Below are 121484 nucleotides of genomic sequence, written 5' to 3' on the forward strand. Positions count from 1 at the left end.
AGTTTCCTGATCGAATCCCAGGGTGAGAAGGGACCTGGGGGGGGGGGGGGAATCCAGCCCAACTTAATTCTGCCACACACACAATCTTTCTTTGTGGCTAGTAAGCATGGATAAGTAGTCGGAATCTTCATAATCCGGAATAAAATCGGGAAAATTACCTTTTAGAAGTGATTTCGAAGTTTTTAAGAAAACCCTTTGCCCTTCCAAAGCTTTTTCTGCAATTTTTGTTACGGCTCATGAAGTGAGTTGGAAATGATTCAGCTTTTCCTCGCTTCTGGTCCCCCAGCCTCGGCTCAAGCCAGAGAAGCCAGTTTTAAAGCCAGAGAAGCCAGTCTTAAACCAGAGAAGGAAGGAATTTCCTCCGCTTGCTTTTCCCCGCTGCTGGTCCCTGGTCTCGGCTCAAGCCAGAGAAGCCAGTTTTAAACCAGAAAAGGAAGGAATTTCCTAACCTAGGCTCAAGCCAGAGAAGCCGGTTTTAAAGCCAGAGAAGCCAGTTTTAAAGCCAGAGAAGGAAGGAATTTCCTGGCTTAGGCTCAAGCCAGAGAAGCCAGTTTTAAAGCCAGAGAAGTCAATCTTAAACCAGAAAAGGAAGGCATTTCCTAGCCTCAGCTCAAGCCAGAGAAGCCAGTTTTAAAGCCAGAGAAGCCAATCTTAAACCGGAAAAGGAAGGAATTTCCTCCACTTGCTTTTCCCCACTGCTGGTCCCTGGTCTCGGTTCAAGCCAGAGAAGCCAGTTTTAAAGCCAGAGAAGGAAGGAATTTCCTAGCCTCGGCTCAAGCCAGAGAAGCCAGTTTTCTAGCCAGAGAAGCCAATCTTAAACCAGAGAAGGAAGGAATGTCCTTCGCTTGCTTTTCCCTGCTGCTGGTCTCTGGTCTCGGCTCAAGCCAGAGAAGCCAGTTTTAAACCAGAAAAGAAGGAATTTCCTAGCCTCGGCTCAAGCCAGTTTTAAAGCCAGAGAAGCCAGTTTTAAACCAGAGAAGGAAGGAATTTCCTGGCTTAGGCTCAAGCCAAAGAAGCCAGTTTTAAAGCCAGAGAAGTCAGTCTTAAACCAGAGAAGGAAGGAATTTCCTGGCCTCGGCTCAAGCCAGAGAAGCCAGTTTTAAAGCCAGAGAAGTCAGTTTTAAACCAGAGAAGGAAGGAATTTCCTGGCTTAGGCTCAGGCCAAAGAAGCCAGTTTTAAAGCCAGAGAAGTCAGTCTTAAACCAGAGAAGGAAGGAATTTCCTAGCCTCGTCTCAAGCCAGTTTTAAACCAGAGGAGGAAGGAATTTCCTGGCCTCAGCTCAAGCCAGAGAAGCCAGTTTTAAACCAGAGAAGGAAGGAATTTCCTGGCTTAGGCTCAAGCCAGAGAAGCCAGTTTTAAAGCCAGAGAAGTCAATCTTAAACCAGAAAAGGAAGGCATTTCCTAGCCTCAGCTCAAGCCAGAGAAGCCAGTTTTAAAGCCAGAGAAGCCAATCTTAAACCGGAAAAGGAAGGAATTTCCTCCACTTGCTTTTCCCCACTGCTGGTCCCTGGTCTCGGTTCAAGCCAGAGAAGCCAGTTTTAAAGCCAGAGAAGGAAGGAATTTCCTAGCCTCGGCTCAAGCCAGAGAAGCCAGTTTTCTAGCCAGAGAAGCCAATCTTAAACCAGAGAAGGAAGGAATGTCCTTCGCTTGCTTTTCCCTGCTGCTGGTCTCTGGTCTCGGCTCAAGCCAGAGAAGCCAGTTTTAAACCAGAAAAGAAGGAATTTCCTAGCCTCGGCTCAAGCCAGTTTTAAAGCCAGAGAAGCCAGTTTTAAACCAGAGAAGGAAGGAATTTCCTGGCTTAGGCTCAAGCCAAAGAAGCCAGTTTTAAAGCCAGAGAAGTCAGTCTTAAACCAGAGAAGGAAGGAATTTCCTGGCCTCGGCTCAAGCCAGAGAAGCCAGTTTTAAAGCCAGAGAAGTCAGTTTTAAACCAGAGAAGGAAGGAATTTCCTGGCTTAGGCTCAGGCCAAAGAAGCCAGTTTTAAAGCCAGAGAAGTCAGTCTTAAACCAGAGAAGGAAGGAATTTCCTAGCCTCGTCTCAAGCCAGTTTTAAACCAGAGGAGGAAGGAATTTCCTGGCCTCAGCTCAAGCCAGAGAAGCCAGTTTTAAAGCCAGAGAAGTCAAACCAGAGAAGGAAGGAATTTCCTGGCCTCGGCTCAAGCCAGAGAAGCCAGTTTTAAAGCCAGAGAAGTCAGTCTTAAACCAGAGAAGGAAGGAATTTCCTGGTCTCGGCTCAAGCCAGAGAAGCCAGTTTTAAACCAGAAAAGGAAGGCATTTCCTAGCCTCAGCTCAAGCCAGAGAAGCCAGTTTTAAACCGGAAAAGGAAGGAATTTCCTCTGCTTGCTTTTCCCCACTGCTGGTCCCTGGTCTCGGTTCAAGCCAGAGAAGCCAGTTTTAAAGCCAGAGAAGGAAGGAATTTCCTAGCCTCGGCTCAAGCCAGAGAAGCCAGTTTTGAAGCCAGAGAAGCCAATCTTAAACCAGAGAAGGAAGGAATTTCCTCCGCTTGCTTTTCCCCGCTGCTGGTTCAACAGGCTCTGCCAGGCCATCGATGTGTCCTCTGTGGGAAGGTCTCTGCTGTAATATCTTGACTAGCCACATGCTCTGTGCATGTTCCACCTTGTCTGACGTGGAGGGCTGACTACGTATTCCTCTGCCTAGCTTGTTCAGTAACTCTTCTCATTCATATGTATGATGGCAAGCTAATTAGTCCGATACTGAATCAAGGGATCCTGTCTGTGTTTCAGAATATTTCTGTCCTCCCAGAAGACATGGCAGAGGCAGCGGCCGGTTTTGGGAAGGTGGTTCTTTTCCGCCAAGGAGCGCCCGGAGGACTCACCTACCGCATCCCAGCCTTGCTGTACCTGCCGTCCGAATCTGCTTTCCTGGCCTTTGCGGAGGAGCGCTCCTCACCCAAAGACGAAGATGCCCGGTTCCTGGTGATGCGGCGAGGGCAAAAGCAAGGGACGTCGGTCCAGGTAACCTCAGGGAAAGGAAGGGGCCAAGGGCTATTCTTCCTTTTTGCATTGTTTCGTTATGACTGAACTTGCTGACTGAAATGTGAGTAGATAAATAGGTACTGCTTCGGTGGGAAGGGACCACCACTCCATGCAATCATGCTGGGCATATGACCTAGGAGGTGTCTTCGGACAACACCAGCTCTTCAGCTTAGTTGTATCCAACTACTGAGCTGCTGAACTTGCTGACCGAAAGGTTGGTGGTTCAAATCCGGGGAGTGGGTTGAGCTCCCGCTGTTAGCTCCAGTTTCTACCAACTTAGCAATTCAAAAACATGCAAATGTGAGTAGATCAATAGGTACTGCTTCGGTGGGAAGGTAACACCGCTCCATGCAATCATGCTGGCTATATGACCTAGGAGGTGTCTACGGACAACACTGGCTTTTCGGCTTAGTTGTGCCTGACCACTGAGCTGCTGAACTTGCTGACCAAAAGGTTGGCGGTTCAAATCCGGGGAGCGGTGTGAGCTCCCACTGTTAGCCCCAGCTTCTGCCTATCTAGCAGTTCGAAAACATGTAAATGTGAGTAGATAAATAGGTACTGCTCCGGCGGGAAGGTAACGGCACTCCATGGAGTCATGCTGGCCACATGACTTTGGAGGTGTTTACGGACAATACCGGCTCTTCGGTTTAGTTATGTCCGACCGCTGAGCTGCTGAACTTGCTGACCGAAAGATTGGCGGTTTGAATCCGGGGAGCGGTGTGAGTTCCCACTGTTAGCCCCAGCTTCTGTCTATCTAGCAGTTCAAAAACATGTAAATGTGAGTAGATCAATAGGTACTGCTCCGGTGGGAAGATAACAGCACTCCATGGAGTCATGCTGGCCACATGATCTTGGCGGTGTCTATGGACAACACCGGCTCTTCGGCTTAGAAATGGAGATGAGCACCTGTGGAAAAGTGTAGGAATATTTGGTGCGAGTGCAGCGTCGCCAGGTTCCATAACATGCCATTGGCCTCCCATGATGATTAAGAGTATAATTTCATAATGGAAATAGATTCAGAGTCCTTGAATTAGTTTTGGTCTCACTCTGCTTTGCCAATGAATTGCAGCCAAATAGCCCAGAGCAATTCTGGTCACCTCACTCTCTTCGTTGCACAAGATGTACCTGTTCTTGAACCACAGAATATCTTGAAACACCGGTCTAGGCTTTCAAAACTTCCTGGTTTGACTACTGTAATGTGTTGTAAATAATAATAATAATTAATAATAATAATATATTTATAACCTGCCCTATCTCCCAGAGGGAGATGTCAAACCTTCAATGCCAAAAGCAACAAATAACAAAACAAACCTCTGAGGATGCTTGCCACAGATGCAGGCGAAACGTCAGGAGAGAATGCTTCTAGAACATGGCCATATAGCCCGAAAAAACCTACAACAACCCAGTGATTCCGGCCATGAAAGCCTTTGACAATACAATAACAAATTAAACCAATAAAACAATTTCTAAAAGTAATAATAATAGAGTAAAATAATGGAAATGCAATAATAACAGTAATAATAGAGTAAAATAATAAATGTAATAATAACAATAAAAAACTCTAAAAAATAAGCTCTAAAATTACAACAGCACAACAACAGAGAGGAAACAAACAAGGAGATCTAATCACCTCTCAACAAAAGTTTGCTCTAGGCAATGTCAGGCCATTAAATGCTAATCAAGGTGGTCAGTTGAAACGTTCACACCTAGCTCCAGCAGACAAGAGTCCTTTGTCTCACCCTGGTCATTCCACAGATATATAAACCCATTGCCCTAATTCCAACAGACCTCACTACCTCTGAGGATGCTTGCCATAGTTGCAGGCGAAACGTCAGGAGAGAATGCCTCTAGACCATGGCCATACAGCCCGAAAAAACCTACAACAGCCCAATAATAACAATAATTTATTATCTGCAATCTTTATATATGGTGCTTCCCAACCCAACATTATAATAAATAGAGTAAAATAATAAATGTAATAATAATAAATAGGTTAAAATAATAAATGTAATAATAATAAATAGAGTAAAATAATAAATGCATTAATAATAATAGAGTAAAATAATAAATGTAAAATTAATAATAGAGTAAAATAATAAATGTAATAATAAATAGAGTAAAATAAATGTGATATTAAATAAATAATAATAAATGTAATTATAATAATAAATAGAGTAAAATAATAAATATAATAGAGAAAGTAATAAATGTAATAACAACAATAATAAATAGAGTAAAATAATAAATGTAGTAATAATAATAAACAGAGTGATATAATAAAGGTAATAATAATAATACATGGAGTAAAATAATAAATGTAAAATTAATAATAGAGTAAAATAATAAATTAAACAATAATAAAATAAAATAATGTATGATTAATAATAGAGAAAAATAAAAATGTAATAATAATAAATAGAGTAAAATAGATGTGATAATAAATAAAGTAAAATAATAAATGTAATAATAATAATAGAGTAAAATAATACATTTAATAGAGAAAGTAATAAATGTAATAATAACAATAATAAATAGAGTAAAATAATAAATGTAAAATTAATAAGAGAGTAAAATAATAAGTGTAGTAATAATAATAAACAGAGTTATATAATAAAGGTAATAATAATAAATTGAGTAAAATAATAAATACAGTAATAATAATAAATAGAGTAAAATAATAAATGTAAAATTAGTAATAGAGTAAAATAATAAATGTAATAATAATAAATAGAGTAAAATAAATGTCATAATAATAATAAATAGAGTAAAATAAAAAATATAATAGAGAAAGTAATAAATGTAATAATAACAATAATAAATAGAGTAAAATAATAAATGTAAAATTAATAATAGAGTAAAAAATGTAGTAATAATAATAAATAGAGTAATATAATAATGTATTAAAGAAAGTAATAAATGTAATAATAACAATAATAAATAGAGTAAAATAATAAATGTAATAAATATAAGGAAAAATATAAATGCAATACAAATAATTATAGAGTAAAATAATGTAAATGTAATAATAATAATAATAATAGAGTATAATAATGTATGTAATAAATATAATAATAACAGAGTAAAATAATAAATAACCTTAACTCGAGTATAATCCAAGGGGGGCTTTTTCAGCCTAAAAAAGGGTTGAAAAATTTGCCTTATACTTAAGTATGTATGGTATATGGGACTGCCCTCTGAAGTTTAATCTAATGCAGCATGCTAGTGTAGTTGCACCACTACAAGTCGCATACTACAACATTGGAGTTACTCAGCACATGGCTGGATTTTATAAAATGAGTTTATGGTATTTATCTTGTCTTACGCTTGAGGGCAAATTAACATTTTGTAAATCACTCTGAGTACCTTTGTGGCTAAAAATTCTCTAAATAATAAAAAATAATGTATCGTAGGAAATAGGAGGCAAAATAATACACAGGTTGCCTCGATAAGTTTTCAAGCAGTCAAACCTTACTTTTATTGTTAACGTCTCAGATAAAAGAATAAATAGACAAAAGAAAGTTGCTTAACTTTGGTGTGAGTCCCAAACGCTGACTCTCATACCTGTGTGTAAGGCAGGCATGGGCAAACTTGGGCCCTCCCTCCAGATGTTTTGGACTACAACTCCCACAATTCCTAACAGCCGGTAGGCTGTTAGGAATTGTGGGAGTTGGAGTCCAAAACAAGTTCATTGCTGTGGAATGACTATATTATATTATAGGTCTCATATGTAGATTTGGTAACAAAACCAGTCTCTGATTCATAAAGTCTAGTATCTAATGATGCAATGTCTGGGAAATATTATGTACAGTTTTAGATACACCCACTTATCCAATTATTATGATCTCTCTGCCCTAAAGCTATACTGTATTTGGAAACTAGAATCAGGTCAATGAGGTTGACATGTTGATACTGAAGTGAGATAAGTTACAGTAATGGTAGAAAGTTTCATAACATATTGGAAGCCTAGGGTTTCCTATGACGATCACAGGAGCTTCCAAATTTGAGAGTTGGCTTTCATCGTGTGGCAAGAACAATCCTAGTCGCCTCATCCCATCTGTTGCAAAAGAACGGTCTCTTCTGCTGAAATGGCAGGGAGAAGGTTTCAGAAAAGAGACAAAGAGTTCCTGAGGTCTGAAAAAGCACGGTTTATTCTCGGTTGGCACCAACCGGATATGGACCCTGCTGGTAGTCCAGGAAAACAGGGTACTGAACAAAGAAAAGCCTTGGTTTATATACCCTTTAAAATAATATGCATACATCATACAGGCATCACAATGTGCATCTCAAAATTCTACTTTTACATTGACTTCAATGGCATATTTTAACTTCAACACCTGTCAATCTTCATTTAAGCATCTTTATCTAAGGAGCTGCTATTAATGAGGACGATGTGCCAGAGTGTCTACTAGGCTACTGATAGCAAGAGCTTCCATCCATCTTGAGATAAGTTCTTCCTGAAGCCTCTTGATGGCCAGCTCATTAATCTTACGCTAAGCTTCGCCTGGTACCAAAATGGAAAAGGTCTCTTGAAATTTGCCAGAAACCTCTTGACATTCCTTTCCTAGACCCTGGCCTCTCTTGGGGCATCTAATTGGCAGCTTTTTGTTTTTGAATCAAGATCTCTCACTCTAATTTTATTTATTTATCGTGTCAGGAGCAAGCCAAACAGTTGTATTGCATTTTTTAACAAACAAACAAGCAAAACACAAAGTTTGCAAGCTTGATAGTTGATTGAATGTCCTTTGACCAGTATCTGGCCCCTTGGAGTGCCTCTGGTGTTGCCGCAAGGAGGTCCTCCCTTGTGCATGTGGCAGGGCCCAGGTTGCATTGCAGCAGGTGGTCAGTGGTTTGCTCTTCTCCACACTCGCATGTCGTGGATTCCACTTTGTGGCCCCATTTCTGAAGGCTGGCTCTGCATCTCATGGTGCCTGAGCGCAGTCTGTTCAGCTCCTTCCAAGTCGCCCAGTCCTCTGTGTGCCCAGGGGGGAGTCTCTCATTTGGTATCAGCCATGGGTTGAGGTTCTGGGTTTGAGCCTGCCACTTTTGGACTCTCACTTGCTGAGGTGTTCCTGCAAGTGTCTCTGTAGATCTTAGAAAACTATGTCTTGATTTAAGTCGTTGACATGCTGGCTGATACCCAAACAGGGGATGAGCTGGAGATGTCTCTGCCTTGGTCCTTTCACTATTGGCTGCTACTTCCCGGCGGATGTCAGGTGGTGCAATACCAGCTAGACAGTGTAATTTCTCCAGTGGTGTAGGGCGCAGACACCCTGTGATAATGCGGCATGTTTCATTAAGAGCCACATCCATTGTTTTAGTGTGGTGAGATGTGTTCCACACTGGGCATGCGTACTCAGCAGCAGAGTAGCACAGCACAAGGGCAGATGTCTTCACTGTGTCTGGTTGTGATCACCAGGTTGTGCCAGTCAGCTTTCGTATGATATTGTTTCTAGCGCCCACTTTTTGCTTGATGTTCAGACAGTGCTTCTTGTAGGTCAGAGCACGGTCCAGAGTGACTCCCAGGTATTTGGGTGCGCTGCAATGCTCCAGTGGGATTTCTTCCTTCCCAGGTCATCCTCAGAGCTTGGGATGCTTGTCAGTTCTTAAGGTGCAAAACACATGTCTGTGTTTTAGATGGATTAGGGATCAGCTGGTTTCCCCTGTAATAGGCAGTAAGAGCACCTAGAGCTTTGGAGAGCTTCTGTTCAACCATCTCAAAGCTCCCTGCTTGAGTGGTGATGGCACGATCATCAGCATAGATGAAGCTCTCTGTCCCTTCTGGCAGTGGCTGGTCATTTGTGTAGATGTTGAACATGGATGGAGCAAGCACGCTCCCCTGAGGCAGGCCGTTCTTCTGTTTCCGCCATCTGCTTCTCTGGCCCTGGAACTCAACAAAAAAGCTCCTGTTTTGTAGCAGGTTTCCTATGAGGCGGGTGAGGTGGTCGTCCTTTGTGATATTATACATTTTTCTCAGGAGGAGGCGGTGGTTCACAGTATCATAGGCTGCTGACATAGGAGAGCTTCTGTTCAACCATCTCAAAGCTCCCTGCTTGAGCGGTAATGGCATGATCATCAGCATAGATGAAACTCTCTGTCTCTATCTCTAATGAATGTCATGCAGAATAAATATATGTCTACCAAAAGACAAAGGTACTGGTTAACCGTGCAACCCTTCTTTTGTTCTAGTGGGGTCCGCAGGAATCTCTGATGATGGCCACATTGCCGGGCCACCGCACCATGAACCCGTGCCCGCTGTATGAGAAGAACAGCCACACCGTTTTCCTCTTCTTTATCTGTGTCCAGACTGAAGTGACGGAGCAGCAGCAGCTCAGAAGAGGGAAGAACGCCGCCCGGCTGTGTTACGTCTCGAGCCGAGATGGTGGCCGGACCTGGAGCCACACCACCGACCTGACCGAAAAGGCCATTACGGATAACTTGAGGCGATGGGCCACTTTCGCTGTTGGGCCGGGCCATGGCCTCCAGTTAAGCTCGGGCCGATTGGTGGTCCCGGCTTACGCCTACTACATCCACCGGCGTTGCTTTGGACACCCGCTCACTGTCTGGACGAAACCTCATTCCTTCATGTTCTACAGTGATGATGGTGGGAAGAACTGGTCCCAGGGTCGGCTCCTCAGGTCCTTGCGGACATCCGAATGCCAGGTTGCTGAATTGAACGGCCAGGATAATAGTCCAATGTTATACTGTAATGCCCGGAGTCCTGACAAGTACCGGGCAGAGGCCTTCAGTGCAGACCATGGAGAATTCTTTGACGAATCCTTTCTCTCTGAGGAGTTGTGTGAACCTCCCAATGGATGCCAGGGCAGCGTCATGAGCTTTTCGCCCATGGTGGAGCTAGGCACCCATTCCTCCTCAGCCTCCTATGAGAGCACAAAGCAATGGCTGATCTTCTCCCACCCCACAAACAAGCACCGTCGCCTGGACCTGGGCATCTACTTGAACATGTCTCCCTTGGAGAAGGAATCCTGGAAAGGCCCGTGGGTGCTGAACAAAGGGCCCAGTGGGTATTCGGACCTGGCCGTGTGCAAGGAAAGGAAGTCTCTGCTCTTTGGTTGCTTGTTTGAGTGCGGGGCAGCCCATTCCTATGAAGAAATTGCTTTCAAGCTCTTCACCGATGCGGAGCTTTTGAGGGAAGGGCCATTCTGAGCTGAGTCTCCCTCAGAGTTGCAAGGCATCATATCATCATCATCATTAACATTTTCATCCTCATCATTCTTGTGGTCAAGTATGATTGTCCTCCAAGGGCAGAGAGAAAGCTCCCCCAAATTGAACACTAAGATATATCAAAGGCTTGTAAGGTGGGTAGAGACTCCAAGGAGGACCATCCAGTCCAATCCCATTGTGCCAAGCAGCAAAGCACAATTGAAGCACTCCTTAGCACAGACCCAGGGGCCAGGTGCCGCCCCTTAGGCTCTTTTCTCAGGCTCTCCTCTCTCTCACCATCCTATCCTTCCTTCCTTCCTTCTCTTTTTCCTTCCTTCCCTCCCTTCCCTCCCTCCTTCCCTTCCACCCTTTCATCCTTCCTTTCTTCCCTATTTCCTCCCTCCTTCCCTCTCTCCCTCTTTCTCCTTCCTTCCTCCCTTTTCCCTCCCCTCCCCTTCCCTTTTGTCTTTTCTTCCTTCCCTCTTTCCTCCATTTCCTTCCACCCTTTCATCCTTCCTTCCTTCTTTTTCCTTCCTCCCTTCCATCCTTCTCTTCCTCCCTTTCTTCCTCCCAATGAAGCCAATAGGAACTTTAAGAGGGTCAACTCCAAGGGGAGAGGACCCTTAGTTCCCACCAAAGAGGTTGAAAGGGGGAAGGAAGGAAGGAAGGAAGGAAGGAAGGAAGGAAGGACAAAAGGGTAGAAGGGAAGGATGGAAGGAGAAAGAGGGAAGTAAGGAAGGGAGAAAGGTAAGAAGGAAAGAGAGAAGGAAGGAAAGACAAAAGGGAAGGACGGAAGGACAAATGGGTGAAAGGGAAGGATAGGAGGAAGGAAGGGAAGGAGGAATAAAAAGAGACGGTCCGAGAAAGCCTGCTTGGAAATTTGCTCTATAATTTATCTGGACCTCCAAGCCGGGTCCCTTCGTGGTCGCCAAATGAAGTCCAAGGGGAGAGGACCCTTAGTTCCCACCAAAGAGGGAACGCTACCTTGGCAAGCCTTCAGAATAGCCTGATTCCAGCAATTTTATTAATATTAAAAATTGAAATGAGACTCTTGCCAAAGCGAAGAAGAGGTATCGAGGTTTAATGAGCGATTCAGCTGGATCGGATGCAATGCAGTGATAGCTCACATGCAAGGCATCCGATCCAGCTGAATCGCTCATTAAACCTCGATGCCTCTTCTTCGTTTTGGCAAGAGTCTCATTTCAATTTTTTAATATTAATAAAATTGCTGGAATCAGGCTTCTCTGAAGGCTTGCCAAGGTAGCGTTCCCTCTTTGGTGGGAAATAAGAGTCCTCTCCCCTTGGAGTTGACCAACCTAAAGTTCCTATCGACTCCATTTGGCGACCACGAAGGGACCCGGCTTGGAGGTCCAGATAAATTATAGAGCAAATTTCCAAGCAGGCTTTCTCGGACCGTCTCTTTTTATTCCTCCTTCCCTTCCTTCCTCCTATCCTTCCCTTCCACCCATTCGTCCTTCCGTCCTTCCCTTTTGTCTTTCCTTCTTACCTTTCTCCCTTCCTTACTTCCCTCTTTCTCCTTCCATCCTTCCCTTCCACCCTTTCGTCCTTCTGTCCCTCCTTCCCTCTTTCAACCGCTATCTCCTTCCTTCCATTTTGTCTTTCCTTCCTTCCCTATTTCCTTCCTCCTTCCCCCTCTCCCTCTTTCTCCTTCCTTCCTTCCCTCCCTTTTGTCTTTTCTTCCTTTCTTCTTTCCTCCCTCCCTCCATTCCCTTCCTCTCTTTCATCCTTCCTTCCTTCTTTTTTCTTCCTCCCTTCCATTCTCCTCTTCCTCCCTTTCTTCCTTCCCTCCTCTTTTACATTCCTCCTTCCCTTCCTTCTATCCTTCCTTTCCACACATTCGTCCTTCCTTTCCTTTTGTCTTTCCTTCCTTCTCCCTTTCCTTCTTACTTTTCTCCCTTCCTTACTTCCCTCTTTCTCCTTCCATCCTTCCCTTCCACCCTTTCGTCCTTCCGGTCCTTTCTTCCCTCTTTCAACCACTATCTCCTTCCTTCCTTCCATTTTGTCTTTCCTTCCTTCCCTATTTCCTCCCTCCTTCCCCCCCTCTCCCTCCTTCTCCTTCCTTCCTTCCTTCCTTCCTTCCTTCACTTTTGTCTTTTCTTCCTTCCCTCTTTCCTCCCTCCCTCCATTTCCTTCCTCCCTTTCATCCTTCCTTCCTTTTTCCTTCCTCCCTTCCACTCTTCTTTTCCTTCCTTTCTTCTTTGCTTCTTTTTTCCTTCCTCCTTCCCTTCCTTCCTCCTATCCATCCCTTCCACCCATTTGTCCTTCCTTCCCTTTTGTCTTTCCTTCCTTTTTTCTTTCCTTCTTACCTTCCTCCCTTCTTTACCTCCCTCTTTCTCCTTCCTTTCCTCTTTCTCTCCTCTCTCCCTTTTTCTCCTTCCTTCCTTCCTTCCTTTTTGTCTTGTCTTCCTTCCCTCTTTCCTCCTTCCCTCCATTCCTTTCCACCCTCTCATCCTTCCTTCCTCCCTTCTTTTTCCTCCCTCCCTTCCATCCTTCTCTTTTTCATTTCACATTAGAATCAAGGCACCAGCTTTAGAAACACTTTAGAAGCAAAACACCAGAGCCCCCTAGTTTTGTAAGTAGTTTAGAACCATTTAGAACTATGGATCACACATGCCTAAAAATTACTAATAGCTGTATATTATACCATTAGACTTCTTTTTGCTCAAAAAATCCATAATTGGTTTCCAATCCTTCAAAAAGGATTCAATTGATTTATCCTTTCAAGCCCAGATAGTCCTCTGCATCCACACTTTCTGTGGATACAGAGGACTTTAGCACAGTTGGCCCAGGCTTTAGAACAGCTGGTAAATCAGCAGCAATGATAAGACCTACCAACCGAAAGGTTGCCAGTTTGAAGCCCCTGGTTGGTGTGAGCACCCGACTGTCAGCCCAGCTCACTGTTTACCTAAGCAGTTAGCTGTAAGTAGTATAATTAGGTACCGCTAAAAAGTGAGGGAGGTATTTTACGATACCATAAAGGAAAAGATCAGGAAATACCCAGCGACCAAAAAAGAGAGGAGGAAGTCCTGATATATCTTCGACAAAGATGGAGCGACAGCACCCCCCTGTGGATGGATTTGAGCACAACGTCCAAGGCGCCAAAAAGCTGGACTTCAACACAACATACCTCCTTTCTGTACTGTCTGTCTCTGTCCTCTCTGTCCAAAATGGCTTTGAATGTTTGCTGTGTATGTGTACTGTGATCTGCCCTGAGTCTCCTTGGGAAGAATATAAATAAAGTATTATTATTCTTATTATTATTCAACCATCCATGACCTGAACCTTGATTTCGTCATTCTATTATACCATCATATCCAATGGAACTTGAGCATCCACGTATTTAATGTATGTTTGGGTGGGAGGAGGGATGCCTTGGTTCGTATAATTTTGCAAGGTTTAGCCTTCTCTGCTGGTACCTCTCCAAACTAAAACTCCCAGGATTCCATAACATTTTTGTCATTTGGGAGTTGTAGTTGCTGGGATTTATAGTTCATCTATAATAAAGAGCATTGCATACAGAGGTGGCCCTAGGTAATTTTCAATGGTAAGCAAACAGTATTTTGGCGCCCCCGCCCCCAACCAATCATCTATATATATAAATCTGTTAGGTGAGTCCAACCGGAGAGCAAAACTCTAAAACCCCCCAACGAAACTTAACCAAAATTCCCATGCCCATATCACAACCCACAAGGTACAAACATATCTACACAAAATGAAAAACAACACAACAACACACTCACAAAACGGCAAAACAACAAAACTAAAAAAAAACCAACGAAACTTAACCAAAATTCCCATGCCCATATCACAACCCACAAGGTACAAATATATCTACTCAAAATGAAAAACAACACAACAACACACTCACAAAATGGCAAAACAACAAAACTCACAAACCCCCCAACGAAACTTAACCAAAATTCCCATGCCCATAACACAACCCACAAGGTACAAACATATCTACTCAAAATGAAAAACAACACAACACACTCACAAAACGGCAAAACAACTGAGCATGCGCATTGGCGCCCAGACACAAGTTCCCTGGCGTGCGCACACGGCCTTCTGGCCAACGTTCCCTCTGAGGAAGCCATGTCCACTCCATGCCCCGCCGCACCGCTTCCCGCACACACACACCCCCTGCCGCGCACACACACACAACCCCACACTCCATCACTCCCCCCGCTGCCGCACACACACACGCAACCCCACGCTCCATCACTCCCCCCGTCGTCGCACACACACACGCAACCCCACACTCCATCACTCCCCCCTGCCGCCGCACACACACACACACACAACCCCACGCTCCATCACTCCCCCCCCCACCGCCGCACACACGCAACCCCATGCTCCATCACTCCCCCCGCCGCTGCACACACATACGCAACCCCCGCTCCATCACTCCCCCCCGCCGCCGCACACACACACAACCCCACGCTCCATCACTCCCCCCCGCCGCCGCACACACACACGCAACCCCACTCCCCCCGCCGCCGCACACACACACACACAACCCCATGCTCCATCACTCCCCTGCCCCAATCTTACCTCCTTTTACTTCACGCCACCTCCAAACCCCACCCCGTCCCTTCCCGCCCTGTCAAAATCCAGGAAAGACAGGAAGGAAGGAAAGAAGGAAGAAAGAGAAAGGGAGGTAAAGAAAAAGGGGGAAGGAAGGAAAGTTAGAGAAAGAAGGAAGAAGAAAAGGAAAGAAAAGAAAAGGAAAGATGGAAGGAAAGAAAAGAGAGACAGCAGAAGAGAAAGAAAACGGGGGAAGGAAGGAAAGAGGTAGAGAAGGAAGAAATGAGAGACAGAGGGAGGGAAAGAAAAAGGGGGAAGGAAGGAAGGAGAGAAAGAAAGAAAAAAGGGAATGAAGGAGGGAAAGGGGAGTGAAGGAAGGGGGAAGATGTAGTGAAAGAGGGAGGGAAGGAAGGAAAGAAGGAAAGAGAGAAGGAAGAGAGCAGAAGAGAAAGAAAAAGGGGGAAGGAAGGAAGGAGAGAAAGAAAGAAAAAAGGGAATGAAGGAAAGAAAGAGGGAGTTAAGGAAGGGCGAAGATGTAGAGAAAGAGGAAGGGAAGGAAAGAAGGAAAGAGAGAAGGAAAAAAAGAGACCAGAAGAGAAAGAAAAAGGGGGAAGGAAGGAAGGAGAGAAGGAAAGAAAAAAGGGAATGAAGGAAGGAAAGAGGGAGTGAAGGAAGGGCGAAGATGTAGAGAAAGAGGAAGGGAAGGAAAGAAGGAAAGAGAGAAGGAAAAAAAGAGACCAGAAGAGAAAGAAAAAGGGGGAAGGAAGGAAGGAGAGAAGGAAAGAAAAAAGGGAATGAAGGAAGGAAAGAGGGAGTGAAGGAAGGGGGAAGATGTAGAGAAAGAGGAAGGGAAGGGAAGAAGGAAAGAGAGAAGGAAGGAAAGAGTCCAGAAGAGAAAGAAAAAGGGGGAAGGAAGGAAAGAGCTAGAGGAGGAAGAGGAGAAGGAAAGATGGGAGGGAAGGAAGGAAGGAAGGAAGGAAGGAAGGAAGGAGGGAAAGAAGGAGAGAAAGAGGGAAGGTTGGCCACAGCAACACGTGGCGGGTAAAGGTTGTTATTTCTATTATTATTATTCTGCTATTATTCCTCCTATTAGACCCTGGGGGAATGGGAGAGGTGTTAGGTCCCAGAGGCAATGCACTGCATTATTGTTATTGTTATGATGGTGGTGAAATAAAAGGAAATAAAAAGTGAAAGAAGGAAGCAAACAAGGAAGGGAAGAAAGGCAAAGGAAGAAAGGGGGGGGGGGGAATGAAGGAAAGAGGACAGGAGCAGAATTCAAAACGATCTTGACAGATTAGAGAGATGGGCCAAAACTAACAAAATGAAGTTCAACAGTGACAAATGCAAGATACTCCACTTTGGCAGAAAAAATGAAATGCAAAGATACAGAATGGGTGACGCCTGGCTCGAGAGCAGTACGTGTGAAAAAGATCTTGGAGTCCTCGTGGACAGCAAGTTAAACATGAGCCAGGAATGTGATGTGGCGGCAAAAAAAGCCAATGGGATTTTGGCCTGCATCAAGAGGAGCCTAGTGTCTAGATCTAAGGAAGTAATGCTACCCCTCTATTCTGCCTTGGTTAGACCACATCTGGAATATTGTGTCCAATTCTGGGCACCACAATTCAAGAGAGATCTTGACAAGCTGGAATGTGTCCAGAGGAGGGCGACTAAAATGATCAAGGGTCTGGAGAACAAGCCCTATGAGGAGCGGCTTAAGGAGCTGGGCATGTTTAGCCTGAAGAAGAGAAGGCTGAGAGGAGATATGATAGCCATGTATAAATATGTGAGAGGAAGCCACAGGGAGGAGGGAGCAAGCTTGTTTTCTGCTTCCCTGGAGACTAGGACGTAATGGAACAATGGCTTCAAACTACAAGAGAGGAGATTCCATCTGAACATGAGGAAGAACTTCCTGACTGTGAGAGCCGTTCAGCAGTGGAACTCTCTGCCCCAGAGTGTGGTGGAGGCTCCTTCTTTGGAAGCTTTTAAACAGAGGCTGGATGGCCATCTGTCAGGGGAGATTTGAAGGCAATATTCCTGCTTCTTGGCAGAATGGGGTTGGACTGGATGGCCCAGGAGGTCTCTTCCAACTCTTTGATTCTATGATTCTATGATTCTGTGAAAGAGAGAAGGATGAAACCAAGTAGTGAAAGAAGGAAAGAAAGAAAGAGGTAGAGAAGGAAGAAAGGAGAGAAAGGGGGAGGAAAAGGGGGAAGGAATAGGTAGGTACCTCTCTTTCATAATAGTCCAGATATCTACCTCAACTTTGATAAGTTTTACTATAGGCCACAGCAACGCGTGGCAGGGCACAGCTAGTTATTATATATATATATATATATATATATATATATATATATATAAATATTATAATATATATATAATTATATTATATATTATATATAATTATATATATTAATTCTATATATATTATATATATATGATTATATTATATATATTATAATATATAGAATTATATATATATTATAATATATAGAATTAATATATTATATTAATATTATGAAATATTATATTTTATATGTCTTACATCCACACTTGCTTCAAGCAGAAGAGGGTTCTTTCTCCCACCCTAGACATTCCACAGATGTATATATTCACTCCACTTGTTTGACTGCCAACAGAACCTCTGAAGATGCCATTAGCCACAGATGCAGGCGAAACGTCAGGAGAGGATGATGCTGGAACAGAGCCGGGAAAAAAATGACAGCAACCCATTCCCGTTGTTACAAAGTGGGATGATCACTCTATATTGTCATAGCTCTATGGCTCCGAAGATGCTCCTGGCCTCCTGATTGGCTGCTTCCCCTGGAATCCCTGGGACATTTGACTCTGCACCAGGCAAATTGCTGGGAAGTTGCACATGACTTTCCAAGGGAGGAGGCTGCAAGACCCTCTCCTGCTTTTTTGCCCCAGGGCTGATCCTGCAACTACTCTGCTCACTTTCTCCCATTACTCCCAGTGTCTCCAATGCCGGGACCTTTTGCACTTCGAGGAATTCGCAGCACGGTGAGCCCCAAAAGAAATGGGTGGAAGAGTGGGTGGGAAGGTGGGAAGCCAGGCAAGGGGCTTTTGGGGGCCATGCAGAGTCATTGCAAAGGCGATTTGCAATTTCCCCATGAGCCTGGGAGGCTTCTAGGTGTATGGGACAGGTCTTATCACTTATTATTATTATTATTATTATTATTGAAATATAATTATTGAAACATTATTGTTATTGTTATTATTGAGACATTATTATTATTATTATTATTGAAACATCATTATTGAAGCATTATTATTATTATTGAAACATCGTTGAAACATTATTATTATTGAAACATTATTATTACTTTTGAAACATTGTTATTGAAACATCATTATTGAAACATTATTATTTTTATTATTATTGAAACATTATTATTGAAACATTATTATTGAAATATCAATATTGAAACATTATTATTATTGAAACATGATTATTATTACTTTTGAAACATTATTATTATTGAAACATCATTATTGAAACATTATTATTATTGAAACATTATTATTATTATTATTATTATTATTGAAACATTATTATTATTGTTGAAACATCATTACTGAAACATTATTATTATTGAAACATTTTTCTTATATTGAAACATCATTATTGAAACATTATTATTGTTATTGAAACATTATTATTGTTATTGAAACATCATTGAAACATTATTATTATTATTGAAACCTCATTATTATTATTGAAACATCATTGCAACATTATTATTATTGAAACATTATTATTGAAACATTATTGTTATTATTGAAACATTTCTATTATTCTTGAATAATCATTATTGAAACATTATTACTATTACTTTTGAAACATTATTATTATTATTATTGAAACATCATTATTGAAACATCATCATTATTATTATTGAAACATTATTATTATTATTGAGACATTATTATTATTGAAACATTATTATTACTTTTGAAACATTATTATTATTGAAACATCATTATTGAAACATTATTATTATTGAAACATTATTATTGAAACATTATTATTATTATTATTATTATTATTATTATTATTACTACTAGAAACACAACAAGATGAGTCCACAGCAGACAAGATCACTCTGCTGGCTGTTGTATTGGATCACATGTCGGACACTTCCCAAGTGTCTAGGACTGTGTGATGTTATCGGCGAATAATGCGTGCATATCCCAGTAAGGTGGCCTTTTGCAGCTGACAGATGGTAATCTTGTCAGTGCCAATTGTGTTTAAGTGCAGGCCAAGGTCTTTAGGCACTGCACCCAGTGTGCTGATCACCACCAGGACCACCTTTACTGGCTTGTGCCGGAGTCTTTGCAGTTGGATCTTTAAATCCTCATATCATGTCAGCTTTTCCAGTTGTTTCTCTGCAATCCTGCTGCCACCTGGGATTGCATTCTAATAGGAGAAAAGCAGTGCATATATTTATAAAGTTCTAATTTCTATCCTTATTGATTGCGTTCTGGCATTGGGAGTTTATATTTCTCTGAATGTACATCTTGTGCCCCCTACCGCAATGTTTACAACCTTATCATCTTATAATTTGAAATATTTGTTTTTGCAATTTAAAAAAATGTGTACAACCCTAATTTTTAAAAATGTGTACAACCTCTTCAGTTGGGTTTGCAACTCTGTGCTTTGACAAGGCAAGCAATGCTTTGTTTGTTTGTTTGCTGTTTATTCATTCAGTGTTTCCCGACTCTTTATTTATTTACTTGACATGTATGCCACTTTTTTCACCTTAGGGGGGATTCAAAGCAGTTTCTAACATATTTATGTCAAAATTTAATGCTTCACATACATATAAAACCTAACCTATAACTGTACTTTGCTGCACAAATTGGAACCGTTTTGCATAAAGCGATAGTTTAAGATGGAAATTAGAACTCAGATCAAACCATTAAAATAACATGTATTCTTCAATATCAGTGTATTGATTTAGCTTTCAAAGAATTACCATAGCAACTATTAACTGTGAAAGGGTGTGTATGTATATATGGGAAGTCTGACTTGGCCACGGTAGTCAACGCTCTTGTCACATCCCGCCTAGACTACTGCAACGCTCTCTACGTGGGGCTGCCCCTGAAGACGGCCCGGAAGCTGCAATTAGTCCAACGCGCGGCAGCCATGATTCTAACGGGAGCGGAGTGCAGGGAGCACACAACCCCCCTGTTGCACCAGCTCCACTGGCTGCCGATTTGCTACCAGGCCCAATTCAAGGTGTTGGTACTGGCCTATAAAGCCCTAAACGGTTCCGGCCCAAGATACCTATCTGACCGCATCTCGGCCTATGAACCCACCCGGACTTTGAGATCTTCCGGGGAGGCCCTGCTCTCGATCCCGCCAGCCTCTCAAGCACGGTTGGCGGGGACGAGAGATAGGACCTTCTCGGTGGTGGCTCCTCGGCTGTGGAACGCCCTTCCTGTAGACGTTAGGTTGGCACCATCTCTCATGACATTCCGTAGAAAGCTGAAGACCTGGATGTTTGTGCAGGCGTTTGAGTAATTCAGTGCAATTTTGGTAATTTGAACATAGGAACGGAACAATGGACGACGAATTTGGATCACGCTTGGATGATGAGGTGATCGGGGATGGGATTGTGATACCTGTGTATTGATGATTGCTTATTAGTTATTAAGGGAAATGTGTAATTTAACTGTTACTGTATATTAATTACTGCTGTTTTTACTGTCTTTGCTGTTTGGAAACCGCTGCGAGTCGCCCTCGGGCTTGAGATGCAGCGGTATACAAGAATAGTAAATAAATAAATAAATAAATAAATAAATATATTGGGACAGACAAGAGTGCCCGAATATGAATATATATATATATATATATATATATATATATATATATATATATATATATATTGGGACAGACAGGAGTGCCCGAAAGGGAATGGGGTTATTTTTAACTCCAAGACACTCCTTTCCCCCAGATAAAATTACAGTATGACACATGTCTCTGTGAAGGATATGTTCCCAGACTGCACATGTGCCAGTCAAACGCACAATATTTATGCCCATTGACTATAACCAGAAACATAGAATGGGTAGAGATCCAGTTCTATTCTGCAACCTATTTCACAGTTCTGACCATCAGGAAGCTCTTTTTAATATAATAATATAAAAATAATAAAAACTTTGTTTATTACTTACTTACTTAGGCGATCCCTCGTTTTCTGAGGAGGATTGTCTTCCAGTGTTCTTGTGGGTCCGTATGTGGCTGTGGAGCCCTATTCTTGCTCTGCATCTTCCTCCGCAGTGAGGGCATTGGTTTCCAGGTGGAAGGCGGTCTCGGTCGGGGTTGGCTTGACGTGCCTTCCTCTTGGCACACTTCTCCCTTTCGCCCTCCATTCGTGCCTCTTCAAATTCTGCAGCACTGCTGGTCACAGCCGACCTCCAGCTGGAGCGGTCAAGGGCCAGGGCTTCCCAGTTCTCATTGTCTATGCCAGAGTTTTTAAGGCTGGCTTTGAGCCCAACTTTCAATCTCTTTTCCTGTCCAACAACATTCTGTTTTCCGTTCTTGAGTTCGGAGTAGAGCAACTGCTTTGGGAGACGGTGGTCAGGCATCCAGACAACATGGCTGGTCCAGCGGAGTTGATGGCGGAGGACCATCGCTTCAATGTTGGTGGTCTTTGCTTCTTCCAGCACACTGACGTTGCAGGATTTTCCGGAGGCAGCGCTGATGAGTTGCATGTGACGTCTGTAGACAGTCCACGTTTCGCAGGCATAGAGCAGGGTTGGGAGGACAATAGCTTTATAAACAAGCACCTTGGTCTCCCTACGGATGTCCCGGTCCTCAAACACTCTCTGCTTCATTCAGAAAAATGCTGCACTCGCAGACTTCAGGCGGTGTTGTATTTCAGTGTCGATGTTGACTTTGGTGGAGAGGTGGCTGCCAAGGGAGCAGAAATGGTCCACATTTTCTAATGTTACACCATTAAGCTGTATTTCTGGCCTTGGAGAGGGATTGGCTGGCGACTGCTGGAAGAGCACTTTGGTTTTCTCAATGTTCAATGACAGGCCGAGCTTCTCATATGCTTCTGCGAAGGTGTTTAGAGTGGCTTGTAGATCTTCTTCTGAATGCGCACAGACGACATTGTCATCAGCATACTGGAGTTCTATAGCAGATGTTGTTGTAACCTCGGTTTTGGCTTTCAGTCTGCCGAGGTTAATCTGCACGGTCATAGTCCTGTACCCAGAGCACTAAAACCACATATTTTGCATATTAAGTGAATAAAAATACGTGGGACAAGACTTTTTTTTTTAAAATAAGGCTATTAATTGGTGTTTCAGGGTTGGAAATAATGTTAGCAGAAAAAATATTTTTTGTGGTATTATCTATTGTATTCAGCATGTTGTTGCTATCAATTTAAGCTTTACCACTGTATTCTTCTACCATTCTCCCTTCTGTTCCTCCCAGAATATTTCTGTGTGCCCAGAAAACATGGCAGAAGCTCCAGGTGGATCTGGAAAGGTGACTCTTTTCAGCCAGAAGAAGCGAGGAGGACTCACCTACCGCATCCCAGCCTTGCTGTACCTGCCGTATGAGTCCACCTTCCTGGCCTTTGCAGAAGAACGCTCCTCGCCCAGAGACGAAGATGCCAAGTTCCTGGTGATGAGACGAGGGAAGAAAGAAGGGACGTCTGTAAAGGTATGCTTCCTTGCTCTGTAGGTATAGGAAAACTGTCATATTCTTGTATTGTCGAAGGCTTTCATGGCTGGAATAAGTGGGTTGTTGTAGGTATTTTCAGGCTATATGGCCATGTTCTAGAGGCATTCTCTCCTGACGTTTCGCCTGCATCTATGGCAAGCATCCTCAGAGATAGTGAGGTCTGTTGGAACTAGGAAAATGGGTTTATATATTTTTGGAATGACCAGGGTGGGACAAAGGACTCTTGTCTGCCGGAGCTAGGTGTGAATGTTTCAACTGACCACCTTGATTTGCATTTGATGGCCTGGCAGTGCCTGGGGCAATCATTTGTTGAGAGGTGAGAGAGATGGGCCAAAACTAACAAAATGAAGTTCAACAGTGACAAATGCAAGATACTCCACTTTGGCAGGAAAAACGAAATGCAAAGATACAGAATGGGGGACGAGGCCTGGCTCGAGAGCAGTACATGTGAAAAAGATCTTGGAGTCCTCGTGGACAACAAGTTAAACATGAGCCAACAATGTGATGTGGCGGCAAAAAAAGCCAATGGGATTTTGGCCTGCATCAATAGGAGCATAGTGTCTAGATCTAAGGCAGTAATGCTACCCCTCTATTCTGCTTTGGTTAGACCACACCTGGAATATTGTGTCCAATTCTGGGCACCACAATTCAAGAGAGATATTGACAAGCTGGAATGTGTCCAGAGGAGAGCGACTAAAATGATAAAAGGTCTGGAGAACAAGCCCTATGAGGAGCGGCTTAAGGAGCTGGACATGTTTAGCCTGAAGAAGAGAAGGCTGAGAGGGGATATGATAGCCATGTATAAATATGTGAGAGGAAGCCACAGGGAGGAGGAGGGAGCAAGCTTGTTTTCTGCTTCCCTGGAGACTAGGACGCAATGGAACAATGGCTTCAAACTACAAGAGAGGAGATTCCATCTGAATATGAGGAAGAACTTCCTGACTGTGAGAGCCGTTCAGCAGTGGAACTCTCTGCCCCGGAGTGTGGTGGAGGCTCCTTCTTTGGAAGCTTTTAAACAGAGGCTGGATGGCCATCTGTCAGGGGTGATTTGAATGCAATATTCCTGCTTCTTGGCAGAATGGGGTTGGACTGGATGGCCCATGAGGTCTCTTCCAACTCTTTGATTCTATGATTCTATGATTGTTTCCTCTCTATTGTTGTGCTGTTGTAATTTTAGAGTTTTTTTTAATACTGGTAGCCAGATTTTGTTCATTTTCATGGTTTCCTCCTTTCTGTTGAAATTGTCCACATGCTTGTGGCCATCAAATGCTAATCAAGATGGTCAGTTGAAACATTCACACCTCGCTCCAGCGGTGCTCAGGCATTCATTTTTTTGGTCAACTTTAAATTCATTTTTGTTATTTGAGGCGCCAATTCAGAAAATTGCATTGGATGGACCACATCAGCTCTAGTTTCTGATACAGAACATATATGCCATCCAGTAGTCGCCATCTGCTTGCCCACATAAAACCATATTTAATAATCTAGAGCTGATGTGGTGGTAGTAATCTTTTGTGGGTAGTCAGCCTCTCCCCTAGAATCATAGAATCATAGAATCAAAGAGTTGGAAGAGACCTCATGGGCCATCCAGTCCAACCCCATTCTGCCAAGAAGCAGGAATATTGCATTCAAATCACCCCTGACAGATGGCCATCCAGCCTCTGCTTAAAAGCTTCCAAAGAAGGAGCCTCCACCACACTCCGGGGCAGAGAGTTCCACTGCTGAACGGCTCTCACAGTCAGGAAGTTCTTCCTCATGTTCAGATGGAATCTCCTCTCTTGTAGTTTGAAGCCATTGTTCCCTTGCGTCCTAGTCTCCAAGGAAGCAGAAAAAAAGCTTGCTCCCTCCTCCCTGTGGCTTCCTCTCACATATTTATACATGGCTATCATATCTCCTCTCAGCCTTCTCTTCTTCAGGCTAAACATGCCCAGTTCCCTAAGCCGCTCCTCATAGGGCTTGTTCTCCAGACCCTTGATCATTTTAGTCGCCCTCCTCTGGACACATTCCAGCTTGTCAATATCTCTCTTGAATTGTGGTGCCCAGAATTGGACACAGTATTCCAGATGTGGTCTAACCAAAGCAGAATAGAGGGGTAGCATTACTTCCCTAGATCTAGACACTAGGCTCCTATTGATGCAGGCCAAAATCCCATTGGCTTTTTTTGCCGCCACATCACATTGTTGGCTCATGTTTAACTTGTTGTCCACGAGGACTCCAAGATTTTTTCACACGTACTGCTCTCGAGCCAGGCATTGTCCCCCATTCTGTATCTTTGCATTTCGTTTTTCCTGCCAAAGTGGAGTATCTTGCATTTGTCACTGTTGAACTTCACTTTGTTAGTTTTGGCCCATCTCTCTAATCTGTCAAGATCGTTTTGAATCCTGCTCCTGTCCTCTGGACTATTGGCTATCCCTCCCAATTTGGTGTCGTCTGCAAACTTGATGATCCTGCCTTCTAGCCCTTCATCTAAGTCAGTGGTTCTCAACCTTTTTAATGCCGCGACCCCTTAATACAGTTCCTCACGTTGTGGTGACCCCCAACCATAAAATTATTTTTGTTGCTACTTCATAATTGTAATTTTTGCTACTGTTATGACTCATAAGGTAAATATCTGATATGCAGGATGTATTTTCATTGTTACAAATTGAACATAATTAAAGCATAGTGATTAATCACAAAAACAATATGTTTGGGGGAGTATGGACAATGGATGATGGGATTTGCAATACTTTAAACCGATACAGCTCTGTCTTCCACAGATCACTGCCACCCCCCACCCCCACCCCCAAATGAATGACAGATCTGTACCAGATTTGGCAAAAAGAACCTCAATGACCAACAGAAAATACCTGCAGGGGGTTGGGAGGAATTCACAGTGATTTAATAATAGTAATAATAGAATCCTAGACCTGCAAGAGACCTCCAAAAGCCATCCAGTCCAACCCCCTTCTGTCTTCCTGCAGGAAAACCACAATCAAAGCCCCCGCAACAGATGGCCATTCAACCTCTGCTTAATAATAATAATAATAATAATAATAGGATCCTACAGTTAAGAGACCTCGCAAGGGCCATCCAGTCCAACCCCCTCCTGCCTTGATGCAAGAAAAGCACAATCAAATCACACCTGACTGTTGGCCATTCAGACTGCTTAATAATGATTATGGTGATGATGGTGGTGATGATGATGATGATGATGATGATGATGATGATGATAGTAATAGTAATAATAGGATCCTAAAGTTGGAAGGGACCCCCAAAGGCCATCCAGTCCAACCCTCTTCTGCCATAAAGGGATACAATTAAAGCCCTCCCAACAAATTACTCAGCCTTTGCTTAACAACAACAAAAAGAACAACAACAGAATCGTAAGGTGGGAGAGACATCCAAAGGCTATCCAATCCAACCTCATTCTTGCATAAGGGAATGCACAATCAAAGCACTCTTGACAGATGGCCAGTCTGCTTCTGCTTAATGATGATGATGATAATAATAATAGTAATAATAGAATCCTAAAGTGGGAAGAGACTTCCATGGGCCATTCAGTCTAACCCCCTTCTGCCATAAGGGAAAGACACAATCAAAGTACACCTGACAGATGGCCAGTCTGCCTCTGCTTGATGATGATAATAGAAGGAAGGGTGGAAGGAAAGAGAGGAAGAGGAAAGGAAGGGAGGGAGGAAAAGATGGAAAGGAAGGAGGGACAGGAAGGATGGAAAAAGGAAGGGAGGGAGGGAAGGAAGGAGGTAAAGTAGGAAAGGAAGGAGAGAAGGGAGGAGGGAGGGAAGGAAAGGGAGGAAGAAATAAATGAAGGGAGGGAAGGAGGGGAAGGAGGAAAGGAAGAAGGAGGGACAGGAAGGAAGGGAAAAGGAAGGAAGGGAAAGAAGGGAGGGAAGGAAAGGAAGAGGGACAGGAAGGAAGGGAAGGAAGGAAGGAAGGAGGGAGGGAAGGGAGGGAGGGAAGGAAAGGGAGAAGGGAGGAAGGAAAGAAGGAGGGAAAGGAAGGAGGGAAGGAAGGAAGGAAAGGGAGGAAGAAGGAAAGGAATGAAGAGAGGGAAGCAAGGTCCTTCACTCGGAAGCACCATCCTCTCACGTGAAGCTGCCTCCCGGTCTGGCTGTTAATAGGAGAGGTGGGGGGGGGGGGGGGAGAGAGAGTGTGTGTGTGTGTGTGAGCGTGCTTTGCCGGGGGCAGCCAAGCAAATCAGGGAGAAGAGGGAGGAAACAAAGGAGTTGGGGGTGAAGGAAGGGAGCAGGACTTCAAAACTAAAATTTATTTCTGCCTCTTTCTTTTCTCCCTTCCTGCAGTGAAGGGAGGGAGGCAAGAGTTTGAGAAAAGGGGTGCAATCTCTCTCTCGCCCCCCCCCCCCCTCCTGCCTGCTGCTTCCTCCGGGACAAGGAGGAAGAGGAGGAGGAGGCGAGGAAAGTCGGGGAATGGGGAAGCTGAAAGGATGAAGGCAGCAGGTGGCGGAGGGACTTTAGGAGCCCTTCAACCGGCGCCAGTCCCTTCTCTCTGCTGCAGCTGCGGGGTGCTTTCACATCCCCCGCCAGGCAAAGGATAGGCCACTCACTAGGCCTCGCCTTCCCTTGTCTGGCCGCTGGTAGGAAAGAAGCCTTGCAGCCCTCGGGCAACCAAGGCTGCGGTGCCCACCCGCCAAACAGGCGGGAAGGCGTCCTGTGGCAACGGTAGACAGAACAAGGGGCTGGGCGAGCGAGAGCCGAGAGCTGCATGGCTCCTTTCCCGCTGGTGCCCTCCCTCGCCCAAGCCCCATGTGCGGACTAAGGGACGTCCTTCTCTTTCAGGCATGGGTGTTTGCTGGCTCTTTGGCTGCCAGAGGTTGCCCGGCAGCCATTCCAGGGACACAAAGGGGGCGGGGCCAAACGAGGCAGTCCCGCGACCCCTCAAAATTTGCCAGGCGACCCCTCGGGGGGTCGCGACCCCCAGGTTGAGAACCACTGATCTAAGTCATTAATAAAGATGTTGAACAGGACCGGGCCCAGGACGGAGCCCTGCGGCACTCCACTTGTCACTTCTTTCCAAGATGAAGAGGAAGCATTAGTGAGCACTCTCTGGGTTCGTCCACTTAACCAATCACAGATCCACCTCACCGTAGTTTTGCCTCGCCCACATTGGACTAGTTTCCTTGCCAGAAGGTCATGGGGGACCTTGTCAAAGAAGGCCTTCCTGAAATCCAGACACGCTACATCCACGGCATTCCCCGCATCTACCCAGCTTGTAACTCTATCGAAGAAAGAGATCAGATTAGTCTGGCATGACTTGTTTTTGATAAATCCATGTTGACTATTAGCGATGACTGCATTTGTTTCTAAGTGTTTGCACTATTGTTATATTGATGTAGTTGCCATGGTTACTGTTTTAAATGCTAATGTTGTGCACTTTGTATACTGATTTGGTTGTAAACCGCTCTGAGTCGCCTACGGGCTGAGAGAGAGCGGTATACAAATGAAATAAATAAATAAATAAAAGCACCCACTTTTTGCTTGATGTTCAGGCAATGCTTCTTGTAGGTAAGAGCACGGTCCAGAGTGACTCCCAGGTATTTTCGGCTTTCAGCTAGATAACATCCCCTCCAGATGTTTTGGACTTCAACTCCCATAATTCTTAACAGCTGGAAAACTGGCTGGGATTTCTGGGAGCTGAAGTGCAAAACAGCTGGAGGAGTAGAGTTTGCGAAATAGTGAGCTAGAGGAAGACTTGGAAAAGGGGTCCCAAAATTCAAATGAAAGTTGTGTTCCGTCTCCCAGGAGCATGGGTTTTGCATTACCTTTTAGTTGCTGGAAACAGCCTCTCCTTATGTTTCTCCCAGGCTGCTGCAGCCTTTGCTAGGCCTAAAAGGTTAGCAGCCAGAGGCAGGAAAGCCAGTTTGCAGGCTCTCTGCAATGATTGGCCAAAGAGTAGCACCTCTGCTTCCAGGGTAGAAGCATCCATTTTGGAGGTCTCCCTGCCCCTTCAGTCTTAAGGAAGAATTGGATGTGCTGAAGGCCAAAAAAGGTAGCTCAGAAAAACCACCGCAAAATCCACTGAGTTAAGCTTAATTGAGTTACAGTTAGGTAAGCTAAATTAAGAACAATTGAGAGTTGAGATAAGTGTAATTGAGATATCACAGTTAGAGAATTGAGAGAAGCCAAATTGAGTCATAGATCGAATAGAATTGAGTTTTATAGAGTTTATAGAGAGATAGGCCATATTGCCTTTTCATAGAATCCTAGAATCAAAGAGTTGGAAGAGACCTCCTGGGCCATCCAGTCCAACCCCTTTCTGCCAAGAAGCAGGAATATTGCATTCAAATCACCCCTGACAAATGGCCATCCAGCCTCTGCTTAAAAGCTTCCAAAGAAGGAGCCTCCACCACACTCCGGGGCAGAGAGTTCCACTGCTGAACGGCTCTCACAGTCAGGAAGTTCTTCCTCATGTTCAGATGGAATCTCCTCTCTTGTAGTTTTCTCCAAGGCTAGTCTGGAACCTAGATAGTTAGAGAAAGATTGGTTCTTTCTATAGATAAGGGCTCTGGATTAGGGTGAGGGATTCCTGGACCATTTGCCTCTTGGAGAAGGAATATGTTTGATTTTATCTATTGACTGTTTGGTTGCAACTTTGAAAGAACTGTACCAAGTCTGCAAGACTTTGAAATAAATATCTTTTTTGATGTTTAGAACTTGCAATAGACTCCATTGTTGATTATCTCAATTTTCTCCAGAAAGCCCCAGCGGTTTGTCCAGACATAGGGACAGCACATCATAGTTTGTTTTGTAAAGCGTCTGGGTGTAACGGCACAAGTTGTATTGTGCAAAGTACACCAGAACACAGCCCTGCTGTATTACAGTTACATAACACTGACTTGTTGTATGGAGCTAGAGAAAAAAATGAATTACCTATTTTATGTCTTCTCCCTGTCTTGCTGTAGTGGGGTCCTCTCGAATCTCTGGAGACGGCCGTCTTGCCCAAGCACCGCACCATGAATCCTTGCCCGGTGTATGACAAAAAGAATGGCGCTGTTTTCCTCTTTTTCATCTGCGTCGAGACCTACATTACCGAGTTGTACCAGATCCGGACGGGGAGGAACGCCGCCAGGTTGTGTTACATCTCGAGCCAAGACGGCGGCCGCACCTGGAGCCAAACAACCGACCTGACCGAGGAAGCGATTGGGGACGAGATACAAAACTGGGCCACATTTGCCGTCGGTCCAGGTCACGGGGTACAGCTGAGCTCCGGCCGGCTAGTCGTTCCGGCTTACGCTTACCATATCCATAAGCGTTTATTCGGCCGGCCGCTCGCTTGCTGGACCAAGCCTCATTGCCTCACATTTTTTAGCGACGATGGCGGACGGAGCTGGGCACGGAGCCAACCCCTGAAGAGGCTGCGGACATCAGAGTGCCAAGTGGCAGAGTTGACGCGCCAAGATAGCAGCCAGGTCTTGTATTGCAACGCCCGCAGTCTCCATAAATACCGCGCCGGAGCTTTGTGCGCGGACCGCGGGGACCAATTTGAGAGCTCTTCCTTGTGCAAAGACTTGTGTGAGACCTCGCACGGTTGCCAGGGCAGTGTGGTGAGCTTCTCCCCCATGCTGGAACCGTTGGATCCGGACCAGAAGGATGATGGAGGTGAAACGACTCCGACGAAGGATACCAGCCCCTTTTTGGCCAAGTGCGTCAAGTCGTGGCTGATGTTCTCCCATCCCACAAACGGACACCGGCGAGTGGACCTGGGCATCTACCTGAACACGGACCCTTTGGATCAGGGCTCCTGGAAATCCCCCTGGGTGCTCAACCAAGGGCCCAGTGGCTATTCGGACCTTGCCGTCTGCGAGGAGGGCAACTCGCAGATGTTCGGATGCTTATTCGAGTGCGGGGTGTCCCACGAGTGTGAAGAAATCGCCTTTCGGTTATTCACCGACGCTGAGCTCCTGCGGAACGTGGTCCAAAGCCGTCCATGCACAGTTTCCGCTGTAGAGTCACAATAGTGGAGAGATAAATAAATAAACACAATAATAATAATAATAATAATAATAATGTATTGTCGAAGGCTTTCATGGCCGGAATCACTAGGTTCTTTTGGGTTTTTTCGGGCTATATGGCCATGTTCTAGAGGCATTTCTCCTGACGTTTCGCCTGCATCTATGGCAAGCATCCTCTGAGGTAGTGAGGATGCTCTGAGGATGCTTGCCATAGATGCAGGCGAAACGTCAGGAGAGAATGCCTCTAGACCATGGCCATATAGTCCGAAAAAACCTACAACAACCCAGTGATTCTAGCCATGAAAGCCTTCGACAGACCTCACTACCTCTGAGGATGCTTGCCATAGATGCAGGCGAAACGTCAGGAGAAATGCCTCTAAAACATGGCCATATAGCCCGAAAAAACCTACAACAACCCAGTGATTCTAGCCATGAAAGCCTTCGACAGACCTCACTACCTCTGAGGATGCTTGCCATAGATGCAGGCGAAACGTCAGGAGAGAATGCTTCTATAACATGGCCATATAGCCCGAAAAAACCTACAACAACCCAGTGATTCTAGCCATGAAAGCCTTCGACAGACCTCACTACCTCCGAGGATGCTTGCCATAGATGCAGGCGAAACGTCAGGAGAGAATGCCTCTAGACCATGGCCATATAGCCCGAAAAAACCTACAACAACCCAGTGATTCTAGCCATGAAAGCCTTCGACAGACCTCACTACCTCTGAGGATGCTTGCCATAGATGCAGGCGAAACGTCAGGAGAGAATGCCTCTAGACCATGGCCATATAGCCCGAAAAAACCTACAACAACCCAGTGATTCTAGCCATGAAAGCCTTCGACAGACCTCACTACCTCCGAGGATGCTTGCCATAGATGCAGGCGAAACGTCAGGAGAGAATGCTTCTATAACATGGCCATATAGCCCAAAAAAACCTACAACAACCCAGTGATTCTAGCCATGAAAGCCTTCGACAGACCTCACTACCTCTGAGGATGCTTGCCATAGATGCAGGCGAAACGTCAGGAGAGAATGCCTCTAGACCATGGCCATATAGCCCGAAAAAACCTACAACAACCCAGTGATTCTAGCCATGAAAGCCTTCGACAGACCTCACTACCTCTGAGGATGCTTGCCATAGATGCAGGCGAAACGTCAGGAGAGAATGCCTCTAGACCATGGCCATATAGCCCGAAAAAACCTACAACAACCCAGTGATTCTAGCCATGAAAGCCTTCGACAGACCTCACTACCTCTGAGGATGCTTGCCATAGATGCAGGCGAAACGTCAGGAGAGAATGCCTCTAGACCATGGCCATATAGCCCGAAAAAACCTACAACAACCCAATGATTCTAGCCATGAAAGCCTTCGACAGACCTCACTACCTCCGAGGATGCTTGCCATAGATGCAGGCGAAACGTCAGGAGAGAATGCCTCTAGACCATGGCCATATAGCCCGAAAAAACCCACAAGAACTGAGTGATTCCGGCCATGAAAGCCTTCGACAATACATAAAATTATTATTATTGCTACATCCTAATTATAATTGTGTTATTGTTATGAATCATAGTGTAAAAAATCTGAAATGCAGGATGTATTTTCATTCACTGGACCAAATTTGGCACAAATACGCAACAACAGAGCTCCATGCCGTCATGTCAGCCACATGACCTTGGAGGTGTCTATGGACAACGCCGGCTCTTTGGCCTAGAAATTGAGCACCAACTCCCAGAGTTGGACACGACTGGACTTAATGTCAGGGGAAAACTTTTACCTTACGTTACCCAATAGGCCCAAATTTGAATACTGGTGGGGTTGGAAGGAAAATTGATTATGTCATTTGGGAGTTGTAGTTGCTGGGATTTATAGTTCACCTACAATTAAAGAGCATTTTGAACTCCAACAATGATGGAATTGGACCAAACTTGGCACACAGAAGTCCCGCAACCAACGAAAAATACTGGAAGGGTCTGGTGAGCACTGACCTTGAGTTTGGGAGTTGTAGTTCACCTGCATCCAGAGAGCATTGCAGACTCACACAATGATGGATCTGGACCACACTTGGCACAGATACTCAATATGCCCCAATGTGAACACTGGTGGAGTTTGGGGAAAATAGACCTTGACATTTGGGATATGCAGTTGCTGGGATTTATAGTTCACCTGCAATGAAGAGCCCTCGCCTGCTCCGCACCCTTGCCTGCCGGCAATCCGGTTTCACGACCCCCAGAAAATGGCAAAACAACCCCCCCCCCGAGGGGTCGCGACCCCCAGGTTTAGAACCGCTGTTGTAGGTGAACTATAAATCCCAACAACTACAACTCCCAAATGTCAAGGTCTATTTTCCCCAGACTCCACCAGTGTTCACGTTTGTGCATATTGAGTATTTGTACCAAGTTTGGTCCAGATCCATCATTGCATGAATCCACAGCACTCCTCTGGGTATAGGTGAACTACAACTCCCAAACTCAAGGTCAATGCTGACAAAACCCTTTCATTATTTTTGCTGGTCATGGGCGTTCTGTGTGGAAAGTCTGGCCCAATTCAATCTCTGGTGGAGTTCAGAATGCTCTCTGATTGTAGGTGAACTATAAATCCCAGCAACTACAACTCCCAAATGTCAAGGTCTATTTTCCCCAGACTCCACCAGTGTTCCCATTTGGGCATATTGAGTATTTGTACCAAGTTTAGTCCAGATCTATCATTGTTCCACAGTGCTTTCTGGAGATAGGTGAACTACAACTCCCAAGCTCAAGGCCAATGCTCACTTAACCCTTTCATTATTTTTGCTGGTCATGGGCGTTCTGTGTGGAAAGTCTGGCCCAATTCAATCTCTGGTGGAGTTCAGAATGCTCTCTGATTGTAGGTGAACTATAAATTCCAGCAACTACAACTCCCAAATGTCAAGGCCTGTTTTCCCCAAACTCCAACAGTGTTCACATTTGGGCATATTGAGTATTCGTGCCAAGTTTAGTCCAGATCTATCATTGTTTGAGTCCACAGTGCTTTCTGGAGATAGGTGAACTACAACTCCCAAGCTCAAGGTCAATGCTGACAAAACCCTTCCAGTGTTTTCTGTTGGTCAGGGGAGTTCTGTGTGCCAAGTTTGGTTCAATTCCATTGCTGGTGGGGTTCAGAAAAAAACCCTTTTCAAAGCCTCCTTCAGGATCGCAAACCAAAGTGAGGAAATGACTTTCCAAAATGGCCGCCACATCTACTAGACTACAAAATGGCTGCTGTTTCTTGGCAATTGAAAAAAGGGCTTTCTTTCTTCTCTCCTTGGAAAGAATAGTTGTTTTTTATATATTTAGGACTGATGAAACCAAAGGGTGATTAATACTTCCCCTTTATTGACATTTTTGCCTCAGGATTCGCAGCATATGACTGCCAGTTGATCCCTCAGAGATCATTTGACTTGGCTTTTAATGTATTTCGGCTTTTGAAAGGCCTACAACCAGAACTGAATAATTTTGCAGATTACTGTGTCAGCTGCCCTACGCTTTTTGGGATTTAAAGAACGGCTTTTTAAAGCCGAAAAGCAGTAAAATTTTACAAAATCTCACAACTTATTGTTATTGCTTTTGCTTATTGATGTACTGTGGGCTTGGTCTCATGTAAGCCGCACCGAGTCCCTTGGGGAGATGGTAGCTGTAGATGTTGAACATGGATGGAGCAAGCCTGCCTCAGGGGAGCGAGCTTGCTCCATCCATGTTCAACATTTAAACAAATGACCAGCCACTGCCAGAAGGGACAGAGAGTTTCATCTATGCTGATGATCGTGCCATCACCGCTCAAGCAGGGAGCTTTGAGATGGTGGAACAGAAGCTCTCCGAAGCTCTAGGTGCTCTTACTGCCTATTACAGGGAAAACCAGCTGATCCCTAATCCATCTAAAACACAGACATGTGCCTTTCATCTCAAGAACAGAGAAGCATCCCGAGCTCTGAGGATTACCTGGGAAGGAATCCCACGGGAGCATTGCAGCGCACCCAAGTACCTGGGAGTCACTTTGGACCGTGCTCTGACCTACAAGAAGCACTGCCTGAACATCAAGCAAAAAGTGGGTGCTAGAAACAACATCATACGAAAGCTGACTGGCACAACCTGGGGATCACAACCAGACACAGTGAAGACATCTGCCCTTGCGCTATGCTACTCTGCTGCTGAGTATGCATGCCCAGTGTGGAACACATCTCACTAAAACAGTGGATGTGGCTCTTAATGAGACATGCCGCATTATCACAGGGTGTCTGTGCCCCACACCACTGGAGAAATTACACTGCTTAGCTGGTATTGCACCACCTGACATCCGCCAGGAAGTAGCAGCCAATAGTGAAAGGACCAAGGCAGAGACATCTCCAGCTCATCCCCTGTTTGGGTATCAGCCAGCACGTCAACGACTTAAATCAAGACATAGTTTTCTAAGATCTACAGAGACACTCGCTGGAACACCTCAGCAAGCGAGAGTCCAAAAGTGGCAGGCTCAAACCCAGAATCTCAATCAGTGGCTGATACCCAATGAGAGACTCCCCCCTGGGCACACAGAAGACTGGGCGACTTGGAAGGCGACTTGGAAGGTGGTCAGTGGTTTGATCTTCTCCACACTCACATGTCGTAGATTCCACTTTGTAGCCCCATTTCTTAAGATTGGCTCTGCATAATAACAATAACAATAACATTCCCTTTTAAAATTAAGAATGCAAAGTGGCTCATATCACTAATTAAAAATGCAAATACAATTAATGGTCCTGGAAAACTACAAAGTCCCAGGATTCCATGGCACAACAATCTGCAGCAGTTGCACCAAATTGCAATTACCTCCAGTCCTTGCAAGCATAATTTTTATTAATAATGCAAAGTGGCTCACATCACTAATTAAAAATGCAAATACAATTAATGGTCCTGGAAAACTACAAAGTCCCAGGATTCCTTGGCAGTACAATCTGCAGCAGTTGCACCAAATTGCAATTACCTCCAGTCCTTGCAAGCATCATTTTTGGTTAAGAATGCAGAGTAGCTCACATCACTAATTAAAAATGCAAATTCAATTAATGGCCCTACAGAACTACAAAGTCCCAGGATTCCATGGCACTACAAACTGCTGCAGTTGCACCAAATTGCAATTACCTCCAGTCCTTGCAAGCATCATTTTTTATTAAGAATGCAAAGTGGCTCACATTACTAATTAAAAATGCAAATATAATTATTGGCCCTAGAAAACTACAAAGTCCCAGGATTCAATGGCACTAAAATCTGCAGCAGTTGCACCAAATTGCAATTACCTCCAGTCCTTGCAAGCATCTTTTTGAGTTGCACCAAATTGCAATTATCTCCAGTCCTTGCAAGCATCATTTTTGATTAAGAATGCAAAATGGCTCACATCACTAATTAAAAATGCAAATACAATTAATGCCCCTACAGAACTACAAAATCCCAAGATTCCATGGCACTACAAACTGCTGCAGATTGCTACAGTTGCATCAAATTGCAGTTACCTCCAGTCCTTGGAAGCATTATTTTTTTTATTAAGAATGCAAAGTGGCTGACATCACTAATTAAAAATGCAAATGCAATTAATGGCCCTACAGAACTACAAAGTCCCAGGATTCCATGGCACTACAATCTGCTGCAATTGCACCAAATTGCAATTACCTCCAGTCCTTGGAAGCATATTTTTGATTAAGAATGCAAAGTGGCTCACATCACTAATTAAAAATGCAAATGCAATTAATGGCCCTACAGAACTACAAAGTCCCAGGATTCCATGGCACTACAAACTGCTGCAGATTGCTGCAGTTGCACCAAATTGCAATTACCTCCAGTCCTTGCAAGCATCATTTTTGTTTAAAAATGCAAAGTGGCTTACATCACTAATTAAAAATGCAAATGCAATTAATGCCCCCACAGAACTACAAAGTCCCAGGAATCCATGGCACTACAATCTGCTGCAGTTGCACCAAATTGCAATTACCTCCAGTCCTTGCAAGCATCATTTTTTTGTTAAGAATGCAAAGTGGCTCACATCACTAATTAAAAATGCAAATACAATTAATGCCCCCACAGAACTACAAAGTCCCAGGAATCCATGACACTACAATCTGCAGCAGTTGCACTAAATTGCAATTACCTCCTTGCAAGCATCTTTTTGAGTTGCACCAAATTGCAATTATCTCCAGTCCTTGCAAGCATTTTTGATTAAGAAAGCAAAATGGCTCACATCACTAATTAAAAATGCAAATACAATTAATGCCCCTACAGAACTACAAAGTCCCAAGATTCCATGGCACTACAAACTGCTGCAGTTTGCTACAGTTGCACAAAATTGCAATTGCATCCTTTTTGTCTTTTAGTGTTTGGAACTTCAACTCCCAGAAGCCCCACCCAGCTTGGCGGACTGCAAAGGCTTCTGGGAAATGAAGTCCAAAACACCTGGAGGGCTAAAGCTGGGGAAAGTGGCGTTTAGAGCATCCCAGGAGCATGCAAGGAAGGGGGAAACGTTGCAACCCATATGCATCAGACCCAGGGCTTGCAAAAGTTACAATTTTGGGGTGCAATGGCTGCTGAAAAGGAGGGGAGGAGTACTGCCCAGTGGGAGGGAGGGATGGAGGAGAAAGGGGCGGCCCTGCAGAACAAGGGGAGGAGGGAGGGAGGAAGGAAGGAAGGAAGGAAAGAGAGAAACAGGTTTCTCCTCCTCCTCTTTCCTCCTTCTTCGCCTGGGCTCCATTTTTTCGCAGTGTGCTCCCATCTTGCAGCTGCAGCAGAATCAGATGATGTTTGCATGAGCCAAACATCAGCTGCAAGGTGAGTGGGGAATGAATGGGGGTGATGAAGAATGATGCTCGAATTTCCAGTGGGTTTGTTGTCGAAGGCTTTCATGGCTGGAATCACTTCATTGCTGTGAGGTTTTTCTGGCCATATCCCAGTAGCATTCTTTCCTGACGTTTCGCCTCCACCCGTGACAGGCATCTTCCTAGGTATCTGATGTGAGTCAAGCATGTAGAGTGTTTATGTACATGTGCAATGGTGTCCAGGGTGGGAGAAAGAATCCTGTCTGAAGCAAGTGTAAATGTTGCAATGAGCAAGCTAGATTAGTATTGAGGAGCCTTGGAGCTACAAAGTCAATCAGTGAGGGTATCTGCATACAGGTAGTGAGGCAAGTGGAGTGTGTATATGTGTGTGCGTGCAATTATGTCCACGGTGGGATAAAGAACCCATGTCTGAAGTAAATGTTGCAATGAGCAAGCTAGATTAGCATTGAGGAGCCTTCAACTGCAAAGTCAGTCGGTGAGGGTATCTGCATAGCAGTAGTGAAGTAAGTGGTGTGTGTGTGTGTGTATGTGGAATGATGTGCATGGTGGGATAAAGAACCCATGTCTGTTTGAAGCAAGTGTAAATGTTGCAGTGAGCAAGCTAGGTTAGTATTGAGCCTTGCAGCTTCAAAGCCAATCAGTGAGGGTATCTCCATAGAGGTAGTGAAGCAAGTAGAGTGTGTGTGTGTGTGAGTGTGCATATGTATGATGTCCAGGTTGGGAGAAAGAACCCTGGTCTGTTTGAAGCAAGTGCAAATGTTACAATTAGCAAGCTAGGTTAGGATTGAGGAGCCTTGCACCAGCAAAGTCAGTCAGTGAGGGTATCTGCATACAGGTAGGGAGCCAAGTGAAATGTGTGTGTATATATATATGTATGTGGAGTGATGTCCAGGGTAGGAGAAAGAACCCTTGTCTGTCTGAAGCAAGTGTAAATGTTGCAATGAGCAAGCTAGATTAGCACGGAGGAGCCTTGGAGCTACAAAGTCAATCAGTGAGGGTATCTGCACACAGGTAGACAAGTGGAGTGTGTGTGTACGTAAGTGTGTAATGATGTCCAGGATTGTCTGTTTGAAGCAAGTGTAAATGTTGCAGTTAGCAAACTACATTAACATTGAATAGCCCTGCAGCTGCGAAGTCAGTCAATGAGGGTATCTGCATACAGGTAGTGAGGCAAGTGGAATGTGTGTGTATGTGTGTATATATGTAGAATGATGTCCAGGGTGGGAGAAAGAATCCTTGTCTGTCTGAAGCAAGTGTAAATGTTGCAATGAGCAAGCTAGATTAGCATTGAGGAACCTTGCCGCTGTAAAGTCAATCAGTGAAGGTATCTGCATACAGGAAGTGAGCCAAGTGGAGCCTATATATTGTGGAATGATGTCCAGGGTGGGAGAAAGAACCCTGTCTGTCTGAAGCAAGTGTAAATGTTGCAATTAGCAAGCTAGATTAGCACTGAGGAGCCTTGCAGCTGCAAAGTCAATCAGTGAAGGTATCTGCATACAAGTAGCGAGGCAAGTGGAATGCGTGCCTATCTATCTATCTATCTATCTATCTGTGGAATGGTGTCCAGGGTGGGAGAAAGAACCCTTGTTTGTCTGACGCAAGTGTAAATGTTGCAATTAGCAAGCTAGATTAGCATTGAGGAGCCTTGCAGCTACAAAGTCAGTCAGTGAGGGTATCTGCATACAAGTAGCGAGGCAAGTGGAATGCGTGCCTATCTATCTATCTATCTATCTATCTATCTATCTGTGGAATGGTGTCCAGAGTGGGAGAAAGAACCCCGTCTGCTTGAAGCAAGTGTAAATGTTGCAATTAGCAAACTAGATTAGCATTGAGGAGTCTTGCAGCTGCAAAGTCAGTCAGTGAGGGTATCTGCATACAGGTAGTGAGGAGAGTGGAATGCATGTCTGTCTATCTATCTATCTATCTATCTATCTGTGGAATGGTGTCCAGGGTGGGAGAAAGAACCCTTGTCTGTCTGACACAAGTGTAAATGTTGCAATTAGCAAGCTAGATTAGCACTGAGGAGCCTTGCAGCTGCAAAGTCAATCAGTGAAGGTATCTGCATACAGGTAGTGAAGCAAGTGGAATATATGTGTGTGGGTGGGTGTGTAGAATGATGTCCAGGGTAGGAGAAAGAACCCTTGTCTGTTTGATGCAAGTGTAAATGTTGCAATGAGCAATCTAGATTAGCACTGCAGCTGCAAAGTCAATCAGTGAGGAGCCTTACAGCTGCAAAGTCAATCACTATGTGGAATGATGTCCAGGGTGGGAGAAAGAACACTTGTCTGTCTGAAGCAAGTGTAAATGTTGCAGTGAGCAAGCTAGATTAGCACTGAGGAGCCTTGCAGCTGCAAAGTCAACCAGTGAAGGTATCTGCATACAAGTAGCGAGGCAAGTGGAATGAGTGCCTATCTATCTATCTGTGGAATGGTGTCCAGGGTGGGAGAAAGAACCCTTGTCTGTCTGACGCAAGTGTAAATGTTGCAATGAGCAAGGTAGATTAGCACTGAGGAGCCTTGCAGCTGCAAAGTCAGTCAGTGAGGGTATCTGCATACAGGTAGTGAAGCAAGTAGAATGTGTGTGTGTATGTGGATTGATGTCCAGGGTGGGAGAAAGAACCCTTGTCTGAAGCAAGTGTAAATGTTGCAATGAGCAAGCTAGATTAGCACTGAGGAGCCTTGCAGCTGCAAAGTCAGTCAGTGAGGGTATCTGCATACAGGTAGTGAGCCAAGTGGAGTGTATGTGTGTGTGCATGATGCCCACGGTGTAAATGTTGCAATGAGCAAGCTAGATTAGCATTGAGGAGCCCCCCACCAGTAAAGTCAATCAGTAGGGTTATCTTCATATCGGTAGTGAGCCAAGTGGAGTGTATGTATATTTGTGGAATGTTGTCCAGAGTGGGAGAAAGAACCCTTGTCTGCCTGAAGCAAGTGTAAATGTTGCAATGAGCAAGCTAGATTAGCACTGAGGAGCCTTGCAGCTGCAAAGTCAGTCAGTGAGGGTATCTGCATACAGGTAGTGAGCCAAGTGGAGTGTATGTGTGTGTGCATGATGCCCACGGTGTAAATGTTGCAATGAGCAAGCTAGATTAGCATTGAGGAGCCCCCCACCAGTAAAGTCAATCAGTAGGGTTATCTTCATATCGGTAGTGAGCCAAGTGGAGTGTATGTATATTTGTGGAATGTTGTCCAGAGTGGGAGAAAGAACCCTTGTCTGCCTGAAGCAAGTGTAAATGTTGCAATTAGCAAGCTAGATTAGCACTGAGGAGCCTTGCAGCTGCAAAGTCAGTCAGTGAGGGTATCTGCATACAGGTAGTGAGGAGAGTGGAATGCATGTCTATCTATCTATCTGTGTAATGATATCCAGGGTGGGAGAAAGAACCCATTTCTGTTTGAAGCAAGTGTAAATGTTGCAGTTAGCAAACTAGATTAGCATTGAATAGCCTTGCAGCTGCAAAGTCAGTCAGTGAGGGTATTTGCATACAGGTAGTGAGCCAAGTGGAGTGTATATATACTTGTGGAATGACGTCAAGGGTGGGAGAAAGAACCCTGTCTGTCTGAAGCAAGTGTAAATGTTGCAATTAGTAAGCTAGATCAGCATTAAGGAGACTTGCAGGTGCAAAGTCAGTCAGGGTTTCTGCACTGATCAAGCCTATAGAAGAGACTTCTGACTAAATCTGAGAATTGGGAAACACAGCAAGGTGTGGCATAAGAGGCTGCTAATTAAGATTACGAAATCGTATAATTAAAAACCCAGTCAAGTTAAGACAAGGTAGCTGCTGAAATTGAGGATAAGGTTAGGATTGTAGTGCTCTCTCCTCAACACTGGACCTCTTGAAGTTGATGAATCAATGCAACACATGATTGCAGTTTGGATAAATAAGTCTTCCCTTCTTCCTCCCCATTCTTGCAGAATATTTCTGTGTGACCAGCAAACATGGTGGAAGCTCTGGCTGACTCCAAGAAAGTGACTCTTTTCAGCCAGAAGACACGAGGAGGACTCACCTACCGCATCCCAGCATTGCTGTACTTGCCGTCGGAGTCCACCTTCCTGGCCTTTGCAGAGGAACGCTCCTCGCCCAGAGACGAAGATGCCAAGTTCCTGGTGATGAGGCGAGGGAAGAAAGAAAGGACGTCTGTACAGGTATCATTGAGTCCTCCCTTTAGTGTTACCACGATCTTGTGGACCTTTTCCCTACAGGTGTTGGCTATTTGTTTGAATTCTTCTTTGGTGATTTCTCCCTTTTTCCACTTCTTGTGCATGTCTCTTTTGTGTTTTAGTACAGTTAGAAGTTCTTTGTACATCCATTCTGGCTTCATTGCATTTGTCGTATTTTTTCTCTTTGTTGGCACAGTTTGCAATTGAAAACAATCCTTTTATTGAATACTAGCTGTACCTGCCACTCGTTGTGGCTAACCTTCCCTCCCTCTTTCTCTCCTTCTTTCTTTCTCTCCTTCCTTCCCTCCCTCCCTCCCTCTTTCCTTCCTTCCCTCTTTTTCTTTCCCTTCTTTTTCCTTCCTTCTCTACCTGTTTGTTTTCTCGCTTCCTTTGCTCTTTGGTTCCATCCTTCCTTGTCTCTTTCCTTCCTTCCTTCCCTCCCTCTTTCTCTCTTTCATTCCTTCTCTCCTTCCTTGTCTCTTTCACTTTTTTTTCATTCTCTCCCTCCTTCCTTCCTTCACTACCCTTCTTTCTTTCCTTCTTTTTCTCCTTCCCTTCTTTCTTTCCCTCTTTCTTTCCCTCTTTCCTTCACTACCTTTCTTTCTTTCCTTCTCTCCTTCTTTCTCCCCCCTCTCTCCTTCCTTCCTTCCTTCCTTCCTTCCTTCCTTCCTTCCTTCCTTCCTTCTCTACCCTTTTTTCTTTCCTTCATTCTCTCCTTCCCTCTTTCTCTCTGTCCTTCTCTCCTTCCTTCTCTACCCTTCTTTTTTCCTTCCTTCCCTCCCTCTTTTTCTCTTTTGTTCCTTCTCTCCTTCCTTGTCTCTTTCACTTTTTTATTTCATTCTCTCCCTCCTTCTCTCCTTCCTTCCTTCTCTACCTTTCTTTCTTTCTTTCTTTCTTTCTCTCCTTCCCTTTTTCTCTCCCTCCTTCTCTCCTCCCTTCTCTACCCATCTTTTTTCCTTCCTTCTTTCTCTCCCTCCTTCTCTCCCTCCTTCTCTCCTTCCTTCTCTACCCTTCTTTCTTTCCTTCTTTCTCTCCTTCCCTTCTTCTTTCCCTCTTTCTCTCCCTCCTTCCTTCTCTACCTTTCTTTCTTTCCTTCTCTCCTTCTTTCCCTCCTTCTTTCCCTTCTTCTCTCCTTCCTTCTCTTCCTCCTTCCTCCCTCCCTCCTGTGTATGTGTTGTGTGTGTGTATATGCATATATGTGTGTATATGTGTGTTTGTGTATATACATGTGGTTTTGCACGTGCGTTGTAATGTACTTTTTTTCTTTTTCTTTCTTTTTAAGTCCCTTCTGCTGTGTTTTTCAGTGTTTTCGTGAGTGATGGTCACTCATTGGCCTGATAGGTGTACTGTGTCCAAATTTGGTGTCAATTCGTCCAGTGCTTTTTGAATTCTGTTAATCCCACAAACAAACGTTAAATTTTTATTTATATAGATAATGAGAAAGTAGCAAGTAAAAAAGCACTTAAAAGAAATAGGTAAATCCAATTAGGTAAGAAGATAAGCAGGAGCAAAAATAATCCAGGGTAAAGTACAACTAAGTCCATAAAACAAAGTCCACACTTCTCCAAAATAATTCAGGAATGTATTGTCGAGGGCTTTCATGGCTGGAATCACTGGGTTGTTGTAGGTTTTTTCAGGCTATATGGCCATGGTCTAGAGGCATTCTCTCCTGACGTTTCGCCTGCATCTATGGCAAGCCTCCTCAGAGGTAGTGACTACTTCACTTCCTCTGAGTATTCTTGCCATAGATGCAGGCGAAACGTCAGGAGAGAATGCCTCTAGAACAGAGGTCCTCAAACTTTTGAGGGCCATGTCACAGTCCCTAAAAGTGTTGGAGGGCCGGATTATAATTTGGAAAAAAAATGAAGGAATTCCCTTGCACACATCTTATTTATAATGCAAAAAACACTTAAAAACAATAGAATAATTAAAATGAAAAACAATTTAAACAAATATAAACGTATTAGTATTTCAATGGGAAGTGTAGGCCTGCTTTTGGCTGATGAGATAGGATTGTTGTTGTTGTTGTGTGCTTTCAAGTCATTTCAGACGTAGGTTGACCCTGAGCAAGGGCCGGGTAAATGACCTTGGAGGGCCGTATCCGGACCCTGGGCCTTAGTTTGAGGACCCCTGCTCTAGAACATGGCCATCTAGCCCGAAAAAACCTACAACAGGAAAACAGGAAACATTAATCCAAGGAATGAGTAGGCATTCATACACTCCAAGAGTCCAAACCATGAACAAGAATCTTCCAAGCAAAGCTTCCATGAAATAAACTACACTTGATTCCAACATTGCTTCATCTGACTATATTTCCCAAAACTTGAACTTTTATCCCCTCGTTAAACTATTCCACACACTCAGGAAATTGGTTTCGTTTTACTTGAGATCCCCTTATCTTTTTCTGCCTGAACATGGCAGACCGCCGAAGGCACTGTTCGGCTTATCTGTTTTGACTAATTTCCTCTCGCCTATCTATTTACTCGTTAAGTCTCACAGCAGGGCCCAGTAGTTTTCAAGCTCCGAATCCTGGGAACCCTCTGGTAGCAATTCAAGGAGTATACTACCTGTTGCACTCCCTTTAGGGACATTCTCATGGGAAACTACACTTTGCACAGGGGTCTCCTGGTCCTTCTCTGCATCACTATCATTGACCAAACCATTGCCATCTTGAAATTGATTGGCATCACTTCCCACATCCAAAGCACCTTGATCCTGAAACACAATCACAGGCCGAACTCCAACAGTTACAACTTTTGGGAAGCCGTCAACTACATAGAGAAACACTCTAAAGCAGGCATGGGCCAACTTGGGCCCTCCAGGTGTTTTGGACTTCAACTCCCACAATTCCTAACAGCCTACCGGCTGTTAGGAATTGTGGGAGTTGAAGTCCAAAACACCTGGAAGGCCAAAGTTGGCCCCTGCCTGCTCTGAAGCATCTCTAGCATAGTATTGGGCCATTTGTGACCTCACCTGGTGTTGGAATTCAACCCCACGCTGCTCAAGTCTGCAGTCCTCAATGAGGATAAGTTAGTTAACATCAGATCCCAATTCAAGGTGTATTTTTCTCATATCCAGTTCCAGGTGTCTTACATTTCACAGTCATCGAGCTATTCTGGAAATATGCAATCTCTTTTATTATTAGAGGTATACATTGTCCAATTAAATAATTCATTGAGAATCTGGTTTTTTTCCCCAGTAAAGCAATAATGACTAACGATTCCCAATTTGCCAACTTTCGTTCAAACAAAGCCGTGTCCCTCGCTGAACAATTGCATTTCAACTTGCAACATCTTCATTGTTTTGTGGGACATTTCTCAGCTCTTCGTCTTCCAAGAACATTTCTCCGATTCACTTTTAACAGACTCAAGTCTTTCTGGGCTAGAGAAGAAGGAATAGAAAAAAACAATATTAAAACAGATTTTTAGGTCCTAGCATTCATCATTTTCATAGAATTATAGAATCATAGAATCAAAGAGTTGGAAGAGACCTCCTGGGCCATCCAGTCCAACCCCATTCTGCCAAGAAGCAGGAATATTGCATTCAAATCACCCCTGACAGATGGCCATCCAGCCTCTGCTTAAAAGCCTCCAAAGAAGGAGCCTCCACCACACTCCGGGGCAGAGAGTTCCACTGCTGAACGGCTCTCACAGTCAGGAAGTTCTTCCTCATGTTCAGATGGAATCTCCTCTCTTGTAGTTTGAAGCCATTGTTCCGCGTCCTAGTCTCCAAGGAAGCAGAAAACAAGCTTGCTCCCTCCTCCTCCCTGTGGCTTCCTCTCACATATTTATACATGGCTCTCATCATATCTCCTCTCAGCTTTCTCTTCTTCAGGCTAAACATGCCCAGCTCCTTAAGCCGCTCCTCATAGGGCTTGTTCTCCAGACCCTTGATCATTTTAGTCGCCCTCCTCTGGACACATTCCAGCTTGTCAATATCTCTCTTGAATTGTGGTGCCCAGAATTGGACACAATATTCCAGGTGTGGTCTAACCAAGGCAGAATGAGGGGTAGCATGACTTCCCTAGATCTAGACACTAGGCACATTGTTGGCTCATGTTTAACTTGTTGTCCATTTTAATTTATACTAGCTGTCCCCTGCCACATGTTGCTGTGTCCCAGTCTGTGTATATGTGTTTTGTGTGTGTATATATTTGTGTTTACGTATATACTCGAGTATAAGCCAACCAGAAAATAAGCCGAGGCACCTAATTTTACCACACGAAAACATGAAAACGGATTGACTCGAGTATAAGCGGATGGTTTTATTTGTTTATCATGTGATCAGCAACCATACCATTTTATTACATTTCTAACAGAACAAAACAAACAAACAGATTTTTTAAAAAAACAACAACAACACAGATTTTGCAAACTTGGTAGTTGATTAGATGTCCTTTGACCAGTTTCTGGCCACTTGGAGTGCCTCTGGTGTTGCCACAAGAAGGTCCTCCATTGTGCATGTGGCAGGGCTCAGGTGGCATTGCAGCAGGGGGTCAGTGGTTTGCTCTTCTCCACACTTGCATGTCGAGGATTCCACCCTGTAGCCCCATTTCTTAAGATTGGCTCTGCATCTCGTGGTGCCAGAGCGCAGTCTGTTCAGCGCCTTCCAAGTTGCCCAGTTTTCCGTTTGCCCAGGGGGGAGTCTCTCATCTGGTATCAGCCACGGATTGAGGTGCTGGGTTTGGGCCTGCCACTTTTGGACTCTCGCTTGCTGAGGTGTTCCAGTGAGTGTCTCTGTAGATCTAAGAAAACGATGTCATGATTTAAGTCGTTGACGTGCTGGCTGATATCCAAACAGGGGATGAGCTGGAGATGTCTCTGCCTTGGTCCTTTCACTATTGGCTGCTACTTCCCGGCGGATGTCAGGTGGTGCAATACCGGCTAAGCAGTGTAATTTCTCCAGTGGTGTGGGGCGCAGACATCCCGTGATAATGCAGCATGTCTCATTAAGAGCCACATCCACTGTTTTAGCGTGGTGAGATGTGTTCCACACTGGGCATGCATACTCAGCAGCAGAGTAGCATAGCGCAAGGGCAGATGTCTTCACTGTGTCTGGTTGTGATCCCCAGGTTGTGCCAGTCAGCTTTCGTATGATGTTGTTTCTAGCGCCCACTTTTTGCTTGATGTTCAGGCAGTGCTTCTTGTAGGTCAGAGCACGGTCCAGAGTGACTCCCAGGTATTTGGGTGCGCTGCAATGCTCCAGTGGGATTCCTTCCCAGGTAATCATCCTCAGAGCTCGGGATGCTTCTCTGTTCTTAAGGTGAAAGGCACATGTCTGTGTTTTAGATGGATTAGGGATCAGCTGGTTTTCCCTGTAATAGGCAGTAAGGGCACCTAGAGCTTCGGAGAGCTTCTTTTCAACCATCTCAAACTCCCTGCTTGCGTGGTAATGGCACGATCATCAGCATAGATTAAACTCTCTGTCTCTTCTGGCAGCGGCTGGTCATTTGTGTAGATGTTGAACATGGATGGAGCGAGCCGAGGGTGGGAAATGCAAACATTCCGTGCAGATTATACAATGACAAGACAGACAACAGATAGAGGTATATATAGACTTTCCCATCTTTCGGCATCTTTGGAGGCTGTGCTCAGTTCCGGCCACAGGGGGTGCTGTCGCTCCATCTCCTTGCCACTTTCTGTGTTCATAAACTTCCTCCTTTTCTGATTGAAATACCTCCCCACTTTAACGCAGTACCTATTTATTTACTCACATTGGCTTTTGAACTGTTGGGTAGGCAGAAGCTGGGTTAAGGCCAGGAGTTCACCTGTTGGCAAGATTTATTGCAGATATTGGTTAACCTGCTGTGTGTTGTTCAAGTATGTTTATGTTTACATTTATGTTTCAGATCAAGTCAGGGTGTGTTGTGGTTTTTACCTTTGAACACATTTTAATAGTTTTTACTGGGAATTTTTAATACTGTTTATTTTTAATCCTGTTTTAGTATTTGTATATTTTAAATTGTATGCTGATGTTTTTATGTTAGGCCGCTTTGAGTCTCCTGCAAGAGAGATAAAGAAGGGTACACATAAATGTAATAATAATAATAATAATAATAATAATTTTAATAATATTTTAATAATAGTACAGGTACAGCTGTGCCAGGAGCTCCAATTTTGTTTGCTTTGCATTGAATGTTTGTTGTAGTCCTAAGTTTCAGGGACTCTGCAGATAGGTAGCTTCTTTTGGTTGCAATAATAGGGCAAGCCACCTGTCAATTATAGTTAGGTTCCCTGGTCCCGTCCCCTTTTTGGGTTTTGGAGGGAATAGGAGCCAGTTTGAGTTCAGTCCACACAGAGAAGCCTTTCATGCAGGACATAAAACGAAGAGCTCCTGTAGAAAGCTTCGTCTTCTATGGCTTGGCCGGGGAGATATACAGCCCACAGCTTGGCTGGGGTTATACAGCCCTACAGTTCCTTTGCTGAAGGACTTCAGTCAGCCATCACGGAAACCTGAATTCTTTTTCCCCTGGAAGTCTACAAAGCACTGCTTGGTAAGGGTCAATCGCAGAAGACAGAAGCAGTTGGTACCAGGTGCAGGGGCTCCACGCCAACAGAGGCAAAGACAGACTGCCCAGATTAGAAGTTAAGGATATCCCCATTAGTTAAAATACAGTTATGAAGATAGTGCCTGTTCCCCGTGGACAAGCTTGAGAGAGAGCCAATAGACTGTTAAGAAAGCCTTAAAGTACCTGTTTGTTTTCATCAATAAAGAACATTGTTGAACCTTTAAGCAATCTAAAGACTCTGTTTTAAGGAAATCCAAGGGCCTTTAATCCAAGGCAGCCCCGGCATCCCGTTGGGCACACAGAATTTATGTCCTGTCTACAGTCTGATGCACAGGCCCAGCGTGTGACAGCAAAATAATATTTTATAATATATGTATGTATCTTTAGCTGGTTAAAAATAAAAATTTGAATAATAATATAGACATTGTTCTTTTCTTTATGTTTCTTTAGCTGGTTAAACATACAAATTAGAAATGACAAAAAAATCGTGTGCAGTTCAAAGCCATTTAAAAATTCACCCTTTTGGTCTTTTCCTCTTTTTCCGACTCTAGTGGGGCCCTCCGGAGTCTTTGATGGCGGCCACTCTTCCCAAATGCCGCACCATGAACCCTTGCCCGCTCTACGAGGAGAAGAGCGGCACCGTTTTCCTCTTCTTCATCTGCGTGCGCGATCACGTCACGGCGCAATGCCAAATCCTGACGGGGAGAAACGCCGCCAGGTTGTGCTACATCTCCAGCCGAGACTGCGGCCGTACTTGGAGCCCGGCGGTCGATCTGACAGAAAAGGCCAACCCAAAAAACTGGGCCACCTTTGCCGTGGGTCCGGGCCACGGGGTCCAGCTGAGCTCTGGCCGCTTGGTGGTCCCGGCGTACGCCTATTACATCCACAAGCCTTGCTTCTGCTGCTTCTCCTTCTGCTACACGCATCCGCATTGCTTCACTTTATACAGCGACGACGGCGGGAGGAATTGGACCCGGGGACGGCTCCTGGAGAGTGTGCGCACCACCGAGTGCCAAGTGGCCGAGCTGACGTGCCGGGACGACCGCCGCGTCTTGTACATCAATGCCCGGAATTCGTGCCGGGAGCAGTGCCGGGCCGAAGCCTTCAGCCACGACTGGGGTTGCCAATTCGAGGGATCCTTCCTGTGCAGGGAGTTGTGTGAGCCCCCAAAGGGGTGCCAAGGGAGCGTGGTGAGTTTCGGATCCTCGGATCTGGGTGAATCACAAGCATCGAGTGGCTATACGTCATCCAGATCGTGGCTCATTTTCTCGCACCCCACAAGCCGGTGCCAGCGTGTGGACCTGGGCATCTACTTGAACATGTCTCCCTTGGAGAAGGGCTCCTGGAAAGGACCGTGGGTGCTGAACGAAGGGCCCAGCGGCTATTCGGACCTGGCCGTGTGCAAGGAAGGGAAGTCCCTGCTCTTCGGTTGCTTGTTTGAGTGCGGGACATCCTCCGCCTATGAAGAGATCGCCTTCCAACTCTTCTCCGATGTCGAACTTCTGAGCAATGTGAGGGAAAGCTGACCCCTCAAAACTACAACAGCCTTCCTTTCCTCCAGGATATATTCCTCTCAAGGAGAAGGGGAGGAAACTGACCATCTCATATCCTCCAACTGTCCTGATTTGGCTGCAACAGACTCCATTAATCCTCTGTATTTGTCGTGTCAGGGCAACCAGTCAATTATATTACATTTCTAACAGAACAAAATACAAAATTTGTGAGTTTGGTAGTTGATTAAATGTCCTTTGACCAGTATCTGGCCACTTGGAGTGCCTCTGGTGTTGCTGCAAGAAGGTCCTCCCTTGTGCATGTGGCTGGGCTGAGGTTGCATTGCAGCAGGTGGTCAGTGGTTTGCTCTTCTCCACACTCGCATGTCATGGACTCCACTTTGTGGCCCCATTTCTGTATCTCGTGGTGCCAGAGCGCAGTCTGTTCAGTGCCTTCCAAGTCGCCCAGTCTTCTGTGTGCCTAGGGGGGAGTATCTCATTTGGTATCAGCCATTGATTGAGGTTCTGGGTTTGAGCCTGCCACTTTTGGACTCTCGCTTGCTGAGGTGTTCCAGCGAGTGTCTCTGTAGATCTTAGGAAACTATTTCTGGATTTAAGTCATTGACGTGCTGGCTGATACCCAAACAGGAGATGTCTCTGCCTTGGTCCTTTCACTATTGGCTGCTACTTCCCGGCAGATGTTAGGTGGTGCAATGCCAGCTAAGCAGTGTAATTTCTCCAGTGGTGTAGGGTGTAGACACCCTGTGATAATGCGGCATGTGTCATTAAGAGCCACATCCACTGTTTTAGCATGGTGAGATGTGTTCCACACTGGGCATGCATACTCAGCAGCAGAGTAGCATAGAGCAAGGGCAGATGTCTTCACTGTATCTGGTTGTGATCCCCAGGTTGTGCCAGTCAGCTTTCGTATGATATTGTTTCTAGCACCCACTTTTTGCTTGATGCTCAGGCAGTGTTTCTTGTAGGTCAGAGCACGGTCCAGAGTGACTCCCAGTTTTTTGGGTGTGCTGCAATGCTCCAGTGGGATTCCTTCCCAGGTAATAATCCTCAGAGCTCGGGATGCTTGTCTGTTCTTGAGGTGAAAGGCACATGTCTGTGTTTTAGATGGGTTGGGGATCAGCTGGTTTCCCCTGTAATAGGCAGTAAGAGCACATAGAGCTTCGTAGAGCTACCATCTCAAAGAACTTCGCTGCTTGAGTGGTGATGGCACGATCATCAGCATAGATGAAACTCTCTGTCCTTTCTGGCAGTGGCTGGTCATTTGTGTAGATGTTGACCATGGATGGAGCAAGCACGCTCCCCTGAGGCAGGCCGTTCTTCTGTTTCCGCCATCTGCTTCTCTGGTCCTAGAACTCAACAAAAAAGCTCCTGTTTTGTAGCAGGTTTCCTATGAGGCGGGTGAGGTGGTCGTCCTTTGTGATATTATACATTTTTCTCAGGAGGCAGCGGTGGTTCACAGTATCATAAGCCGCTGACAGGTCTATGAAGACAGCTCCAGCATGCAAGCATTAATCCTCTGCTGTCCCACTTTTCCGGCTGCTTTTAAAGTGTCCTGGTTTCTCTCTCCTCCTCCCGCTTTGCCCCTTTTTTTTCCCGATTACTCCAACTGCTGCAAACTCAGTGCCAAAATATTTTGCTCTCAATTAGAAAGAGAGAATATGGTGGACTCTTGGCCTTTCCTGTTAGTTTTAGCAAAAGGAAACTTCTGTAGCCTCTCCTTGCTTCACAGATATTTTTTGTGTTGGGTAAGTGGGCTTATTAAAGAAAGACCCTCCTCATAAATGCACAGCAGAGTAACTTATCAGCAGAGTAACTTAGCAGCAGCAGCCTGACCCAGCACAGTAGTCCAAAGTGATGAAAGAACAAAAACACACAGACCAATGTTTTGTTATAGCAAAATAATATGGTTGCACTATTTACAAGAACAAGGTTTCCGTAACACAAATAAAAGTTCTTTACACTTCAATGTATTGTCGAAGGCTTTCATGGCCGGAATCACTGGGTTGTTGTAGGTTTTTTCGGGCTATACAGCCATGTTCTAGAGGCATTCTCTCCTGACGTTTTGCCTGCATCTATGGCAAGCATCCTCGGAGTTAGTGAGGTCTGTTGGAACTAGGAAAAAGGGTTTATATATCTGTGGAATGACCAGGGTGGGACAAAGAACCCTTGTCTGCTGGAGCTAGGTGTGAATGTTTCAACTGACCACCTTGATTAGCATTTGATGGCCTGGCAGTGCCTGGGGCAATCTTTTGTCGAGAGGTGATTAGATGTCCCTGATTTTTTTTTTCCTTTCTGTTGTTTTGCTGTTGTAATTTTAGAGTTTTTTTTAAATACTGGAAGCCAGATTTTGTTCATTTTCATGATTTCCTCCTTTCTGTTGAAATTGTCCACATGCTGATGGATTTCAATGGCTTCTCTGTGTAGCCTGACATGGTGGTTGTGAGAGTGGTGCCACTCTCACAACATTCTACAGATCTATAAACCCATTTCCTTAGTTCCAACAGAACTATGGCGACATCAATCATCCAAACTTTTTTATTTTCCACAATTGTGATGTCTGGTGTATTGTGTTCCAAAACTTTGTCAGACTGGATTCAAAAGTCCCACAGTATTTTTGTGTGTTCATTTTCTACTTTTGCAGGTTGATAATCCCACCAGTACTTGACTCCGGGCAGGTGGTCTTTGTGACATAAGTTCCAATGAATCATTTGGGCCGCAGAGTTGTGCCTCTGTTTGTAGTCCGTTTGTGCAATTTTCTTGCAGCAGCTGACGATATGATCCTTATTATTATTATTATTATTATTATTATTAAGCTACAACTCCCAGGATTGCATATCATTGAGCCCTGTCAGTTAAAGTGACATCAAACTGCATTAATTTGCCAATTTAGATGCATGCATAGTTTCTCCTTGCCCGTTCCCTATTATCAGGAACCCAGATTTCCATGCTATGTTTACTTAAAGAATTGCACAATGGCTATAAACTTGGCCACTATAGTAATAAGTATGTGCAGCCGAATGTGAAAATGTGTTTTTGCGGTATGTGACAAAGGCAGCTTTTTTGAAAAAACGATTGCTTATCTGGAGTCATCCTTTGAATCAGTGTTGATATCACTCCAAACAAGACAGGTCTGGCCTGTTTTGACAGCTGCCTTTGGGATGTGAGCCAATGTCTACAAAGCAAAGGGAAAATATAACTTGTGAAGTGCCACACTGCTCTCAAATAAAATATGTTTGAATACAGTTGGATGGGACACTCTTGTTTTCAGGCTCTTTGTATTCTTAAGGCGTGTACCAGGTAGAATCCTAGAGTTGGAAGAGACCTCCTGGGCCATCCAGTCCAGCCCCATTCTGCCAAGAAGCAGGAATATTGCATTACAATCACCCCTGACAGATGGCCATCCAGCCTCTGTTTAAAAGCTTCCAAAGAAGGAGCCTCCACCACACTCCGGGGCAGAGAGTTCCGCTGCTGAACGGCTCTCATAGTCAGGAAGTTCTTCCTCATGTTCAGATGGAATCTCCTCTCTTGTAGTTTGAAGCCGTTGTTCCGCGTCCTAGTCTTCAGGAAAGCAGAAAACAAGCTTGCTCCCTCCTCCTCCCTGTGGTTTCCTCTCACATATTTATACATGGCTGTCATGTCTCCTCTCAGCCTTCTCTTCTTCAGGCTAAACATGCCCAGCTCCCTAAGCCGCTCCTCATAGGGCTTGTTCTCCAGACCCTTGATCATTTTAGTTGCCCTCCTCTGGACACATTCCAGCTTGTGAATATCTCTCTTGAATTGTGGTGCCCAGAATTGGACACAATATTCCAGGTGTGGTCTAACCAAAGCAGAATAGAGGGGTAGCATTACTTCCCTAGATCTAGACACTAGGCTCCTATTGATGCAGGCCAAAATCCCATTGGCTTTTTTTGCCGCCACATCACATTCCTGGCTCATGTTTAACTTGTTGTCCACAAGGACTCCAAGATCTTTTTCACACGTACTGCTCTCGAGCCAGGCATCGTCCCCCATTCTGTATCTTTGCATTTCGTTTTTTCTGCCTAGAATCCATGGATACGTACAATGTGAAATATAAGTGCTGTATTTCTGCTTTACTCCTTACTGGCTGACTTTTCTGAAATTCCTAACTCTGAGAGGTGTTCAGCAGTGGAACTCTCTGCCCTGGAATGTGGTGGAGGCTCCTTCTTTTAAACAGAGGCTGTATGGCCATCTGTCGGGGGTGCTTTGAATGCAATTTTCCTGCTTCTTGGCAGAATGGGGTTGGACTAGATGGCCCACAAGGTCTCTTCCAACTCTGATTCTATGATTGGTGACGGTCCCTGAGTCTCGTGTTTTAGTTCTCTGTTCTGTTTAGAGCTTTCTCAGCTCATGTCAACGATGGTGGAAGCAGATTAATCCTGGATTATGCAGGTGCATGCATACATACATACATCATAGAATTATAGAGTTGGAAGAGCCCATGTGGGCCATCTAGTCCAACCCCCTGCCATGCAGGAAAAGCCTCTCCTTAAAAGTTTCCAAGGAAGTGTTGGAATTCAACCCCACACTGCCCAAGTTTCAAGTCCTCAATGAACAGTTGAGTTAGCTTAGAATATGTATTGTCGAAGGCTTTCATGGCTGGAATCACTAAGTTGTTGTAGGTTTTTTTCGGGCTATATGGCCATGTCCTAGAGGCATTCTCTCCTGACGTTTCGCCTGCATCTATGGAGTTACAGTTTCGTTCCTTGCCAAACTACATCTCCCATGATTCCGTTGCACTGAGGCATAGCAATTAAAGTGGTGTCAAACTGCATTCATTCTACAGTGCAGATGCATTTAAAGTTTGATGCTGAAATCCCAGGGCCTGGGATATTCTTTCCCGGGATATCCCTAATTATTCAGCCATTGAATGGAAAAGCCCAGGACGTTAATTTTTATTTATTTATTTGCTTCATTTGTATACCGCTCTTCTCAGCCCTCTGGCGACTCAGAGCGGTTAACAACCAGTTTCAACAACACAATACAAAATCATTAATCAATTAAAACAGTATCAATTAATTAACACCAAAATATCAATACAACAGTACAGCACTATAACAATCCATCATGTCTCATCAATAGAATCAGCATCTGAACTCATTGTCCATTCCATTCCAATAATCAATCAATTGCACTGTTTAGTTGAAAGCCTGTTCGAAAAGCCAGGTCTTCACACTCTTCCAGAAAGCCAATAGAGAGGGGGCCGATCTGATGTCTGTAGGGAGGGCATTCCACAGCCGAGGGGCCACCACTGAGAAGGCTCTGTCTCGTCCCCGCCAGGTGTGCTTGTGAAGCCGGTGGGACCGAGAGCAGGTCCTCCCCAGACGATCTTAATGTCCTAACTGGTTCATAGGAGGAGACGCGTTCGCACAGGTAGCTCGGGACAGAACCGTTTAGGGCTTTAAAGGCTAAATCCAGCATTTTGAATTGTGCCCGGTAGCAAACTGGCAGCCAGTGGAGCTGGCGCAACAGAGGAGTTGTATACTCCCTGAGTGCCGCTCCTGTTAGCATCCTGGCTGCCAATCGTTGGACCATTTGAAGCTTCCGAGCAGTCTTCAGAGGCAACCCCACGTAGAGAGCGTTACAGTAGTCTATATGGGATGTAACCAGAGCGTGGACTACCATGGCCAAGTCAGACTTCCCAAGGTATGGACGCAGCTGGTGCACAAGTTTTAGCTGTGCGAATGCTCCCCTGGTCACCGCCGAAACCTGGGGTTCCAGGCTCAGCAATGAGTCCAAGATCACACCCAGACTGCGAACCTGCGTCTATGGAGTGTCACCCCATACTGGCACAATATGATGTTCCTTGGCTGTACCCTTGGATCTCAGCATCTTAGGTGTCATATGTACCATTAAGTACAATGGGAGCAATGAAGCACAAAGCTGTTCTTGGCTCATACCTGTTCATCCTCTCCTGGCCGCAAATAGAGTCTTTCGTTGCCGCTTGGGCTACTACATCCTCATCACGCAGCACCTGGGACGAAATAAGAGAATCTCTCTTTTAACTAGAAATCATGCCGTACGATAAGGGAACTGTAGGGGTGAGACATAGCTCTGGCCAAATCATGGGACACAACAATAATGCCCTACATTTGCTCCACACAGCTGCCTTATCTCACCAACTACAACATCTAAAAGTGAAGAGCACTTGGTCCTGCAGGTGGACAACAACTCCCATCAGCCTCATCCAGAATGGACAATGACATATCCATCTGGTTTTTTTAAATGTCTAGTGAAGTCCAATCTGTAGGGCATTTGGGTTTGCCTTGATGTCCTTTCAGAAAGTAAGTTAGTCTGTCCATACTCTTTATATTCATTGTTTTTAGTTTCCATTCTAACTTACTTTCTGAAAGGACATCAAGACATTGGCCCTCCTCCAGTCTGCTGGAACTTCTCCCGTTCTCCAAGAACTCTCAAAGATGGTTGCCGATGGTTCCGAAATGTCTTCCGCTAGTTCCTTCAATACTCTTGGGTGTAGTTGATCTGTAGGTCCTTCCTTTTGGTCACCCAGCATTTTCTGATCTTCTTTCTTTATGGTGTCGTAAAACACCTCCCTCACTTTTAGCGGTACCTAATTTCTCTAATTACAGCTAAAGCTGTTTTTGAACTGCTTAGGTAAACAGTGAGCAGGGCTGACAGTCAGGCGCTCACGCCAAGCTGGGGTTTCGAACTTGCAAACTTTTGGTTGATAGATCTTAGAGTTGCTGGTTATTTACCAGCTGTGCTAAACCTCCACTACATCTGGATCAAGAGAAGTCATAGCCCCACTCTCTTCTATATTGGCCAGACCTCATCACCTGGAATAATCCTGTGTCCAGTTCTGAGCAGCTTTTAAGCCGAGACTGGAGGGTCATCTGTTGGGAGGGCTTGGGCTTGGGTGGTGTGTTCCTGTATGGCAGAAGGGTTGGACTGGATGGCCCAGGGGGTCTCTTCCAACTCTAGGATTCTAAGGAGTTCAGGGAATGATGGGCTTACCTGTAATGGCGCTGACACCCGTGGACGCCAAGGTGCATCTCATGGGACAAGCAGTGTCGTCGGCAGATCCCTCGGTGGCTGGCACACATCCTCTTGATCAATGGGACAGCCACCTCTTGCCCAGCTTTAACAACAACACCAACAACAACAACAACAACAACAACAACAACATTGGAGGAATGAAAGGGAGAAAATTGTGGCGACTCATTAGTTTGAATCCTGCTTTGTATCATAAATCTCCACCAATTTCACAGGTGAAAACGGGACATATGTGGCTATACAATATCAGAGAGTGGTTAAGGTGGCAAAAATTGCACTATGCAAAAAAAGTTCTTCCTGTTTTGAAAGTGTTGTTTCCTGTTTAATTGTGCGGTCCTTACTCTGAAAGTAGTTGTTTCACTCCAGGAACTTTGTTTTTGTTCCTGCCACAAACTAGGTTGAATTGGTTGAGACTCGATGATGAGATATTCATTGGAAAACTAGAGCAAAATCTACTGCAGGATGTCCCTCCCTCCCACAAAAACAAAATTTTGGCAGTTTAATAAACTTTCCCCATGTTTTTTTAATGATAGAAGCAATTATTGATAACCCAGGAACATTGATAACCCAGAACCGAAGGCATGTTACGTAGTGTTATGACTGAGGAAGTATATGTTAGAGCATGCAAAAAATCAGTTAGTGCAACGTTTCTCAACCTGGGGGTCAAGACCCCTGGGGGGGGGGGGGTCGCAAGGGGGGGGTCAAAGGGGTCGCCAAAGACCATCAGAAAAATACAGTATTTTCTGTTGGTTATGGGGTTCTGTGTGGCAAGTTTGGCCTAATTCTATCTCTGATGTGGTTCAGAATGCTCTTTGATTGTAGGTGAACTATAAATCCCAGCAAATACAACTCCCAAATGTCAGGATTCTATTTTCCCCAAACTCCACCAGTGTCCACATTTGGGCATATTGAGTATTTGTGCCAAGTTTGGTCCAGATCCATCCTAGCTTGACTCTCTGGATATAGGTGAACTACAACTCCCAAACTCAAGGTCAGTGCCCACCAAACTCTTCCAGTATTTTCTGTTGGTCATGGGAGTTCTGTGTGCCAAGTTTGGTTCAATTCCATCACCGGTGGAGTTCAGAATGCTTTTTGGTTGTAGGTGAACTATAAATCCAAGCAGCTACAACTCCCAAATGACAAACTCAATCCCCCCCCCCCCCAAAAAAAAAAAACAACCCTCACCAGTATTCAAATGTGGACATATTGGGTATTTCTCCCAAATTTGGTCCAGTGAATTAAAATACATCCTGCATATCAGATATTAACATTACAATTTATAACATTAGAAAATTTACAGTTATGAAGGTAGTAACGAAAATAATGTTATGGTTGGGGTCACCACAATATGAGGAACAGTATTTAGGGGTCGCAGCATTAGGAAGGTTGAGAACCACTGAGTTAGTATGTGTGTGTCAACTGTAAAATAAGATGCGTGAAGCTGATTGGTTGGGCTATGTCCGGTGTGATGGCTGAACCTGGGACTTTTGGATACTGTTACATTTTTCAGGCTTGAGCTATGCAAGTGCTCAGCAGAGAAAAGCACAGAGAGACAGAGTTCGGAGCTTCTGAAGGAGATTATCCACATGGACAAAGAAAGACCATTTTAAACCCCTCATAAAAGGACATTATGTGATTTAGTGAGACTGGTCACATAATTGGGTTGTTGTAGGTTTTTCGGGCTGTATGGCCATGTTCTAGAAGCATTCTCTCCTGACGTTTCGCCTGCATCTATGGCAAGCATTCTTACAACAACTTACTCAGTTCTTGAGACCGTTGCGACTCACACTTGGCACACAGAGCCCCCATGACCCACTCTACATCCTGGTGTGGTTTGGGGGCCAAAGGACAATGGATGATGGGGCTTGCAGTACCTTCACTCACTTCCTGAGACTGCTGCGACCCACACCAATGACTGATCAAGCTCAAACTTGGTATACAGAGCCCCCATGACCCACTCTACATCCTGGAGTGGTTTGGGGGCCAAAGGACAATGGATGATGGAACTTGCAGTACCTTCACTCACTTCCTGAGACCGCTGCGACCTACACCAATGACTGATCCAAGACCAAACTTGGCACGCAGAGCTCCCATGACCCACTCTACACCCTGGCATGGTTTGTGGGACGATGGACCATGGATGATGGGACTTGCAATACCTTCACTCACTTTCTGAGACCTCTGCGACCCACACCAATGACTGATCCAAGACCAAACTTGGCACACAGAGCCCCCATGACCCACTCTACATCCTGGTGTGGTTTGTGGGACGATGGACCATGGATGATGGGACTTGCAGTACCTTCACTCACTTCCTGAGATCGCTGCGACCCACACTAATGACTGATCAAGACCAAACTTGGCACACAGAGCCCCCATGACCCACTCTACATCCTGGTGCAATTTGGAGGTGGATGGACCATGGACTTGCATATGGGAGTTGTAGTTCACTCATACCCACTGAACCCAGATGACATTGCAGCATAGACAAACAACGCCTATCTCAAATAATCTGGGCACTGTTGGGTCCCCAAGCAAGTATATAATTAAGACCTAAAGCAGAATATATATATATTTTCGATCAGGGATTTGTATGGTACTTACCAGTAGATCCCAGTAGGACCAGCAAGAGAAGAAGCCAGTGACCTAAACTGTTCATGATGGAGGCTGGACCAATTCTGGACATCATCTGCCTGTCCATTCATCCTTTATCCTTTGTGAAACCAAGGCGGAGTTTGGCACCGACTTCTCACATCATGCCCGGAAAAAGGTATTAGCTATTCCCATCAGCATTGTGATGCCTAATCCTAAGCATCGTTACCCAGAAATTGACCTTGCTCTATTCAGCAGGCTTAGCCTCATGTAAACACACATAGAGTTTGAAAATATTTGCCTCCGGATACAATATCAATTCAATATCTACATGAAACCCCTGGGAGAGGTCATCTGGAGTATTGGAGTGCAGTGCCATCTCTACGCAGACGATACCCAACGCCACTACTCGTTTCCACCTGAATCCAAGGAAGCCCCTCAGATACTGGACTGTGTTGATCTGGATGAGGACAAACAAGCTGAAGACTAATCCCGACAAGACAGAGGTCCTCCATGTCAGTCATTCGTCTGATCAAGGTATTGGGTGGCAACCTGTGCTGGACGGGGTTGCACTCCCCCAAAGACACAGGTCCACAGTTTGGGGGTCCTCTTGGATGACGCTTGATGCTCAGGTGTCGGCGGTGGCCGAGAGGGCCTTCGCACAATTAAGACTCATGCGCCAGTTGCAACCATACCTCGTGAAGTCTGACTTGACCACAGTGGTCCACGCCTTAGTTACCTCTAGACTGGACTATTGCAATGCACTCTATGTGGGGCTTCCCTTGAAGACGGCCTGGAAACTCCAGCTGGTCCAATGCTCGGCAGCCAGGGCAAATTACAGGGAGCGGTCAACCCTCCTGTTTAAGGCTGCCGTTTATTTTCCAGTCCCAATTCAAGGTGCAGGTGATCACCTATAAAGTCCTAAATAGTTTGGGACCCACCTACCTTCGTGACCGCATCTCCACCCACAAACCTGCCCGTTCTCAGGTCTTTGGGCGAGGACCAATCTTTGGGCGAGGACCTCCTCTCGCCCCTTCCTCCATCACAGGCTCGACTTGTGGGGATGAGGGAGAGAGCCTTCTCTGCAGTGGCCCCCCAACTCTGGAACTCATTGCCTGGTGAGATTAGGCAAGCCCCTACCTTAGCGGCCTGTGAGACGTGGACTGTCTACAGACGTCACATGCAACTCCTGGAACGTTTCCATCAGCGCTGCCTCCGGAAAATCCTGCAAATCTCCTGAGAAGACAAGCGGACAAACGTCAGTGTGCTGGAAGAAGCAAAGACCACCAGCATTGAAGCGATGGTCCTCCAACATCAACTCTGCTGGGCCGACCACGTTGTCTGGATGCCTGACCACCATCTCCCAAAGCAGTTGCTCTACTCTGAACTCAGGAACGAAAAACGGAACGTTGGTGGACAAGAAAAGAGATTTAAAGATGGGCTCAAAGCCAACCTTAAAAACTCTGGCAGAGACACTGAGAACTGGGAAGCCCTGGCCCTTGAGCGCTCCTGCTGGAGGTCAGCTGTGACCAACAGTGCTGCAGAATTCGAGGAGGCACGAGTGGAGGGTGAAAGAGAGAAACATGCCAGGAGGAAGGCACGTCAAGCCAACCCCGACCGGGACCGCCTTCCACCTGGAAACCAATGCCTTCACTGCGGGAGAAGATGCGGGTCAAGAATAGGGCTCCGCAGCCACCTACGAATCCACAAGGAAACCCATAATGGAAGACCATCTTACTCGTCCAATGACGGATCGCCTAAGCTAAGCACCATATTTCTCTATCTCAGCCTGGGCAAGCTTGGGCCCTCCAAGTGTTTTGGACTTCAACTCCCACAATTCCTGCTTTATAGACTGGGATGAAACTGGATGGGTATGCCACGGGTGCTTTGATTGTGCATTTCCTGCATTGTTGAATGGGGTTGGACTAGATGTCCTTTGGGATCCCTTCCAAATTCTGATTCCGTGGCTGTGATGCAGGGACTGCCCACCAGGTGGCCCCCGAGCCACAACTCTTTGGACCCCAAGGAGCCTTGTCTGCAAAGCCAAAGGTTTTCATTCACATAGAAAGAAATTAATGCGCAACCCTTTCATGCTCCAAATCAAATCTGCCTTTGCTTGCAAGCCCTCTCCTCCTCTGTTTACTTCCCAGGAACACTGAGAGCATGCATGCACTTTTACTGCCTTGGATCAATGCTATGGGATCCTGAGTTTTTTGAGGCAGAAAAGGCCAAAGATATGGTAAAACTACAACTCCCATGTTGCCACAGCATTGAGTCAAAGCAGTGCAACAGCCTACAGCTTGATTGTTGTTATTGTTGTTGCTAGGCACAAATCTAGGCCATGTGAAGGACTGACTATACATGCATCTACATTGTAATATGAATACCTGTTGACGTCACTTGAACGGTCATGGCTCCATGCTACAGATTTATTGAAGTTGTAGATTTGCAAGGTTTTTAGTTTTTTTCCTGCCTCGGCAAACTACAAATCCCAGCATTGAGCCAAGGCAGATAAAGTGTATTCATTCAAGCATGGGCAAACTTGGGCCCTTTGGGTGTTTTGTCACAGACCTCACAACCTCTGAGGATGCTTGCCATTGATGCAGGCGAAACGTCAGGAGGGAATGCCTCTAGAACAGTGTTTCTCAACCTGGGGGTCGGGACCCCAGGAGGGGTCGCCAGGGGGTGCCAGAGGGGTCACCAAAGACCATCAGAAAACACAGTATTTTCTGTTGGTCATGGGGGTTCTGTGTGGGAAGTTTGGCCCAATTCTATCATTGGTGGGGTTCAGAATGCTTTTTGATTGTAGGTTTACTATACATCCCAGCAACTACAACTCCCAAGGCCTATTTTCCCCAAACTCAACCAGTGTTTACATTTAGCATACTGAGTATTCATGCCAAGTTTGGTCCAGATCCATCATTGTTTGAGTCCATAGTGCTCTCTGTAGGTGAACTACAACTCCCAAACTCAAGGTCAATGCCCACCAAACCCTTCCAGTGTTTTCTGTTGGTCGTGGGCATTCTTTGTGCCAAGTTTGGTTCAATTCCATCGTTCGTGGAGTTCAGAATACTCATTGATTGTAGGTGAACCATAAATCCCAACAACTACAACTCCCAAATTATGTTTCATAACAGGAGCAAAATTACAGTTATGAAGCAGCAAAAGAATGTTATTGTTGGGGGTCACCACAACATGGGGAACTGTATTAAGGGGTCGTGGCATTAGGAAGGTTGAGAAACACTGCTCTAGAACATGGTCATATAGTCTGTAAAAACCTAAAACAACCCACGTATTGTTTATTTTTGGATGTAGATGATCTACAACTCCAAAACTCAAGGCCAATGCCCACCAAACTCTTCCAGTCCTTTCTGTTGGCCATGGGAGTTCAGAATACTCTTTGACTGAAGGTGAACAACAAATCCAGCAACTACAACTCCCAAATGACAAAATCAATCGCCCTCCAACCCCACCAGTATTCAAATGTGGGTGTATCGGGTATTTGTGCCAAATTTGGCCCAGTGAATGAAAACCCATCCTGCAGATCAGATGTTTACATTGTGATTCATAACAGTAGCCAAATTACAGTTATGAAGTAGCAACAAACATAATTTCTTGGTTGGGGGTCAACACAATATTAGGAACTCTATTAAGGAGTCGCGGCAAAATCCACCAGTATTCACGGTTGGTCATGTTGGGTCTGTGTGCCAAGTTTGGTCCAGATCTGTCATTGGTGGGTGCCTGGAAATGGATCAAGGTACTGCAAATCCCATCACCTGCTTACATTCTCCCTCAAATGGCACCAGGATGTAGAGTGGGTCATGGGGGCTCTGTGTGCCAAGTTTGGTCTTGATCAGTCATTGATGTGGGTTGCAGTGGTCTCAGGAATTGATTGGGTGTACTGCAAGGCCTATCGTCCATGTTCCATCATCCCACAAACTACACCAGGACCTAGAGTGGGTCATTGGGGCTCTGTAAGCCAAGTTTGATCTTGATCAGTTTTTGTTGTGGGTCACAGTGTTCTCAGGAAATGAGTGAAGGTACTGCAAATCCCATCATCCATTGTCCTTTGGCCTCCAAACCACACCAGGATATAGAGTGGGTCATGGGGGCTCTGTAAGCCAAGTTTGATCTTGATCAGTCTTTGTTGTGGGTCACAGTGGTCTCAAGAAATGAGTGAAGGTACTGCAAATCCCATCATCCATTGTCCTTTGGCCCCCAAACCTCACCAGGTTGTAGAATGTGTCATGGGGGCTCTGTTTGCCAAGTTTGGTCTTGACCAGTCACTGGTGTGGGTTGCAGTGGTCTGAGGAATTGATTGGATGTACTGCAAGTCACATCGTCCATGTTCCATCATCCCACAAACTGCACCAGGACCTAGAGTGGGTCATGGGGGGCTCCACAGTCACCTGGACCTAGAGTGGGTCATGCGTGTCGAGTTTGGTCTGGTTCAGTCGTAGGTGTGGGTTGCAATGTTCTCTGGCATTGAGTGAAGCTACTACAGAGCCCATCCTTCATGGACTGTTGTCCCCCAAACTGAACCAGAACATAAAGTGGGTCATGGGGGTTCTGTGTGCCAAGTTTGGTCGTGCTCTGTCATTGCTCTTGGTCACAATGACAATGATAGAACCAATTAGGACAGCGGTTCTCAACCTGGGGGTTGCGACCCCCAGAGGGGTCGTTGGGCCATTTTCGGGGGGGCGGGTCACGAAGCTGCCTTGGTTGGCCCCGCCCACGCCAAAATGGCTGTTGTTGGGTATTTGTGCCAAATTTGGTCCAGTGAATGAAAATACATCCTGCATTTCAGATATTTACATTATGATTCATAACAGTAACGCAATTACAATTAGGAAGTAGCGATAATAATAATAATTTTATGGTTGGGGGTCACCACAGCGTGAGTCGCTGTATTAAGGGGTTACGGCATTAGGAAGGTTGAGAACCACTGAATTAGGAAATGACATTTATAACCCAGGAACAAAAAATGTGCAACGTGATGCAATTGACTGAAAGCCCCTGGGAGTTACAGTCTGGCCCACTGTGCTTGCCCTCCCTTCCCATCCACAGAACCTGTCTCATAAATCACATTTCCAGTCATTGGTGTGGGTTGCAGTGTTCTCTGGCATTGAGTGAAGCTACTACAGAGCCCATCCTTCATGGACCGTTGTCCCCCAAACCGCACCAGGACATAAAGTGTGTCATGGGGGTTCCATGTGCCAAGTTTGGTCTTGCTCTGTCATTGCTTTTGGTCACAATGACAATGATATAGAACCAATTAGGAAATGACATTTATAACCCAGGAACAAAAAATGTGCAACGTGATGCAATTGAATGAAAGCCCCTGGGAGTTACAGTCTGGCCCACTGTGCTTGCCCTCCCTTCCCATCCACAGAACCTGTTTCATAAATCACATTTCCAGTCATTGGTGTGGGTTGCAGTGTTCTCTGGCATTGAGTGAAGCTACTACAGAGCCCATCCTTCATGGACCGTTGTCCCCCAAACCGCACCAGGACATAAAGTGTGTCATGGGGATTCCATGTGCCAAGTTTGGTCCTGCTCTGTCATTGCTTTTGGTCACAATGACAATGATATAGAACCAATTTGGAAATGACATTTATAACCCAGGAACAAAAAATGTGCAACGTGATGCAACTGAATGAAAGCCCCTGGGAGTTACAGTCTGGCCCACTGTGCTTGCCCTCCCTTCCCATCCACAGAACCTGTCTCATAAGTCACATTTCCAGTCATTGGTGTGGGTTGCAGTGTTCTCTGGCATTGAGTGAAGCTACTACAGATCCCATCCTTCATGGACTGTTGTCCCCCAAACTGAACCAGAACATAAAGTGTGTCATGGGGGTTCCGTGTGCCAAGTTTGGTCCTGCTCTGTCATTGCTTTTGGTCACAATGACAATGATATAGAACCAATTAGGAAATGACATTTATAACCCAGGAACAAAAAATGTGCAACGTGATGCAATTGAATGAAAGCCCCTGGGAGTTACAGTCTGGCCCACTGTGCTTGCCCTCCCTTCCCATCCACAGAACCTGTTTCATAAATCACATTTCCAGTCATTGGTGTGGGTTGCAGTGTTCTCTGGCATTGAGTGAAGCTACTACAGAGCCCATCCTTCATGGACCGTTGTCCCCCAAACCGCACCAGGACATAAAGTGTGTCATGGGGATTCCATGTGCCAAGTTTGGTCCTGCTCTGTCATTGCTTTTGGTCACAATGACAATGATATAGAACCAATTTGGAAATGACATTTATAACCCAGGAACAAAAAATGTGCAACGTGATGCAACTGAATGAAAGCCCCTGGGAGTTACAGTCTGGCCCACTGTGCTTGCCCTCCCTTCCCATCCACAGAACCTGTCTCATAAATCACATTTCCAGTCATTGGTGTGGGTTGCAGTGTTCTCTGGCATTGAGTGAAGCTACTACAGAGCCCATCCTTCATGGACCGTTGTCCCCCAAACCGCACCAGGACATAAAGTGTGCCATGGGGGTTCCATGTGCCAAGTTTGGTCCTGCTCTGTCATTGCTTTTGGTCACAATGACAATGATATAGAACCAATTAGGAAATGACATTTATAACCCAGGAACAAAAAATGTGCAACGTGATGCAACTGAATGAAAGCCCCTGGGAGTTACAGTCTGGCCCACTGTGCTTGCCCTCCCTTCCCATCCACAGAACCTGTTTCATAAATCACATTTCCAGTCATTGGTGTGGGTTGCAGTGTTCTCTGGCATTGAGTGAAGCTACTACAGAGCCCATCCTTCATGGACCGTTGTCCCCCAAACCGCACCAGGACATAAAGTGTGTCATGGGGATTCCATGTGCCAAGTTTGGTCCTGCTCTGTCATTGCTTTTGGTCACAATGACAATGATATAGAACCAATTTGGAAATGACATTTATAACCCAGGAACAAAAAATGTGCAACGTGATGCAACTGAATGAAAGCCCCTGGGAGTTACAGTCTGGCCCACTGTGCTTGCCCTCCCTTCCCATCCACAGAACCTGTCTCATAAATCACATTTCCAGTCATTGGTGTGGGTTGCAGTGTTCTCTGGCATTGAGTGAAGCTACTACAGAGCCCATCCTTCATGGACCGTTGTCCCCCAAACCGCACCAGGACATAAAGTGTGCCATGGGGGTTCCATGTGCCAAGTTTGGTCCTGCTCTGTCATTGCTTTTGGTCACAATGACAATGATATAGAACCAATTTGGAAATGACATTTATAACCTAGGAACAAAAAATGTGCAACGTGATGCAATTGAATGAAAGCCCCTGGGAGTTACAGTCTGGCCCACTGTGCTTGCCCTCCCTTCCCATCCACAGAACCTGTCTCATAAATCACATTTCCAGGAGAAGTTGGAGAAGCACTGAGCCAAGACGCCTGCCAGAGTTTAGCAATGTCTAGTGAGTGCAGAGAAGGGGGGGAAATCTCCGCTCCAAAAGTCCCTTTCCCCATCTGTTTCCCATCTCGTCTCATTCCTCTTTCCGCGGTGAAAGGGTCGGCTGCATCTTCCCTTTGTGGGCCAGACTCCACAGGAGAAGCCGAGGGTGAGCTTCCACTGGGAGAGACATCCAACCATTCCTTTCGAAGGACAAAGACCAAGGGAGAAAGGTTTATCGATCAGGAAAGATGTGGTGGCTTGGTGTGGCTTTCCTCCTGAGCATCTTGCCAAGGGTGCACGCAGAAACCTATACGTCCATGCTGAGCATCCATCAGGCGATGGAGACCGAAGGACAACTGCTTCGGAGTTTGGACTCTTACCTGGATCAAGAGGCCAAGCGGCTCCAAGACCTCCGCAGGTAAAGCTGAGCTTACCTCCTTAAGCGATCCCTCATTGTCCTCCAAGTTCGGTGTCCTGGTGATGGGTCCGTAGGTGGCTGTGGATCCCTATTCTTGACCTGTATCTTCTCCCACAGTTGAGGGCATTGGTTTCCAGACAGAAGGTTGTCCCGGTCTTACTTACTTACTTAGGCAACCCCTCGTTGTCCAAGTAGGATTGTCTTCCAAGATCGGTGTCCTGGTGGTGGGTACGCAGGTGACTTTGGAACCCTATTCTTGACCTGCATCTTCTCCCATAGTTGAGGGCATTGGTTTCCAGACAGAAGGTTGTCCCGGTCTTACTTCCTTAGGTGATCCCTCGTTGTCCAGGTAGGAGTGTCCTCCAAGTTCAGTGTCCTGGTGGTGGGCCCGTAGGTGGCTGTGGATCCCTATTCTTGACCAGCATCTTCTCCCACAGTTGAGGGCATTGGTTTCCAGACAGAAGGTTGTCCCGGTCTTACTTCCTTAGGTGATCCCTCGTTGTCCAGGTAGGAGTGTCCTCCAAGTTCAGTGTCCTGGTGGTGGGCCCGTAGGTGGCTGTGGATCCCTATTCTTGACCAGCATCTTCTCCCACAGTTGAGGGCATTGGTTTCCAGACAGAAGGTTGTCCCGGTCTTACTTACTTCCTTAGCCGATCCCTCGTTGTCCAAGTAGGATTGTCCTCCAAGATCGGTGTCCTGGTGATGGGTCCGTAGGTGACTGTGGAGTTCTACTATTCTTGACCTGCATCTTCTCCCACAGTTGAGGGCATTGGTTTCCAGACAGAAGGTTGTCCCGGTCTTACTTACTTACTTAGGCAACCCCTCGTTGTCCAAGTAGGATTGTCCTCCAAGATCGGTGTCCTAGTGGTGGGTACGCAGGTGGCTGTGGAGCCCTACTCTTGACCTGCATCTTCTCCCACAGTTGAGGGCATTGGTTTCCAGACAGAAGGTTGTCCCGGTCTTACTTACTTCCTTAGCCGATCTCTCATTGTCCAAGTAGGATTGTCCTCCAAGATCGGTGTCCTGGTGATGGGTCCGTAGGTGGCTGTGGATCCCTATTCTTGACCTGCATCTTCTCCCACAGTTGAGGGCATTGGTTTCCAGACAGAAGGTTGTCCCGATCTTACTTCCTTAGGTGATCCCTCGTTGTCCAGGTAGGAGTGTCCTCCAAGTTCAGTGTCCTGGTGGTGGGCCCGTAGGTGGCTGTGGATCCCTATTCTTGACCTGCATCTTCTCCCACAGTTGAGGGCATTGGTTTCCAGACAGAAGGTTGTCCTGGTCTTACTTCCTTAGGTGATCCCTCGTTGTCCAGGTAGGAGTGTCCTCCAAGTTCAGTGTCCTGGTGGTGGGTCCGTAGGTGGCTGTGGATCCCTATTCTTGACCTGCATCTTCTCCCACAGTTGAGGGCATTGGTTTCCAGACAGAAGGTGGTCCCAATGAGGGTTGGCTTGACGCACCTTCCTCTTGGCACATCTCTCTCTTTCACCCTCCATTCATGCCTCTTCAAATTCTGCAGCACTGCTGGTCACAGCTGACCTCCATCTGGAGCACTCAAGGGCCTGGCATTGATCCTGGCCCTATTCTTGATCTGCATGTTCTCCCGCAGTTGAGTGCATTGGTTTCCAGACAGAAGGTGGTCCCAGTTGGGGTTGGCTTGACACGCCTTCCTCTTGGCACGTTTCTCTCTTTCACCCTCCATTCGTGCCTCTTCAAATTTTACATCACTGCTGGTCACAGCTGACCTCCAGCTGGAGCACTCAAGGGCCTGGCATTGATCCTGGCCCTATTCTTGATCTGCATGTTCTCCTGCAGTTGAGTGCATTGGTTTCCAGACAGAAGGTGGTCCCAGTTGGGATTGGCTTGACACGCCTTCCTCTTGGCACATTTTTCTCTTTCACCCTCCATTTGTGCCTCTTCAAATTCTACATCACTGCTGGTCACAGCTGATCTCCAGCTGGAGCACTCAAGGACCAGGGCTTCCCAGTTCTCAGTGAAGCCCGAAACAGCCCGAAAAACTTTGCAACAAGTCTGACTTTGCCACGGTGGTCCATGCTCTGGTTACATCCCGAACAGATTACTGCAACGCTCTCTATGTGGGACTGCCTTTGAAAACTCTTCGGAAGCTCCAATTAGTCCAGCAAACGGCGGCCAGGTTGTTAACTGTAGCTGCGTACAAGGAATCGTACCACTCCTCTGTTGCACCAGCTCCACTGGCTGCCGATTAGCTTCTGGGCACAATTCAAAGTGCTGGTTTTAACTTTTAAAGTCCGGAACGGTTCTGGCCCAGATTACCTGTCCGAACGTATCTCCTGCTATGAACCATCACGAAGCTTAAGATCATCAGGAGAGGCCCTTCTCTCGATCCCACCACTCTTGCAAACGCAGTTGGTGGGGATGAACTGGAAGCCACTGGGCCAGAACCGGAAGCCACAGGGAGGAGGAGGGAGCAAGCTCGTTTACTGCTTCCATGGAGATTAGGACAAGGAACAATGGCTTCAAACTACAAGAGAGGAGATTCCATCTGAACATGAGGAAGAACTTCCTGACTGTGAGAGCCGTTCAGCAGTGGAACTCTCTGCCCCGGAGTGTGGTGGAGGCTCCTTCTTTGGAAGCTTTTAAACAGAGGCTGGATGGCCATCTGTCAGGGGTGATTGGAATGCAATATTCCTGCTTCTTGGCAGAATGGGGTTGGACTGGATGGCCCAGGAGGTCTCTTCCAACTCTTTGATTCTATGATTGATTCTATGATTCAATGAGAGACAGGGCCTTTTCGGCAGTGGCCCCCTGTCTGTGGAACTCTCTCCCTAAGGACATCAGGTTGGCCACCTCCCTCCTAGAATCATAGAATCATAGAGTTGGAAGAGACCTCATGGGCCATCCAGTCCAACCCCATTCTGCCAAGAAGCAGGAATATTGCATTCAAATCACCCCTGACAGATGGCCACCACACCTCCACCACACTCCAGGGCAGAGAGTTCCACTGCTGAACAGCTCTCACAGTCAGGAAGTTCTTCCTCGTGTTCAGATGGAATCTCCTCTCTTGTAGTTTGAAGCCATTCTTCCACTGCGACCTAGTCTCCAGGGAAGCAGAAAGGAAGCTTGCTCCCTCCTCCCCCCTGTGGCTTCCTCTCACATATTTATACATGGCTATCATATCTCCTCTCAGCCTTCTCTTCTTCAGGCTAAACATGCCCAGCTCCTTAAGCCGCTCCTCATAGGGCTTGTTCTCCTGTCCTTTAGAAGACAACTGAAGACCTGGCTCTGCAGTGAGGTGTTCGATTAGAGGCTAGCACCAACAGGAAAAGGAAATTTGGATTTGCGACATGGATTCTCCCGGCTCGGCTTGGTTTTACTGGCACGTTAATCTATTAATTTATTGTTAATTTTTAATGATGATGTAGTACAACGTTTCAAAATGATTTTGTTGTGAATTGTAATTTTTATGGTATTTATGCCGTTAGCATCCTGTGATGCTCATGTGAGGCTCGCTGAGTCCCGCTTGTGGGGAGAAGGACGGGATAGAAATATATGTAATAAGTAAATAAATAAAATTTATGCTAAAGAGGGCTTTGCCACGCTGTTTTTTCTGGATTGCGAAATTGGCCAGGAAACTCCGCAATTCGAAACAGGACTCTGGCAAACCATTCCCCTGCCCTTTTGGAGGTGGATTTATTGCCTTCGTCATATATAATGCAAACCACAAGTTGGTTTAGATAAAAATGGGCAATAAACCACAGTCAAAACAAGTACGCACCCGCCTGATTACATGTGGCCACATAGAAATGGGCTTTTGGATACGGAAAATCATTTGCATCTACACTGCAGGATTTAGTGCAACTTGACACCACCTTAACTGCTGGGTCTCAATGCGATGGAATCCTGTGAGCAGAGGATACTAAATACATAGGAAAACTAGAACTAGCAGGATCCCAAAGTATTGATGTGCAACAGGTAAAGTGGTGTTATTTATTTATCGAGTCAGGAGCAAACCAAACAGTTGTATCGCATTTTTTAGCAAACAAACAGACAAAACACAAAGTTTGCAAGCTTGGTAGTGGATTAAATGTCCTTTGACCAGTATCTGGCCACTTGGAGTGCTTCTAGTGTTGCCATAAGAAAGTCCTCCATTGTGCATGTGGCAGGGCTCAGGTTGCATTGCAGCAGGTGGTCAGTGGTTTGCTCTTCTCCACACTCGCATGTCGTGGATTCCACTTTGTGGCCCCATTTCTGAAGGTTGGCTCTGCATCTCGAGGTGCCGGAGCGCAGTCTGTTCAGCGCCTTCCAAGTCACCCAGTTTTCTGTGTGCTCAAGGGGGAGTCTCTCATTTGGTCTCAGCCATTGATTGAGGTTATGGGTTTGAGCCTGCCACTTTTGGACTCTTGCTTGCTGGGGTATTCCAGTAGATCTTAGAAAACTATTTCTTGATTTAAATCATTGGCGTGCTGGCTGATACCCAAACAGGGGATGAGCTGGAGATGTCACTGCCTTGGTCCTTTCACTATTGGCTGCTACTTCCTGGCGGATGTCAGGTGGTGCAATACCGGCTAAGCAGTGTAATTTCTCCAGTGGTGTAGGGCGCAGACACCCCATGATAATGCGGCATGTCTCATTAAGAGCCACATCCACTGTTTTAGTGTGGTGAGATGTGTTCCACACTTGGCATGCGTACTCAGCAGCAGAGTAGCATAGCGCAAGGGCAGATGTCTTCACTGTGTCTGGTTGTGATCCCCAGGTTGTGCCAGTCAGCTTTCGTATGAAATTGTTTCTAGCACCCACTTTTTGCTTGATACTCAGGCAGTGCTTCTTGTAGGTCAGAGCACGGTCCAGGTATTTGGATGTGCTGCAATGCTCCAGTGGGATTCCTTCCCAGGTAATCCTCAGAGCTCTGGATGCTTGTCTGTTCTTAAGGTGAAAAGCACATGTCTGTGGTTTAGATGGATTAGGGATCAGCTGGTTTTCCCTGTAGTAGGCAGTAAGAGCACCTAGAGCTTCGGAGAGCTTCTGTTCAACCATCTCAAATCTCCCTGCTTGAGCGGTGATGACACGATCATCAGCATAGATGAAACTCTCTGTCCCTTCTGGCAGTGGCTGGTCATTTGTGTAGATGTTGAACATGGATGGAGCACGCACGCTCCCCTGAGGCAGGCCGTTCTTCTGTCTCCGCCATCTACTTCTCTGACCCTGGAACTCAACAAACAAGCTCCTGTTTTGTAGCAGGTTTCCTATGAGGCGGGTGAGGTGGTCGTCCTTTGTGATATTATACATTTTTCTCAGGAGGAGGCAGCAGTGGTTCACAGTATCATAGCCCGCTGACAGGTCTATGAAGACAGCCCCTGTGATCTGCTGCCTTTCAAAGCCATCTTCTATTTGCTGAGTCAGGTTCAGCACTTGCGATGTGCAGCTTTTGCCTTTCCTGAAGCCAGCTTGCTGTGGGATCACACATGGGTCTATTTTTCCATAATTCTATGCAAAATAAGTCTCTCTAAGACTTTGAAAAGGTGGCACAGCAGGGAGATTGGTCTGTAGCTTTTTGGATCATTATGGTCTTTGCCTGACTTCAAAATGGCAATTACTCTTGCTTTCCTCCAGATTTTGGGGATCTGACAGGATGCAGTGCAGTTGTTCATCAGCTCCAGCAGCCAGCACTTTGCTTTTGGGCCAAAGTTCTTGATTTGTTCCATCTGTAGATCATCCAGGCCAGCTGCTTTGCCATTTTTAAATTTATTGAGAGCCATGTCCAATTCAGTAGAAGTAAAAGGTTCATGAAGGTTGTTGTTCTCAATACCACATGCCTGTGTTTTAGATGGATTAGGGATCAGCTGGTTTTCCCTGTAATGGGCAGTAAGAGCCCCAAGAGCTTTGGAGAGCTTCTGTTCAACCATCTCAAAGCTCCCTGCTTGAGCGGTGATGGCATGATCATCAGCATAGATGAAACCCTCTGTCCCTTCTGGCAGTGGTGTTGAACTGCATTAATTCTATAGCAGTCATGGGCAAACTTCAACCCTCCAGATGTTTTGGAATTCAATTCCTAACAGCCTCAGGCCTCATCGCTTAAGCATCAGAGGGAGAAAAGGAAAGGTACTAAGGGTGTTAGGAAGTGTGGGAGTTGAAGTTCAAAACACCTGGAAGACCCAAGTTTGACCAAAGTTTGACCATACCTATTCTATAGTATAGATATACCCTGTATGTTGTATGTGGTCTTCCATCTACACTTGGAACTTATAGCCAAGGGCAATTATAATGGGGAGATTTAGTGCTAGACTTTGGAGATCTGATTTCAAATTCCGGCCTATCTGGTGGGTGCAACACTCGCCTCTATATCTCCCTCTGAAGTTAAACTGTTTAGCCAAGAAAACAAATGTACAATTCAGTGTACTTATCATACACTTGTTTCCATTTCCCAGATTCTATGAGAAGATCCAAGCCTTGCACCAAGGGGCGGGCAAGACGGTGGCCAACCCTTTGCTGGCGTATGCCCTGATCAAGAGGTTGCAGTCGGATTGGCTGAACGTGGTCTACAGCATGGAGGCGAGCGAGAACAGCCAAGGTATGGGACAAGCAACATCATGGGCTTTGTAGTCCATAGGGGTTTTTTTAATTGCTTCACAACTACAATGTCCTGGAAGGAGATTAGAATGAGCCAAAGACTACTACGAGGGTTGAATGAAAAGTAATGCCTCCACCTTCGTTACTTGGGTTTGGTTGGGAATATTTTAATAAATCAAACATAGAAATAATCCTTAGGATGTGCTCTTTAACTACCACTATTGACTTTTCCACATAATCACCAGACAATTGGATACATATCTCCCAACGATGAAAAGGTTTTCTGAAGCCGTCACGAAAGAAGTCGACACTCTGTTTTGGGTACCCATTGTGCACAGATCTTCCGATAGCCAAGCAAAGCAATAATGTGACCCACACAGTCTTGGGAAATGCTGATTATGCTTGAAATTTCTCTCTATCATCCTGAATCAATCTGTCAACGAGGTTCTTGTGGGGTTTTTTGGGCAATATGGCCATGTTCTAGAGGCATTTTCTCCTGACGTTTCACCTGCATCTATGGCAAGCATCCTCAGAGGTAGTGAGGTCTGTTGGGGTTAGATTTTGGTATGGCTATCAATATTAAAAAAACTCTAAAATTACAACAGCAAAACAGCAGAGAGGAAACAACCAGGCACATCTTAACACCTCTCAACCAAAGATTCCCCCAGGCTCAGCCAGGCCTTTCAATGCTAATGAAGGTGGTCAATTAAAACATTCACACCTAGCTCCAGCAGAGAAGAGCTCTTTGCCCCACCCCAGTCATTCCACAGATATATAAACCCATTTTCCTAACTCTAACAGACCTCACTACCTCTGAGGATGCTTGCCATAGATGCAGGCAAAACGTCAGGAGAAAATGCCTCTAGAAGATGGCCATATCGCCCGAAAACCCCACAAGAACCTAGTGATTCCAGCCATGAAAGCCTTCGACAATAATCCGTCAACTTTTTGCTTGTGAAACTCGGAGGTTGCTGTCACAGGACATCCAAATCTTTGTTTGTCGTGCAAGTTAGATGTTCCCACCTCAACATCTTTAAACTTACTTGCCCAACGATGCACAGTACTCACATTAACATAATCCCCATAAACAGCTTGCATTCTCTGATGAATCTCCTTTGGGGTGACACCTTCTGCTGTCAAGAACTCAATGACTGTACGTTGCTTAAGTCCCATTGACTGACCGTCTGCGCACGGTTCCATACTTCGCACTTTAACAACACAACCGACCAATGCTAAGGCTTCCTGCCAAAATGGAACTGTAGAGAAGAGTCTACTGAACAAGCCAGTACCTGCCGCATACCAGTACTAGCATCTGTTGAGGAGTGACGAAGGTGGAGGCATTACTTTTCATTCAACCCACATGTGTTCAACAGTCTCTTTCCCCATCCAATGTTTTCAGGAAGCCCCAAACCTATCATGGGTTCAAGAATTCCCTTTTCATTGCCAATGCATATTGGATGAAAGTTGGAATTCATACAAGGTTGATAGGTTTCATGGCATTTGGGCTGGAATTGAGCTTTCCAAGGTGCTGAAATTTGCCCACTAAAGTAGATTCAGAACCTTGGAGAGTTCCTTTAAAGCTCAGGCTAAATCCTGAGGAGGGTTAGCCACTGCAATGGAAATATCTCTGGGTCACTGAATCATAGAGGCAAAGAGTTGGAAGAGATCCCAAGGACCATTCAACCCAACCTTCTTCTGCCTTGCTTTCTGCCTTGCTTGAATCAGATCGCACCTCCATTTGGAAGGTCAGTAGGTTCAGGACTGGTTATTCCTCTGGAGGAAGATCACCAGGAGGGAAATCTTAGAATCCTTTGTACCTTATTAGCCTTCTATGTTCCAAGGTAAACATCCCCAGCTCCCTCAACTGTTTTTTGCTGCCCTGGAAACTAGGACTCATGGATTCAAACAAACGGAAAGGAGATTCCACCTGAACATTAGGAAGAACTTCTTGACTGTAAGAACAGCTGTTCAGCAGTGGAACTCTCTGCATTGAAGTCTGGTGGAGGCTCCTTCCTTGGAAGTTTTTAAGCAGAGGCTGGATGGCCATCTGTCAGGGGTGCTTTGATGGTGTTTTTCCTGTACAGCTGTCATGAATGACTTTTCAAACTCCTCAGGTCTGCCACACTTTGAGCATTATTAGATTGAGTCTTTTATAGGAATATTCTGTTGATGTCGTCCCAAAGATGTAAATTAATGATAGATGCCTTCCATCCTGGCTCCATCTCAGTTTCCTGGCCAGATGTTGATCGTCTTGTTTGGTGTTGATCTTATGTTGACTTCCTTCTTAACATTGTAAACATTTATCTTATCACTGTCCCGTCCTTGTCAAAGTTTACTTTTCAGTTCTTATTAGCAACTTTTCATTACAGTCCAGGAAGCAGGTAGTTAGTCATTGCAGGCTTTAATATTTTACTGGTGTTTCCAAAACCCTTAACTCCATCCATACATGCATACATCCTTCCTTTCTTCCATTCATTCCCACACATATATTAAATTCAAATTTTTCAAATCTGAATATTGAATTTCTTGTGACATAGCAGGGGGTTGGACTAGATGGCCCATGTGGTGTCTTCCAACTCTATTATTCTATGATTCAACCATCTCTGATGGAACCTCCTCTGGAGACTTCTAAGCCATCTGTCAGGGATGCTTAGATTGTGTCTTCCTTTACAGCCAAGGGGGTTGGACTGGATGGACTTTGGGGATCCCTTCCAACTCTAGGATTCTATGTTAACCCACTCTGGATGCCTTTCTAGCACTTAAGAATGACTACCGGAGATTGGAGGAGGACCTCCCTGCCTTCGAGGACCTGGAAGGTGCAGCGCGAGCCGTGATGCGCTTGCAGGACGTCTACTCTTTGAGTGTCAAAGACTTGGCCAAAGGAAGGTTCCGGAGAAACAGCAACGTGCCCCTTGCCGATATATACAGCCCTGGACAGGACTTCCCTTTGTCGGCTGACGACTGCTTCCAGATTGGCAAGGTAAGGATGCACCCACACTGTAGAATTAATGCACTTTGGCCCCACTTTAACTGCTGTGGAGTCGTGGCAGTTATTGTTCTCCAAGGTCTTTATTTATCCCTCTCTGTTAAAGAATTCCGATGCTTCACCTAATTACAATTCTAGAACACGAAACCCTTGCGGTTAATGTGGTGTCACACTGCATTAATTCTACAATATAGATGGACCCCTAGTAGTCTCCTCCGCTTTCTTCCAGGTTGCGTATGACATGGAAGATTATTACCATTCCATTTTGTGGATGGAGGAAGCCGCCAGCCTTTTCCGCGTCTCCTACGGAAACTGGAACACAGAAGACGAGGGAAGCCTTGAAGACGCTTTGGACCATTTGGCCTTCTCCTATTTTAAGGTGAGTCTGGTGGCAAAGCATCTGCGGGAAAGACGCAAATATGGAAATGACTAGGGTGCATCTACACAGTGGAATTAATTCAGTTCGGCAATGCTTTAACCACCATGGCTTCCTGGGAGCGGTAGTTTCACAAGGTCTTTAGCCTTCTCTGCCCAAGAATCACCAAGCACCAACTCTTAGGATTGCATAGCATTGAACCATTGCAGTTAAAGTAGTTTCAAACTGCATTAATTCTACAATGTAGATGCAACCCAATACTGTTTGTATTTTCAAATAGTCAACTACTGTTGTAGATCAGAGGCTGATGGTTTAACTGATGATTTAGAGAGGATTGTGAGCTTTCCTGTGGCACAAAGCAATGGGCTCTCAAGTCTGGGAAATGATGGTTCTCTCTGTGAGAAAACTGGCTCAGAAAGTGCAGGGCCTCAAGGGCATTCAGGTGAGTCAGAAGTAGCAACAGCAGATAAGGAATTGAGTGAAGGGCTGAGTGATAAGGAAGGTTAAACACAACAAATGTCACACTTATACAGAAAATAGAAAATGATAGAATTCAGCATATAATTGTATAAACTTGTTATACTGTTCAATTTCACAGTAATCACAAACAACGTTGTGTGAGTTTTTGTACAGTCACTCTGAAATGATATCAATGCTGTGTCTTCTTATGTTGAACTAGCAGTCCCCTGCCACGCGTTGCTGTGGCCCACATGGGGGTTCTGTGTGGGAGGTTTAGCCCAATTTTATCGTTGGTGGGGTTCAGAATGCTCTGTGATTGTAGGTGAACTATAAATCCCAGCAAGTACAACTCCCAAATGTGAAGATTTTATTTTCCCCAAACTCCACCAGTGTTCACATTTGGACATATTGAATATTCGTGTAGAGTTTGGTCCAGATCCATCATTGTTTGAGTCCACAGTGATCTCTGGATGTAGGTGAACTACAACTCCAAAACCAAAGGACACTGCCCACCAAACCCTTCCAGTATTTTCTGTTGGTCATGGGAGAACTGTGTTCCAAGTTTGGTTCGATTCCATCATTGGTGGGGTTCAGAATGTTCTTTGATTGTAAGTGAACTATAACTCCCAGCAACTACAACTCCCAAATGACAAAATCAATTTTTTCAGTGAAGGACATACATTGGGTTGTTAGGTGACTTGTCTCCAAATTTGGTGTCAATTCCCCCAGTGGTTTTTTAGTTGTGTTAATCCCACAAACGAACATTACATTTTTATTTATATAGATTGCGTATAAATCAGCCGCCCACGACTGGTTTCGGCCTTAATCCGGGCCTTCCTCTGGTGGACTAAAATTATTATATACATCAAAATTTGCTGCAAATAGATATATTGAATATCATATACTGAAATACATTTAAAGATACTTGCTAAGTTTTAAACTTAGCACTTATTATATACATCAACATTTGCTGAAAATATCCAGGGCCTCAAGGGCATTCAAGGGAGTCAGAAGTAGCAACAGCAGATAAGGAATTGAGTGAAGAGCTGAGTGATAAGGAGGGTTCCCTGTAGCGATGAAGATCAACTAAAGTCTTCATTTACAAATCAGAACTGAAAATAGATTGTGTTGTTCAGAGAGATTATGTGGGAAAGTTGTGAAGGAAATTCACAGGAAATGGAATGACTTCATGGGTGTCTATTAAACAACAAGTTGTTTACCTTAAGGCAGGCATCCTCAAACTGCGGCCCTCCAGCTGTTTGGGCCTTCAACTCCCAGAATTCGTGACGATTGAACAAGCTCGTTAGGACTCCTGGGAGTTGGAGGCCCAAACAACTGGAGGACCGCAGTTTGAGGATGCCTCCCTTAAAGTCAGTTCAGGCAACACTGTGTTAAAGTGAGAAGCTAAGCCTGAGTTCTCTAGTTCCTGATTCAAAACAAGCTTTTATTTTGGATTTAATATATCCTGGAAGTTTTCTATGTTTCTGTTCATGTACTCCTGTTCAAGTTATGCTAGTTATACCTTCTTCATTGTGGACTTATGCTGTATCTGTGATTTATGGCTATTCCTGCACTTTGTCACTTCTGGAACTTTATGAGACATTGGATTATTGTCTGGTTATCACCTATTGCTCAACCTTTTTGGATTATATATCTTCCTTCCTTATTCCTGATTTTATATGCTTTTTATATGTTTTTACAATAAACTGTATGCTTATATTCCTGGGCTCTTGTGTGGTGCGGTGGTCATAGGTGTTTCCAGGCCTGGAGTGCAACAACTACTTATTCCTCTTTTCTTCTTTCTCTTTGACTCAAACATCTTCTTTTTCCTCTTAAAGGCAGGAAACATTTCTCATGCCTTAAGCCTCTCCCAAGAATTCCTCCACTATGGTAAGTGAACTATATATCCAGATCTCTATGTTATTATCAGGCTGTGTCTTTGCGAGTCTAAACATCAGGCTTTAGAGAATCAGCTCTTGCCTTCCGACACATTCCATTCCTCTTCGTCATTGGGAAATAGTAAAGATGAACATTCATCCGTGTGATTTCTCCCTTTTTGGCTTTACTGGAAGGCACACAACACGATGGATTTGTGGAATTGGTGGCTGTTATGCTAGTACAGGCATGGGCAAAATTGGGCCCTCCAGGTGTTTTGGACTTCAACTCCCACAATTCCTAACAGCCTACCGGCTGTTAGGAATTATGGGAGTTGAAGTCCAAAACACCTGGAGGGCCCATGTTTGCCCACCCTGTGCTAGGAGATCTGTGATTCTGCTCCTATTTAGGGAGCTATCCAAAAAGTATTATGAAACACATTTTAAGAGCCAATTTGTTTATAGGGTTCAGCAGCATTGATACTGTCCTTTTAAAGTTCGGACTTAAACCCGGAGCGGACCAACCCATTGTTCTCCCGCTGCCACTGAAGGCTCTTCTCTCTCCTAGATCCCAACAATAAGAGGATGGCCAGGAATGTCTTAAAATACGAGAAGCTTTTGGTAGCCAAACCCAATGATGAGAACGAAGAAGTGGCCCTTCAGAGGCCCAACGTGACCCACATCGAAACCAGAGACACTTACGAATGGTTGTGCCAGACTTTGGGCTCTCAGGTCAGTATGGGACGATTTAAGGGCATCTACACTGTGACCGTAATGCAGTTTGATACCACTTTCAATGCTATGGAATCCTAGGAGTTGTAGTTTGGTTGGGCAACAACACTCTTTGGCAGATAAATCTAAACATATCATCACAATCTCTGAGGATGCTTGCCGTAGATGCAGGCAAAACGTCAGGAGAGAATGCTTCTACAACATGGCCATATAGCCCGAAAAACCTACAACAATCCAGTGATTTTTTTCGGGCTATATGGCCATGTTCTAGAGGCATTCTCTCCTGACGTTTCGCCTGCATCTATGGCAAGCATCCTCAGAGGATGCTTGCCATAGATGCAGGCGAAACGTCAGGAGAGAATGCTTCTAGAACATGGCCATATAGCCCAAAAAACCTACAATCAACCCAGTGATTCCAGCCATGAAAGCCTTCGACAATACATTAAATCAAATTTGACAACACTTTAGTTGCCTTGGCTCAATGGTATACGCAATCATGGAAGTTGTAGTTTTGCAAGGTCCTCAATATCAAAAAGTGCTGGTGCGTCAATATACTACAACTCCCATAGCATTGAGACAAGACGAAAGTGGTGTCCAACTGCATCCATCCATTTCGCAGTGCAGACGCACCTTTCGTAGGACTATATCTCCCAGAATATTGACTAGGGAGTTTTGGTTGCTTGCAATCCAAAATATTACCTTATTTGGAGCTGCGTATTTGGAAAGCGCCTAGCTTCTGCCAACCTAGCAGTTAGAAAGAATGTGCTTTACTAATAATATAATACAATATAATATAATATTAGTAAACCTGTGCTTTACTAATAATATAATATAATATATTATATTTACATATAATATTTATAATATTATAATGTAATACAATATAATACTACTAATAATACAATATTATAATTATATATTTTATATTACATGTAATATTACTAACAATATTGCAATATAATGTAGTAATACTGTACTACACCATTATATTGCAATATTATTTAATACTAGCCGTCCCCTGCCATGCATTGCTGTGGCCAACATGGGGTTTTGTGTGGGAGGTTTGGCCCAATTCTGTCATTGGTGGGGTTCAGAATGCTCTGTGATTGTAGGTGAACTATAAATCCCAGCAACTACAACTCCCAAATGTCAGGATTCTATTTTCCCCAAACTCCACCAGTGTTCACATTTGGACATATTGAGTATTCGTGTAGAGTTTGGTCCAGATCCATCATTGTTTGAGTCCACAGTGATCTCTGGATGTAGGTGAACTACAACTCCCAAACTCAAAGTCAGTGCCCACCAAGCCCTTCCAGTATTTTCTGTTGGTCATGGGAGATCTGTTTGCCAAGTCTGGTTGAATTCCATCGTTGGTGGGGTTCAGAATAGTCTTTGATTGTAGGTGAACTATAAATCCCAGCAACTACAACTCCCAAACGACAATTTTTTTTTTTTTAGTGGACGACATACATTGGGTTGTTAGGTGTGTTGTGTCCAAATTTGGTGTCAATTCGTCCAGTGGTTTTTTGAGTTCTGTTAATCCCACAAACGAACATTACATTTTTATTTATATAGATTACAATATAATTTAATAATTTAATATACTAATTTAATTATTAATTGAATAATAATTTAATATATATATTGTGTGTATATATATCTGTCTTGTAAGCTGCTCTGAGTCCCTTTCGGGGTGAGAAAAGCGGCATATAAATGTTGTAAATAAATTAATAGATCAATAGGTACCGCTCCGGTGGGGAGGTAACGGCGCTCCATGCAGTCATGCTGGCCACATGACCTTGGAGATGTCTATGGACAACGCTGGCTCTTTGGCTTAGAAATGGAGATGAGCACCAACCCCCCAGAATTGGACACGACTGGACTTAATGTCAGGGGAAAACCTTTACCTACTAATCAATAATTGTTCTGGTATGACTGTACCAGGAGCTCCAACTCTATTTGCTTTGTATTAAATGTTAACCTTGAAGTCCAAGGTTCTTGGGATTCTGCAGATAGGTGGCTTCCTTTGGTTGCAGTCATAGGGCAAGTCACCTGTCCATCATTGTTAAGTTTTGGTCCCGCCCCTTGCTCAGGGAAATTGGGAAGGGAAGGGAGCCATTTTAGTTAGTCTCAGCAAGGTAAGCTTATGTATAGGATGTGTGCAAGCTTCCCCTGTACAAAAGCTTCAACCCTTAAGACTTTCTGGGGGAAAACAGTCTTAAGAGTCTCCAAAGATTTCCAGGGAAACAGCCCTAAAGACCAAAGAACTCAAGCTGGAGAACATTTAAGCCTTTACTGCAGTGGTTCTCAACCTGGGGGTCAGGACCCCTGAAGGGGTCGTGCGGGGATGTCAGAGGGGTCACCAAAGACCATCACAGACAGTCTTTTCTGTTGGTCATGGGAGTTCTGTGTGGGACGTTTGGCCCAATTCTATCATTGTTGGGGTTCAGAACGCTCCTTGATTGTAGGTGAACTATAAATCCCAGCAAGTACAACTCCCAAATCTCAAGGTCTATTTTCCCCAAACCCCACGAGTGTTCACATTTGGGCATATGGAGTATCAGTGCCAAATTTGGTCCAGATCCATCATTGTTGGAGTCTAGAGTGCTCTCTGGATGTAGGCGAACTTCAACTCCCAAACTCAAGGTCAATGCCCACCAAACCCTTCCAGTATTTTCTGTTAGTCATGGGAGTTCTGTGTGCCAACTTTGGTTCAATTCCATTGTTGGTGGGGTTCAGAATGCTCTTTGTTTACAGGTGAACTATAAATCCCAGCAACTACAACTCCCAAATGGCAAAATCAGTGCCAACCCCACCAGTATTCAAATTTGGGCATACCGGGTATTTGTGCCAAATTTGTTCCAATGAATGAAAATACATGCTGCAGATCATTATTTACATGGTGATTCATAATGTTAGGGTTCTGGTTGGGGGTCACCACAACATGAGGAACTGTATTAAGGGGTCGCGGCATTAGGAAGGTTGAGAACCACTGCTTTACTGGTAGGTCCACTCAGCGTTCGAGAAGCAGTTCGACCCGGTAGTGGAGCCCACATCAGTAAGGGTTAGATTACAGTCAGCCTGGGAGAAGTTAAAAAGGGGATTTTCCTTTAAAGTAAAGAAGAAGTTATTGAAGACAGTTGCCTGTCCTTCGTGGGCAAGTTTAGGAAGCTACAAGTTGCATAAAAGCCTGGAATCATTTGTTTAACTTTCTGAAGACAAGAGAAGTTTATGTTTGATTGTTCATTAATAAAGAAGTTTGTTATACATCGCAAGCCATCTAAAGATCATTTGTGGTGGAAAACCTCTGAAAACTTCTCCTTGGGCCCCCTGGCTTCCCACTGGGCAAAGGTTGCACGTCCTGTTCTAAAGGAAATTCTTTACAGGCTCAGCGCGCGACAGAACAATAATAATGTTGATTTTTCCCTTTCAGCCGAGCCATTACGAGAACCCCAGCTTGACCTGCTCCTTCGAGACGAATGGGGACCCGCTGCTGTTTCTCCAGCCGTTGAAAAGGGAAGTTGTCCACCTGAAGCCCTACCTGGCCCTTTACCACGACTTCGTCAGCGACTCCGAAGCTGAGACCCTCAAAGCCTTGGCCGCCCCTTTGGTAAGAAAGATGGGCACGAGAGAGTGTGACTTGAAATAATAATAATAAGTATAGGTTAGCACAGGCATGGGCCAACTTTGGCCCTCCCTCCAAGTGTTTTGGGCTTAAACTATTCATAACAAGTGGACAGTGAAGTGACCAATTGAAACATTCACACCTACCTCCAACAGACAAGAGTTCTTTCTCCCACCAGGACATCATTCCACAGATATATAAACCCAATTTTCCTAGTTTCCAACAGACCTCACAACCTCTGAGGATGCCTGCCATAGATCCAGGTGAAACGTCAGGAGAGAATGCCTCTAGAACATTGCCATATAATCTGAAAAAACCTACAACAATCCAGACCTCACAACCTCTGAGGAAGCCTGCTATAGATGTGGGTGAAATGTCAGGAGAGAATGCTTCTAGAACATGGCCATATAGCCCGAAAAAACCTACAACAATCCTGACCTCACAACCTCTGAGGATGCCTGCCATAGATGTAGGCGAAACATCAGGAGAGAATGCCTCTAGAATATGGCCATTTAGCTTGACAAAAACCTACAACAACCCAGACCTCACCATCTCTGAAGATGCCTGCTATAGATGTGGGTGAAACATCAGGAGAGAATGCCTCTAGAACATGGCCATTTAGCTTGACAAAAACCTACAACAACCCAGACCTCACCATCTCTGAAGATGCCTGCTATAGATGTGGGTGAAACATCAGGAGAGAATGCCTCTAGAACATGGCCATTTAGCTTGACAAAAACCTACAACAACCCAGACCTCACCATCTCTGAAGATGCCTGCTATTGATGTGGGTGAAACGTCAGGAGAGAATGATTCTGGAACATGGCCAGACAGCCACCTTGATTAATTGGCCACCTTGATTAGCATTGAATTGCTTTGCAGCTTTGAAGCCTGGATGCTTCCTGTCTGGGGAATCCTTTGTTGGGAGATGTTAGTTGGCCCTGATCGTTTCTTGTCTGGAGTTCCCTTATTTTTGCAGGTGAAACGTCAGAAGAGAATGCTTCTAGAACATGGCCATATAGTCCGAAAAAAACTACAACAATCCAGACCTCACAACCTCTGAGGATGCTTGCTATAGATGGGGGTGAAAGGTCAGGAGAGAATGCTTCTGGAACATGGCCAGGCAGCCACCTTGATTAGCATTGAATGGCTTTGCAGCTTCGAAGCCTGGATGCTTCCTGTCTGGGGAATCCTTTGTTGGGAGATGTTAACTGGCCTTGATTGTTTCTTGTCTGGAGTTCCCCTATTTTTGCAGGCGAAACGTCAGAAGAGAATGCTTCTAGAACGTGGCCCGACAAACCTACAACTCAGGCTACCAACTAACAGTCCTTTACATATTGAAGAATGTTATCAGAGACCCAAGTTGGCCCATGCCTAATTGAATGACTGTTTCAGAAGTTGCTTTGGAATTATTCCGACTCTGACGGCAGCCAAGAGTTAAATTTTGAAAACGCTGACACTTGGAAACAGGAGAAGGAAAAAATGAAATTCCACCCTCTTGGCTGAAATAATGCCTTCTTCCCCGTCCCATGCCTCTGCCGAGTTGCCTCAGCAACCACAAAACCCCAAATAATGCAGAGATTATTCACTTCATCCACCACGTATGCAGCACGGCATTAGTCCTGCGGTTCCACGCTTGGCGTGTTCAAGTGCAGTCTCTCTCCAGGAACTTCCAACAGGGAGAAAGAATCATAGAATCAAAGAGTTGGAAGAGACCTCCTGGGCCATCCAGTCCAACCCCTTTCTGCCAAGAAGCAGGAATATTGCCTTCAAATCACCCCTGACAGATGGCCATCCAGCCTCTGTTTCAAAGCTTCCAAAGAAGGAGCCTCCTCCACACTCCGGGGCAGAGAGTTCCACTGCTGAACGGCTCTCACAGTCAGGAAGTTCTTCCTCATGTTCAGATGGAATCTCCTCTCTTGTAGTTTGAAGCCATTGTTCCATTGCGTCCTAGTCTCCAGGGAAGCAGAAAACAAGCTTGCTCCCTCCTCCTCCCTGCGGCTTCCTCTCACATATTTATACATGGCTATCATATCTCCTCTCAGCCTTCTCTTCTTCAGGCTAAACATGCCCAGCTCCTTAAGCCGCTCCTCATAGAGCTTGTTCTCCAGACCCTGGATCTGCTCCCTCCTCCCTGTGGCTTCCTCTCACATATTTATACATGGCTATCATATCTCCTCTCATCCTTCTCTTCTTCAGGCTAAACATGCTCAGCTCCTTAAGCTGCTCCTCATAGGCCTTGTTCTCCAGACCCTTGATCCTTTGAGTCGCCCTCCTCTGGACACATTCCAGCTTGTCAACATCTCTCTTGAATTGTGGTGCCCAGAATTGGACACAATATTCCAGGTGTGGTCTAACCAAAGCAGAATAGAGCATGGGGAGCAGGACTTCCCTAGATCTAGATGTAGACACTATGCTCCTATTGATGCAGGCCAAAATCCCATTGGCTTTTTTTTTTGCTCTCCCTCCCAATTTGGTGTCGTCTGCAAACTTGATTATCCTGCCTTCTAACCTTTCATCTCAGTCATTAATAAAGATGTTCAACGGGACCGGGCCCAGGAGGTGAGGCCCACCACATGTAATCTAGACCCCTGCCCATCCTGGCTGATAAAAGAAGCCAGAGGGGGTTTGGCAGAGTGGGTGAAGGTGGTGGTTAATACCTCCTTACAGGAAGGCAAGATTCTAGCCAGCCTAAAACAAGCTGTTATAAAACCTAGGTTCTTGTGGGTTTTTTCGGGCTATAGGGCCATGTTCTAAAGGCATTTCTCCTGACGTTTCGCCTGCATCTATGGCAAGCATCCTCAGAGGTAGTGAGGTCTCTTGGAATTAGGACAATGGGTTTATATATCTGTGGAATGGCTGGGGTGGGGCAAAGAGCTCTTCCCTGCTGGAGCTAGGTGTGAATGTTTCAACTGACCACCTTCATTAGTATTTGAAGGCCTGGCTGAGCCTGGGAAAATGTTTTGTTGAAAGGTGTTAAGATGTGCCTGGTTGTTTGTTTCCTCTCTGTTGTTTTGCTGTTGTAATTTTAGAGTTTTTTAATACTGGTAGACAGACCTTGTTCACTTTCATGGTTTCCTCCTTTCTGTTGAAATTGTCCACATGTTTCCTGTGGATTTCAATGGCTTCTCTGTGTACTCTAACATGGTGGTTGTTGGAGTGGTCCAGCATTTCTGTGTTCTCAAATAAAATGCTGTGTCCAGGTTGGTTCATCAGGTGCTCTGCTATGGCTGATTTCTCTGGTTGAAGTAGTCTGCAGTGCCTTTCATGTCCCTTGATTCGTGTTTGGGCAATGCTGTTGCGTTTGGTGGTCCCTATGGAGACTTGTCCACAGCTGCATGGGATACAGTAGACTCCTGCTACCAGTATTAAAAAACTCTAAAATTACAACAGCAAAACAGCAGAGAGGAAACAAACAACCAGGCACATCTTAACACCTCGCAACAAAACATTTTCCCAGGCTCAGCCAGGCCTTCAAATGCTAATGAAGGTGGTCAGCTGAAACATTCACACCTAGCTCCAGCAGACAAGAGTTCTTTGCCCCACCCCAGTCATTCCACAGATATATAAACCAATTTTCCTAATTCCAACAGACCTCACTACCTCTGAGGATGCTTGTCATAGATGCAGGTGAAACGTCAGGAGAGAATGCCTCTGGAACATGGCCATATAGCCTGGAAAAACCCACAAGAGCCTAGTGATTCCAGCCATGAAAGCCTGCGACAATACATTGTTATAAAATGGTTGAAGAAACCATCACTGGGCCCCACTCAATTCCTGGAGCGTGTGGTGGCTTTGCAACTCTGGGGAATTTTAGCAGACACCGATTATCTAGATCAGGCACAGTCTAGCTTTAGTAAAAAATTGTAAAACCTGTGGGTGAGGTAGATAAAATGTTGTGTGTAGTGAGAGACTTGGGTGGGATAAACGATGAGGTTATTCCCAACTGAGGGATGAGATAAAGTGCATCAGAACGGCACTTGACACTGAGATAGAACCAGACATGAGAATTAGTTATTCATTCTTCGAAAGCGCACAGGAAAAGCCAAGTTTTTAAACTTTTCCTAAAAGTTGCCAGGGTTTATTTATTTATTTATCGTGTCATCAGCAACCATACCATTGTATTACAATTCTAACAGAGCAAAACAAACACACAGATTAAAAAGAAAAAGAAAAAAAAACACACAGATTTTGCAAATTTGGTATTTGGTTAAATGTCCCTTGACCAGTATCTGGCCACTTGGAGTACCTCTGGGGTTGCCGCAAGAAGGTCCTCCATCGTGCATGCGGCAGGGCTCAGGCTGCATTGCAGCAGGTGGTCAGTGGTTTGCTCTTCTCCGCACTCGTATGTCAAGGATTCCACTTTGTGTCTCCATTTCTTAAGATTGGCTCTGCATCTCGGGGTGCCAGAGCACAGTCTGTTCAGTGCCTTCCAAGTCGCCCAGTCTTCCGTGTGCCCAGGAGGGAGTCTCTCATCTGGTATCACCCACGGATTGAGGTGCTGGGTTTGGGCCTGCCACTTTTGGACTCTCGTTTGCTGAGGGGTTCCAGCGAGTGTCTCTGTAGATCTTAGAAAACTATGTCTTGATTTGAGTCGTTGACGTGCTGGCTGATACCCAAACAAGGGATGAGCTGGAGATGTCTCTGCCTTGGTCCTTTCACTATTGGCTGCTCCTTCCCGGCGGATGTCAGGTGGTGCAATACCGGCTAAGCAGTGTAATTTCTCCAGTGGTGTAAGGCGCAGACACCCCATGATAATGCGTCATGTCTCATTCAGAGCCACATCCACTGTTTTAGTGTGGTGAGATGTGTTCCAGACTGGGCATGCGTACTCAGCAGCAGAGTATCATAGCGCAAGGGCAGATGTCTTCAGTGTGTCTGGTTGTGATCCCCAGGTTGTGCCAGTCAGTTTTTGTATGATGTTGTTTCTAGCACCCACTTTTTGCTTGATGTTCAGGCAATGCTTCTTGTAGGTCAGAGAACGGTCCAGAGTGACTCCCAGGTATTTGGGTGTGTTGCAATGCTCCAGTGGGATTCCTTCCCAGGTAATAATCCTCAGAGCTCGGGATGCTCTGAGTTGCCAGGGTGGGTGCTTGCTTAATCTCCCTGGGGAGCGAGTTCCAGATCAGAGGGGCCACCACGGAGAAGGCCCTCTCCCTCGTTACCACAAGCCACGCTTGTGACGGAGGCAGGAGCGAGAGGAAGGCCTCTCCCAAAGATCAAAGGGATCGGGCAGGTTCATAAGGGAAAATGCGGTTACACAAGTAGGTGGGTCCCGAACTATTCAGGTGTATTTTTATAAAATACATATTAAAATACACAGAACAGAGATTAAACTCAGTGCATGAGTTTAAAATCAATGCTTAAAACTTAAAACTAAATAAGGAAGTATGTCTTTCTCTCCTTGCTCCTCTCCAGTTACAGAGATCGGTGGTTGCCTCCGGAGAAAAGCAGCAGGAAGCAGACTACCGAATCAGCAAAAGGTAATTCATAGTTCCACTCTATTCTGCTTTGGTCAGACCTTGCCTAGAATAACCCTGTGTTCAAGTCAGGTTGAAATCATAGAATCATAGAATCAAAGCGTTGGAAGAGACCTCCTGGGCCATCCAGTCCAACCCCATTCTGCCAAGAAGCAGGAATATTGCATTCAAAGCACCCCCGACAGATGGCCATCCAGCCTCTGTTTAAAAGCCTCCAAAGAAGTGCGAGGGTTGGTAAATACGACTAAACAGAAGCTTTGCCACTGTATTTAAACCAAGATATACCCTACAGTATAATAAAGTGTCACTCAGGCTTGTGTAACAAGTAGCAGTATCTTTACTTCAGTTCAGAACTTCAAATAGGGCAGCTATATATAGGTAAAGGTAAGGTAAAGGTTTTCCCCTGACATGAAGTCCAGTCGTGTCTGACTCTAGGGTGTAGTGCTCATCTCCATTTCTAAGCCGAAGAGTCGGCGTTGTCCGTAGACACCTCCAAGGTCATGTGGCCAGCATGACTGCATGGAGAGCCGTTACCTTCCCGCTGGAGCGGTACCTATTCATCTACTCACATTTGTATGTTTTCAAACTGCTAGGTTGGCAGAAGCTGGGGCTGACAGCAGAAGCTCACGCCCCTCCCTGGATTCGAACCTGCGACCTTTCGATCAAAAAGCTCAGCAGCTCAGCGCTTTAACCCACTGCGCCATCGGGGGCTCCGCAACAATATATACATCAGTCTTTTCTGAATTCACACAGAGAACAGAGGAATAAAATAGTCCTTTTAAATACTCTTTAAAATATGCCCCATGCCTTAAAATGATCAAGCTTCAAGAGAGTTGGCAGCAGCACTCTCTTCACTGTCCAAAGTGAAAGTGACAGTTAGAACCGTTGGTTTCAGCAGTAACCAGAGGCAGCAGTCAATCAGAACTCTGGCTCCTGGCACACTCAGCCAATCAGCTGCTGACACCTGTCTTTCCAGTTAACGTATTACATTTATTTATTTATTTACATTATTTATATCCCGCCCAATCAGCCCGCAGGCGACTCAGGGCAACCCTTTTCAAATCCTCACAAGAAAGAGCCTCCGCCACACTCCGAGGCAGAGAGAGAGTTCCACTGCTGAAGAGTTCTCTCTGGGTGTTTGTTTGATTCACCTCTGCCTGAATAACGGCAGAACCCTGGCATCGTGACAGTTCTTCCTAATGTTCAGGTGGAATCTCCTTTCTTTCCTGTAGTTTATGCCATTGCTGCATTGCACCCTAGTCTCCAGGGCAGCAGAAAACAAGCTTGCTCCCTCCTCCCTGTGACTTGCCATAGATGCAGGCAAAACGTCAGGAGAGAATGCCTCTAGAACATGGCCATGTAGCCCGAAAAAACCTACAACAACCCAGTGATTCCAGCCATGAAAGCCTTCGACAATACAGTTGTAAGTCTACCACTCCCAAGACTGAAAGCCAAAACCAAAGTTACAACAACATCTGTTATAGAACTCCAGTATGCTGATGACAATGTCGTCTGTGCGCATACAGAAGAAGATCTACAAGCCACACTCAACACCTTTGCAGAAGCATACACGAAGCTTGGCCTGTCACTGAACATCAAGAAAACCAAAATGCTGTTCCAGCAGTCACCAGCCAATCCCTCTCCAATGCCAGAAATACTGCTTAATGGTGTAACATTAGAAAATGTTGATCATTTCCGCTACCTTGGCAGCCACCTCTCCACCAAAGTCAACATCAACGCCGAAATACAACACCACCTGAGCTCTGCGAGTACAGCATTTTCCCGAATGAAGCAGAGAGTGTTTGAGGACAGGGACATCCGTAGGGATACCAAGATGCTTGTCTATAAAGCTATTGTCCTCCCAACCCTGTTCTATGCTTGCGAAACGTGGACTGTCTACAGACGTCACATGCATCTCCTGGAACGAATCCATCAGTGCTGCCTCTGGAAAATCCTGCAAATCTCTTAGGAAGACAAGCAGACAAACGTCAGCGTGCTGGAAGAAGCAAAGACCACCAGCATTGAAGCGATGGTCCTCCGCCATCAACTCCACTGGACCGGCCACGTTGTCCGGATGCCCGACCACCGTCTCCCAAAGCAGTTGCTCTACTCCGAACTCAAGAACAGAAAACGAAATGTTGGTGGACAGGAAAAAAGATTGAAAGATGGGCTCAAAGCCAACCTTAAAAACTCTGGCATAGACACTGAGAACTGGGAAGCCCTGGCCCTTGAGTGCGCCAGCTGGAGGTTAGCTGTGACCAGCAGTGCTGCAGAATTCGAGGAGGCACGAGTGGAGGGTGAAAAAGAGAAACGTGCCAAGAGGAAGGCGCGTCAAGCCAACCCCGGCCGAGACCGCCTTCCACCTGGAAACCAATGCCCTCACTGCGGGAGAAGATGCAGAGCAAGAATAGGGCTCCACAATCACCCATGGACCCACAAGAATATTGGAAGACAATCATCCTCGGAAAGCAAGGGATCGCCTAAGTAAGGCATCCCTTTTCAAATCCTCACAAGAAGGAGCCTCCACCACACTCCAAGGCAGAGAGAGAGTTCCACTGCTGAAGAGTTCTCAATGGGTGTTTGTTTGATTCACCTCTGCCTGAATAACGGCAGAACCCTGACATTCTGACAGTTCCTAATGTTCAGGTGGAATCTCCTTTCTTTCCTGTAGTTTATGCCATTGCTCCATTGCGCCCTAGTCTCCAGGGCAGCAGAAAACAAGCTTGCTCCCTCCTCCCTGTGACTTCCCCTATGCTTGCCATAGATGCAGGCGAAACATCAGGAGAGAATGCCTCTAGAACATGGCCATATAGCCCGAGAAAACCTACAACAACCCAGTGATTCCAGCCATGAAAGCATTCGACAATACAGTTGTAAGACTACAACTCCCAGGTTTGCATAGCAGAGAATGCTACCTCCCTAGAGAATGTCTCTAGAACATGGCCATAGAGCCCGAAAAACCCTACAACCCAGTAATTCCAGCCATGAAAGCCTTCGACAATACAGTCTTTTCTGAATTCACACAGAGAACAGAGGAATAAAATAGTCCTTTTATATACTCTTATAAATATGCCTCATGCCTTAAAATGATCAAGCTTCAAGAGAGTTGGCAGCAGCACTCTCTTCACTGTCCAAAGTGAAAGTGACAGTTAGAACCGTTGGTCTCAGCAGCAAGCTAAAGGCAGCAGTCAATCAGAACTCTGGCTCCATTCTATAGCATCCATTCTATAGTGTGCATATATTCTCAGGAAAGCCTTTTCTATAATCTGCAAACGAGACAAAACCATCATCGCCAACAGCTGCATTTGTCATTTCCTGCTTCCCCAGAAGTTTCCTTAAATCAGGGGGAAAAAATGACTTTCCAAGACAGGGACCTCTTGCAATTCGCTCACAATGGATGAGATATGCCTTTGCTATGGCTGCACCGCACTGCAGGAAAATATTATTTTCCAGCATGATCTCATTCCCGGGGTTTGAAACCTCCAGTATTATTATTTTTCAAAAACCGCTGGAATTTCATTCTTTGGCTTTTGAAGAACAGGAAGACGAGCCAACCCGTTAACTCTTGCTTCTCCTCCAGTTTTTCCAGGAAAGAATAACAAGGTTAAATCTGCAAAGTTGGATATAACAAAGCCGAATGCAAAACTAATTGCGCCGCCTGCTGATTAAGGAATTTAAAGCCAATTAATCTCCGGATGTGGAACGGCACATTCTTGGAAAGATTTAAGACCAGACCCTTTCTCTCTTTTTCTCTTTCTCTATAAATACGAGGGTTGAATGAAAAGTAATGCCTCCACCTTCGTTACTTGAGTTCTGATGGGAATATTTTAATAAATCAAACGCAGAAATAATCCTTAGTATGTGCTCTTTAAGGACCACTATTCCCCTTTCCACATAATCACCAGACAATTGGATACATTTCTGCCAACGATGAACAAGTTTTCTGAAGCCGTCGCAGAAAAAGTCGACAATCTATTTCCGCAACCAGCGTCTCACAGTTCTCTCAACGTTTTCATCAGAAGCATAACGATGTCCTCGCAGATCATAGAATGCTACCTTTAAGTACCACTATTCACTTTTCCACATAATCACCAGACAATTGGATACATTTCTGCCAACGATGAACATGTTTTCTGAAGCCGTCGCAGAAGAAGTCGACACTCTATTTCCGCAACCAGCGTCTCACAGTTCTCTCAGCTTCTGCATCAGAAGCATCATGATGTCCCCGCAGATCTTCTTTCATTATCAGGAACAGATGGAAGTGAGACGGTGCTAAATCTGGACTGTATTTAGGATGTCATACGGTGGTGAGATCCAGCCTCTGAAGTTTCAAGTCTGTGCACTTTCATTTTAGGCATCAGCATCCTGGGTACCCATCGTGCACAGATTTTCTGATAGCCAAGCAAAGCAATAATGTGACCCACACATTCTTGTGAAATGCCGATTATGCTTGAAATTTCTCTCTGAGTGATACGACGATTGCCCTGAATCAATCTGTCAACCTTTTGCTTGTGAAACTCAGTGGTTGCTGTCACAGGACGTCCAACTCTTTGTTTAGGATGAAATGCTTCTAGAACATGGCCATATAGCCCTAAAAAACCTGCAGCCCAACTCTTTGTCATGCAAGTCAGATGTTCCCACCTCAACATCTTTAAACTTACTTGCCCAACAACTCACAGTCCTCACATCAACACAATCACCATAAACAGCTTGCATTCCCTGATGAATCTCCTTTGGGGTGACACCTTCTGCTGTCAAGAATTCAATGACTACACGTTGCTTAAGTCTCATTGATCGACCATCTGCACAGGGTTCCATACTTTGTACTTTAACAACATAGCTGTTCGATGTTAAGACTTCCGGCCAAAATGGAACTGTAGAGGAAAGTCTACTGAACAAGCCAGTACCTGCCACATATGTTGCTTAAGTCGCATTGACAGACCGTCTGTACAGGGTTCCATACTTCGCATTTTAACAAGACAACCATTCAATGCTAAGACTTCCCGCCAAAATAGAACTGTAGAGGAGAGTCTACTGAACAAGCCAGTACCTGCCACATACGTTGCTTAAGTCACATTGACAGACTGTCTGCACGGGGTTCCATACTTCGCACTTAAACAAGACAACCGTTCAATGCTAAGACTTCCTGCCAAAATGGAACTGTAGAAGAGAGTCTACTGAACAAGTCAGTACTTGCCGCATACCAGTACTGCCGTCTGTTGAGGAGTTATGAAGGTGGAGACATTACTTTTCATTCTACCCCCATATCAGTGTTATTGGGTTTTCTGTAAACTTTGTGGCCTAATTGTTGATTTGGTTTACGGATGACTAGGACCCCTAGAAATGGCAGTTTTCCTTAATTTCCTTTTTCCATAGTGAATTCGATTTTTGGGTGGATGTTGTTGACGTGGTCCAGGAACTTGCTGAGTTCTTCTCCTCCATATCTATGTGTTTCTATTGGTTTTATGATTTTATCTATTGTATTTTATCTCTGTGCTGTAACCCACCTTGAGCCTTAATGATAGACACATAAGGAACATAATGCTTATTATTATTATTATTATTATTATTATTATTATTATTATAAACACAACAAGATGAGTCCACAGCAGACACTCTGCTGGCTGTTGTATTGGATCACTCATAAGACACTTCCCAAATTATTATTATTATTATTATTATTATTATTATTATTAACATCATCATCATCATTATTATTTCAGTGCCTGGCTAAAAGACACCTTGGATCCAGTGATCTTGGCACTGGATCGCCGGATCGCAGCCCTCACTGCCTTGAACACCCAACATCCTTACGCAGAATACCTGCAAGTGGTGAACTATGGGTTGGGGGGACACTACGAACCCCATTTTGACCACGCCACAGTGAGTATTCCTCATGCAACGTTTCTAAAGTAGAGTTTTCCAAACTGTGTCACAACAGGTTAGTGTGTTGGTTGCAATGCGTAGGTGTTGCATAAACCCTTCAAGTATAATTAAATAAGCAAAGCAAAGTTTATTGAATAGTCCATTGACCGCATCAACATTAAAAACAAAAACAGAAACGTGCACAAACAGACAACAATCACCATCCCAGGACCACACAACAGCGAACCAACACACATTTCAAACCTGATTAGGTTAAAATATAACTAAAAATATCATCATTAATATGTCAAGATAAAATTTCATACCACAAAAATTAAAATGACCTACCTGAACAGTTGAAGGACCCATATGCCTCAGGTGTTCGAAACCCCTATTAACATTCTGTTATATGCTGATGACATGATATTACTGTCATATTCACAAGTCGGGCTACATAGGTTGCTGAGAAGATTTAATTCCTATTGTCATGAGAACTCCCTAATTATTAACAAATCGAAGTAAAAAATAATGGTATTTGGCAAACGACCCAATAGACATAGATGGCTTCTGGATGGTGAACCAATAGAGCAAGTCTGCACTTTTACATACCTAGGTATCGTTTTCTCCGAGACTGGTTCTTGGCTCCCACATCATCAAAGGAGCTCAGCCAGAGCGAGAGCACGGGCAAACCAACTGCTAAAATTAACAAACCATAGCCAACCAGGTTCCTTAGACCCACTTCTTAAAGTATATAAGGCCAAGGTTACCCCCATGCTCCTGTGTGGAGCGGAAGTCTGGGGCCTAAACCAGGTATTATTATTAGAGCAATCTCAAGCATAGTACCTGTGTAACTTTGTAGGAGTGGATAAAAGGACCCCAGCTGCAGCAGTGAGAGCAGAAACAGGAGTATATACAGTCGATGGTTTATCCAAATTTAGGGCATATAAATATTGGATAAGACTAAATGCCATGGCAAATGATAGGTTACCAAAATTAAATAAGCAATAAATCATATATTATTATTATTAAATCATATATATATTATTTACAGTATTTATATTCTGCCTGTCTCACCCCGCAGGAATTCAGGGCGGATCGCAATTCACATATACATGGCAAACATTCAATGCCATGGACACACAACATATATAGACAGACACACAGAGGCTATTTAACTTTCCAGCTTCATGAGGGTATGCTTTGAATTCTGGCCACCAGGGGAGCTGTCACTTCACCTCCACTTGTAACACCAATGGAGTACTTCCTCATTCCTTTGCACGCTGCTGGAGATTTTTTATGGAGTCATAACATATATAAACAAATACAGAGAGGCTATTTAACACTCCAGCTTCATGAGGGTATGCTTCGAATTCCGGCCGCCGGGGGAGCTGTTGCTTCACCATCCGCTTGTGACACCGATTGAGTACTTCCTCATTCTTTTGCACACTGCTGGAGATTTTTTATGGCATCATAACATATATAGACAAATACAGAGGCTATTTAATATTCCAGCTTCATGAGGGTATGCTTCGAATTCTGGCCACCGGGGGAGCTGTTGCTTCACCATCCGCTTGTGACACCGATTGAGTACTTCCTCATTCTTTTGCACACTGCTGGAGATTTTTTATGGCATCATAACATATATAGACAAATACAGAGGCTATTTAATATTCCAGCTTCATGAGGGTATGCTTCGAATTCTGGCCGCCGGGGGAGCTGTTGCTTCACCATCCGCTTGTGACACCGATTGAGTACTTCCTCATTCTTTTGCACACTGCTGGAGATTTTTTATGGCATCATAACATATATAGACAAATACAGAGGCTATTTAATATTCCAGCTTCATGAGGGTATGCTTCGAATTCTGGCCACCGGGGGAGCTGTTGCTTCACCATCCGCTTGTGACACCAATTGAGTACTTCCTCATTCTTTTGCATGCTGCTGGAGATTTTTATGGCATTGTGTGTGTGTGTGTGTGTGTGTATAATCTCACAGGTTTTCATAAGATACCCTATACTATTCTTTTGTTTTCTTTTGAGGTTGAGAGTGTGTGACTTGCCAAAGATCACGCTGTAAGCTTCTATGGCCAAGCGGGGATTCGAACTCTGGCCTTTAAACTCTTTGGGTTGTTTTTAAACCAGTTTTAAAAGCTCTTTAGCGTTTCCCTACTCATCAGAATGTATCCACACTACAGAATTATTTCAGTTTGACACCAATTGAACTGCAATAGCTCAATGCTATGGAATCCTGGAAGCTATAGCGTCCTCTTCCAAGGAGTGTTATTGCATCACCAAACTGCAGCTCCCAGGATCCATAGCACTGAGTCACAGCAGAGAAAGGGGTGCCAAACAGCATTAATTCTACAATGTAGATGCACCTGGAACTCGTTCCCATCACATTTCAAATGAGAAAATTCCACTCCTGATTTTACATTGATTTAAATTGTTTTGCTGTCTGCACCCAATCCAGAAATATTGTAATATAAGAGAATACAAACATTTTTTATTTAATCATTTAAGGCAACTGAGATTTTTTTGGTTTTTTTCTCCCACTAATTATTTTATCTCCAAGGCTTGCTTTTGTCAATGTTGCCGATGCACAAAACTGCATCAACTCTTTTGATCTGAGGTGTTGGAGTATCTTTTTCCTTTTGTTTAGTGAGTTAAGGCCGTTGACATTCAGTGAGAGTATTTTTGAAACCTTCTTGCAAAGTTTCTAGTATGTGGGTAATTTGGTCACTAGTTATTGAATCTCCAAAGCTTGTGGTCATCAGCTTTGCCAATGCACAAAAATGCATCAGCTCTTAATAATACTGCCTTTAGTTGTGAATAAGCCGTGAGCAATTCTGTTCTTTTTTTACAGTCAAGACAAAGTCCCCTTTACAGACTGAAATCCGGAAACCGAATAGCCACTTTGATGATTTATGTAAGTATTTTCACAAACAGTTCTAAAATTTACAGTATGTTATTTAGGGGGGTCTGACAGTATATCATAATACTGAGAGACTATAAAGGACCGGGTTGTGGCACAGCTGGTTGGGAGTCAGCTGCATTAAAATCACTACTGACCAAAAGGTCATGAGTTTGAAGCCAGCCCGGGTCAGAGTAAGCTCCCGACCATTTGTCTAGCTTGCTGTCAACCTTTGCAGCCCGAAAGACAGTTGCACCTTTCAAGTAGGAAATGTAGGCACCGCCTTATGCGGGGAGGCTAATTTAACATTCAAAGCACCCCCGACAGATAGCCATCCAGCCTCTGTTTAAGGTTAGATGGCCATTTAAACATATTCCATATGATTTGTATATCTGCCATTCTCAACTGAGTGGCCAATCAGTGTCTCAACCTTGAGTTGCCATATGGTTGAGAAAGGCAGGCCATAAATGTCACAAATAAATAAATAAATAAATAATGTACGATGCCATAAAAATCTCCAGCAGCATGCAAAAGAATGAGGAAGTACTCCATCAGTGTCACAAGTGGACGTCGAAGCAACAGCTCCCCCGGTGGCCAGAATCTGAAGCATACCCTCATTAAGCTGGAAAATTAAATAGCTTCTATGTGTCTGTATATATATGTTGTGTGTGTATGGTACCGAATGTTTGCTATGTATATGTGCATTGTGATCTGCTTGCGGGGTGAGAAGAGCGGAATATAAATATTGTAAAATAAATAAATAACTATATGTTCATATAGCCATTGACAGGAAGATGGCAAGTCACTTTTTTTTCTTCGACTTGTGCATAAATATTCATTTTCTCATGCGATGTTCCACAACAAGGACCAACAACTGATATTCCTTCTTTTTATTTTCTACCCAGCTGAGTTCGGTGGAAGCTGGTGGATCCACAGCCTTCATCTACGCGAACCTTAGCATCCCTGCCGTCAAGGTGAGATGACGGTGTTTTTTCCCCCTAAAATGCTCTATCGACCACGGTTCATTCTCAATCATCTACTCATTCCTTACACATTGTAGCAGTTTTGTCCCTAGTAAGGGGAACACTGAAACCACTGGCTTGCATGTTCAGGAAGGTATCACCGAATCCACATGAGCAGCTACACAAAACCTGAGAATTGAAATTCAAGGAGCCACTGGATGGACCTCCTGCTCAATCATCCCAAATCCCTCCAGTACTTTCTGTTGGTCATGGCGATCTCTGTGTGGGAAGTTTGGCCCAATTCTATCGTTGGTGGGGTTCAGAATGCTCTTTGATTGTAGGTAAACTATAAATCCCAGCAACTACAACTCCCAAATGTCAAGCTCTATTTTTCTCAAACTCAACCAGTGTTCACATTTGGGTATATTGAGTATTCACGCCAAGTTTGGTCCAGATCCATCATTGTTTGAGTCCATAGTGCTCTCTGGATGTAGGTGAACTACATCTCCCCTAAATCATGGTCAATTCATCCCAAATCCCTCCAATATTTTATGTTGGTTATGGGGGTCTCTGTGTGGGAAGTTTGGCCCAATTCTATCATTGGTGGGGTTCAGAATGTTCTTTGATTGGAGGTGAACTATAAATACCAGCAACGACAACTCCCAAATGTCAAAGTCTATTTTCCCCAAACTCCACCAGTGTTCCCATTTGGGCATATTGAGTATTCGTACCAAGTTCCATCCTTGTTTGAGTCCACATTGCTCTCTGGATGTAGGTGAACTACAACTCCAAAACTCAAGGTCAATGCCCACCAAACCCTTCCAGAATTTTCTGTTGGTCATGGGAGTTCTGTGTGCCAAGCTTGGTTCAATTCCATCATTAGTGAAGTTAAGAATGCTTTGATTGTACGTGAACTATAAATCCCAGCAACTACAACTCCCAAATGTCAAGATCTATTTTCCCCAAACTCAACTACTGTTCACATTTGGGCATATTGAATATGTGTGCCAAGTTTGGTCCAGATCCGTCATTGTTTGAGTCCACAGTGCTCTCTGTATGTAGGTGAACTGCAACTCCAAAACTCAAGGTCAATGCCCACCAAACCCTTCCAGTATTTTCTATTGGTCATGGGAGTTCTGTGTGCCAAGCTTGGTTCAATTCCATCATTAGTGAAGTTAAGAATTCTTTGTATTGTCGAAGGCTTTCATGGCCGGAATCACTGTGTTGTACGTTTTTTCGGGCTATATGGCCATGTTCTAAAGGCATTCTCTCCTGACGTTTTGCCTGCATCTATGGCAAGCATCCTCAGAGGTAGTGAGGTCTGTTGGAACTAGAAAAAAGGGTTTATATATCTGTGGAATGACCAGGTTGGGACAAAGGACTCTTGTCTGCTGGAGCTAGGTGTGAATGTTTCAACTGACTGCATTAGCAGTCAGTTGAAACATTGATTAGCATATAATGGCCTGGCAGTGCCTGGGGCAATCTTTTGTTGGGAGGTGATCAGGTGTCCCAGATTGTTTCCTCTTTGTTGTTTTGCTGTTGTACTTTTAGAGTTTTTTAATACTGGTAGCCAGATTTTGTTCATTTTAAAAGCTTCCAAAGAAGGAGCCTCCACCACACTCCGGGGCAGAGTTCCACTGCTGAACGGCTCTCACAGTCAGGAAGTTCTTCCTCGTGTTTAGATGGAATCTCCTCTCTTGTAGGTTGAAGCCATTGTTCCACATCCTAGTCTCCAGGGAAGCAGAAAACAAGCTCTCACATATTTATACATGGCTATCATATCTCCTCTCAGTCTTCTCTTCTGCAGGCTAAACATGCCCGGCTCTTTAAGCCGCTCCTCATAGGGCTTGTTCTCCAGACCCTTGATCATTTGAGTCACCCTCTTCTGGACACTTTCCAGCTTGTCAATATCTCCTTTCAATTGTGGTGCCCAGAGTGGGATGCAATATTCCAGGTAAAGTAGTCTAACTATGGCAGAGTATATATATATCCCCAAGAAAAGTCCAAACGGTGCCGAAGAAAGAATTCTGATCCTCCTCGCATTATACTGATGGAGCTCACCTGAGTGAAAACGCAAACCACATACAGAAAGAGGTTGCAACTTATTTATTTGGAACAGATAAACTCAACTTGTACAACATGGAAACGTACATTTTGGCATGTCGCTGCTTCAAACTATAACATGTCACAAGACATAGAAGAATTATAGAATTGGAAATTTCAAGTTTTGGGAAAAAATACGATATAATTCTTGGTTGGTTCCAGAGCAGGTATGGGCAAACTTTGGGTCCTCCCTCAAGGTGTTTTGGACTCCAACTTCCACCATTCCTAACAGCCTTGGGACCTTTCCTTTTCCCCCTCAGCCGCTTAAGCTTAAGCGGCTGAGGGGGAAAAGGAAGGGTCCCGAGGCTGTTAGGAATGGTGGGAGTTGGAGTCCAAAACACCTGGAGGGACGGGCCAAAGTTTGCCCATGCCTGGTCCAGAGGAGATGGTACACCTAGATCCAGGACCCATGCTGAACTGCCCCAAACAATGGCCAAGATGTCCACCTTCGCCAACCCAATTACACCAAAACAAACACTGACCCAAGTTCCTGCCTTCTTTCGTGGGTCAACAGTTGTCCATGTCCACCTTCACTTCACCCAAAGTTTGCCCATGCCTGGTCCAGAGGAGATGGTACACCTAGATCCAGGACCCATTCTGAACTGTCCAAACAATGGCCAAGATGTCCACCTTTGCCAACCCAATGACACCAAAACAAACACTGACCCAAGTCCCTGCCATCTTTCGTGGGCCAACAGTCGTCCACCTTCACTTCAGCCAAAGTTTGCCCATGCCTGGTCCAGAGGAGATGGTACACCTAGACCCAGGACCCATGCTGAACTGCCCCAAACAATGGCCAAGATGTCCACCTTCGCCAACCCAATGCAACTGAAACCAAACACTGACCCAAGTTCCTGCCATCTTTCGTGGGCCAACAGTTGTCCACCTTCACTTCACCCAAAGTTTGCCCATGCCTGGTCCAGAGGAGATGGTTACACCTAGATCCAGGACCCATGCTGAACTGCCCCAAACAATGGCCAAGATGTCCACCTTCGCCAACCTAATGCAACCGAAACCAAACACTGACCCAAGTCACTGCCATCTTTCGAGGGCCAACAGTTGTCCATGTCCACCTTCACTTCACCAACCCAATGCCCTACTTCCTCCAGATGACCACCCAAACTGGCCAGACGTCATGAGCCCATGCCCTGGCATTTGTCCAGGGGGAGTGTGCATCCTAGCAGTTATGCCCACCGGCCACCCTCCCTGTGCCGCTCCCATACTGAAGGAGTGTTTGCCAAACTCAGACGCTGGAAGCCCCAATCGTTCCAAGGCCATCCTGAAGACGGCCCAGAACTGGTAGCGGGTGAGCGGTGTCCCGTCTTGGTGTACCAAGAGTGGCCCTGGCCCCGCCCCTCTTACCTTTAGAAACTTTTGAAGGACGTAGTATGGGCACAGCTCCCCTTGTGCTAATCTCCCGACCTGCACCACAACCCACCTTCCTCCCCAATCCCTGGTTTTGATGGCTACGGTATTGTCCCTCAATGAAATGTCCTCGAGCCGAAGGGCTCGCCCGGACACGTCCGTCTTGGAGTCGGCCACCAATTGGCTCGTCTTCAAGGCTCCGAAGAAGGCCACCGTGAAGGCTGCCCGGAAGAGGTACGCTTCCGCTTTAGAATGGCATATCGTTTTCAATTGCCGGACCAAGTCCGTAAGCTGACGGTACGTGATCGCCCTCTTAGTGTTTGTCCCTGTATGGGATCCCCTAGTACTCCGCTTCCAACTTTTCAGTATCGTTTTGACCCGGAAACACGCTCCGGGGTCGGCCAAGCCCATGATTTTGCTGAAAAAGGAAATCCCATCTGAGTGGGTGCGCAATGTGTCTGGATCTAATCCCTCCTTCTTGTGGTGCACCAAGTAATGGAGCACCTCATCCTCCAAAGCTGGCCAGCCCCGGTTATAGCCCATCGTCGCCTTAAATAAAAAGAACTTGGCCACGGCCTCCCTGTACGCCCGCATAGTCTCCGGTGCCTCCGAGTTGGATATTACCCATGCTACTTTTTCCATCCAAGGTGCCACCGTTCTTCTCGATGTTGGTCTGCCGTCGGAGTCAAAGCCCAAAACGAGTTCTCCTGAAAACGAGATAAAGCACCCGTGATTCCCAGATCATGCCTTGGTTACACTCCAAGCACAACACATTTCGAGAGACCCGAGCAAAAAGGCATAAGGCCTCCCCCATCCTATAAGGCAGCGTTTCTCAACTTGGGGGTTGGGACCCCGGGGGGGGGGGGTTGGGAGGGGTTTCAGAGGGGTCACCAAAGACCATCAGACAACTTATATTTCTGATGGTCTTAGGAAACCCTTTGGCAGATAAGTACTAACCAGGGCCTTCTCAGTGGTGGCCCCTCGGCTATGGAATGCCTTGCCGGCAGACATCAGACAGGCATCTTCGTTGCTGACGTTTCGGAGAATGGTTAAGACCTGGCTTTATGAACAAGCGTTTGGCTAAGCAATGCAACCAATCAAGGAAGACGGTAAATGGAACATAGGAACGGCACAAGGACTATGAGAACGGATCTGATTTCAACTGAGGCGTTATATATGTTGTTTTGTTGATTTGTCCTGTCTGATTGTTAATTGTTGTGGATCGATGTGTTGATCCTGTTGTTGCATTGTTATGTTTTAATTGAACTGTAAACCGCATTGAGTCGCCTGTTAAGGGCTGAAAAATGCGGTATAAAAAATGAAGCAAATAAATAAAAAATAAATAAAACCAGGCCCTATAGAATCATAGAATCCAAGAGTTGGAAGAGACCTCCTGGGCCATCCAATCCAACCCCATTCTGTCAAGAAGCAGGAATATTGCATTCAAATCACCCCTGACAGATGGCCATCCAGCCTCTGCTTAAAAGCTTCCAAAGAAGGAGCCTCCACCACACTCCGGGGCAGAGAGTTCCACTGCTGAACGGCTCTCACAGTCAGGAAGTTCTTCCTCATGTTCAGATGGAATCTCCTTGCATAGAATCCTAGACTGTGTGGATCATCATAAATGGTGGCAAGTTCTTGGTGGGATGGGCATCCCAAGCCCCCTTCCCTCTCTCCTGAGGAATCTGTACAAGGACCAAGGAGCAACAGTGAGAACTGACCACGGAACAGGAGACGGGTTCAAGATTGGGAAAGGCGTACGGCAAGGCTGCATCCTCTCACCCAACCTTTTTAACTTGTATGCAGAACACATCATGCGAGGATGTGCGGGGCTGGATGAATGCAAAGCTGGGGTGAAAATGGCTGGAAGAAACATTAACAACCTCAGATATGCAGATGACACCACTCTGATGGCCGAAAGCGAGGAGGAGCTGAGGAGCCTTCTAATCAAGGTGAAAGAAGAAAGCGCAAAAGCTGGGTTGCAGCTAAACATCAGAAAAACCAAGATGATGGCAACAAGAATGATTGACAACTGGGAAATAGAGGGAGAAAATGTGGAGGCCGTGACAGGGTTTGTATTCCTAGGCGCAAAGATGACTGCAGATGCAGACTGTGGCCAGGAAATCAGAAGACGCTTCCTTCTTGGGAGGAGAGCAATGTCCAGTCTCGATAAAATCGTAAAGAGTAGAGACATCAGACTGGCAACCAAGATCCATTGCCTAGTCCAAGCCATGGTCTTCCCTGTGGTCACCTACGGATGGGAGAGCTGGACCTTCGGGAAGGCTGAGCGAAGGAGGATCGATGCTTTTGAGCTGTGGTGTTGGAGGAAAGTGCTGAGAGTGCCTTGGACTGCGAGAAGATCCAACCAGTCCATCCTCCAGGAAATAAAGCGTGACTGCTCACTGGAGGGAAGGAGACTAGAGACAAAGTGGAAGTCCTTTGAATGCCACATCATGAGGAGACAGCAAAGCCTAGAGAAGGGAATGATGCTGGGGAAAGTGGAAGGCAAAAGGAAGAGGGGCCGACCAAGGGCAAGATGGATGGATGGCATCCTTGAAGTGACTGGACTGACATTGAAGGAGCTGGGGGTGGCGACGGCCGACAGGGAAGTCTGGTCTGGGAGGGCTCAGAAGGTCACCAAGAGGTGGAGAGACTGAACGAATAAACAACAACACATTGGGAGAGAAAGCGAATACTCCAGAGGACAAGGCGAGGATGTAAACACTTAGCCAGAAGATGTGAAATCCACAAATATGAGATGGATAACACCTGGATTGGAAACAGTCCGTATGAGAAAGATCTAGAGAGCTTTAGGAGACCTCAAGCTGGACTTGAGCCAATAGTGAGATACGGCAGCTAAAAGAGCCAACGGTTAAAGCACGTTGACAACTCACCCAGGATTCTCGTGCTGTCCTCCTCCTGGCTCCTTTCTTCTTTTTCGATGCTCTTCATTCTCTTTTTTGACTCATGGCTGTCACTCTTCAACGAGATGTCTCCCACCACCGGCCGATGCCTCTTCAGGCTGCCTTTCCTTGTTGTCCAGGCTTCCATGATGGCTAGGATCACCTTTCTGTCCTTCTCCAGGGCTGGTGGTAATTTGACCACTTGGCTCACCTTGGTGGGCTGTGTTTTGCTTTTTCCGTGGGGCTTTGTGGGGTGTGCTGTATCTTGTCTCTGGGCTTGGAGCCTGGTGCTCCTACGCTGAGTAGTTGCCTTCTTGGCCAGCATGGCTGCATTCACCTATACTATGGGACAAAACAATGAAAGGAACCAAATAAGAGAGCTCTCAAACCACTTTAAGAACGTTGTTGTTGTTATTAGGTTCTTGTGAGTGTTTTCGGGCTGTATGGCCATGTTCTAGAGGCATTTTCTCCTGACGTTTCGCCTGCATCTATGGCAAGCATCCTCAGGTCTCACTACCTCAGGTCTCACTACCTCTGAGGATGCTTGCCATAGATACAGGCGAAACGTCAGGAGAAAATGCCTCATGAACATGGCCATACAGCCCGAAAAAACTCACAAGAACCTATCGATTCCAGCCATGAAAGCCTTCGACAATATGTTGTTGTTATTGTTGTTGTTTTCCTCTCTTAAAGGAAACTCAAAACATCTCACAATGTTAAAAACAATACAGTGTGCAAACTACAACATATAAACACAAAAACAGAATTAGATGCAGAGCTGTTAGAGATAAATAGTTAAGACCATTATAACACTAGTGGGGTTGATTTTGTCATTTGGGAATTGTAGTTGCTGGGATTCATAGTTCACCTTCAATCAGAGTGCATTCTGAACTCCACCAACGATGGAATTGGCACACAGAACTCCCATGACCAACAGAAAGTATTGGAAGGGTTTGGTGGGCATTGACCTTGAGTTTTGGAGTTGTAGTTCACCTACATCCAGAGAGCACTGTGGACTCAAACAACGATGGATCTGGAGCAAGCTTGGCACATATACTCCATATGCCCAAATGTGAACACTGGTCGAGTTTGGGGAAAATAGACCTTGACATTTGGGAATTGTAGTTGCTGGGATTTATAGTTCACCTACAATCCAAGAGCATTCTGAACTCTTGGATTGATGGAATTGAACCAAACTTGGCAAACAGGACTCCCATGACTAACAGAAAGTATTGGAAGCGTTTGGTGGGCATTGACCTTGAGAAAACACTAGGAGGGTTTTGGTGGGCATTGACCTTGAGTTTGGGAGAATACCGCGGACACAACCAATTATGGATCTAGACCAATCTTGGCACTGATACTCAATATGCCCAAATGTGAACACTGGTTGAGTTTGTGGAAAATAGACCTTGACATTTTGGAGTTGTAGTTGCTGGGATTTATAGTTCACCTACAATCAAAGAGCACTCTGAACTCCACCAACGATGAAATTGAGCCAAACTTGGTACACAGAACTCCATGGCCAATAGAAAATACTGGAAGGGTTTGGTGGGCATTGACCTTGAGTTTTGGAGTTGTAGTTCACCTACATTCAGAGAGATCTGTGGACTCAAACAACAATGGATCTGGACCAAACTTGGCACGGATACTCAACATGCGCAAATGTGAACACTGGTGGGATTTGGGGAAAATAGACCTTGACCTTTTGGAGTTGTAGTTGCTGGGATTTATAGTTCACCTACAATCAAAGATCATTCTGAACTGCACCAATGATGGAATTGAACCAAACCTGGCACACGGAACTGCCAAGACTAACAGAAAGTATTGGAAGGGTTTGGTGGGCATTGACCTTGAGTTTTGGAGTTGTAGTTCACCTACATCCAGAGAGCACTGTGGACTGAAAGAATGATAGATCTAGACCAAACTTGGCATGAATACTCAATATGCCCAAATGTGAACACTGGTGGAGTTTGGGGGGAAATAGACCTTGACATTTGGGAGTTGTAGTTGCTGGGATTTATAGTTCACCTACAATCAAAGAGCATTCTGAACTCCACCAACGATGGAATTGAACCAAACTTGGCACACAGTTCTCCCATGACCAACAGATAGTTTATAGTTTACCTACAAAGATCATTCTGAACTGCACCAATGATGGAATTGAACCAAACTTAGCACACAGGACTCCCATGACTAACAAAAAACACTACAAGGGTTTGGTGGGCATTGAGCTTGAGTTTTGGAGTTGTAGTTCACCTACATCTAGAGAGAACTGTGGACTCAAACAACGATGGATCTCGACCAAACTTGGCACGGATACTCAATATGCCCAAATGTGAACACTGGTGGAGTTTAGCAAAAATAGACCTTGACATTTGGGAGTTGTAGTTCCTGGGATTTATAGTTCACCTGCAATCAAAGAGCATTCCGAACTCCACCAATGATGGAATTGAACTAAACCTGGCACACTGAACTCCCATGACCAACAGAAAGTATTGGAAGGGCACGCTGAACACCACCAAGGATAGAATTGGGCCAGACTTCCCACAAAGAACCCCCATGACCAACCAAAAATACTGTGTTTTCCAGTGGTCTTTGGCGACCCCCCAGGGGTCCTGACCCCTAGGCTGAAAAACATGGCTCTAAATAAATAAATACATGTTTAAATAGTGGAGCACATCATGGCACATGAAGGAGGGGTCAACCAGAGACCAGGACACAGTAGCAGAGCAATGGCTTCCAATGGCAGTTAGAAGAGATCCCACCCAAGGCTTGAGTATTTCCTTATGATGAGAGCTGTTGGGCAGTGGGAGAGATTGGTTGTGTTTGGGGGTCCAGTGGGCTCCCCTTCTTGGGAAGTTTTCAAACAAAAGCTGGATGGCCATCTGTTGGGAGGGCCTGGCAGAATGAGGTTGGACTGGATGGCCTCTGGGGGTCCCTTCCAGCATTTCTCAATGTTAGAAATTTGGGGAAACTCACCTTACAACTCACATCACCTGCCCTTGCTGTTGGAAAGCCTCCCTTTGTGTGACCCAGCTTGGTCTGTTGGGGGGGGGGGGGGGGCGGTTGTCTTCTCTTTTCGAAGGGAGCAGCAGCCAATCAGTTCAAAGTTTCTCCTTTTGTTCTAATTGGCTGCCAGCAGTGGGAGGACCCCAGGGAAAGCACCTCCTTGCCCTTCTCTGGACTCCTTCCAGCTTTGGGCTCCATCTCTTTCTGGAATGGCTTTGGGCTATTTCTCCATGCAAATGGGGTCTGACCAGTGTGCATTTCTATTTGCAAATTGTTGCATTGTGCCATGGGGGTGCCAACGTGCATTCATTCTGAGATGAATAAACAGAGATACACACACACACATACATGTATACCCCATGCAAAAAAAAAATAAAATTATTTTGCATGCAACTGTACTTTTTCTTGCATGGGATATCTATCTATCTATCATCTATCTATCTATCTATCTATCTTTCTATATACACACACACCCCATGCAAAAAAATATATATTTTGAATACAGCTGTACTCCCCCCCCCCCCCCAGGATGGCCCAAGTTTGCCCAGGCCTGGTGTAGTATAAGCTATGCAAGTGGTTTGATGCAAAATGTGCATTATGCATATCTCACCCATCAATTTATATATTATTTTGCAGACAGCTGTACTTTTTGCATGGTGTATAATATGTGTGTGTGTGTGTATATACCATGCAAAAAAGTACAGTTGTATGCAAAATACACACACACATACACCCATGCAAAAAATTATTATTTAGCATACAACTGTACTTTTTTGCATTATATATATATATATATATATATATATATATATACATACATACACACACACACCATGCAAAAAAAATTATCATAAAACTGTACTTTTTTTTTGCATGGGTGTGTGTGTGTGTGTGTGTGTATACCCCATGCAAAAAAGTACAGTTGTATGCTAAATAATAATTTTTTTCAATGATGTGTGTGTGTGTATGTATGTGTGTATATATATATATATATATAAATCATGCAAAAAAAGTACAGTTGTATGCTAAATGATATTTTTTCATTGTGTGTGTGTGTGTGTATATATATACCATGCAAAAAAAGTACAGTTGTATTCTAAATAATTTTTTTTTTGCATGGGGTGTGTGTGTGTATGTGTGTGTATATATGTGTGTATATATATATATATATACTAGCTGTGCCCTGCCACGCGTTGCTGTGGCCTATAGTAAAACTTATCAAAGTTGAGGTAGATATCTGGACTATTATGAAAGAGAGGTCCCTACCTCTTCCTTCCCCCTTTTCCTCCCCCTTTCTCTCCTTTCTTCCTTCTCTACCTCTTTCTTTCTTTCCTTCTTTCACTACTTGGTTTCATACTTCTCTCTTTCCTTCATTCCCTCCCCCTTCCTTCCTTTGCCTTTCTTCCCTCCCTGTTTGCTTCCTTCTTTCACTTTTTATTTCCTTTTATTTCACCACCATCATAACAATAACAATAATGCAATGCATTGCCTCTGGGACCTGACACCTCTCCCATTCCCCCTAAAAGGGTCTCAGAGGAAGAACAATAGCATCATAATAATAATAATAGAAATAACAACCTTTACCCGCCACGTGTTGCTGTGGCCAATCTTCCCTCTTTCTTTCCTTCCTTCCTTCCTTCCTTCCTTCCTTCCTTCCTTCCTTCCTTCCCATCTTTCCTTCTCCTCTTCTTTCTCTACCTCTTTCCTTCCTTCCCCCTTTTTCTTTCTCTTCTGCTGTCTCTCTTTCCTTCCCTTCCATCTTTCCTTTTCTTTCCTTTTCTTCTTCCTCTAACTTTCCTTCCTTCCCCCTTTTTCTTTACCTCCCTTTCTCTTTCTTCCTTCTTTCCTTCCTTCCTGTCTTTCCTAGATTTTGACAGGGCGGGAAGGGGCGGGGTGGGGTTTGGAGGTGGCCTGAAGTAAAAGGAGGTAAGATTGGGGCAGGGGAGTGATGGAGCGTGGGGTTGCGTGTGTGTGTGCGGCGGCGGGGGGAGTGATGGAGCCTGGGGTTGCGTGTGTGTGTGCGGCGGCGGGGGGAGTGGGGTTGCGTGTGTGTGTGTGGCGGTGGGGGGAGTGATGGAGCGTGGGGTTGCGTGTGTGTGTGCGGCGGCGGGGGGAGTGATGGAACGTGGGGTTGCGTGTGTGTGTGCGGCAGGGGGTGTGTGTGTGCGGGAAGCGGCGCAGCGGGGCTTGGAGTGGGCATGGTTTCCGCAGAGGGAACGTTGGCCGGAAGGCCATGTGCGCGCGCAATGGAACTTGCGGCTGGGTGCCAATGCGCATGCTCAGTTGTTTTGCCGTTTTGTGAGTGTGTTGTGTTGTTTTTCATTTTGAGTAGATATGTTTGTACCTTGTGGGTTGTGTTATGGGCATGGGAATTTTGGTTAAGTTTCGTTGGGGGATTTTTGAGTTTTGTTGTTTTGCCGTTTTGTGAGTGTGTTGTTGTGTTGTTTTTCATTTTGAGTAGGTATGTTTGTACCTTGTGGGTTGTGTTATGGGCACGGGGATTTTGGTTAAGTTTCGTTGGGGGATTTTTGAGTTTTGTTGTTTTGCCGTTTTGTGAGTGTGTTGTTGTGTTGTTTTTCATTTTGAGTAGATATGTTTGTACCTTGTGGGTTGTGTTATGGGCACGGGGATTTTGGTTAAGTTTCGTTGGGGGATTTTTGAGTTTTGTTGTTTTGCCGTTTTGTGAGTGTGTTGTTGTGTTGTTTTTCATTTTGAGTAGATATGTTTATACCTTGTGGGTTGTGTTATGGGTACGGGGATTTTGGTTAAGTTTCGTTGGGGGATTTTTGAGTTTTGTTGTTTTGCCGTTTTGTGAGTCTGTTGTTGTGTTGTTTTTCATTTTGAGTAGATATGTTTGTACCTTGTGGGTTGTGTTATGGGCACGGGGATTTTGGTTAAGTTTCGTTGGGGGATTTTTGAGTTTTGTTGTTTTGCCGTTTTGTGAGTGTGTTGTTGTGTTGTTTTTCATTTTGAGTAGGTATGTTTGTACCTTGTGGGTTGTGTTATGGGCACGGGGATTTTGGTACAGTTTCGTTGGGGGATTTTTGAGTTTTGTTGTTTTGCCGTTTTGTGAGTGTGTTGTCGTGTTGTTTTTCATTTTGAGTAGATATGTTTGTACCTTGTGGGTTGTGTTATGGGCATGGGAATTTTGGTTAAGTTTCGTTGGGGGGTTTTTGAGTTTTGTTTCCTCGTTGGATGCCCCTAACAAATTTATATATATAGATATATATTTCCCATGCAAAAAAGTACAGTTATATGCAAAATAATAATTTTGCATGGTGTGTGTGTGTATGTGTGTGTAAATATATAACGCAAAAAAAGTACAGTTGTATGCTAAATAATAATTTTTTTGCATGGGTGTTTGTGTGTTTATGTGTGTGTGTGTGTGTGTGTGTATATATATATATATATATATCCCCCATGCAAAGAAAAGTATTGTTGTTTATTCGTTCAGTCGTCTCCGACTCTTCGTGACCTCATGGACCAGCCTACGCCAGAGCTCCCTGTCTGCCGTTACCACCCCCAGCTCCTTCAAGGTCAGTCCAGTCACTTCAAGGATGCCATCCATCCATCTTGCCCTTGGTCGGCCCCTCTTCCTTTTGCCTTCCACTTTCCCCAGCATAATTGTCTTCTCTAGGCTTTCCTGTCTCCTCATGATGTGGCATTCAAAGGACTTCAACTTTGTCTCTAGTCTCCTTCCCTCCAGTGAGCAGTCGGGCTTTCTTTCCTGGAGGATGGACTGGTTGGATCTTCTCGCAGTCCAAGGCACTCTCAGCACTTTCCTCCAACACCACAGCTCAAAAGCATCGATCTTCCTTCGCTCAGCCTTCCCTAAGGTCCAGCTCTCACATCCGTAGGTGACTACAGGGAATACCATGGCTTTGACTAGGCAATGGATCTTGGTTGCCAGTCTGATGTCTCTACTCTTCACTATTTTATCGAGACTGGACATTGCTCTCCTCCCAAGAAGTAAGCGTCTCCTGATTTCCTGCCCACAGTCTGCATCTGCAGTAATCTTTGCACCTAGAAATACAAAGTCTGTCACGGCCTCCACGGTTTCTCCCTCTATTTTCCAGTTGTCAATCATTCTTGTTGCCATAATCTTGGTTTTTTTGACGTTTAGCTGCAACCCGGCTTTTGCGCTTTCTTCTTTCACCTTGATTAGAAGGCTCCTCAGCTCCTCCTCGCTTTCGGCCATCAGAGTGGTGTCATCTGCATATCTGAGGTTGTTAATGTTTCTTCCAGCCATTTCCACCCCAGCCTTGCATTCCTCAAGCCCCGCACATCCTCGCATGATGTGTTCTGCATACAAGTTAAAAAGGTTGGGTGAGAGGATGCAGCCTTGCCGTACGCCTTTCCCAATCTTGAACCAGTCTGTTGTTCCGTGGTCAGTTCTGACTGTTGCTACTTGGTCCTTGTACAGTTATATGCAAAATAATAATTTCTTTGCATGGTGTGTGTGTGTATATATCCCATGCAAAAAAGTACAGTAGTATGCTAAATAATAAAAAAAAATTGCATGGTGTATGTGTGTGTGTGTATCCCATGCAAAAAAAGTACACAAAATAATAAATAAATTGATGGGTGAGATATGCATAATGCACACTTTCCATCAAACCACTTGCACAGCTTATACTACACCAGGCCTGGGCAAACTTGGGCCCTCCAGGTGTTTTGGACTCCAACTCCCACAATTCCTAACAGCCGGTTAGGCAGCCCATACTACACCCTTCTGCAGAAACAAACAAACAAATGTGGATCATGCAGCAACTATTCCCAACTAATACAATAGATAGGGCGGAATATAAATACAGTATTATTATTGTTATTATTTTGCAAAAAAATAAATAATCATAAGCCAAGTATGATTTAAGAGGCGGAATGGTTTTGATGCATTATTGAAATTGTTGGAAGGTTTGTGTTACTGAATGTATAGAAATGAGAAGCAAAGCTCTTGCATTTCTTTCAGGAAGGAGCAGGCTGCTTAAGACTTGCAAATGCGGGTCCAAACTTTGGAGAAATCAAAGTCATCTTGAATAACAACAGCATCAGTCCATAGTCCTAGATGTTGATGCATACATAGAATCATACATTCTTAAAGTTGGAAGGGACTCCCAAAGACCATCCAGTCCAACCCCCTTCTGCCAGGCAGGAAGGCACAGTCAAAGCCCTCCCGACAGATGGCCATCCAGCCTCTGCTTCAAAACCTCCTGAGGAAACTCCAATAGAGTCCTTGTGCTGCAATGCAATCTGGGCCCACAACCGATCATTATTGTTTTGTGCCTATGCTCTCCCATGTTCTAGGATATGCATGCCTCCATGTTTTCCCCATCTGACATCAGTTTGTTTATTTGTTTTGTTTTACAGAACGCAGCTCTGTTTTGGTGGAACCTCCATAGGAACGGAGACGGGGACGACGACACACTCCATGCTGGATGCCCAGTCCTTGCTGGAGACAAATGGGGTGAGCAATATAGGGCTGGATCCTACCCTATAATATCACAGTAATTCGGCGGACTTGCTTCTATGTGCATGTGTCATAAGAAATTCAATTGCAGATTTGATATAATGATGTGTGGGAATGAATGGAAAGATGTATGGATGGGGTTAATAATTTTGGAAACACCAGTAAAAGACCAAGGCCTGCCATGACTAACTACCGCTTGCTGAACTATAATTAAAAGTTGCTAATAAGTACTGAAAAGCAAACTGTGGTAAGAACTGTGACAATGGTTCTTTGAAGTTAAGGAATTGTTTGCAACATTGCTTATGTTAAGTGTCGCAGCTCAGGATAGATTCACCTTGCTCAAAGCACCACACCACACCAAAGCTGAAGGTTTTGTAGTTTATTGAAGAAAAAGCAAAGTCTTTAACATAAAAGTAAAGTTTCAAAAGTTCAATGGCAAAAACAGAGTCTTAAATGCAAAGACAAAGCTTCCAAAGTTCAATGGCAAACAACATGAAGCATAATCCAAAGGCATCGGTCAAACAAGATTCCATGGCAGCGTTATAGAGTCCCAAGGAGCCAAGAACAAGACAAAGTCCCAAGAAGCCAAAAGCCAAGGCAATCCAGAGAAGTTACCAGGTTATTTGCAGAAGTTGCACTGACAAAGAGTTGACTTCAAACAGCTTGTTTAATATACTTTCCCAGCATGAATGCATTCCTTTGACCTCTAACCTCTCTCTTGTTAGCAAGCCTCGCACTGCGGCGAACCCTGAATTGCAAGCTGTGGTGAATCTTACCTGATAGGCAGGAAAGGAAGCCTGGATAACAGTAAGGCAGGCCTCCATTTTGGGAGGGAATGCCAGGAAGGCAGCCATCATGAGTGAGGATGGTTGGAAGAGGGGAGGAGTTGGGAGATTCCTAGGATTGGTCATAGGAGTTGGGAGCTGGGAGCTGGTGTGTGAAGGTGGTGTTGCAATCCAGAGCAGGGAACGAGGCCCTAAGATAACTATCCACCACACTTGGCTGTGAAAAACAATCCTTTTTTATTGAAGAAAAATGGTTAGAAAATAAAGGAAAAATGCAAGTCAAAAGCCACAGCAAAATCAGCAAACATGAATTTAAATGGACAAAGCAAAACCAAAAGCCTCACTGGGAAATACTGGAATCTGTTAGCAATCCACTAACCGTACTTGATATCCTAGAAATCTTCCCAAACTATGGCCAGGGAACCGGGAGAACTGCTAAGGTCTTCATCAATTCTGAAACGATGCCTGAACTGAGACAATCAGTCCGGCGTATTGCAATTAAAACTCAAGAATCGGTTCCGTGAACCGCCCTTCTGTTTTGAAGCCAATGTTTTTAATTCTTGAATTCAGGTGGATCAACGCAAACTGAGTGATTTACTTCTGTCTTCCCAAATTTGGCCCCTTCTGTTGTCATTACAGTTAACAGGTGCGGAAGGGAGGGAAAGTTCAAGGTCTCCCTCTGAAACATTCTCATGAACACTGGTACTTTCATTTTCCAAATCTACAGAAGTTCCTTCCTCACTAATTTCAGGAACATTGGCATTTTCCAAACCTACAGCAGTTTCTTCCTCACTAATTTCAGGAGCATTGGCATCAAAAGGTACATTTCCACTAGCATCAGTAAATATACTTTCATTAGCATCAGGAGGAACAAACAGAGAATCAGGTTCAAGTTCAAACTCAGGCTGAACCCCAACAGGTGGAGTGTTTGAAACTGGGTTTGAGGGAGAGCGCTAGGAGAGAGTGTCTGTGTCAGACAGTGCTGTGAGCTGACAGGAAAAAGGTCAGACAGCAGTCTGATCTCTTGTGAGAGTTAGCACAAGAGATTGGCTCTCCAGGCTGGGTTGGTTAACAGGAAGAACTCTAGGGTAGAGTTAGTTAACAACCCAGGGGCTACCTAGATAGCCTAGTCATACTCATCACTATTCTCTGAAGTGGAGCGAGGGTTTTGTTACCAACAGTTAGTTCTGTTTGGTTAGCTCTATCTAGAACAAAGTGAAGAGGACTGTTCAAACAACCAATCAAGCTGAAGTACTTTTGTAACAAGTCATGCTTTTTGTACTTCTCAGGAGTGGTTAGTTGTCTGTTTCTAAAATAAAACTTATTCTATTTGACTTTCAACAAAGTTTCTACTGTACATCATTCCATCATCAAACCTTTGTGATAGTTCCAAAGTTTTTAACACCCTGTTACTACAGAAAACCCTCTCAACAAACTGTTGTTTGGGAGCCAGGGATAAAAGCAGGGTTGGCAGGAGTGAGTAAAGTTCACCTCAAATAGTTAAAAAAAATCCTAAAACACCTTAGGTTGGTGGCAGCTTTAATTCAAAGGAAAATCTCTGGGAAGATCCATCCTGCCCGGGCATAATATTAATAAGTCTCCAGCCTTGCGTCTTTTGTTATACAAGCGATCCTCCCTATCTAAATCTGCAGAGCCTTCAAGGTCGGATAACTCATTACCCTGAGAATCGGCAGGCTGAGAGCTCGCCTCCTCCACCTGCACTTGGGAAATTTCACTAAGATCAGAAACATCTTCCAAAACATCCCTTGCCATGGAAACTGAAACTCCTCGTCTTCAGTATCAACATCGTCTGTATCAACGACAGGAACATGTTCAGGAATCTGAAACCCATCATCTTCTCCCTGAGGCTCCAGCTGAGCTGCAACATTAAGAAGGAAGTCAACACAAACCTTGTGTTTGCCAACACCAATCAAGAAGTGTCAACATCTGGCCAGGAAACTGAGATGGAGCCAGGATGGAAGACGTCTATCATTCGTTTACTATGCCGTTGCGCCTGGGGTCTATAAAACTCTTAGTGAAAGAGACATCGACGTAACATCTTTCCCCCAGGGGATTGCTTCTTGCCTTCCTTTAAAGAACTGGAACTCCCAAGGACCAAAACACTGTAGATAACTCAAAATAGGTTTTATTGTTCACAAAGAGTTATCCCTTTAAGGCAATTAGCTGGAAGTTTCAAAGAGGGTAAAGGAAATATACATTACAATCTCTAGTTGTCTTGGGTCCAAGGAAATTTCGCAGCTGAGAAGCTTTTCCTGTTCCCTCTTTTCTCAATGGCTGTGAAGGTCGGAACAAACACAACCCCCAGTCCAATGGCCTATGTTGAAGGCACAGAGTCTTCCTTTTGGACCGGTTTGAAGGCCCTTGGGTCTCCTCAATGTTATCCAGGGCAATCTGGACATGAAGCACGAGTCCCAAGGGTAAAAACCTTAGAATTGGTGATGAGAGGTAACTTAATTAAGGGCTTTAGAGCCAAGTCTCTTTCTCACGTCTATCTGATAGAAAGTTTGATGGTAGAATGGAAAAGGAAAAGCTCTTCCCTCCTCCAGGAAGAGGTGGAGCCAAGCAATTGAGCTGAGGAAGCAATATAACTGGTGCAAACAACATCGATTGACAGCTATAAATAACCAATCAATCCAACTATACATTTACAAACTAAGCAAGTATGTGCATGTTATACAGTTTAAACCTTTGCACTTTAAAGTTCTACACACAGGTGGCGCGACTCGCGCTGTCACATTTACAGCTTTGGGATGACATCAGCAGAATATTCCTATAAAAGACTCAGTCTAATGATGTTCAAAGTGTGGCAGACCTGAGGAGTCTGTTCCACCCGCCATGCTCTGCTCCATGGGAAGGAGAGAGATGGTGTATTCGAAAAATATGCTATGGGAAAGCATGATTCTGGTCACTTTGGGGCTTCTTTCTCAAGGGAAGAGGAACAAGTGCACTTTTGGAGTCTTGGATTTTGTGCAGGGAGTCAGCTTCTGCTGTAGGGAAAACAGAGATCTGGTCCTTGGCATTGTTCTTAGGGAAATAATTTTGACATTATGGAAATTTTGGAACTGTGTGTTGGGAGGCTGCAGGAAAGCAGGGTCTGGCCTAACAGGTGCTTCTCCAAGGAGGGAGAAAAGGATATAATAATATTTGGGTGCATGAGGATGAATGCATGTACATCTGTGTGAATGCTGAGTGAAAATGTAATTCTCCTTTGTTTGTTTGTTAGCTATGTAATTGTAAATTACATTTAAAAGAACCTATGCTTTAAAGTTATTGAAAAGTCACTCATGACACGTGAAAGGATCCATTGGGCGCATCTAAACCAGGCATGGGAAAACTTGGGCCTTCCAGGTGTTTTGGACTGCAACTCCCACAATTCCTATTAGTTGGTAGGCTGTTAAGAATTGTGGGAGTTGAAGTCCAAAACGACTGGAGGGCCCAAGTTTGCCCATACCTGGCTTTGACTGTGCATTCCTGCCTGGCTGATGGGGGTAGGACTAGATGCCCTTTGGGGGCCCCTTTCAACTCTAGTGAAGGAAAGACTGCTTCTTCTTTCTCTGGAGGTTTTTGAACTGAATGGCCATCTGTTGGGAGGGTTTTGACTGTGTCTTCCTTTGCAGCAGACTTTGATTAGACTAGATGCCCTTCGGAGATCCCTTTTGGTAGACTCTCCTTCTCTGGAGGCTTTTGAACTGAGGTTGGATGGCCATCTATTGGGAGGACTCTGTCTGGCTGATGGGGGTAGGACTAGTTGCCCTTTGGGGGTCCCTTCCAACTCTAGTGAAGTAGAGACTGCTTGGGAGTCCAGCTGAGTCTTCTTCTTTCACTTGAGCTTTTTGAACTGGGTGGCCATCTGTTGGGAGGGTTTTGACTGTGTATTCCTTTGCAGCAGACTTTGATTAGACTAGATGCCCTTTGGGGATCCCTTCTGGTTGACTCTCATTATCTGGAGACTTTTGAACTGAGGCTGGATGGCCATCTATTGGGAGGACTCTGTCTGGCTGATCGGGGTAGGACTAGATGCCCTTTGGGGGTCCCTTCTGACTCTAGTGAAGTAGAGACTGCTTGGGAGTCCAGTGGAGTCTTCTTCCTTCTCTGGAATTTTTTGAACTGGATGGCCATCTGTCGGGAGGGTTTCGAGTGCGTCTTCCTTTGCAGCATAATAAGGGTTAGACTAGATGCCCTTTGGGGATCCCTTCCAGTGGAGTCTCCTTCTTTGGAGGTTTTTGAACTGAATGGCCATCTGTCGGGAGGGTTTCAAGTGTCTCTCCCTTTGCAGCATAATTGGGTTAGACTAGATGCCCTTTGGGGATCCCTTCCAGTAGAGTCTCCTTCTCTGGAGGCTTTTGAACTGGATGGCCATCTGTCGGGAGGGTTTCGAGTGTGTCTCACCCTTTGTAGCATAATTGGGTTAGACTAGATGCCCTTTGGGGATCCCTTCCAGTAGAGTCTCCTTCTCTGGAGGTTTTTGAACTGAATGGCCATCTGTTGGGAGGATTTTGAGTATGTCTCTCCCTTTGCAGCATAATTGGGTTAGACTAGATTCCCTTTGGGGATCCCTTCCAGTAGAGTCTCCTTCTCTGGAGGTTTTTGAACTGAATGGCCATCTGTCGGGAGGGTTTCGAGTGTGTCTCTCCCTTTGTAGCATAATTGGGTTAGACTAGATTCCCTTTGGGGATCCATTCCAGTAGAGTCTCCTTCTCTGGAGGCTTTTGAACTGAGGTTGGATGGCCATTGGGAGGACTCTGTCTGGCTGATGGGAGTAGGACTAGATGCCCTTTGGGGGTCCCAACTCTAGTGAAGTAGAGACTGCTTGGGAGTCTACTGGAGTTTTCTTCTTTCTCTGGAGTTGTTTGAACTGGGTGGCCATCTGTTGGGAGGGTTTCAAGCATGTCTCTCCCTTTGCAGCATAATTGGGTTAGACTAGATGCCCTTTGGGGATCCCTTCCGGTAGACTCTCCTTCTCTGGAGGTTTTTGAACTGAGGTTGGATGGCCATATATTGGGAGGACTCTGTCTGGCTGGTGGGGGTAGGACTAGATGCCCTTTTGGGGGTCCCTTCCAACTCCAGTGAAGTAGAGACTACTTGGGAGTCCAGTGGAGTCTTCTTCTTTTTCTGGAGTTGTTTGAACTGGATGGCCATCTGTCAGGAGGGCTTTGATAGTGTTTTCCTGCAGAATGGGAGGTCAGATTAGATGACCTTTGGGGGTCTCATCCAGCTCTAGGATTCTATGATGATCTTCTCTTTCTCTCTCTCCAGTGGCCAACAAATGGTTCCATGAACACGGGCAGGAGTTTCGAAGGCCGTGCGGCACCGACCCAGACGACTAGCGAAACCCAGAGCATTGCATTCAGATGCCAAAAATCTCGAAATTGCAACTGGTAGGGAAAGAGGATCTGTGAATTTTTCTCCTTCTTCCCATCCTGATGCAGCCGTGCCTGGAAGGACCACCTGGGAGGCTGAGAAGCGTCCAAAAGCATGTCTTGGCAAGCTTTGGCAGAGGCATTTATTTAAAGAGAGAGCTGTCAGGTGCGGAGAACGAAGAGAGCGGTCTCCTGAGCAGGAGAGAAAGGAGCGACTGGTAGTCCAACAGATAGACTGAGAAGCCTTCTTCTATCTATCCCAGGGAATACATACCTGGGACCATACCTGGAAAGACCAGTATCTGTTTATGGGGAGTCTTAAAGACACCAAAAAGCACCAGAGCTCGACTTATCCTGGATGCTAAGCAGGGTCAGCCTTGGTCAGGACTCGGATGGGAGACCGCCAGCACAATTTTTGCATACAACTCCCAGGATTGCATAGCATGGAGCCAGGTTTCGCAACTCAGGATAGATTCGCCTTGCTCAAGACACCACCACACACCAAGGCTGTAGGTTTTGTAGTTGATTGAGGAAAAGGTAAAATCAAAAACATAGAAGTAAAGTTGCCAATGTTCAATAGCCAAAATGGCAAAGTTTCCAAGATTCCAAGGCAAATAACATGAAGTTACACAAGAATCCATGGCAGCATGACAAGGTCCCCCCAAAATCAAGATCAAAACCAAAGTCCCAAAGAGCGAGAAGCTTTCCCCAAAAGCCGAGGTAATTTCAGAGAAGTTAACAGGGTGTAAACAACATTGTGGTGTTGGAGGAAAGTTCTGAGAGTGCCTTGGACTACGAGAAGATCCAACCAGTCCATCCTCCAGGAAATAAAGCCCGGCTGCTCATTGGAGGGAAGGAGACTAGAGACAAAGCGGAAGTCCTTTGGCCACATCATGAGGAGACAGGAAAGCCTAGAGAAGACAATGATGCTGGGGAAAGTGGAAGCCAAAAGGAAGAGGGGCCGACCAAGGGCAAGATGGATGGATGGCATCCTTGAAGTGACTGGACTGACCTTGAAGGAGCTGGGAGTGGTGACGGCCGACAGGGAGCTCTGGCGTGGGCTGGTCCATGAGATCACGAAGAGTCGGAGACGACTGAACGAATGAACAACAAAAGCAACATTGCACTGACAAAGGATAGACTTCAATCCGATCGTTAAATATGTTTCCCTAGCATTTTTTTTGTCGTGTCAGGAGCAACCTGAGAAACTGCAAGTCGCTTCTGGTGTGAGAGAATTGGCCGTCTGCAAGGACGTTGCCCAGGGGATGCCTGGATGATTTTTTTTTATGTTTTATCATCCTTGTGGGAGGCTTCTCTCATGTCAATTCAAGAGAGATATCCACAATTCAAGAGAGATATTGACAAGCTGGAATGTGTCCAGAGGAGGGCGACTAAAATGATCAAGGGTCTGGAGAACAAGCCCTATGAGGAGCGGCTTAGGGAACTGGGCATGTTTAGCCTGAAGAAGAGAAGGCTGAGAGGAGATATGATAGCCATGTATAAATATGTGAGAGGAAGCCACAGGGAGGAGGAGGGAGCAAGCTTGTTTTCTGCTTCCTTGGAGACTAGGACACAATGGAACAATGGCTTCAAACTACAAGAGAGGAGATTCCATCTGCACATTAGGAAGAACTTCCTGACTGTGAGAGCCGTTCAGCAGTGGAACTCTCTGCCCCGGAGTGTGGTGGAGGCTCCTTCTTTGGAAGCTTTGAAGCAGAGGCTGGATGGCCATCTGTCAGGGGTGATTTGAATGCAATATTCCTGCTTCTTGGCAGAATGGGGTTGGACTGGATGGCCCATGAGGTCTCTTCCAACTCTTTGATTCTATGATTCTATGA

The 121484-nt window shown here is 45.1% G+C and overlaps 5 protein-coding genes across 6 annotated transcripts in view; 4 read left to right on the forward strand and 1 right to left on the reverse strand.

Moving 5' to 3' along the window:
* Positions 1–10811, forward strand: part of LOC132772316 (sialidase-3-like) — a 15232-nt gene extending 4421 nt beyond the window's left edge. Inside the window, exons 2-3 of one of the 2 annotated variants that reach the window (XM_060771286.2) lie at positions 2743–2973; positions 9181–10811. In XM_060771286.2, the coding sequence (XP_060627269.2) occupies positions 2767–2973; positions 9181–10158 (1185 nt within the window). In that variant the 5' untranslated portion in view covers positions 2743–2766 and the 3' untranslated portion in view covers positions 10159–10811. Of the gene's footprint in view, positions 1–2383; positions 2974–9180 lie in introns of those variants that run through there. The other variant, XM_067466443.1, reaches the window with a different exon arrangement.
* A 6750-nt stretch (positions 10812–17561) lies between these two features.
* LOC132770100 (sialidase-3-like) lies at positions 17562–30550 on the forward strand. Its single transcript, XM_060766984.2, has 3 exons — positions 17562–17721; positions 22166–22396; positions 29337–30550. The coding sequence occupies exons 1-3, from the start codon at positions 17683–17685 to the stop codon at positions 30390–30392; spliced, it is 1326 nt and encodes a 441-aa protein (XP_060622967.2). The 5' UTR covers positions 17562–17682; the 3' UTR covers positions 30393–30550.
* A 6175-nt stretch (positions 30551–36725) lies between these two features.
* LOC132772315 (sialidase-3-like) lies at positions 36726–52618 on the forward strand. The gene is made up of 3 exons (XM_060771285.2): positions 36726–37190; positions 41111–41341; positions 48416–52618. Exons 2-3 carry the CDS (start codon positions 41135–41137, stop codon positions 49388–49390), a joined length of 1182 nt encoding a protein of 393 aa, XP_060627268.2. The 5' UTR covers positions 36726–37190; positions 41111–41134; the 3' UTR covers positions 49391–52618.
* Positions 52619–66397: 13779 nt separating this feature from the next.
* On the forward strand, positions 66398–120232 carry P4HA3 (prolyl 4-hydroxylase subunit alpha 3). The gene is made up of 13 exons (XM_060766983.2): positions 66398–66818; positions 73223–73365; positions 76121–76344; positions 76580–76729; positions 79024–79075; positions 79628–79791; positions 83225–83401; positions 88835–88899; positions 94620–94779; positions 97624–97686; positions 98577–98645; positions 113381–113477; positions 119543–120232. The coding sequence occupies exons 1-13, from the start codon at positions 66649–66651 to the stop codon at positions 119611–119613; spliced, it is 1605 nt and encodes a 534-aa protein (XP_060622966.2). The 5' UTR covers positions 66398–66648; the 3' UTR covers positions 119614–120232.
* Positions 101443–105340, reverse strand: LOC132769757 (uncharacterized). The gene is made up of 2 exons (XM_060766689.2): positions 104996–105340; positions 101443–102808 (listed from the first exon to the last, which is right to left on the reverse strand). Exons 1-2 carry the CDS (start codon positions 105327–105329, stop codon positions 101817–101819), a joined length of 1326 nt encoding a protein of 441 aa, XP_060622672.2. The 5' UTR covers positions 105330–105340; the 3' UTR covers positions 101443–101816.
* Positions 120233–121484: the final 1252 nt, after the last annotated feature.

This window comes from Anolis sagrei, chromosome 3, assembly GCF_037176765.1.
Source record: "Anolis sagrei isolate rAnoSag1 chromosome 3, rAnoSag1.mat, whole genome shotgun sequence".
NCBI lineage: Eukaryota > Metazoa > Chordata > Lepidosauria > Squamata > Dactyloidae > Anolis > Anolis sagrei.

Bases quoted from the DNA above. Each gene is read 5' to 3' on its own strand.
- LOC132770100 (XM_060766984.2), top strand. From the start codon at position 17,683: ATGCCGGGACCTTTTGCACTTCGAGGAATTCGCAGCACG. The intron at 17,722-22,165 runs GTGAGCCCCAAA...TGTTCCTCCCAG, and splicing joins TTCGAGGAATTCGCAGCACG to AATATTTCTGTGTGCCCAGA. The intron at 22,397-29,336 runs GTATGCTTCCTT...GTCTTGCTGTAG, and splicing joins AAGAAGGGACGTCTGTAAAG to TGGGGTCCTCTCGAATCTCT.
- LOC132772315 (XM_060771285.2), top strand. From the start codon at position 41,135: ATGGTGGAAGCTCTGGCTGACTCCAAGAAAGTGACTCTTTTCAGCCAG. The intron at 41,342-48,415 runs GTATCATTGAGT...TTCCGACTCTAG, and splicing joins AAGAAAGGACGTCTGTACAG to TGGGGCCCTCCGGAGTCTTT.
- P4HA3 (XM_060766983.2), top strand. From the start codon at position 66,649: ATGTGGTGGCTTGGTGTGGCTTTCCTCCTGAGCATCTTGCCAAGGGTG. The intron at 76,730-79,023 runs GTGAGTCTGGTG...TTCCTCTTAAAG, and splicing joins TGGCCTTCTCCTATTTTAAG to GCAGGAAACATTTCTCATGC. The intron at 97,687-98,576 runs GTAAGTATTTTC...TTTTCTACCCAG, and splicing joins TAGCCACTTTGATGATTTAT to CTGAGTTCGGTGGAAGCTGG.
- LOC132769757 (XM_060766689.2), bottom strand. From the start codon at position 105,329: ATGCTGGCCAAGAAGGCAACTACTCAGCGTAGGAGCACCAGGCTCCAA. The intron at 102,809-104,995 runs GTGAGTTGTCAA...TCTCGTTTTCAG, and splicing joins GGACAGCACGAGAATCCTGG to GAGAACTCGTTTTGGGCTTT.